The following is a 108,634-nucleotide window of genomic DNA, read 5'->3' on the forward strand; positions in this document are numbered from 1 at the left end:
GTAGGAACATTTACCGGTACGGCTCTACTGCACATGCGTCGAATGTCACGAAAAAAAGTTCTTACAGGGCAGCTGAGGCCCCACTGATTTAAGCTTGGTCAAAAGGCTGAGCAACTCCAGGAAGCCCATGATGTCTTGGAACTATGGGTGGCATGCATTATTTTGGCAGCTGCTCTTTTTTCTTCTTATGGGTTTTGACCTGCTGCTTTGAATTTGAAAAAATATGGGTGCTAGGTGATATGCATGTTAGCAAACAGGGAGTGTTTTTATAAGCAAAATGTTAGCTTCCTAGGACGTAGGAGCCCTCAGCTCAAAAACCCAGTACAGAGACTGGAAATTCTATCTTGTCAGCAGCTAGATGTTGTATAGCCAGTAAATGGAAAGGGACATCCTCACCAACAGAATAAGAATTATTGAACCGGATCCGCTATATAAGACGGATGGACTTTTTTTTTTAGATTAATAGGAAAGGGACTGAAAAGCAAATATAAGAAATAAACAAAATAAGAACTATAATATTTAAACCTTATAGTCAATCTGTTTTTGTTAAATGTTGTGTAGGATGAAAAGACAAAGAAAAGGCTACAATAGAAAAATATATTTAATAAAGAATAAAGGCTAATTGAAAGTTGGTTATAACAGATTCATCTATAACATACTGATAGTTAATATAAAGGTGAGCCTAACAAAAGCTTAGTTGGTAGCCGGCTGCCTCTTATAATGGCAATATGCCATGTAATATGAGCACAAGGTAAAAGTTGCAAAAGTTGGAAATGATTTTCTGAGATTACATAGTAAGATTTAAAGGAACAATTTAGTGTAAAAATAAATATTGGGTAAATAGAGAGCTAAAAATGTCATCTATAAAGGCTTGAGAGACTGGGGGCAGATTTATTAAGGTTTCGGTGTAAATTCGAATTTGAATTTTCAGTTGGATTTTTGGTCAAAACTCACAAATTCAAGTTGGGTAATAATCCAAACTCAAATTCAAGATTTATCATACCTTGACCCCGGGTACAACTTAAATTCGACTATTTGTCACCTAAAACCTCCTGAGTCAACTATATTAGAAAGATTTTTTATTTTGCACAACCTATCTATTTATCCAGTTTTATTATTATACTGAACAATTCCATTAAGATTGCAGTTACGGTGAACGTTGTATTTAAATGGTAAAGCCCCAGTGAAGCAATAAAAGAATAGCCCATTATCTACAGGTATCTAGTACTTGTGGCATGCTGATACCTAATGCAATGTTGCACAATAACAACTTTCACAATAATATAGTACACATCATGGTATGCCCTGTCCATTCTATATGTTGGTTGATTAGGTTAGTTTGTCATTTTCTAGCCATCATGTATTGAATAGTTGATAGCCTTTGTTTTTAAGAGTGCAGAACATTCCAGCCTCTTGAGAGTGATAAAGGCATTTTATTATCTCATCCATTCTATATAAATCTATCCAAAGAGTTATGTAAGCTGCCAAGTGTGGATTCTGCTGACCAGAGTCCATGCTGTATGGAGTCAAACACACTTATAAATCTGTTGCGTAAAAGCTATTTCGCCCATCAATTAATTCTTGAAGGTTCTATAGAAATATATTTCTTCTTTCTAAGTGTTCTTTCTAAGGACAAAATATGCCATTAACTTCCTTGTGGAGCAAGTGAAACAATGCTGAGGGCATGTATACGAGATGGTTCAAGAGTTAAAAGCATATTTCTAGTTAATTCATAATCACAGAAGCTGAATAAACACAATTGCAATATGAGCTTTTTGTTAAATAAAGGTGATGTTTTAACATATATTACTGTTTCATCCCATCACCAACTCCCCTTATGTGCTGTATGCCTAAAAACTACAGATGCACTTGCTTGTATTACTTGAGCTGGGGGTTATTGCATCTTCAATAACATTGACAAACAGCTTTTATTATTATTATTAACATGTATTTATATAGCGCCAACATATTGCGTAGCACTGTAAAGTAACTGTGATTATACAACTACATCACATGAATTACATACATAGAATATATGGAGTAACAAACATCACAATCAATACAAGTACAAAGAGGTGAGGAAGGCCCTATGCACAGGCATACAGTCTAAAGGGAAGGGAGTAATACACAAGGTGTGGGAGTGGGCAAGATCGAAGTAAGTGGGTGAGAAATGTGGTGTTGCGTTTGGTAGTTAAGCAGAGTGAGGGTAGGCTTCTCGAAAGAAGTGCGTTTTCAGAGATTTTTTGAAAGCAGAAAGGTTGGGAGAAAGTTGGACAGATCGTGGGAGAGCGTTCCAGAGGAGGGGTGCAGCCCTTCCAAAGTCTTGAATGCGAGCATGTGAGGAGGTAATGAGAGAAGAGTTGAGTAGCAGGTCAGTAGAGGAGCGTAGTAAGCGAGTGGGTGAGTATATAGAGATGAGTTCAGAGATGTAGGGTGGAGCAGAGTTGTGAAGTGCTTTGAAAGTCAGTGTCATTAATTTGAATTTGATTCTGAAAGGTAACGGAAGCCAGTGCAGGGATTGACAGAATGGCGAGGCAGAGGATGAGCGGTTGCTGAGGTGTATGAGCCTCGCAGCAGTGTTCATTATGGACTGGAGAGGTGACAGTCTCTGGAGGGGGAGGCCAATTAAAAGAGAGTTACAGTAGTCTAGACGCGATATGATGAGAGAGTGAATAAGAATTTTGGCAGCGTCTTGGGTGATAAATGATCGTATTTTGGATATGTTCCTTAGGTGGAAGTGACATGATTTAATAAGTGACTGGATATGAGGAGTGAATGACAGGGCAGAATCTAGGATAACCCCAAGGCACCGGGCCTGGGGAGAGGGGGTGATAGTGGAATTGTTAACTATGATGGATACTTCGGGGATGCTACTGGTGTTTCTTGGAGGAAAGAGAACCATTTCAACTTTGAAATCTATTCAGTATTCGCAATTAATTTCTGAATGTAATAACTAGGATGAACAAACATCTTAAGCCACTCAAAAAACTTTTTTTTTCTGATCAAAGCATCTGATTTGCTATCCAGGATGCCCTAGGTCATTATTGATTTACCTGATGTCATTTCCGTTTTCTTTATTTTGAATGTTTTGAACAGCAATTTGGAAAAACTATAAACCTTGTACAGGGGCCCTGCTGTAATTTAGATCACCGTACCATAAGTCTACTAAAAACATTTGAACATTAAAAGACCCCAAACATGCCACCAACAAATTACAGTGAAAAGTGAAACTTCAGTTTTACATACCCTGATTTTAAGTTATACCTCATTTTACATTTTCTGGGATTTTACACCAATTTTTTCTATTCCTTGAAAAATGTAAAATGTGAGTTCTACTGTATTGTATTTAAGAGTTTCCTGATAGCAGACGTATAATGAACACAGCATTTAACAGAGCACCATTTCAGGCCGCCATCTGCAGTAACTTTTCAAGTTTATATGATGCTGTTAATCAATGGTCTTCAAGACATCTCAAGACATCACAACTGCAATTTAACCTATGGGTCAGAACCTAAACAGGGTCCCTATGCTGTTTTGTAATAGCTTTATGAGCTCCTTTACTAACGTCCAAAATATGTTGGTGCTTTAAGAATAATAATTATTATAATAATAAACAATAGTAATTACAATGTAGTACATCATTACAGTAATTCTAAACTATTTTGGGTGGGGACGTTGACTCCCACACTTAGGGGGTTATTTATCAAAGTCCCATTTTATCTCAACATTTTCTGCTACAAACTCCGATCAAATCCGCTTAAGTTTTTTACGCTTATTTATTATTACTTTTTCCAGAAAATTTGCTTCAGTGAAAAAAATCTGATTTTTTTTAAAAAAAATCAAACAATTTTCAGGATTTTTGCATTCAGAGTTTAGTTAATAACTCCCTAAATCTGGATCCCCTGAGTTGTCACTGTTTAAATAAAGTAGCAATTGAAAAGTTTTGATGGATCCCATAACCCATAGTGACCGATCATCAGTTCTCCTTCACTAATCTAGTGTAGACAAAGGGGGTTATTTATCAAAGGTCACATTTTTAGATTTTTTTTTGAGTAATTTGAATTGTTCTAAACCCTTTTAAATTTGATTTTATTCAAACTTTGAATGGTATGTTATTTAGGAAAAATTCGAATGTCTAAAATTTGATTGACATTTTATTCAAATCGAGTTTTCCTCCGGAAAAAAACCTTAACTTTTACAGTACATGTAAAAAAAATTTTTTACAATGGGGCATCATTTTCGAAGCAAAATTTGTCTCATCACTACTAACATCTTCAAATAGATCAAGGGACCTCTGCCATTGACTTCTAAACAAATTTGGCAGGTTTTAGGTGGAGAATAGTCAAATTAGACTAGGGTTCCAGGGTTAAGGTGTAATAAATTAAACATTCAAATTCAAATTTGAGTTGGTGGTTTTAAATTAGAATTTGTGAGTTTTGACCAAAAAAAATTCAATTCAAATTTGAATTTGCCATTCCAACTTTAGTAAATCTTCCTGAAAACGTTAAATAAAAATGTTACTGATTGGAACATTTTGTGTGTTTTTTTCTTCTGACATATTATATTATATAAACTTGCAAAATCACATTTTGTTTCAGAATATAGCTAGTTGGATGCTAATCGCTAAGAAATATGTTTGGTAGTTTTTTACTCTAACATTTTTGCTACTCTTCATAATTTTAACAATCACTTTTAACAATTTTCAACTTAGAGCTCTGTTTACAGCTGGACACATTCTATGTTAATGTTGGCTTAGGAGTTGAGGGTATTGTAAAGAAACAACCCTTATAATTTTGTGGTATGCTTTATACATTCTAGAAATATTTGGTTCTGAATAGCTATGTGTATAGACTTGTCATGCTGGTTTCCTTCAGATCTGCTGCAGTCACTCTGGATTTAGAGCAATGTCCAGTTTAAAGGCAACACAGGTGAAATACAATGAGCCAACATAGGTGCAATTATAGACGCTGTCCAGGGTGCTAAACAGCTTGTCTACTGTCATTCTCAGAAAAGACACAAATACGACCTTATAAGGAAAGTTTGTAACTTATTGTAGCTTATCTTTGGGAATGAAATGGTTAAGTGAAGTCCTCATTTCCACCCCTAAAATCCCTGCAGAATCTTAACCTTGCTTCCCTTGATTATAACTTTTGTGCCAAACCTTTGTTTTCTTTTTCTTCTCGCATTCTCTTTTTTCTGTTTTGAGTTTATCCTGCAGGATATTGCCAATGCTATGCCATATTTCATTTCACATTTATATTCTCCCCAAAGCTCCCTCTTTGGTCTAATGCCAAGAGAAAAATTACCAGTTCTGCCAAGCAACATTGTTCTCTGTGAATTTGGCTAAAGACACCTCTCCATTCTCTCTCAATTCTATGTTCTGTTTCTTGCTGTACTTTATTTTTCCCTTTAATCCTGTTAATAACCCACTAACATAACATTAGGCCATATTGATTGCCAAGCTCCACCGTGCCCTTTTGTAGGAAAAAGGTTGATTCATTTTTATGTGTTCTCTGTTTTTTTTATATTCACTCTTACCTTATCAGTCTCTGTCTCTATTACTTTAAAACCTGCTTCTTCTCTACATCCATGTATTTTTGTTATATACCTTCACTCTGCCCTGTTTCTTCATTAACAGTTTTCCTCCTTTCTTCTTCATCTATGTAATTTCTTGAACTATTTGGCCCTCCTTATTTGTTTGTATCTTTTTACAGATCTCAAAGAGACATAATGGCTTATGAAGTGGAGTCTGGGGTTTAGGATGGATTTGTTTGTCGTATTTTGCTACATTTTGGCCAATGCTTGGCCTAAGTACTAAGGGATAGTTAACATAAATATTCTGCTTGAATCAGCCAAATAATGAAACAATCCAAACATAAGAGGTTTAGAATAGCTTTGAGTAAAAAAAGGTTTCTCTGAGAGTGGGATCCTTGGCCAAGGTTAGATTCTAACATCTTACAAAAAATAAAATTTTGTACTTCCCAAATCAACAGAAAATTGAGAAATCATGGTGCTTACCTGTTTAGCCTCTTTGTATATGGAGAATAGGCTGGTTTAGCTAACCCATAAATGGACTTATGACCATGAGTTTAGGCAAAAATTACATAATTTTGCCATGTAGAAAGCCTATGTACTATAGCTTTACCCAACCATATAGAATGTCACTCCTTTTCTGTCATCTTTAATTGTATTCAATTAAACAATTCATATATCTTGCTGGCACAGAAGAAATAATAACATGCTGTAAGCAGTGTGGACTGGAGCCTCTTGCCTCCCTCCTCTGTCACTCTCCCCTCCCTACCGCCCCTACTTCCCTCCCCTTACCTTACTCTTCCCCTTCATTGCCCTCCCTCTCCTCAGGAGAGCTTTTGCGCATGCGGGGGGCGGGGATTTGTCGGATGTGGACCTCTGGAACCTCTTTTGCCATGGGAATTATGACCGTAGTTCCTCCTGTACCTTTCTGATGGTGTCCCTGAGTGCAAGCCTTTTTTTTTTATCATAGACATATACTGTATGTTGTTGCACTGATTAAAATAATTGTCAATCCATTTGTGAGAGGTGCTGTACTTGGAGTTTCTTGAAAATACCACTTCTATCAGTTATAGTTAGAAACTAAAGGCAAACGGGTTGGTGGTGGTCTATACACTATAAGTTAAATATTGTGTTCAGCTTCCATATAGTTGCTCCGAGCTTGCAACTCCACTGTGTCGGTAGACAAAAACAAAAAAATGAGTATGAAGAAATGGATGGAGAACTCCAGCAGATCACTGCAGAAACTTTTATTCCAGGTTGTAGTTAGCTAGAAACTAATCTCTACATTAGTATGCATGAAAACAACACTACAGATTGTGATATGTACACCTCATAGATATAGTCAACAGCTCTTACCAATCAATATATAATTATTATACATTTTGTCATAGAAAGTACATTCTACACCCTTAAATAAAGTCAGGAAGAAACCAAATCTGCAGTGCTTAATGCACACCTGATGTAATTCCTGAGGAATATTTAGTAACCAGACTCAATTCCCTTACCACAATTACTGGTTTTCTGTCTTATGAACACTTTGTTTTCCAGAAGATTAATCATCAAACCTTCACTAAACAGAGCCTAATTTCTAGAGCCTCTGAATTATTGTATTTTGTGTCTTGGTAAGCCTTCATCTTGTGCCTTGTGGTGTAGCATTCAGTGGCTTAGTTGTGCTGTGGCTGCAGGCTTAGAGACTAAAGGAATTTATTTGATGGGTACAAATGTAACTTTCACCCTAAATGAGTAAATCACTAGAATAAATAGAGGCTCACGCATCTGCCTCTAACAACTGTCTGTCTCTTTGGGAGGAGCCCTCCGCTACTCGGATGCCGCCAGGTTTTAAAGTGAGAGGACCAAGGGGGAAGTTCTGGGCAGGAAAAGGGAACTGTAACATATATATATGAAGGATGGGGAACAGAGAGTGTAGATGTGGAACAGGCAAGGACAGTTCTAATCAGTGCAGTATAGAATCCAGAGCGTAGTCAGTATTACCAGACCAGAGTCAATAAAACAGTATCAAGTCAGGATCTAGAAGAGTGGTCAAACAGGCAAGGGTTGTTTCAGGCAGCAATACAGCAAGGTCAAAACAGGCAAAGATCAGGAAAGCACACAAGAATCACACCTAGTAACTATGGAACATGGGCCTACATTGGGCAATGAGTCAGTGCAGAGCAGGGGGGTTTAGGGGTTTATAGGCAATCTAATGGCTTTCAAAATGTGGCCAGATTGGAAAGCAATAGAAGTGAACCAGGGCCTTAGCTGTCTACTCACATAGCACAATGGAAATGCCGACACCATACCAGGTCCCTGGTTCAACTCCAAGTTGTTACATTGAAGTGGGTTAACTCTAATGTACACCAAACCACTTTAAATGTGGTCATGAATTGCACTTTTTAACCTATTTCTAATTAGCCCTGTAGCAGGTGGAGTACATTTTGTTACTAATAGCAGACAGACATCACTAACCTGATCAATCACTGTTTTTGGCAGAAATTATAATAATTATACAAATAATTTACTAGTCGGTGTAGTAGGGTAATAGAAAACCAACAGACCCAGCAGTCATGACATACATGCTGCTGATTCTGTATAACTTAATCATTAATTGAGGCTTGCAAATAATAATAGCAGTATTCAAAATAATATTAACTTTTTCCAAATAATAGCAGCGTGGAATTCAATTAGTTCCAATCCAATCAATGTCTGGTATTTATTAAGTGGGAAAAAAAAGTAAAAAATTACCAAAATATAAGCCATTTTTTCGATTCGAGATTTTCAAAATTTTAAATTTGTAACGTTTTCAAGCATATAAACTCTAAAATTTGAGGTATTCGAGTATTTTTCACGATTGTATTCAATCAAGTTTTTTACATTTGGATTTTATCATAAATAAGCGAAAATTCAAGTTTATTAGAAGTAGAAACAAACCTCACAAATTAGATTTTTGATAAATAAGCCCATAATAAGTATTCAAATGAATAACAGGCCTTTTAGACCCTTAAGCTGTAGTACAATATATTTATCAGGCAAGAGTACATAGGGCTATGATTTTCTGGTAATTTTATTTAACAATTTGCATCAGATGTTGGTGACAGCCAAGGATTGTCGCTTCACCAACTGGCAGGATTTACCTACAGCAGCGATCTCCAACTTTTTTACCCCATGAGCCACATTCAAATATAAAGAGAGTTGAGGAGCAACACAAACATGAAAAAATCCCTATGGATGCCAAATAAGTTCTGTGACTGGATATATTTTCAAGTGCAAAAATACAAATAAACACATTACACCTTATAACACATAGTTCACATAGGACACTCCTCTTATTATTATTATATACTTATTATAATACTTATGAAGAGATGGGGACTTATCTTGGATGTACATTTAGAATTGTACTTATATATTGAGCCAGACAGAATTATAATGTCCTATCTGAACCAAAAAAGGTAATTTGAAGCACAAAAATTTAAGGAAAATCAAATTTTTATGTCAAATATCAAATAAAATATTTTGCCAAATTAAATTTTGCATGGTTCCACTTATTTAGAGACGTAATGTGCGTAGAGCAGGGTTTAACATGGGTTTGCGATCAATGCAAATTTCGCAAATCATGGTTCAGAAATATTTCTTTTTTTTTTTAAATATTCTTATATTGATACATAAAAAGGGATACCCACATACTTAACCTATTGCTAAAATGAAGGTAATCCCTTGATCTTGTATGACAACCAAGGTTATGAATTTTATAGATATTTAAACATTCCTGCACTTTACGGAAGATAGTTTGCACCAAGGTTTTCCTGCTGTCACATCCACTTTTAAATGCCAAAATATGCTCTTTGAAATAAGGAAGATTTTTTTTTACTTTTTAACCAGCAGCAAACAAAATAATCATCAAAAGGGATGCAGAAATAGCCTGCTCTGCCTCTCAAAGCTTATCAGAAATATTTAGTAAGTGTAATTGTTACCTATTCTTTAAATTATATGAATTGATAAAAATCATTTAAATCACTACTGATCTTCAGTGCTACTTAACTGGCATGTCGTTATTTAATCTGACTTGTGGAATTTTGCTTGTCTTTACCCATTTTGTCAACAGCACAGCACTAAAGCTGGCCATAGATGTTGAGATTTTTATATATTCTTTATTTTTAAGAAAGCAAAGAAATCATTGCAGAGCATATAAGTACAAGGAGATGCAATATGATAACACATGAAGAAACAATACGTACTTCAGGTTCAGCATAATCGGAAGCAAATTCCAATGAGAGCATACATCCGTTAGTACAAATAAGCATCTGTAATATGCCATCAATCAAATCAAAAGACATGATAAACAAAAAAAAAAGGAGAAAGGAAAGAATGAAAGAGAAAGAAAAGAGAAATAAAAGTCACTTGGTCACTCGCCCGTCCAACAACAAAGTTCTATCGATGTTGAGATTTTTAAAAGATCCGATCGTAATTCTGAGACCACGATTATCTAGGAACGATCGTACGAATTGTCCATCAACTAAAAAGACCAATTTGCCAGGAAAACAAAGGGGAGCTGCCTGCTTGGCCCTGCAAACATAGATAGATTGCACTGGGACCGACAAAGATTTTTTAACCTGGCCAATCAATTTCCTGACAGATGTCGGCCAAAAAATTGTAACATGTTCGATCGTTCGAATCCCGCTAACCGCACAATAATTTCAAAGGATTGGTCGGACTTCGCTATAATTAGTCGTTACTCAAGAGAAATCTTTGCGTCTATGGGGACCTTAAAGAGATACTGACACCTGAAATTAAACTTTTCTTTACATCTATTATAATATTGGCTTTGCAAGCTACTTCTAACTTTGCCATAAAGTATTTGCATGATGCTTTTACATCACCTGTCTGATCCCCCATGTTCCTGTATGAGGGGGCTGCCATATTTGTGCAGCAGAAACTGTAACTAAAGCTGGCCATAGACGCAAAAATCTGATCGTACGAATCGAGGATTCGTACGATTTTCGAACCGTGTGTGGAGAGTCCCGACATTTTTTGTCCGGCGGAGATCGGTCGTTTGGTCGATCGGACAGGTTAGAAAATTTCTGTTGGCTGCCGATAATATCTCTGCGTGTATTGCCGATCGTACGATTTTCAGTGGGAGACTGTCACTAGCTTTGGTTGGACATAGATATCGTACGATTGCTGTCAGGGGCAGAACATTGCTGATCTGTTCTTTAACTAATCTGTCTGGTAAGACTTTGATCTGAATGGTTAGTGGCGGGTCGGAAGATGGGAAAGTCCGATCGTACGATGATTCGTACGATCGGATCTTTGCATCTATGGCCAGCTTAACAGGCTGAGATGGGACAGTCAGGTTGGCAAAGTCAGAGTGTCAGAGTGTCAGAGAGTCAGGCTTAGGAACCTCAACTAACAATTATATACAAAAACAAACCTCTCATTAAAAAATGATCAACACGACCTATAGGTAACATTTAATGTACATTCATATTAATTTAATTAACCCTCGATATTCGACTGCCGAATTGAAATCCTTCGACTTCGAATATCGAAGTCGAAGGATTTAGCACAATTCGCTCGATCGAACGATCCATCCTTCGATCAGAAAAACCTTGGAAAGCCTATGAGGACCTTCCCCATAGGCTAACATTGGCCTCGGTAGGTTTTAGGTGGCGGACTAGGGGGTCGAAGAAATTTTTAAAGAGACAGTACTTTGATTATCGAATGGTCGAATATTCGAACGATTTTTAGTTCGAATCGTTCGAGTCGAAGGTCATAGTTGAAGGTCGGAGTAGCCAATTCGATGGTCGAAGTAGCCAAAACAACCATTCGAAAATCAAAATTTTTTCCCTCTATTTTCCGCTATTCCTTCACTCGAGCTTAGTGATTGGGCCCCCTAGTGACACATTAAAGATGCCCAGCTGCAAACTTTTCCTGGAAATTTTTCTCAAAAGTTGGCTCCTTTTCGCAAGATAATCCAATTTCTGTCCTGGACATCAAACAGATTTTCTTCTACTTGGTTAAAATCAGACTGGTATTTTTGTAGTACAGTTTGTTTCTTTGAAAATAACTTTCGTAATGCCCTGATTAGATTGATTAATAATAAGCCCCCTGCCACTTTTAGAGAAGCCTTTTCTCCAGCGATGGTATCGATTGCTCATTTTGAATGCACAACTGGAACATGTTACACACAGGAGGGTGGGCACAGTACTTCATAGACCTCCACTATCAAACAGATTACAACAGTTCTCAGAGTATGGGTCAAGTATTTAAATTCTTGTTCAGCTTTGACGCTGCCAACATGCAAAATACAGCATTTTTTACCATGAGGTGCGAAATGCCAATAAACAGGGAGTATGATAGCCTGCTTTACTTATTCAACATACTTGCATGTAACTCATTCCAGAAATTGGTGGGTTTGGCATTCTTACTACAAAAGTGTTTTCTTGTATAAAGTAGATCTTTCTTACCTTATGCGTTTACAGTGTATGATATAACAAAGACATTTTCTTTTAAATACCAAGGGCCCCTTTATACCCTACCGGGATAATTTATGGATGTGCCATTTAAAAGCAAAGTCTGTTTCTGATGGATTGGAATGGCCCACGGCTTACCGTTTGTGCTATTTTTGGAAACTCTTATTTGTTTAACTACTAATTCACTGGTAAATGGATTTTCCAGTGTACCTGTTAACTGGCAAGATACCAACTAGATGTTGACAAAGGCAAGTAGAAAACCCCAGTGAATGGCCTGTGTGGACCTGCTTTTATTTGAAAGTAGAAAATGGAATAGGCACACAGTTTAAGTTCTCCTTGTGCTGTTGTTTGTGATGCAATAAGAAACATGACTATTACAACTGACTGTCATCGTCCATGTTTTCAGTCCAGAAGAATTTAATAAAACAAACCTAAAAGAAACAAATATTTGAGTTGAGTAACCGAATAAATGAAGCATATATGCAGCACACAAATTGAGTCATTGTACTAGCCACAATGTTCCCATAAAAATAGCATAGTTAGTGCTCTTGAAACAGGATGGGTCATTAGCAGATATGTAAGGGAGAGCAAATAGTATGTTGCTTTGAACATTTTTAATAGGATTTTGCATTTTTGTAAAATGCATGAAAAATGGTTGCTAAATTAAAATTTTAGTTGTTTCTTGATAAATATAAGCCATATGATCAGTTAGAGACTAGAACACAGACGTTTCTTTTCATTTTAAAATGTGAAGACTAAATAGGGAATGTCATTAAAAAGCACAAGCTTGTTTAAAATGGTGTTTGCAAAAGCCATTTGGTTACAAACTTTGCGAGGAAGTCGCTGAGGTCTGTAATAAGTCAAAAAGGACGCAAAAATGATCACTTACATTTGCAATGGTCTTTGAGAAAGTTTGTTTGTGAAACATTTCTTCCAATAGTTTTTTTGGGGTAAATGAATTTTTGTTTCAAAATTGGGTGATATGAAAAGACAAGAAACTTATTAAAGCTTAATTTTTTATTAAGAAGGGGCTATAAAGTAACATAGGCAGAGTTTGTTCTAGTCCAGTAATCTATAGCAATTAGTTACCTTTCTAAGTAAAACAGTTTTTCTTAGTAAAAACTTGTTGCTATAGGGCTATCAGATGTGGCAAACTTTACCTATGTTACTACATAACCCCAATATGGAGAATTAGAGATCAAGTTTTGAGATTCTTTATGCTTTGTGGACCACACTTATAGAGGTTTCTTAGTACAGGAACTTTTTTGTAGTTATCTGGATAAAATATTGCACACATAATCTATTTCTATTCAATATGGAATTTATGGGGCATTGTATTGAGCATATTACTTAAAAAATAATAAATCTTGGAAAATATCATAAATCATATAGACACAGGAAACACCCAAGGTTACGTTTTGCCGTGTTCTGTCAGAGGTGTACTATACATTCTGTTAGTCATCTTGCTTCATATCAGTAGGATAAATTGTGATGATCTATTCTTTAGAAGTAGGGAAACATCATGAGTAGGGATGTAGCGAACGTCGGAAAAAAAGTTCGCGAACATATTCGCGAACTTGCGCAAAAATGCGAGCGGTTCGCGAACGGTTCGCGAACCCCATAGACTTCAATGGGAAGGCGAACTTTAACATCTAGAAAAGACATTTCTGGCCAGAAAAATGATTTTAAAGTTGTTTAAAGGGTGCAACGACCTGGACAGTGGCATGCCAGAGGGGGATCAAGGGCAAAAATGTATCTGAAAAATCTGCCTGTGTGTGCTTGGAAGAGATAGTGTAGGGGGAGAGCTGTTAGTGATTTCAGGGACAGATGATAGTAAGTTTGCTGGCTAGTAATCTGCTTGATACTGCTCTGTATTGGAGGGACAGAAGTCTGCAGGGATTTGAGGGACATTTTAGCTTAGGTAGCTTTGCTGGCTAGTAATCTACTGTTCTCTTTAAACAACTGCCATACGTTGACCTTGTAGGCATTGTTTGCCCAGTTTTTTTGGACGCAGCCACTGAAGCACAGTTGCCAGAAAAAATATGCCATATAAATGCTGAAAATAGTCATTTTTCGCCATACGTTGACCTTGTAGACATTGTTTGCCCAGTTTTTTTGGACGCAGCCACTGAAGCACAGTTGCCAGAAAAAATATGCCATATAAATGCTGAAAATAGTAATTTTTCGCCATACGTTGACCTTGTAGACATTGTTTGCCCAGTTTTTTTGGTTGCAGCCACTGAAGCACAGTTGCCAGAAAAAATATGCCACATAAATGCTGAAAATAGTCATTTTTTGCCATATACGTTGAGTCAACGTATGGCAAAAAATGACTATTTTCAGCATTTATATGGCATATTTTTTCTGGCCTCTGTGCTTCAGTGGCTGTGGCCAAAAAAACTGGGCAAACAATGCCTACAAGGTCAACGTCGTTGACCTTGTAGGCATTGTTTGCCCAGTTTTTTTGGCCACAGCCACTGAAGCACAGAGGCCAGAAAAAATATGCCATATAAATGCTGAAAATAGTCATTTTTTTGGTCGCAGCCACTGAAGCACAGTTGCCAGAAAAATTATGCCATATAAATGCTGAAAATATAAATTTTTTTGGTTGCAGCCACTGAAGCACAGAGGCCAGAAAAATTATGCCATATAAATGCAGAAAATATGCATTTTTTTGGTCGCAGCCACTGAAGCACAGTTGACAGAAAAATTATGCCATATAAATGCTGAAAATATAAATTTTTTTGGTTGCAGCCACTGAAGCACAGAGGCCAGAAAAATTATGCCATATAAATGCAGAAAATATGCATTTTTTTGGTCGCAGCCACTGAAGCACAGTTGCCAGAAAAATTATGCCATATAAATGCTGAAAATAGTAATTTTTTTGGTTGCAGCCACTGAAGCACAGAGGCCAGAAAAATTATGCCATATAAATGCAGAAAATATGCATTTTTTTGGTCGCAGCCACTGAAGCACAGTTGACAGAAAAATTATGCCATATAAATGCTGAAAATATAAATTTTTTTGGTTGCAGCCACTGAAGCACAGAGGCCAGAAAAATTATGTCATATAAATGCAGAAAATAGGCATTTTTTTGGTCGCAGCCACTGAAGCACAGAGGCCAGAAAAAATTAAACCAGTAGGGTTTGCACCCTAGTTTGTAACGGTGGCGGAGGGAGGAGGAGGACGCTAAAGGACAGCTGTGTGTGGAGTCATGAGGCTTGAAGAGAAGGACAGCTGCATAGAAGTCAGAACAAGTCTTCCGGCGTGCAGTAACCCTCCGAGATCCACCCCTCATTCATTTTAATAAAGGTCAGGTAATCGACACTTTTGTGACCTAGGCGAGTTCTCTTCTCAGTTACAATCCCTCCTGCTGCACTGAAGGTCCTTTCTGAGAGCACACTTGAGGCTGGGCAAGACAAGAGGTTCATGGCAAATTGTGACAGCTCTGGCCACAGATCAAGCCTGCGCACCCAGTAGTCCAGGGGTTCATCGCTCCTCAGAGTGTCGATATCTGCAGTTAATGCCAGGTAGTCCGCTACCTGCCGGTCGAGGCGTTCTTTGAGGGTGGATCCAGAAGGGTTGTGGCGCTGCCTTGGACAGAAAAACATTTGCATGTCTGACGTTACAGACTGGCCAAAGGGCTTTGTCCTTGCAGGTGTGCTCGTGGCAGGATTACTGGCACCTCTGCCCCTGGAATGTTGATGAGTTCCTGAAGTGACATCACCCTTAAAAGCATTGTACAACATGTTTTGCAGGCTGGTTTGTAAATGCCGCATCTTTTCGGACTTGTGGTATGTTGGTAACATTTCTGACACTTTATGCTTGTACCGAGGGTCTAGTAGCGTTGCGACCCAGTACAGGTCCTTCTCCTTAAGCCTCTTGATACGGGGGTCCTTCAACAGGCATGACAGCATGAAAGACCCCATTCTCACAAGGTTGGATGCAGAGCTATCCATCTCCGCTTCCTCATTATCAAGGACTGCATCATCCACGGTCCTCCTCCCCCAGCCACGTACAAGACCAGGGGTCCCCAAAAGGTCACCACTAGCCCCCTGGGAAGCCTGCTCCTGTTGGTCCTCCTCCTCCTCCTCCACAAAGCCACCTTCCTCCTCTGACTCCACTTCTGGCACCTCTCCCTGCGTTGCAGCATGTGCCTGGGTTCGTTCTGGTGATTCCGACCAGAAATCGTGCGCTTCCAGCTCCTCGTCACGCTGGTCTACAGCCTCATCTGTCACTCGTCGCACGGCACGCTCCAGGAATAAAGCGAAGGGTATTAGGTCGCTGATGGTGCCTTCGGTGCGACTGACCATATTTGTCACCTCTTCAAAAGGTCGCATGAGCCTGCAGGCATCGCGCATAAGCACCCAGTAACGGGGGAAAAAAATCCCCAGCTGTGCAGATCCAGTCCTACCACCCAGTTCAAAAAGGTACTCGTTGACGGCCCTTTGTTGTTGCAGCAGACGTTCCAACATAAGGAGCGTTGAATTCCAGCGAGTCTGGCTGTCAGAAATCAAACGCCTGACTGGCATGTTGTAGCGCTGCTGAATGTCAGCAAGGCGTGCCATGGCTGTGTAGGAACGTCTGAAATGGGCCGACACCTTTCTGGACTGGGTGAGAACGTCCTGGAATCCTGGGTACTTGGAGACAAAACGTTGGACTATTAAATTTAACACATGTGCCATGCAGGGCACATGTGTTAAATTGCCTAGTCTCAACGCTGCCAACAGATTGCTTCCATTGTCACACACCACTTTTCCGATCTGCAGTTGGTGTGGGGTCAGCCACCGATCGGCCTGTGACTGCAGAGATGACAGGAGTACAGATCCGGTATGGTTTTTGCTTTCCAGGCACGTCATCCCCAAGACAGCGTGACAACGGCGTACCTGGCACGTCGAATAGCCTAGGGGAGCTGGGGGTGCACAGGTGTGGAGGAGGAGAAGGAGGACCCAGCAGCAGAGTAAGAAGAAGAAGAAGACGAGGTAGAGAGCGATGGAGGAGTAGAGGTGGTGGCAGAACCGCGTGCAATCCGTGGCGGTGACACCAACTCCACTGTTGTTGTTGAGCTACCCATTCCCTGCTTCCCAGCCATTACCAAGTTCACCCAGTGGGCAGTGTAGGTGACATACCTGCCCTGACCATGCTTGGAGGACCATGCGTCAGTAGTCATATGGACCTTTGGCCCAACACTAAGTGACAGAGATGCGGTAACTTGGCTCTGCACATGTTGGTACAGGTGTGGTATTCCCTTTTTAGAAAAAAAATTGCGGCTGGGTACCTTCCACTGCGGTGTCCCAATTGCTACAAATTTGCGGAAGGCCTCAGAGTCCACCAGCTGGTATGGTAAAAGCTGGCGGGCTAAGAGTGCAGACAAGCCAGCTGTCAGACGCCGGGCAAGGGGGTGACAGTCAGACATTGGCTTCTTACGCTCAAACATGGCCTTCACAGAAACTTGGCTGGTGGCAGATGACTGGGAATGGGAACAGGTGGTCAAGGTGGAAGGCGGAGTGGAGGGTGGTTCAGACGGGTCAAGGAGAGCAGAGGTAGAGCAGTAAGATGCTGGACCAGAAGGAGTGTGGCTTTTAGTTTGCCTGTTGCCTTTGAGGTGTTGCTCCCAAAGTGCTTTGTGCTTGCCGCTCATGTGCCTTCGCATAGAAGTTGTACCTATGTGGCTGTTGGGCTTACCAAGGCTCAGTTTCTGACTGCACTCATTGCAAATTACAATGCTTTTGTCAGAGGCACACACATTAAAAAAATCCCACACTGCTGACTTTTTGGAAGTGTGCGATCTGGCGGTAACAGTAGAAGTTGGCGGAGTTGGCGGTATTGGCGGCAATGGCGGGTGCGTTGGCCGGCTGAACACAGGTGCCGATACATGTTGTTGCCCTACTGATCCCTGCGGGCTGTCCTCCCTGCTTCTTCTAAGTCTTATTCTCCTACTGCCTCTCTGACTCTCCGTCTCTCCATCTGAACTACCCTCCTCTTGCTCTCTTCTACTAGGCACCCACAAAACATCAATCTCCTCATCATCATTCTCCTCAGATGCATCAATTTCTTCTGACACATCACAGAAGGAAGCAGCAGCGGGGACCTCCTCCTCATCACTCATTATGTCCATCTCTATCGTGTTCTCTGCCAGAATTAAATCTGGTGTAAGGTCCTCATCTCCTTCATCTTCTTCTGGCAATAATGGTTGCGCATTACTCAGTTCAAGAAACTCATGGGAAAATAACTCCTCTGACCCCAGTGAAGAAGGGGCACCGGTGGTGGAGGAAGTGTTACGTGGGGTGGCCATAGCAGTGGAGGATGAGGAGGATGTTGTGGTAAAGTTAGAAACGGTAGAGGATGGGGTGTGCTGTGTAAGCCAGTCAACTACCTCTTCAGCATTTTGGGGAGTTCAGGGTCATTGGCTTTTTAAAACTGGGCAATTTGCTAGGGCCACAGGATTGCATAGCAGCACGGCCCCTAGCACGGCCTCTGCGTGGCGGCCTGCCTTTGCCTGGCATTATTTTTAAAAAAACAACAACAACAACAAAAACTCAGTTGGTTTTTCTGGAAACGATAATACACACAGCTAGATGGCGGGTTGAAGAAAACACTGTGCAAATAATGCCTACAAAGTCAACGTATACACTACTACAGCGGTGGATACGGATTACGTAAAATATATGAATGCTGCTTGAAAAAAAGTAACTCAAGTGGTTTTTCTAGAGACGATAATATTATCAATATTTAGACAAAATGTGAACAAGGTCACACAGCTCGATGGCGGGTTGAAGAAAACAGTGTGCAAATAATGCCTACAAGGTCAACGTATACACTACTACAGCGGTGGATACGGATTACGTAAAATATATGAATGCTGCTTGAAAAAAGTAACTCAAGTGGTTTTTCTAGAGACGATAATATTATCAATATTTAGACAAAATGTGAACAAGCTCACACAGCTCGATGGCGGGTTGAAGAAAACACTGTGCAAATAATGCCTACAAGGTCAACGTATACACTACTACAGCGGTGGATACGGATTACGTAAAATATATGAATGCTGCTTGAAAAAAAGTAACTCAAGTGGTTTTTCTAGAGACGATAATATTATCAATATTTAGACAAAATGTGAACAAGCTCACACAGCTCGATGGCGGGTTGAAGAAAACAGTGTGCAAATAATGCCTACAAGGTCAACGTATACACTACTACAGCGGTGGATACGGATTACGTAAAATATATGAATGCTGCTTGAAAAAAAGTAACTCAAGTGGTTTTTCTAGAGACGATAATATTATCAATATTTAGACAAAATGTGAACAAGCTCACACAGCTCGATGGCGGGTTGAAGAAAACACTGTGCAAATAATGCCTACAAGGTCAACGTATACACTACTACAGCGGTGGATACGGATTACGTAAAATATATGAATGCTGCTTGAAAAAAAGTAACTCAAGTGGTTTTTCTAGAGACGATAATATTATCAATATTTAGACAAAATGTGAACAAGGTCACACAGCTCGATGGCGGGTTGAAGAAAACAGTGTGCAAATAATGCCTACAAGGTCAACGTATACACTACTACAGCGGTGGATACGGATTACGTAAAATATATTATGGCTGCTTGAAAAAAGTGACTCCGGTGTTTTTTCTGGAGACGGTAATATTATGGATATTTAGACAGAATGTGAACAAGGTCACACAGCTCGATGGCGGGTTGAAGAAAACAGTGTGCAAATAATGCCTACAAGGCCAACGTATACACTACTACAGCGGTGGATACGGATTACGTAAAATATATGAATGCTGCTTGAAAAAAGTGACTCCGGTGTTTTTTCTGGAGACGGTAATATTATGGATATTTAGACAGAATGTGAACAAGGTCACACAGCTCGATGGCGGGTTGAAGAAAACAGTGTGCAAATAATGCCTACAAGGCCAACGTATACACTACTACAGCGGTGGATACGGATTACGTAAAATATATGAATGCTGCTTGAAAAAAGTGACTCCGGTGTTTTTTCTGGAGACGGTAATATTATGGATATTTAGACAGAATGTGAACAAGGTCACACAGCTCGATGGCGGGTTGAAGAAAACAGTGTGCAAATAATGCCTACAAGGCCAACGTATACACTACTACAGCGGTGGATACGGATTACGTAAAATATATGAATGCTGCTTGAAAAAAGTGACTCCGGTGTTTTTCTGGAGACGGTAATATTATGGATATTTAGACAGAATGGGAACAAGGTCACACAGCTCGATGGCGGGTTGAAGAAAACAGTGTGCAAATAATGCCTACAAGGCCAACGTATACACTACTACAGCGGTGGATACGGATTACGTAAAATATATTATGGCTGCTTGAAAAAAGTGACTCCGGTGTTTTTTCTGGAGACGGTAATATTATGGATATTTAGACAGAATGTGAACAAGGTCACACAGCTCGATGGCGGGTTGAAGAAAACAGTGTGCAAATAATGCCTACAAGGCCAACGTATACACTACTACAGCGGTGGATACGGATTACGTAAAATATATGAATGCTGCTTGAAAAAAGTGACTCCGGTGTTTTTTCTGGAGACGGTAATATTATGGATATTTAGACAGAATGGGAACAAGGTCACACAGCTCGATGGCGGGTTGAAGAAAACAGTGTGCAAATAATGCCTACAAGGCCAACGTATACACTACTACAGCGGTGGATACGGATTACGTAAAATATATTATGGCTGCTTGAAAAAAGTGACTCCGGTGTTTTTTCTGGAGACGGTAATATTATGGATATTTAGACAGAATGTGAACAAGGTCACACAGCTCGATGGCGGGTTGAAGAAAACAGTGTGCAAATAATGCCTACAAGGCCAACGTATACACTACTACAGCGGTGGATACGGATTACGTAAAATATATTATGGCTGCTTGAAAAAAGTGACTCCGGTGTTTTTTCTGGAGACGGTAATATTATGGATATTTAGACAGAATGTGAACAAGGTCACACAGCTCGATGGCGGGTTGAAGAAAACAGTGTGCAAATAATGCCTACAGGGCAAATAATGCCTAAAAGGTCAACTTATACACTACTACAGCGGTAGTAAAATAAAAAAAAGTAAAATAAAAAAAAAATGAATATTAAAAAAAAAAATTAAAGTTGGTGCTGCTGAACTACTAGGAGCAGCAGATTAGCACACCAGTCCCACTCCCCAACACTGCTAGACTAATAGCACTGGGCTCTTATAGTAGTAGTAGTAGTAGTAGTAGTAAAACAACAAAAAAATAAATAAAAGCAGTCCTTACAAGGACTACTGTTATTGCAGCAGTCAGCAGATGAGATCAGAAGCAGGACAGCTGCCCACTGCAGCTACATACAGAGCACTGCAGTAGAAGGTAGATTACTAGCCAGCAAAGCTACCTAAGCTTAAATGTCCCTCAAACCCCTGCAGACTTCTGTCCCTCCAATAACAGAGCAGTATCAAAACGATTACTAGCCAGCAAACTTTCAACTGTCCCTGAAATCACTAACAGGCAGCAGCTCTCTCCCTACACTATCTCTTCAGCACACACAGGCAGAGTGAAAAAACGCTGCAGGGCTTCGGTTTTTATAGGGAAGGGGAGTGGTCCAGGGGAGAGCTTCCTGATTGGCTGCCATGTACCTGCTGGTCTGGGGTGAGAGGGCAAAAAAAAGCGCCAACAATGGCGAACCCAAAATGGCGAACGTCGCGCGACGTTCGCGAACTTCCGGCGAGCGCGAACACCCGATGTTCGCCGGCGAACAGTTCGCGACATCTCTAATCATGAGTCATTCTACAGCAAAAATAAACCTCTGTGATTTCAAAATGTACAGATGAAGCCAATTTGGTTTTTGTGTCTGACGCAGAATAACTTAACCCAGATATCCCACTTATCCCATTTAACACAGAAAATTGCATCACAGCATCCCATCTAATTAAAGCGTTCACCCATGTGAACAATGGTACTTTGGTATGCTAATGAAAAGGTTAAATGCATTAAATGAGTTAAGATGACTTTAGATAAGTTAGACACCCTGTATATATTTTGCCTACCAGATATGATTAGGGGTTACAATCCCGAAACGCATTTGCAGCAGTTTTCCCAACAAACTATATCCAGAAGTGCCTTCTGCCTGTGGAGTTGTTGATGTACTTACAGTGGAGACACTGTTGACTGAGCACCTGGACAAAGGGAAGAGCGGTGAGCTGGAGCGGTCTTTTTTCGGTTTTTCATACCAGATATCCAGTGTCTTTCTACTGAGTTTGCAGACCCAGAGGTAACAAGGGAATTACCTAATAAACAGAATAAACTTTTTTTTGACTCTACTCATCATTTTATAACTTTTCTTCCCACACTGGGAAATCCCTTTTATAAAGATAAAAATAAGAGTGCCTTTCTTCTAATCACAAGTGTTCTCCCAGTCATGGGATTCTTAGAACCTCCATTGCAGCAGTTCCCAAACTGGGGACCATACTCCACCATAGAGAATTTATACCACAAGGAGACATGGGACGCACAAGTCCTGCTGGTATTAATTTGCCAGATAGTAAAAGCATCACAAAAGAGTGCCCTGGTGACAAAACACTTGGTAGCTTGCACTCTCCATTCAATAACAACACAGTGTGCTCTTATTGGAGAACATAATGCAGCACGCTCCTAGGAAGAGAGGAATTTACCAAGTGCTTATTAAGCAGGAAACTGGCTTATGAATCTGCAACTGAAAACTAAAAAAGCAGTTCAAAAAGCACCGCAAGTGCTTTGCAGCCAAGCCCAATTTTATTGTGCAGGCTAGTTCTTTTACAGCTTTAGAGTCTTGCAGCAGTGTACTGCCACAATTTATGTGCACTGCTGCAGAGGCATCCTGGTCGATGGGAGCCACTTTCCTCCTGATCCATTATATCTGGAGTGGGAGCAATGAAAAAGCAAAATAAAATAAACACCTTTCTATTCAGTTCAACCTTTTATGTCTATATAAAATGTGCTTAACTGTTAATTGATCCAGAAGAAGATAAAATTAACCTTCTGAAGGTTCTCTAATTTGCCTCAGATGGGGAAAAATTCCTCCCTGACTCCAAGATGGCAGTCAGAGCAGTTCTTGGATCAGCTCAATTGGTTTCAGATCAGGTGACTGACTTGGCCATTCAAGAATATTCCACTTCTTTGCTTTAATAAACTCCTGGGTTGCTTTGGCTGTATGTTTTGGGTCGTTATGAAATGCCTCCCAATCAATTTGACTGCATTTAGCTGGATTTGAGCAGACAGTGTCTCTGAACACCTCAGAATTCATTCGGCTGCTTCTGTCCTGTGTCACATCATGGATAAACACTAGTGTCCCAGTGCCACTGGCAACCATGCACGCCCAAGCCATCACACTGCCTCCGCCATGTTTTATAGAGATGTGGTATGCTTTGGATCATGAGCTGTTCCACACCTTCTCTATACTTTTTTCTTGCCATCATTCTGGTAGAGGTTGATCTTGGTTTCATCTTGGTTTTCAGTGCACCCTCTGTATTTACCTTCATGCAGTCTTCTCTTTATGGTAGACTTGGATATCGATACACCTACCTCCTGGAGAGTGTTGTTCACTTGTTTGGCTGTTGTGAAGGGGTTTCTCTTCACCATGGAAATGATTCTGCGATCATCCACCACTGTTGTCTTCCATGGACGTCCATGTCTTTTTGCGTTGCTGAGTTCACCAGTGCTTTCTTTATCAGGATGTACCAAATTGTAGATTTTGCCACTGCTAATATTGTAGCAATTTCTCGGATGGGTTTTTGCATCTTAAGGATGATTGTGTTAAAAAAAGGCTTTAGTTCCTCACGTTTTTATGCAATCTTTTTGTTCAACCCAACATGTCCTTTACCTTTTAGTGTAGACATATGTGCTTTGTACATATATGACCCTTTCTAACATGAAATTTAAAATGACATCTAGTTACCACGGGCAGAAGCACCTGTAAATTAGAATAAGGTTTTATGCTAATGCTACATTTGTATATGTATTATCTGTATTTTATCTTTCTATTTTATTTTTCCATATCCAGAATGTCAATCAAACCATTTGCTTGTTGCTATGGTCATGCCAAAAACCATATGCAAAACGGAACATTAAAGGTAAAGGAAAACAAGAATGTATTATTGTTTATTTAATGTATTATTGTGTATTGTTTACTTCATGCAAATATGAAACTTGCTAAAAGTAATTAACTGCCTCTACTTAGATGATGTATTAGTACTAACTGTCTTTTACAAACACCACCTCCAACTCAAAGCCTGCATGTAGAGACAGATTGCTGAGAGAAGGAAGGGAAGAGTAACTTGCTTATTAAATAAACGGTGCAGAATTCTTGATTGTTCTAAACTTTAAATTCAGCCTTCAAGATTGCCCCACTGTATCATTTATATAACGTAAAATTGTGAGTTGGCATCCCGTATAAGAGAGTAGATGCTATTCAGATTGCTGGGGGTATTGCTTATTTTTGGAGTGAAGTAGCAGGTATCAAATAAATGTATTGCTGTTGCTGTACTGAAGCTAGTTTATGATGATAGTAAATTATATACCGAATAAAATAATAATATAAATAATACAGAATTTGTTTTAGGGTACAGATACAGAGGTTTTGGACAGTGAAGAAGGATGTCTGGATTCTATATTAATTAAGCTCTGCTTACAATTCTTAATATTCAGTATATAGTTATAGAAAATGTATTTATTATAGCCCTTGCTATATTATCAGGTCCCTTCTCTCTATTACAGGTAATGTGTCTCTCTACCCAACTGTATCAAACACTCTGTCTCACCGCAGTCAAAAGGGTTGCAGCAATCCAGCAGCAATTTTAGATGAAAGTAATGCACCAACGAGAAAAGCTGGGTGGTTGACTCTAATCTTCACAATACAGAGAAAAATAGATGCTAAAATGCCTATTTAAAGGAATAATATTCATAAAAAAAGACATATTTTTCTCCAAATATAGTCCAACCCAGCCAATCAGCGTGCCCTCTGCAATAGAGAGATAGAAACATAGAGAATTATTTGTGTATAGTGCATAGCTATCACATCTTCCTTAATGCTACAACACATACAGTAAATGCTCAAATATTAGGGGCACATTTATCAAGGGTCAAATTTCGAGGGTAAACAAACCCTCGAATTCGACCCTCGGAGTTAAATCCTTCGACCAAACGATCAAAGTAAAAATCGTTCGATCGAACGATAAAATCTTTCGAATCGAACAATTCAAACGATTTTAAGCGATCGATCGAAGGATTTTTATTCGATCAAAATTTTTTTAGAAAAGTGCTGGGGAAAGTCCCCATAGGCTAACATTGAACCTCGGTAGTTTTAAAGTGGCGAAGTATGTAGTCAAAGTATTTTTTAAAGAGTCAGTACTTCGACTATCGAATGGTCGAATAGTTGAACGATTTTTACTTTGAATCATTTGAATCATTCGATTCGATCGAATTCGATCCATTCGATGGTCGAAGTACCCAAAAAAAAAATACTTCGAAATTCTAATTTTTTTTCATTCGAATCCTTCACTCGAGCTTAGTAAATCTGCCCCTAGTGTTATATGGTACATTTATGTCTCAGGGCAAATGTGGTTGAATGGGGGGGGGGGTGACTGGGTGAAAGCTGATCTTTCTATCTTCTCACTGTCTTAATCTCCTAGAGAGTCTATAACAATTATATTCCTGCCACTCACTAGCCTCATTCACAGGGTCCTTGCTTCCGACTTCCACACTAGTGGTTCAGGTCCCTCTAGGGCAAACTGGCTTTACTGGGCCTTGTTGTACCCGTGCTCCCTGGAAACATCCAGCTTGGTCAGCAACCAGAAGCCAAAGAGGAAGATACACCCCTTGTCTCTCACTTTACCAAAGTGTGACAGGAACGTGGTCACAGCGCCTCCTGGCCAATAGCACAACTATGCAAATTACATCTAGCTACATGTGCATCTGCCGAGCAACTAGGGAGATCAGGAAGTGTAGGGATTTAAAACCATAGGGACACATTACCCTATGGGTCCCTACATACATTTGTAGCATATACCAATACTAATACTAAAGCCACTATTAGCCACATCCTCACCTCTAATAACATTATATCCAGATCTTTCTAAGTGGCTTTGAATCCTCCTCTCTCCTATGTGTGTGCTGGTGGAAGAGCTGAGCCAGTACCCTGCAAGGGGCCCCCAGCACTTGCTGGCAGTCTTGCACTGCTCCGATCAGCACAGATAGTGCTTCAGAGAGGGAAAGAAAAAGAAATAGGGGAGGGCGCATAGGACGGAACGAGGGAGAGAAGTGGGAAAAAGACAGAAAAAAGAAAATGTAAATAAAGATAAATTCATAGAAAGGTATGTAAGTAGTAAAGAGGAGACAGGGAAAAAAGAAAAAGATAAGAAACTAGCAATGTGCAATCCAAATGTGCTTTGGGCAGGTAGATTAAAGAGAGATGGTAAAATGCATTAGATAGGTGTAAAAATGAAAAAAAGTTGTTAGGGAAAGATAGGCCAGAAAACAAAATCAAGGATATAATACATAGAGGGTGCCACATAGGGCCACAGATAGCATAGACTATCTTGAAGCATTCACCTCTTAGTGTCATATTGACTGTAATCTGATTTCATATTAATGGCACTGAAAGTGTTAAATCTGAAACCAATGCCATGTTGGAGGGCAGGTCCGGACTGAGAATTAAAATAGGCCCTGGCATTTCAGGTACACAGAGGCCCAAACAGCCCACATGGGACCTTATAGCAGCCCCTCTGGCATTTACCAGAACCCACAGATTGCCAGTCCGGGCCTGTTGGAGGGGTCCATTCCAAGGACTTGTACCAGCACAAAATTGATAAAATGTCATACATTTCAGTATGAGGCGGCGACCATTTTTCACTTGTTATAGCAGCACATGTTTTTTAGTGAGTGGATGGTGTCAGATTTTTTTTATCACTTAACAGTGACGGATGTTAAAAGTCAATTTCATAGAGCAGAAAAAGTTGCACTGGGAGGTTAAGTGGCATATATTGAACTTATCTCACATGGGAGGAATTTGGGAGCTTGTCATTGTCTACACTTTTGCAGGCAGGCCCTGGTCATCTTTGTTCTACAATACAACCCAGCATGCCTTTCAAGAGCACGGTATTGACAATCCGAATGATGTATTAGAAAGACTGTAATAAAATGGTTTTCCGGTAAGTTAAAAAATTCGATATCCTAATAAATTTGTAGTGCAATACCTCTATTAATCCTTTATTTTCCTCTGTTTTTCCAAGTGCTTCTCTGGCTTACAGTCAGCAGAATGAAGCTACTCAGCATAACATAACAAATCTGATGATAAATAAGTGATAAAGCCATTACTCTGGAGCTTCCTCAGTAGCCAGCAGTTTTATTGTACCAAGTTTTGGGACTAGCTTGCGGCCTCCATTGTAATCAACATAATTAACAGCAGTATTGATAAAGAGTCTTTTTGTTATTCACGTATGAGGCCAAATTAGACCAAAATCTGTTATTAGTTTTCTAGGCAGGGCTGCGTAGCAACGAATGGGTAGAACAGAGTGTAGATGTGAATTTACCTTGAACATTATGATAAATCATATTACTGCTGAAGCTATATGCTTATAAATAATGTCAACTTGTTGGCTTGCAATCATATGCCTAGCAGATGGTTCTATGGCGTACTTGAAACTATAAATATTTCACATAATAATAAAAGTGCTAGTTATAAGGGAAAACATAGGGACTCATAAAAAAAGAATGAAGAGAATAATTAATCCTCTGACATCAAAATATTTGTTTAACTCTCCTTATCTGTTGGGTGGACGAGTAAATGCACAAAAAGTCAAAAAGTCTAGTCTATATGTTCTGCTTGCCACCTCTGCCATTTTTAAATACCCTTATCAAATAAGCAACAACAGTTACAGACAAACTGGGTAAAGTAATGAAAGGCACACAATTTGCCCAGGTTTAATATCCCATAGCAACCAATTAAATGTCTGCTCATTGGTTGCTATAGGTGACTAGACCTTCATCAAACTTTGCACCTTTATCACATAAGAACCAAAATGTCATCAGTGATGTTCTCTTCTGACCAAAGTGCCATCACATGTGCATAGCAATTAGATTTAACTTAAAATATAAGTATATAAAAAATATAACCATAAACAATTAAATATAAATCTTAATATAAAAAAAGCATTTAGAAATATATTATATACACATATATATATATATATATATATATATATATATATATATATATATATATATATATATATATATATATATATACGTATGAGCAGAATTCTGATTATTATTGAATTATTAACATTCACTGAAATGGTCAATATGATTCTTTGCTCTGTTTGCATTTATCAATGATTTAGAGAGTTAAAATAAAACAGAGTTGAGGAGGGAAATGAAAAGGATAAAAGAGAGGTAAATAAATTACCTGTAGCAGCAATGCAAATAGACTAATACTAGCAAGTAGGAAACAGGTACAACTCTTAAAGACAGAATAAAGTAGGGATCTCTGTGGCCCTCCATCTGTTTCTGGCAAGTTCCAGCACCCCTAGCTGGCAGACCACAGGATAACTATTCCTGGGGCACAGAAAATACAGACCTTTGGAAGGAGAGTACGAGAAGAGGGGCATTGGTGGGCAGGATTATAATGTCAGATTTAAATTGCTAGATGAGGAAAACACTGAAATTGTTCTACATTGTTTTTTGTTGTTCACTTTGGGCTGCCAAAATTTGAAGTGAAGAGTGGTGAGCTAAGGAATGAAAAAGGGAGAGAGAAGGGGGTGGAGAAAAAGACAGGGGGAAAGAGAGAGCCTGAGAAGAGACTATAAACAGCCAGTGATCTGCATGTGGAGCGATACGACTTGTTATGAATGGTTTACTAGCTACAACAGAAGGAGCAGCACTGCCGGATTAAACACTGCCAGCATAGGTGATCTGAAAGCCTGCAACCCAAGGTAAGAACATGCTGCTGCTTTTATGAATGAGCTGATTTCCTCCCACATCTAGTTGCTTTACTGTCTGACTCTGTCTGTGAACTGGTGACCCTACATTCTTCCTCTCCTGTCTTCTGCTTCAGACTCACTTTCTCTTATTGCAAGCTTTTTTTTTGTTGTTTTGTTTTTTTTTGTACTACATGCTTATCTCCAAATATCTTTATTTCCCTCTTTAGTTTTCTCTTATACATTACGTTCTCTTCTTCATGTAAGAGTATTTAAAAAACAGGCATGCAGATCAGTGGTCCTAGTAGTGAGACTCTGTGTGGGTCCTCTTACACCCGGTGTAAACACTACCAGATATCAGGTAGAGAAAGGCATGAGAAATTTTGGCATGGATAAGCATAGATGACAAGGTAAGCAGGTCTCCCCATGCTGAATGGTATTAGATTTATTTATTAATTTGAATCCTTCTTACTTGGAAACTTTGTAAAAAATGGAAATGCAGCTGACAGTGCAGATAAAATGTGACTTTTTGTTGTTCATTGCTTACTCTGTGACTTGCCTTTGCAGGACAGGCAGGCGTGAAATTAGACACTAGAGATTTCAAAAGACTTTTCTTTCTATGTAAAAGGCAAGATATTAGGTACAATGTGCTTGTGCTTGTTCCTGTGAATATAAATTGGATCACCTGAATAGGGGTCTGCTCCAGAAAGGGGATTTCACAGAGAGAAGGGAGGAATTTAAATTTAAAAAAATTGCTTGGGTGGCTAAAGAGAAAGCCAAAGAGTGAATAGAATGAAAGAGAACAGAAAGAGGGGCACCAGAGGGGCCAGATGGGGAAAAGAACTGTTGTCTAGCAGTGGAGTGCGTGCAGACAATGCGCAGTGCCTCGTGGAAGGTAAGAGCTACAGGTAGGTCAGCAGACAGATGTAACGTGCATGAAACATGATGATGAAATTGATACAAACCCAACAAAATTAGATGCACTTACTGTTGAGTCATTTTTCAGATGAATAAAACTATTACGGGGGAATGTAATAAAAATCGCTAACGGAAAAACTATTCGCAATGCGAAAAGTTATGCCTTTGCGCGAACAAATTTTGCTTTGTGCGAATTTAATATAGCTTTTGCGAGCCCGGAAACTGTTTAGCGACCACTTCCGACAGTGAAAGACCGTTTGCGAATTTTATAGTTTGCGCCAATGCGCAGTCAATGTAATAAAATTCTTACTGAAAAAGTCGTTATGTTTGCTCCAAAAGATTACGACACCTTCAAGCACTTCTTATGAGTGCGCAATTAAAATTCGCAATGCGCAATTAAAATTCGCAATGCAATAACAGTTTAAGGAACAATATTACATTGCGAGATGTGGATTTTTAGTCTTATTGGTGCAAATTTTTTGCTCTTTGCGACTTTTATTACATTCCCCTGTTTGTGCTTATTCATGTGCAGCCTGTCTGCTTAGAGATCTCACAACTAATTGAGAAATGTTTTGTTTGATAACAGACGGGAAGATTTGCGTCAAGATTACAGGATATTTAAACTACAAAGACTTGGTTAACATGGCAGATAAGTAGGACAACTGGAAAGATGCTATAGAACAAGAGTGCCCATACTTTACCAATGCGAGGTCTACTTTAAGTGATGTTGTCCCATAATAATCTATATCCATAGAAGGATTGTTAGCGTTCTGTTCCATGGAAATTATTATTTAAATATTGATTTATGAGAAAATGTTTATTGCTATATTTAATAAACAACTATTTCTTATATAACCTTGATATAATAATTATCTGAATGACAAGCATGAAATAAGAGGTTGATATAGAAAAGATGTTTGTTGACAGTGTCTTGAGATTTACTGATCACCAGCTAAAGGTCTTCTGGTAGATCCCGATCTACCTTTTGGGCACCCCTGCTATAGGATATACTTCCATAGAAACAGTATATTAGATCAGAGCTTAAAGTTGGCCAGGGGAGGTGGTGGTGAAAATGAAGCTCCACTTTCAGAAGACAAACCACCTGGCTAGAGTGGAAGCTGCAGGAATTTTCTGAGTGGGGCTGACTGAAGCTAAGTGAGGGGAAACCAAAAGCTGAAAGGCAGTTGTGATGAGGAAAGGCAGAGCCATGCAAGTAAGTCATGAGTCACTCCATCTTATGGTAGTATATACTGTTATAGGATCTTTTATCTGGAAACTCATTATCCAGAAAGCTCTGAATTATGTGAAGGCCGTCTCCCATAGACTTTAATCAAATAATTACATTTTCATAAATGTAGCTCCTTTTTCTCTGTTACAATAAAAACATTACCTTGTACTTGATCCCAACTAAGATTTTATTCATCTGTATTGGAGGTTGAACAATCCTCTTGTGTATAATTAATGTTTAAATATTATTAAATATTTTTAGTTGATTTAAGATTTGGCAATCCAAATTACAGAAAGATCCCTTATGTGGAAACCCCCAGGCCCCAAGCATTCTGGATAATAGGTCCCACACCTATATATAATGTATTGTAAATGTTTGTATGTTCGTGCCATTGGAATACCTGATACAATTAGGTATAATCTACCTAAAGAAATGCTTACTACTTGAGGCAGTATCCATATCTTACTGTATATGACTAAACCTAATATTAAAAAAAAAGTTTGTTTCTTTATTATATTATATTGTTGGGTTGATATTTTGTTTATATTCATTTCACCTCAATAAAGTTTTGCTCTGTTATATGATTTAGTTGAGTGACATCAGCAAAGCATCGTGTCGGGGAGCTAGGAATTTAAACTGAGTTTCATCACAATTGCTTTATTTAATTTATCAGAGAAAGTCTTAAAATGAAATATATAAGAGGTATGCAGTACGTTTTCTGATTTATCTGTTGCTAAAAATGTTCCAGCACTGAGGCAACCCATGGAATATTTATAATATATGTATGCCTATTATCTCTCTAGGTGCCCTGGATGCATGACCAGAGCATTCCAAAATCACAGCCAGATGTGGTGAGCTGTACTGTTTGTAGGATATACAATTTTTGGGGGCCCCAATTTTTTTTAACTTGTAAGGGGGGCCCTGCCACCAATGTTTGTTTTTTTTTAAAAAAAAAAAATTTGGGGACCCAATTTTTTTTAACTTGTAAGGGGGGCCCTGGCACAAATGGTTTTTTTAAAAAAAAATTTTGGGGTCCCAATTTTTTTTAACTTGTAAGGGAGACCCTGGCACCAATGTTTTATTTATTTATTTATTTTTTTAAACTTATAAGGGGGCCCTGCCCATCAATAGCTTTTTAGAACTTGTGTGTGTGGGGGGGTTACTTTTTAGCGCTGATGTCTGTGTGGTCTTTGGGCGGGATGGAGTGGGGCTTGGGTGGAGTGTGGGCGGGGCCCAGGGGGCCCCGAAAATTTTGTTGTACAGGGCCCTGTGATTTCTAATGGCGGCCCTGCAATAGTTTATGGTACCTCTATGTTACACAGATTATTCCACACAGTGGAGTGCAATGCTCACCTAGTCACCTTGTAGAGTGCTACCCTTTCTGGAAAACCATACCAGGCTTCCTATATCTGTTATTTCTCTTTCCTATTAATAATATTGGCAACATTATTATTACTATCCGGGTTGGTAAAATATCAAGGGGAAACCCTATGTTCCTATACACCTGAATAGTGTGCCCCAAAATATTATGTATTTACACATTCAAATATATTAATTATTGAAGGTTTTGCAGAAACTGTAAATTGCCTGAAACAATGTAAATGCAAATCATTAATTCCGCTGGGTTCCAAATCTCACTGTACTTCTGGTTGACATTAGTTTTTTTCTGGTAATTTGTCCAATTTCTGAGTTTATACCAGAAACAAGTATTAAACAGTATAGACACGCCAAAATTCGGAAACTCTGCTGCATTATCACCATTAAAATGTATTCAGGATAATGTAGTCACTGATATTCTGAGACAGTTTAAACTTTCTTCTTTTCCTCTGTTTGTGTTTGTTACTAATGTTCTCTTCTCTTTTGCCTCTCTCTAAACTGAAAATTAAAAAATTGTTTGCGGGGCTCAATGATATTTGGGCACACATTTATCAATATTGGATTTCCCATTATGAAAGAGTTCAAGTTTTCCAATCTTAATTAATTGCAGTTTATCAAATGCAAGAATTGCAACAATTTAAATTAATTTAATTATTCAACCACCTGTCAAAACCTGTAAAAATTCTATGAAAATCCGAGGGGGGGGGGGTTGTTAGTGGAACCACACTGGAATGATTTAAAGTACAATTCAAGTAAAATTAAATTTTCAATTGCAAATTTATTTTTTCTTAAATGTGCTGGCAGCTGGGAAAAAAATGCTATTGCAGAAAAAAAAGCCTTGTTGCTATTTTTCTCTCAAACTCAATAACGGATAACTTGCCACCCCTATGTGAATAGAAATCAGGTACATTTAAATGGTGAAGATTTCCATTTAAGTGGAAATAACAGAAATTATATAAGTTTAATGTTAATAAAAGCCAGGGCGGCGGGGACGCCCGTCTCACCGCGCTGCTGGTCCTCTGGCGCCGGTTTCTTAGTGCGCATGCGCACGCGCACTTCCGGGTTTAAAGGCGCATGCGCGCTGACGTGGTGACGTCAGCGCGCAATGGCACCAAATTTGAAAGTATTAAAGGGGCATTTCCAATGTTTGTTATTGCCCGTGATAGAATTTGTTCCTGGTGCTGTTAGCTATTGCTATTCCGTTTGAATCTGATTCTGATTATCTGTTTTGACCCCTGCCTGCCTGTTTGACTATTCTGATCTCTGGAACCTGACCCTTGCCTGCCTTCGACAACTCTTCCTGCTAAATCCCTTGATTGACAACCCGGTTTGACCCTTGCCTGCCTGACGATTCTCGATATCTGCCTGCCTCGATCCTGCCTGTCTGACGATTCTCTTTGCCTGCTACATTTGTACTGTGACCTTCGGCCTTACTGACTTTTACAACAGTCGTGCCCCTTTGCTTGCCAGAACTCCTCGCTTTGCTCCTCTCGAAAAGTCCAGGTGGCATCTGAGTACGCTGAGGGCTCCTCCCGAAGCCAAAGGCGGTCACACTACTGGTGAAGCTGAGACCAGGGAGCTTGGCATTAGTTCTGGTTTAGGGTGCCGACCGTGACACCACTATCTCCTTGTAGGGGCCACAGCTGTCCATGCTAGTCCCTGGCTGACTTAAGCCCATTATAGCATACTAGTTAATATCAGCTTTCTCACTACCTAACGTCACTAACGCTTTCCAGGGAATAACTCAACTATCAGACAACTTGCTGCTCTCTTTCTTTCCCATGATACATCTCAATATTTCTACCTGCAACCTCTCCTTTTATCATTTCCCTTCTTCCACCCACTGGGGACTTTCCCTAGCAACAGCTACCCTCTAGCTCTTCTTGGTGGTTAACCTGAAAATACCTTTTGTACTTAAAGGGGTGGTTCACCTTCAAGTAAGTTTTTAGTATGTAAAAGAATGGCCAACTCTGAGCAACTTTTCCATTGGTTTTCATTATTTATTTTTTTATAGTTTTTCTTCTGACTCTTTCCTGCTTTCAAATGGGTGTTGCTGACCCCATCTAAAAGCAAATGCTCTGTAAGGCTACATACTTATTATTACTTCTACTTTTTATTGCTTATCTTTCTAGTAAGGTCCTCTCCTACTCATATTCCAGTCTCTTATTCAAATCAATACATGGTTGCTAGGGGAATTTGGAAATTGAAGAGCTGCTGAATACAAAGCTAAATAACACAAAAACCTTAAATAATAAAAAATGAAAACCAATAGCAAATTGTCTCAGAATATCCCTCTACATCATACTAAAATTTAACTCAAAGGTGAACAACCCTTTTAAACAACTAACAATTTTAACCCTACTACACATAGGATGCATTTTTGTTCACTCACATCTATTTATTGCATTAATATCAAGCAGATAAGCCTTTAGGACTTTAAACATTCTTTAATTTAGTCCATGTGTGGTCAGTTTAAAAGTCCCAGCATTCCTTCACCATATTAGCTGCCATGGAAGTTGAAGTTGAGCTATTTCTGACATCTTCATTTCAGACAGTCTACATGTAAAATATCAATAGATAACCTCTCAAGAGACATTGTTTGAACAATATCAAATTTATTCAGAACTACCGTAGCACTGCAAATTCATGAAGGAAGCTGAGAAAGTATTCAACAGAGTGCAATCCTAATGGTAAGGTAAATAGGTACAGTACCTAACAAGTGAATGGGATGAGAAAAGAGAGACACTTGGGCTAAAATGAAGATTCAGCACTGGCAGATTTTCCATTAAGGGGCTCAAATAATGGAATTGTCACTGCTGTAAAGCATGAAGTACTTGGTCTGGTTTAGCAGTTGGTTTTGAAATACAGAGTACTTGGAGTACAGAGAAGTGATATTTTTATATGCCAGCATTGGTGCCCTGTATGTCATTGTTTTATTTTTACCTGGAAAAAAGCCTTTACTTTCTGCAGTGTACCTGCATAAAGACAGGATTTCTTTGGACTCACTTTGAGAACTATTTCACCTTAATGCTCGAGAGTCACATGTGATGAGACAGAAGTCCCTTAGGCATACTGATTTCCCCAGCTCCATGAACCTCAAAGGGCACAGGCAACAAAACAAATCAAAATAAAGTAAATATTATATTATATTGGGAACATTATTACTTTTTGTATTGTTATTATTATGTATTATTATTTTCTTTCAAAAATATTTTTCTTTCAGAGACCTGTGCTGGTCTATTTGGAACTCCAGATCTGCAGGCCAGGTCCACAAGCTAGACCTGCCCACATTCTTACCCTCTTGGACCAGTTATTCAACATAAAAATGATAGGGTCTCTTGACCTTTCCCTGCACAGCTGTTCTGTTAATATGACAAATGCTAGAACTGAGCACTCAGGCAGGGTGCCCGCCACTCTGCCACGCATGTGCACATGCGCGAAATCGTGTGTTTTTCGCAGCACTGTGCACTATGTTTTTCAAATCTGACTCTTTTTTTTTTTAAAGAATAAGTTAGTACTTGAGAAAAAAAGATTTTTTTTAATTCTCAGCTGTTGAAAATTACTAGTGATGGGCAAAATCTGTCAAAAAAAATTCACAAAACAGGAAAAAAATAGCAAAATGTATTGAAGTCAATGGGCGTCAACATTTTTTACGCGCAACAAATTTTTACACAATTCTTTCTCACTCCAAATGCATTAAAGTCAATGGGCGTTTTTCTTGTGGCGACTTTTTTGTCCAAATACATTAAAGTCAATAGCTGTTTTTTCTTATGGCGACTTCTCTGCAACAATTTTGTCTTGGTGACTTTTTGGACATGGCAACATTTTCAGCGGCGAATTTTCACCACAGTTTCGCGAAAAAAATTGCTGATGGCAAAATGCAGAAATTAGCTGAAAATTCATGCCCTGGCGAAAAAATTCTGCCCATATTTATTTACAAATGGTTGTATTGCCCATGTTTTTTCCCTGAATGCTAAAATATTGCACTGTTGTGCCCATCTTTCATTTTCTTGTGAATTTGCATTGCGAACAAATTTTCTAAAATGGCTTGCAAATGAGATGGCTGTTTGCATGAGTGCGTCACTGTGTGAGACTGTTGTGTGCAAAAATAGCATTGATAGCAATTTGCAAAACTGTTTTGTGAATATTTTCTCAGCCAAAGTTGTGGCGTAAGTGTGTGCATAAATATTCATAATTCAGATTTTGCCATATTTAAAAAATCTATTATGGACATTCGCAGTGCAAAAAAAAAATTGCAATTCTGTTTGCACATTAAATACACCACTCTTATCTAGCTTTATAAATATGACCAAACTAATATATATTTAATCCTTATTGGAAACAAAACCAGCCTATTGGGTTTATTTAATGTTTACATGGTTTTCTAGTATACTTATGGTATGGAGACCCAAATTATGTAAAGATCCATTATCTGGAAAACCCCAAGTCCCAAACATTCTGGATAATAGGCCCTATACCTGTATTTCTCCCTTTCCCTACCATCTCTGCCCCAAGTATTATCTCCCATGCCCTGTACTCAGCATCATATATTGGCAAATGGCACAGATAAGAGAAATATCCACTTTTTACTAACCCAGTGATACAAATCCCCCTTACCACCTTATGAAAGTTTCAAAATATTTGGAACCAAATATTGAGAAAATTTTCCACCAATAATGAAACCACCAGAAGCAAAATTTCAAAACTGCATACTTTCTCTAGATCTTACTCTGGTATGGTAATGCCCTTGCTTTGCTCAGTCAGACATGCCATACTAATTATATTGCTTTTAAGGTCTATAAATAATCATCATCATCACCATTTGTCTTTCCCTGATATGCCCCACTGTCAAATAATTGGATCATAACAATGGGATAGAAGCCATCCGTAAAAGGACTGCATAAATGAGCCAATGCATTCCTCATTATGACTGGGTTTTTATAACTGGCCGATCAACATTTTGATAATTATCAGCCAGCTATATTGGTCGGACAGGTTGGAGGGCTCCATTCACAGGCATATAAACTGCTGACTCAGTCTGAACAGGCAAAATCTGCAGCTTATATCAGCCCATGTATGGCAACCTTAAGGTGTGAAAATTCTGTATTGACATTAAACTGCCTATGGATATAACTATGCTATGGCTGTATCATTTCTGGCTGAGAGGCGATAGCAGTAGACATATGGTGCAAATCCAAAATGATCATCTCTTTTTCTGTCTTATGAATTAACGCTCATTTACACCATACATCATTTGTCAACACTGAGCAAATGTGCACCTATAGCAACCAGCTAGAAGAAAGGTATAACAAAGAAATATTCCAATATGTGAGGAATCCCCAGTGAATTACATTTTTTTCCCTGAACCAGTGCTTTTGTTTGGACAAATGTATTGATTGTTTTTATTAAGTGCTGTTCTGCCATCTTTTTAGTGTTTCTCATGTTCCCCTTGCAGTCTCTAGGCTTGGACATGTGCAGTAAAGTAAGATTGGAAAAAAAAAATAATACATTTGCGGTTTGTTATTACAACCAAAGCCTTTGCACCATGAAGTGAGATAAAGGCTGAGATCAGGTCTGAACTGGGATTCAAAATAAGCCCTGGTATTAAAACAGCCTCCCACCAGTCCACATATATCTGTAGCATCTTACAGCAGCCCCTCTACATAGATTGCCAGCCCAGGGCTGATAGAAGAACCCTTATTCATTGCTTCAACCTTTCCTATTACAAAAACTGTATGATCACCCTAGTGTGCATGAGTATATTTGCCACTGAATGATGATGAGTCTATTTAGAATGCATTTGGGCAGGAACCATAGCAACTGTACTTCTGCCAATTGCTGTGGAAGAGATACTTTGCCTGCCAACAAAACGGGAAATCCTGTATCAGCTGAGAAGTCATCTCTCAAAAGGTTAGCAAATTATCACAAGACAAAAGTTCTGATGTACACTAACTTGTGTGACAGCAACATTGGCAAAAATCCTATAAGTAGTCTCATTCAACAAAAACTCATGGTGACTGAATCCTTCTATTCTGTGCAGAGCTGGAAGATGGATGAGGAAAAAGGTGACATGAAAAATATCCACACCTGTTTATGAGAAGGTAGTTTTCAGCCTATACCCACAAGGCTACACAGCATTTAATACCATCGTATTAAAGCAATTATTTTTTTATATACTGGTTAAGGTGGTCAAGCTGGTTAGGGTGGTCCAGCTGTGCTTTATGAGGCAAGAGACTTACATTCCCTAATACCAGAGCCAGCTTAGATCCTTGTAGCACAACTGATATGTTCTGCAGGCCAAGGTTGTACAACTATTGTCAATGCCTACCAAGGGAACCTGTGTGTGATCTGTTAATGGATTTGTTTCTTGTGTAGGGCTCCCAGCCATTGGGAGCTTTATCAGCAGCTGGAAAACCACACGTAAGACATTAATTGCTTGTATTAAAAAGCCTGTGTGGTGCTTGGAGTTTGAGTTGAGCAACATCTGGCAGATGATTGATCTGAAATCTCTTTTCACCATGACACAGCTTCATTTTAGTCCCATTTACTCCAATGTTTCTCGGTTTTCCTGACTACTATATTTTCTTTTTTATATTCTTTTGCAGATATTTGGAATATTTCAAGTACATTTCTTCCAACCTATGAACAATTGAAGCTGAAAGAATGGTCCAGCCTATAATACACCTTGTGCACTAAACAGGAAAGGAAAAAGCACACAAAATGGGGAATTAGGATTAATTCACTTCAGCCTAACAACCAACAAGCAGAAAATCCTGCTCATCATTTAATCAATTAATTGACTCAATTTCAGACCAAATAGGCCAACTGCTCTGGTCTGGGATTAAATCCACTTCTAGCTTGCGCTGTTCCAATAATCATCATACCTTTGCACCCAAACTTTATTTTATAACCTGCTTCAAACTAACATTTAAGAGTTGATTCATCACAACACCCTAGCCATCTACTGCTTCATTTATTTGCTTAATTTTTTCTGCTGTTTTTCAGTAGCACTAGTTTGGTGTTTTGCATCTGATCGGTCTTTTATTAGCTCTTATTCTTACATGGCAGTTACCATTTACAGCTATTAGCTTGCCATAGTTTTTCACTCAAAGCCATCTACTGTATATTCCTTGTTATACTGTCTCTGTCTCCCAGAGGGCTTGTCGTGTCCTATATATTTTAGTTTTCATGCAACTCTCTTGTTACTTCTTTAATAAATTTACATAAAACACTAGCCTTTGCGGACTATTACAAAACTATATTCAGAGAGAAAGCTTATGCAGAAATATTTCAATGGAAGAAGTATGGGAGTTGAAAACGTGTTAAGAATATGTTACACATGTGTTAGTTTAAATTTTGGCTGAGAACGCATGCTTGGAATCCATTGGGAGTTGTAACATCACACGCACAACTGCTAAGAATCTTTATCCTAAAGCTCCTGCAATACGCGGGGAAAACTGGCAGCGCTAATAATTCCCACCTTAGAGAAATGTGCAAATACTAAAGGTTTTTGAAAGTGATCATGTAAATAAAACATGGTGTTTTAGAAAGCAAAGTTTGCATTTGAGAGGGAGGCCAAAATGTAATTCCAATAGAATATGAAAAGAAAAACTTGACATCAATAATATATTTTTGTACGAAAATTAATAAAACAGAGTTGAATGAATGGAGAGAAAATTGTTTAAGAAATTAAAATGTTCTTGCTTTGCCAACAAATCTCTAGAAGCTTCATATCAATCCAACATTGTCTGAGATATCTGCCTGCTAATTAGAAGAGAAATCAGAGCAAGGAAATCCACAATGAAGCTCCTTCGGTTTTGTGTTTGGACTTTTTGTCTATTGTCCTGTTGGGCTAGACCTCACAGGGATGACCCTATCTATCGCCATAAACAGCAGTTGCGGTTAAGGGCAGAACATTTGCATCAGCTATCTCTTAAAGAACCCTGCAGGTTGGGTAGAAATACAAGGCCCCCATATGATCCTCAGTATAGGCATTTTAAAGCGTATCCTGCTAAGCAGCATCATTACAAACCGGAAAAGGAAGAATTAGGATGCCACCAACATGGATCAAACAAATATCATTTAGAAAATGGACAAATAAAAAATGAAAACGTTTCAGAAAACACAAGTTCATCACAGAAAATAATGCAAGATTGCAGACTCAGCAACCAGATAGTTTTAAATGGAAAGGTGTCTGAAATGAGCAATAAAAGTTACTCCCAGAGACAAAAATATGAGAGGACTACAAGTCAAACTGCTCAAACAACAGCAAAGAAAAGATATCCACGCCATGCAGGAATAAATGTGTCTCAAGGGATCAAGTCTGATGACTCCATGCCTATAGACCTGCCTCAAGAACAGTCCATTCATGGCTCCATGTATTTTCCTGGTGTCCACAGCCAGCTTGTATTACGTCCAGATGTAGAGCTACAAATACCTCGTGAAAAATTCACAGTAGAGCTGTGGGTGATGCCTGAAGGAGGGCAAAATGACCCAGCAGTTATTGCAAGTAAGAGCCAAAATTATCTATGTTGTGTGTTCTTTTCTGTTTATTGGCACAGTTGACATCCATCTGGTACTCATAAATTGATTTAACTTAGCATTGTCTTCCAACCTTCTATTTGCATCAGCAAGAAAAGAAAAATGCTATGGCAAAGAAAAGTATGACCATGGTAAAGGTATGGGACCTGTTATCCAGAAAGCTTAGGACCTGGGATATTCTGGATAATGGATCTTTCTGTAATTTGGATCTTCATACCTCAAGTCTACTAGAAAATCATGTAAACATTAAATAAACCCAATAGCCTGGTTTTGCTGCCAATAAAGATTAATTATGTCTTAGTTTGAATCAAGTACAGGGTACTGTTTTATTATTACAGAGAAAAAGGTAATAATTTTTGAAAATTTGGATTATTTTATTATAATGGAGACTTCTGTAATTCAGATCATTCTGGGCAACGGGTTTCCGGATAACAGATGCCATACCTGTACTTAGATCCTTATTTTAGTGCACAATTTGGCATAGGAACAGGTGCGTTTCTTAAATGTATCAGACTTTTTGTTTTTTTCTGCAAAACATGCTAGCTTTGATGGATGAGCCAATTCATTTGGAACATTCACTTCACCTTCCACTTTCATTACAGTGGAAAAAATTGCCACTAATATTTATTAATTAGACCTGTGAATGAAGTCCTCCTTGTATCTTAGAATAGGAGGAGGTTGTGCCATTAAAGGGCAGTATACCCTCTTGTCCACATATAATCCCCCTGCATAATGAACAAAGGGGAAAGGGAGTGTATGGCACATTGAAAAGCTAATAACAAAGACCAAACATGAAGAAATGTCCCTTTTCCCTGTTTAGGTCAAGAAATAACAAAAACATAGAAATGTTGATTAAATGATTAATTTTCAACATAAACCCTGTTTATTAAACGAATGGTGCACAAGGGGTGTATACTGCCCATTTAACTACATATAATCAGATATAAGCAAGCAGGCTCAAGTTATCCCAGTGAAAAAGCCAATACCAATTTGCTTTTATCTGTCTACTATTGGCAAAATACATTGTATCAATTTACTAATTGTTTTGGCTCATGCCTGATTGTATAAGAAGTATTACTTAACTGAAACTATGAATAAACCTTTCTATAAATGTTTGAAAAATGTTAGCAAGATGCAGATAAAAGTATTTTCTATTCATTTGTTACTCATTACTGAGTAGAAGTGAATGTGTGCAATACTAGTGATGGGCGAATATATTCGCCATGCGCCAATTCACGGCCAATTTGCGCGATTCGCCACCAGCAAATAAATTCACGAAATGGCCACGAAAATTTGCTGCTGAAAATTAAAAAAAGCGGACGCCGGCGTCAAAAACAAGACGCAAATTCGCCCATCACTACGCAATACACTAGAATTTATTTTAGGTCATTTATAAAAAAAAGTGGGAATAAAGTCACTCTAGTCAATCTGTGCCTGGGGGATACAATGTGTATGTATGAGACTGCGTTGTAAAACCCATAACTCATCACTGTCCAACCAGAGACCCCACAATGAGTTCATTTATGAAAAAAAGTGCAGTTTATATTGCTAGTCGCGTTGCCTCAATGATATAAAAACAAGGAAAATCATTTCTACTTGATATTCTCTAAAACATATAGAAGTATGGGCTCCGTTATCCGGAAACCCGTTAACCAGAAAGTTCCAAATTACAGAAAGTTACTCTCCTATTTCTTTATTATAATAAATTGATCCAAATTTTTTTAAATGATTTCCTTTTTCTCTGTAGTAATAAAACAGTACCTTGTACTTGATCCAAACTAAGATATAATTAACACGAATTGGAGGAAAAAACATGCTATTGGGTTTATTTAATGTTTACATGATTTTCTAGAAGATCCAAATTACAGAAAGGTCCATTATCTGGAAAACCTCAGGTCCCGAGCATTCTGGATAACAGGTCCCATACCTGTACTTAAAACACAATTTAAGATGTTATACTTTGCTTTTTTGTTTTATGAACATTCATTAATACTGGCAAGTCTGTGGAAGGTTGCTGAAATATTTTTATGAAGACATATGGTAATTATTGCATTTATGCATTACATTTTAATTAATGTCGACTATTGCATTTTAATTAAACCATTTAACTCTAAATTACATCTTCTACCGAAAGCAACTTTGACTTCCGCCTGATGATGAAAAGATTACTTAATATGCTTTTTTAGCCCGATAGTGAACTGAGAAGTGAAATCGCTCCTATTTTAATTATTATAGTTATTAAGGTAAAGCCAACATATTCTCCAGAGCTTTACTTAGTAGTAGAAACAAAGGGCAGATACAGTAGGAGGAAGAGGCGCTTGCCCAATGAAATGATGAAAAGCAAAACTGGTATGGGAAGGTATATATAAAGGGAGATTACAATGGAAGTATAAATTATCCAGTTGTAATTGTAGGTTATCCTAGTAAATAATATTGTAAAAGATACCAATAAAATGACTTTAAGTACTGAGGAAGTCTATGCCCGTAAAAGGATTGCATAATACAGGTTTTGGAACTCTGACTTATAGTCTCATATGTTTAAAAGGGCTGCATTATTTCTTATAGTACATATTTCACCAGTTATTACCAATGACATTGCTAAATAAGTTTTCAATGGCTTTTGTGTATTAAAAACAAAAACACCTTGGTTAGTTGGAATGAGCATATCATTAAAACTGCTGTGTTCCCACCATTTTCTAGCATGTCAAGTATGACTGCATGAGGTCTTTGTGTAAAACTAAAAACTGGGAAAATAGACTGTGCAAAATAAAAAAAAATTCCAATATAGTTAGTTAGCCAAAAATGTAATCTATGAAGACTGCCGTGAGCGGATGTCTAACATTACAGAACAGATTCCTTTTAAGGGATTCTGTCATAATTTTTATAGTGTAGTTTTTATTTCTAAATTTCACTGTTTACAGTGCAAATAATTCACTCTACCATGTAAAATGTCATTCCTAACACAAGCGTATTTTTTTAGTAGTAATATTGGTCTGTAGGCAGCCAACTCATGTCATTTAGTTTGGTCATGTGCTTTCAGAAAGAGCTGTACTATGGAGCTGCTTTCTGACAGGCTATTGTTTCTCCTACTCTATGTAACTGAATGTGTCGCAGTGGGACATGGATTTTTACTTTTGAAAAATCTGGGAACTGGTATCTTGTTACCTTCCTGTTTTTCTGTTGATGGGCTGCTGGGGGTGATATCACTCCAACTTGGACTGCAGTAGTCAAGAGTGACTGAAGTTTATCAGAGCACAAGTCACATGACTGGGGGCACCTGGGAAACTGACAATATGTCTAGCCCCATGTCAGATTTTCAATGAAATATAAAAAGTTTGCTCTTTTGAAAAATAGATTGCTGGAGCAGCACTATTAACTCATGTGTTTTGAAAAAAAAAAAACATTTTCCATGACAGTATGCCTCTAAGTAGACTATTTGGGGCAGAACTTCTGAAACTACAACAGTTTAGATGTACAGTGTGGTCATAGCAGGATACCCGGGAGTTCTTGATGATCCCCATGTTGTTAGCCTTATGACTTAAAGGAGAACTAAAGTCAAGTTCTGAATTACAGAAAACCTGTATCCCGTAGACTCCTCCTTTAAAGAACTAAAGCTTAACTAAAGAAACAGGGCAGAAATGTTGTACATTAATTAGAGTGAAGGAATAGAAAAAAAAATACTTCGAATTTCGAATGGTCGAATATGGCTACTTCGACCATCAAATTGGGGTCGAAGAATTTTTTAAAGAGACAGTACTTCGACTATCGAATGGTCGAATAGTCGAACGATTTTTAGTTCGAATCGTTCGATTCAAAGTCGTAGTAGTAGTCGAAGGTCGAAGTTGCTAGTATTTTTTTTCTATTCCTTCACTCGAACTAAGTAAATGGGCCCCTTAATGTCACAATATAAGGCTGAGGCTGATTAGTAAATAATTATTGGTACATATCAGCTCAGAAACCAGCACGATTAGCATCAGAAATTAATAATCAGCCCTGTAGCATTAGCCTAATTTTCTGCTTCATGATTTGCGATGACACCCTAAGCATAGCCTTAACAACAGCTCAGAGCCCATTTATAAAATCAAAGATGGGAAACTCCTGTGACAACTTTGATGGCCTGAATTATTACTGCTATAGAGACGCTGAACCTTTAGGTTTGTAAATTAATAATGTAAAATATGGCATTTCCAGCCATATTTATATTTAGGGTTTAGTTCTCCTTAAAACAACTGAAAAGTCCACCATTACTGTGTGTGATTGAAGAGGCATTGTTAGTGGAAAGTTGGAAATGGAAAGGCTGTGCAATGCATTTGGCTTATTATGGACAGAAAAAGATGTGGATTCAATTATCCAAGTATCCATTGCTAAGAAAGTAGGTTGTTTTGTGAGGAAGCCTGTGTTCTAATGCTGTAATGTTATACTATTATGACAATAAATTAGGGTAAGAAGGTCATGAAGTAATGGGAACAGTGAGGGTGAGCTGGATGTGTACCCCTACCAAAACAAACCATGGACATGCTGAACGAGATACTAGTTGACTCTTTTAAGAAAAAAGTGATGAGCGAAATTGTGAGGACTGATGTGAATTTCTGAACACAATGGAATGTTACTCGTTTTTCTTTTCTTCCCTTGCAAAATGTGCTGTCATGAGTCCTTGGCTCATTCATATACAAACTATTATTGATCCTTCAGTACAGGCAGTGCAGCTGAATAGCGGCTTCCCATAGGTGTGTAATTTCCAATAGGGCAGTAGAGAGGAGCTTGTGTATCCCAGTTATCTAAAGACCCCAAGTTAAATAGTAGTACAAATTTGAGATCCTTTATGTGGAAACCCATTATCCAAAAAAAGCTCTGAATGACAGGAAGGTCATCTCATTTAGAGACTATATAAGCATATAATCCTATTTTTTAAAAAAACAAATTGTTAGTTTTCTCTGAAATATCAAAAGAGAACCTTATACTTGATGGTAACTAAGCTGCATGAATCCAAATTGTTGGCAAAACAATCCTATAGGGTTTATTTAATATTTCGTTTTTTTTTTGTTGACTTAATATATGGAGATCCAAATTATAAAAAGATTCCTTGTCCCCATGTACCAGATAAATGATTCTGTAATTGTTATAAGATTAATGGGATAATAATAGGCTTGAGTGAAAGGGTGAATTGAATATAATGGTTTACTGGTGGACTGGTGTTTGTTGGGTGTGTTGTCTTGTTTTTTTGTTTCATTATGAGGCCTATTTACTAACTTTCTATTTTTTTCACAAATCATTTTTTCTCTAAAAATTTGTGGTTTTTAAATATTTTCTCTAAAGCTCAAAAAATGTGAAATATATTTAGTGCAAAAACCATAAAAAACTCTAATTCAAAACAAGTAAAAGCAGTTTACTTCCTATAAAAGTCAATGGGAACTGCGCAGATCCAATTGGAACTTTTTCAGCCATTCGGATTTTTAGAGGTTTTTGGATTTTTTTTTGCTAATAATTGTCCAAGGGATCTTTGTTTTTAGAGGGTTTAAAGGCTTTCATATATTTTAGCTAATTTTTTCCCATTTGTACATTTTATATTTGGATCTTTTAATAACCTTCATGGTATTTGTGGTTTTAAAGAAAATGAGTTTTATCATGGTTTTAAAAAGCTCTAATAGTACTTACATTTTACCTTTATTAAATGGGCCTCCCCATGTTAGTAGAAGGGCTCAGATTTTACATTTTTGTATCTAAAATTTGATTTATTCATTCCCCAAGTAAGTCAATATAGAAGAAAATGACTTTTTAAGTTGAAAATAAAAAACAGTAAAGGGGAACTATCATGAAAATTATGTCACGTCTGGTATCCCAGAGCCAGGGCCTTAGCTGTTTGCTCACATAGAGCAGAGGTATTACAGACAGCACAGGAACACCAGGTCCCTGGTTCAACTCCAGTCAGGATATCACAAATTAAAATTTAATATAAGTTTTATCACACTGGAATAAGATACTTTTTAAATACATTCAATTAAAAATTCTGTACCGTTTTTGAAATAATTATAGTAAAAGAATTATAGTAAAAACAAAATCTAACAAAATAACTGACTTTTGCACAAATTCTTCATGTAGAGAGACAGGATGTCTGGTGATTTTACTAGAGTGAGCTCTAATACATCTTCTAAGAAAGGAAGCCCCCTATAAGACATATTGGATCTGTCAATGTCAACTGTCAATGACTTTCTGACACCCAAATCCTGCAAGAATACAGAATGAAGAAAAACAGATGCTGAGAGAGAAATGGTGAAGATAAATGGGATTATTTCAGAAACAGAATTTTTAATTGAATGTATTTAGAAAGTTTTCAATGTGATGAATCTTATATTAAATTTTCATTTTCGCGATAGTTCCCCTTTAAGAAAGAAATGTCTGTTGGGCTATCTCCCTCACACCTTCTGGAATTACTGTACTGTTCATCTTGTGCTGTCACAATGATCCAAGAAATTACCAGCTGCCAGCAATTTGAATGAATTGAAAAAATTGAATTTTCTTCCTTTATTGTGTTCTTTTTTCTTCAAAGACAAAACCTCCTCCAAAACATCACTCCTGTCTTTTTAATGCTCCCTTTATTTTGTATTTTGTGTGTTCTGCCTACCCGTGTCCCAGCTTCAGTTCAGTTTCCTGAACATCTGCCTTGGCATAGTAAGTAAGTGTATATATATATATATATATATATATATATATATATATATATATATATATATATATATATATATATATATATATATATATATATATTCCAAAGGGACACAGCTCTTGCAGTAACTTTTGAGGTGCAAAATACCATGAGTCATACCGTATATACTCGAGTATAAGCCGACCCGAGTATAAGCCGAGGTACCTAATTTTACCTACGAAAACTGGGAAAACTTATTGACTCTAGTATAAGCCTAGACACAACTACAGCCCTGTCTCCCAGCAGCGCACATTCTTCCAAAGCGACCCCCCCAACCGGACTTCTTTGCAAAGTTGATGGTGACAGAGAATTGCCAAACGGATTACTGTGTGCATTGTCCCACTGTCCCACTACCATGTGCAGAGGGTGCTGTTTGATATTGCCATCACTGTTAATCTTTCGTATAACCAACAGAGGGCGCTGTGTGATATTGCAGTAACTGTTATTCTTTCATATAACCAACAGAGGGCGCTGTGTGATATTGCAGTCACTGTTAATCTTTCATATAACCAACAGAGGGCACTGTGTGATATTGCAGTCACTGTTATTCTTTCATATAACCAACAGATGTCGCACTGTTATTCTTTCATACAACCAACAGATGGCGCTGTGTGATATTGCAGTCACTGTTAATCTTTCATATAACCAACAGAGGGCGCACTGTTATTCTTTCATACAACCAACAGATGGCGCTGTGTGATATTGCAGTCACTGTTATTCTTTCATATAACCAACAGATGGCGCTGTGTGATATTGCAGTCACTGTTATTCTTTCATATAACCAACAGAGGGCACTGTGTGATATTGCAGTCACTGTTATTCTTTAATATAACCAACAGAGGGTGCACTGTTATTCTTTCATACAACCAACAGATGGCGCTGTGTGATATTGCAGTCACTGTTAATCTTTCATATAACCAACAGAGGGCGCACTGTTATTCTTTCATACAACCAACAGATGGTGCTGTGTGATATTGCAGTCACTGTTATTCTTTCATATAACAAACAGAGGGTGCACTGTTATTCTTTCATATAACCAACAGAGGGCATTGTGGGATATTGCACTCTCTCCCCAAGTGTACTGTTGGTATAGGAATGATTAAAAGTGACTGCAATCACCACTGACCTGAGTGTAAGCCGAGGTAGACTTTTTCAGCACATTTTGGATGCTGAAAAACTCGGCTTGTACTCGGGTATATACGGTAAATAATATTATATAAAGAATGAACAATCACAGGTGTTCTATCATTAGTACTGGACAAGCCTTGCAGCCAATTGCTAAACATTTTTTGGTGACCAGACATTCACTGCAGCAATTTCGCCACATGATCATTGATCACGTCCCCCCTCCTAGGAGGGGTGGCAATAGGGACTTAGCTCTTTTGAAATTGGAGTCTTCTTTGATACACAGACTGGAAAGGGGATTGCCTGTATTCTATTACGTTTTTGACAAGGAGTCTGGTGATCTGCCAGGGTTCACGTTTAATCAAATTTTTGCTCCACATGTTTGTGGTGCACATGCTGCACTTTTGGGATTATGCCCGCCCCCCATAAATAGACTACATCATTTTTTTTTTCAACTTTTTCAGTATTGTTATGCCAATGGTTCTGAAAGGTATAGTTCAACCAATCCCCTTTTGTATTGTGTTTGTTACTTCATTCCCTGATATGTGTTTCTTGCACTGTCCTTAGCTATATGTGATAAGGGGCCTCTAATCTCAGAGTTCTGTCACTTTTATTCGGGTGGTGCAGTCCACTCTGGGCATTTTTGATAGTTTAGCACTTTTGAAACAGCGCTCAGTTTGGGTTTTGGATAAGACCCTTCTGCCTTATCTTGTTTATTCATTTTTTCAATTTTTGGACCCAGTGTCTGGGCAACAATCCTCAACCTGCTATGCAATATCTAGTTAATCCTAATTGCCTCACTTGGATCTTTGGTTATCCCCAAGGAACTGCATTAACTACTTTGTTTCTTTGTGTTATGCGATGAATACTCCAACAACAGCATCTTGATTTTAATGATTTTCCATAACTTGCTGCATCTACAGTTATCACTTGCTTTCACTTTGAAAAAGGAGAAAAACCGGCTCTAATCTTCTCAGGACAATTATAGACACATACATTAAAGCTATATTGATTTTAGATTACTTATAAATTTCACGGGTTAGGTCCCTTGTAGGTGAAAATAGTATATTATTAAATGAATCGCTTGGCAATTCTTACCAAGCAGAAAGGTTTGACCTGGGTGTCCAGACCCCAGGCCCTTCACTTAAATTAGTCAATGAACGGAAAACAGCCGAAGGGCTTTGACTCACCGAATTAGCCGAATGGTCCGGGTGCCGTGCCCCGAACCCGTAGCTTAGGCAAATTCTAAAAATGTAACTTTATTCCATGTAGTTAAAAAGTAAGCGTCCTAACGCGTTTCGTATCAACAGATACGTAATCATAGGCACATGTGCCTATGATTACGTATCTGTTGATACGAAACGCGTTAGGATGCTTACTTTTTAACTACATGGAATAAAGTTACATTTTTATCCTCATGGCTATGGTCGCAGGAGTGCGTGCTGCTTTATTGTGAAGACTTGCTTTCACTTTGTTTACTTTTACTATCTTTGGTTAGGCTGGTTTTCTTTGTTTTTTTTTCCTCCCAATTTGGGTTTCTATGGTAATTAATTGGATTCCTGTTTTTGGTGCCATGTTTTGCACGGGGGGAGTGTTCTTAAGGGTTTTCACTGCTTACACTCTTGTTAGTTTTTCCCTAAGGAAGATCACTATGATCAAACATTGGAATTTCTTTTGTTTTTCTAACAAAAATCACTTACTCTAACTGAGCCTGTCGAGTGCGGTATTTTTTTTCTCTCTCTCTCTCTCTCTCTCTCTCTCTCTCTCTCTCTCTCTCTCTCTCTCTCTCTCTCTCTCTCTATATATATATATATATATACTCCAAAGGGACACAGCTCTTGCAGTAACTTTTGAGGTGCAAAATACTATGAGTCATAAATAATAATAGAAGAGCAGCTGTTAAAACTTACTCAATATAGAAAAGCATTGCATAGGAAAGTTCTAAACTTTAATCTTTTGAAGGCATTAAGAACAATGCAGAAGTGAATGTGAAATACATGAAACAATCATCAGGTCACAATCAGCATAAATGTAGTCAGTAGTCTGAATAAAGTGCTACCGTTGCAATAACCTTAAGTAATCTGTAGAGGTCAGTGTATTACCATCAAGAAAATATGTATTTATCTGTAGAGTACACATATGTAACCTTTTACTCACACTGCACATCATAATGAAAGTGTTATACTTGCCTTGATACCGTTGCATAGGAGGGCACATTGACAGGAGAGAAGGACATGGAAGAGGCTATTTGTTAGAAGGAAGAATATAAGAGCCTCAGAGTGAAAAATCTATAGATGCTATATGGATAATAAACATCGGTGAGAAATATAAAATAAAATCCCTTACTGACACAGCCCTTCTCCTCATTTATCTTGCACATAAAGTGAAAACACAATTCTTTCTCTGTATCTTTCTCTTTATTTAATTAGAAAAAGTCATCTTTCAGATAACGGATTTTTCTGTAATTTGGCTCTTCATCCCTTAAAGTGAAACTGACACAGAAATTTATTTTCAAAATATGAATCTACATAAAAAATTACCTATAGGTCATGTTGATCATTTTTCACTAATAGTTCTGCTTTTGTAAGTAATTGTTACTTGAATTTCCTAAACCTGACTGTTTTGCCAACCTGACTGTCCCTTCTTAACCTGCCAGTTAGAGTTTCTAATGCTAACGGACTCCTGCAGCACAAATATGGCAGCCCCCTCATAGAGGAACAGGGTAGTCAGAAAGGTAATATAAAAGGAAAATACTTTTATGGCAAAATTATAAATGGCATTCAAAGACAATGTTATGATAGATAATAAAAAATGTTAAATAGGCTGATTTTGCTTCCAATAAGGATTAATTATATCTTAGATTGGATAAGGTACAAGATAATGTTTTATTATTACAGAAAAATTTTTTTTTAAAATTTAAGGTTATTTGGATAAAAATGAGTCTATGGGTGATGGCCTTTCTGTAATTAGGAGCATTCTGTATAATGGGTTTCCAGATAAAGGATCCCATACCTGTACAGTATGGTCAATATTCAATTTAAATGTCCCGAACACATTAGGGAGGTCTGAGTGATGAAGTCAATACAGATATTGCAATTTATCTGCCTTCAAAATAAACATATCTGTTTTCAAATGATAATTATAAGCTGTAAGGTTTTTGCAAGATTGGAAACATAAGCCATTATAGGTACCAATATATATATCCATTTGCCATACTCCAGCTTGCTCCAGCATGCCTGGATTGCAAATAGGAAGTGTGATGGAAATTAAAGAAGGTGTTCATTTGTGCCCCAACAGATTTAGCAATATAACAGCTTATATAAACCAATAAAGAGAAATGTGCTACAGAACATTAATAGACACATTCAGGGACAGTAAAACCGATTGTGCAAAAGAGTTTGTTTTCCCTTTAATGCTCAATTCAAAGAGAATGCAGGAAACATATGAAAGTTATAATCTGTTCTCATGAAGACATCTCATGAAATATACATTTTTACCATGCTGTTGAGGGTCTGAATGTACCAGCATTTGTAGAAAATCTTTCCAGTTCTGTTATCAGTGGTACAGGGTGTTCTGAATACTGCAGAGTCTGCTGTAATGTATTTCTAGCAGCAACTGCTAAATAAGGTAAAAACAGAACTGGGAACATTTATCACATTATTACAGTTTGTAACCAATGATAATGTGGACCCTGTAAAGATTGTTTCTATATAGATAAGTTTAAAAAGAAGGCATTTACATGCATTCTGGTGAATGGAAGCTGTTGTTAACCAGGTACTGGGAATAGGTGTCAGCAATGCCACTGTGATTTAGCTAGAAAGTTACAAAATCACATCAGTAGTAGTAGTTTGACTGCTTTTAGATTATTTACTGCTTGTCATCTAAAGGGGTTGTTCACCTTTAAATTAATGTTTAGTACGATGTAGAGAGTTATATTCTGAGACAATTTCCAATTGGTTTATATTTTTTATTATTTGTAGTTATTTAGCTTTTTATTCAGCAGTAGTGATGAGTGGCATTTGTCGCATCGTTTCGCCCGAAAATGACTCCCAAAAACTCCAAAAATTATATATGAAAAAAATGTCATGCAACAAAAAAAATTTGTCCCACAAAACGGGTCAGATTCGCCCATCACTATTCACCAGCTCTAATTAATTAGCTCTTAATTAAAGCAATCTGGTTTTAAGGGTTTAGTTTACCCTATCAAACATGCATTGATTTAAATAATCTTGAATATGAATAGGAGAGGCCTGAATAGAAAGATGAGTAGTAAAAAGTAGCAATAACAATACATTCGTAGCCTTACACAGCATTTGCTTTTTAGAAGGGGTGAGTTACCCCCATTTGAAAGCTGGTAAAAGAAGAAGAATGCAAATATTTGAAAAACAATAAAAAAGACATGATGGCATGATGCTTAGAATTAGCCATTCTAAAACATACTAAAAGTCAACTTAAACATGAACCACCCCTTTAATCGTAGAGATCTAACAACTTTTGCCTTATTCCTATATTCAGCCTGCAGTCTCACGGCTGGGGAACACTAGAGCAATAGAAGCAGATCCTTCTTGGTTCAAGCTCTTCATAGAACTTCATGGATTGTGTTTATATTTCCTTTTGGCGGGTTATGAATGCTCTTTCCTTAGCCAATAAATGTGTCCAATCATTACCCCATAGTCCATGAAAGACTGTGACAGGTCCATGAGTAATGTTAACAGGAGATGATGCACCACTAAAAAAACCCACCCAAAGAGGTAAAGTTGTGAAGTTGTCTTGCATGATACATAAGCATGTCAGATTGGCGCTGGAGGGAGCTCTGAATTCTCTCTAATTCACACACAGAAATTTTGCAGTGGGGAGTTGGGAATATTTCTGGTCTCCAGCACTGGAAATGTGTAAGTATGGCAGACAGATCATTTCCAGTTAGAGGCAAATAATATGGTGTGTTCATATTCATTAAAACAATTCAGAAGCCCTGTAACACTGGAGCTATTATGAATCAAAGGTGAAAAAACTGCAACCAGTCTAGTAACCCATAGCAACTAGTCTGCATTTACCGGTCACCTAAGGCCAAGTCCCACTTGAATGAGCACCACATTCCATTTCACTGCCTTCTGCTCTCCCCGCTCATTCTGCATGCACTCTTTACTGGCAACATAGCGTTCAGGAGATTTAAGCAGTGAAATCTCCTGTGTGTCACATTATAAAAGCTTCAGAAAAAATATACATGCAGCTGGAGGACATGCCGCCCCTTTATTTGTGCTTCCCTAGACCTGGGCCTTTTGTGGCATTCCCAAAAATCCGGTCACCACCAGCATTCAACTTAACAGCATTATTTATTGGTTCCTGTAGGAATAGACAACTTTAAAAGCACTACAAACTGGTAATGCATCTATACTGGAAATTTGTTTAATAAGGCAACCTTTTATCTTTTTTCATTCCGTTAAAAAAAATTACTTAAAAACAATGCATTCATTTTAATATATAAGATATTTATACTCCTTTAAACACAGTTGCCGTTTAAGCGTTTATGCTTTTGCTGTGTAAATGATCTATTTCTCACTCCATTATTCTAATTTGTGAAAATCATCACTTGCCCCTATGAGAAGTTAAATAATCCTGTAACCATTCAGCATCTGGAAATATATGTCTGAAATCATCAATCAAAGCACTACAATATGCATTTAATAGCAATAGACTGAGCAAGGGCCCCAGACCTCAGTATGGCTATGTTATCTACCTTCTAAATGCTAGCCTTGAACCGTGATATCTGTTTTATGCTCTTTTTTCGAAATGTCTCCTCAGTTAAGATGGCTGAAAGGAATGATAAATGGATCGCTGCTTCATTTACGTTGCATTTCCGAAGTACCTGCATTCATATGTCATTCCACTGACCTACATAGCAAATGGCTCTATTTTATAGTTATTATGAGAAAAATATTATGTTTTGCACCTTTAAACTTTTTACATCATGAAACCTTAGTATTTGTATCACAATAATCCTTGAATTGAAGCCTCATTGTTTTAATGGGTTGTGTTTCAGTTCCCCTTCTCTAGAGATCCATGAAACAACCTATGCCCTATAAATATGGTGTAGACTGACCCATAAATATAATGTTTTTAGGGTATTTTACTGCTGCAAGCGATTTTGTGTTTCCCTACTTTTCTCCATGTTAAACCCTATGACCTGGGCAGCGTCAAGGCTGCCAGCTTTCCCCCTTCTACCTAACCCCCAATATACCAGCTGCAATGCTACAATAAAGACACTTGAAGCCCAGGATGGAGTAAAAAGGCCATAGCTTTATTAATAATTTCAATATAAATAACATGTAACTGTAGTACAACATTATACCATTAATGTTATACAATTAAGAATGCTTGTCTAACCTGTTACTCCACCGAGTGAAAGGGCCATGCCGGCCATCCAAATGTGCTGCACCTGGATGGGCAAGTAGGGGCGAATGGCCTCACTCAAGCCTACCTCCAGGGACCCTTACCTGAAGATGCACCACCACACTCCACAGATAGGGGAATAGTACCCCATTACCCCACTTTGGCAAGCATTCCCCTGCCAACCTGGCTGCCATACCAGTACACTTACCAACTTACCAAAGCCATCATGATTCCAATACCAAGGGCGGGCAGGATGCTGCTCCCACCGATGCTTCAGTTAGACTGCTGCCTACTCTACCTCAGTGCATGGTAAGCCCTACCCTTTGCTCTCCTCACAAAACCTTAACCCCTTATGTTTCCTATGGCTTGCCTAACCAGGTCCCTCCCTCCACCGCACTTGTCCGGGAAGCCCTATTCATGATACTTTTGCCAAAATGCACTCTTTGCACTTCTGTATAGTTGCACTCAGCGCCACTCAATCCATCCTGCCTTCCATAACAAATCAAGCATTGATTGGCAAAGTACTCATTTACTGGGCCCTGCTTGAAACTCTGATCTACACTGCCCCAGCTATTCCAAATCAAATATCCATAGACTAACAGCTAGAGAACAGCATACATGTACTTGCTCTTCTTACTTATTGGTCTTTCGCTTACTCTGATTTCATACTAGATTTGACTAATGAACATTCCTGTCTCATATTTTCTCCAGTTCCCAAAGCCTAGAAAATAAACAAAGAAAGGGCAAGAACAGGTTTACATTTGTGCAAAAAAAAATGTATTGTGCAAGTGCCCTCATTTTATGGAGGTTTTCTACAAAAAAAAAAAACATTTATTAAACCCATGAGCACAAAATGCTTAGGGCATCCTTAGCAACCAGTTAGTACACAGAGTATGTGGATAATCAGCACTAAAAAGCAAAAGATGTAAGATGCAATAGGCAATGTGTATTACAGCTCAGTATGACTATACACAGCTCAGTCTCCTGCCTTGAGTCATTCCAGGCCTCTGTAACATTTTTTTCACAGAGATTCCACTGTACAGTAATGCTTAATGGACTGAAATCACTCATCGCCGTGTCTGGTGAAACTGTAATGATGGTTTCCATCAAATTAACCCTTGTTTTCTAGCAGTATTTATCTGTAGCCACCGGGGGGAGATGTGGTTTCAAAAAATCAAAGCTGGGCTGCATTTTGCAGTCCTAATATTTATATAATTCAACAAAACCTGAATTAATAATGCGGTAAAGGTTCCTTTTTCTTTGTAATAATAAAACAGTACCTTGTACTTGATCCAAAAGAAGATATAATTAATCCTTATTGGAAGCAAAACCAGCCTATTGGGTTTATTTAACGTTTAAATGCTTTTTTATATAGAGATCCAAATTAAGGAAAGATCTCTTATTTGGAAAACCCCAGGCCCTGAGGATTCTGAATCCCATACCTGTATTTCTAGTGTGTTGTGTAATACAGAGTGAAAAGCTACAGTATGTAACACTCCCCAATCCTGTGTAATCAATGGGAAATGAAACATGGAATGTAATGATACAAACCCCTGCAGATTTTCTGTCTGTTAGGTATGTGTAACCCTGACTGATAGTTCCCAGAGCTCATAACTCCCCTTTCGCCTCTTTTGTTTCCCTATCAGAGCTCCTCACACTCTCCAATGCAGATAATGAAGCTGGAATGTGAAGAATAGATAGATATACTGTACATGGTAAATGTAAATGCAAATCCTTTCAGAATGCAGTCAATACTGAGTCCTTGAAATAGTATATATGGACCTAGGTTTTATTTCCCATTAAGGAAATCCTCTGCAACCTGATTCTAATTCACCAACAACAAAGCTGAACAATTACCTGGACATTTTCTAAGGTGCTCACTGGCTACAGTGTAGATCAAAACGTTGAATTAGGTCTAAACACATGAGCAAGCAACAGGTCAAGAAATGAATAGACTATCAGATGCCAAAAACACAAGCAGAATATGACTTTTGGTGTTTCTTAAACCAAGCCCTATGGCCTGCACCTCACTTACTGAGCTTATAAAGTAATGATGGAGTATAAAGTTGCTTTGAAAGTGAAATCAATTCATTTTGATGCATTATGCAGAGGATAAAGAACATGGAAATTGTTTCATATGTCTTCATCTGTCATAAGTTATCTCTAGCTTTTGCTGAAGGGAAAACATCAATTTAAAAAGGAAAAAAAACCAGCAGTAATAGGCATTATATCATAGTAATGTACAAGAAGATTGTATAAAATGTATTGACGAAGGAAACAAGACAAAATATCTGACCTAGTGCTTTGGAAAAATAGATTTTCTGGCGTAGCAATGAAATGAACGGTTATTTAGATAATTCAGTGGTACAGAGATCTGTTATCTAAGACGTTAGGGAAATCAAATGTATTGGGAAATGAACTGTATTGGGTTTGTTTATGGTTAAGGCTTTCGTAGCATTTTGACTGATATGGGTCTCTCTGGGAGAGTCATGAAGGTTAAAATGCCCTTCTTTGCATGCAGCTGTTTCCTATTCAACTGAAATGGAAATACACAAAGGGGGTTATTTATTAAAGTCTGTTTTTTCCCAATTTTACTTTTAAAGGGGAAAAACAATTTTTTAGTGAGAAAAAAACCTAGCATTTTTTGTGATTTATTAAACCCGATGGTGTTAAAAGTCAGAATAAAAAAGTACTCCAACTCAGACCTGCCGAGTTCATATAGAAGTCAATAGCAGATGTCCTGAAGATATCCTGATTTGCGCTGGGTTTCTGAAAAAGTTCCGGTATTCGAGCATCAAATTTAAAAAATTCTCAGTATTCGGGTGTCAAATCCAAAAAGGAGCGGTATTCTGATTTTTTTCACAAGTTTTTCCCACACAAGAAATTTTTGGGAAAATGTATTGATAAATAGGGAGAAAAAATTAGAGCGTCTTTGGCTGGAGTAGTTTTTAGAAAATTGTGAGAACTTTTCGGATTTTGATAAATAACCCCCAAAATGGTAGGATATTGCTGATGTAAAGAATAAAAATCAGCTTCGACGTTGCACTGACTTACCTCTTCAGTCAACGGGTATATAGATTTGAAAGTAGAAAATCAGTGAATTAAGAAAGGGTAATAACTATTTTGTTATGGTAACAATGTTGAAGATACAATAGAAAACTGCTTAAAACTGTAACTCTATAGAAAACCTAAAAACATAAGGAGGATACAGGAGGCCTATAAAATGCTAATGTATTGCTGCATCTGATAGGTGGAGAGCTATGCTAGTGCATTGGGAGATTTCACGCTATAGTGCTGGAACAGTTGACTATATAGGGATTTTGAAGACTAAACAAAATGACAATGAATGAATGGTTAAAAGTTTATAAAAAATCAATTACAAAGTAGAATGTGGAAGGGGAGCATGTAAGACATGTGGTGCAATTATATTCCATAGAGTTTACGTTCTGTTCTGTCTCATCTTCTATTTCCTCACTCTCAATCTTTCCACCTTCTCTTCAACCCCGGGTACTTGCACTATTCTTTTCCTGACCAAAAACATTACCTCACAACCGTATTTTTAGTATTTGTGATTTATTTTATTATTGCTTTAATATTTGCTTAGTAATGAAAAGTCATTATCTTTTGTCTTTCCTGTACCAGGCATGTTTGATAATTGTTCCCATGTGGTCAGTGACCGTGGCTGGTCTCTTGGAATACGTCCTGTCATGTCTGGTGCAAAAAGAGATGCCCATTTTTACTTTACAATGCGTACTGATCGCTCTCAAAACATCACAACCCTGCAGTCTTCATTTCGGTACAAGCCGAGCACCTGGACTCACCTGGCTGTTACTTATGATGGACATCTGGTCTCTCTTTATGTAGATGGAATTCTTATTTCCCATTCTTATGGTCAGGCTGGTCCTCTGCACAGTACTTATCTATCATTATGTAGAAGCCTCATGCTTGGAGGAGACAACTCACAAAGTGGTAGCTGTTTCCGTGGTCATATTTTTTCTCTTCGTCTATGGTCAGAGCCCAGGACTCAGAAGCAGTTAAGGGATGCTGCCCAAGGAGAATCAGAAATTTTTCCAAATAACCACTTTCTTAATTTCCCACCAGAAAATACATGGGCACCCTATAAAGAAGGGATATTTCCAGAAATGATAATGGATCTCACACCAGAAATAGACATGATCTCACCGCCTTTGCTTACTCCATGTGGGAGGACCCTTTGTGATTTGCCTGATGTGATTGCTGGATACAGCCGACCAGGGGTAAACTTGGAAAAAGAGGTGCGTTACCGTGTGGTTAATTTATGTGATGATGATGGCTCCAGACCACAGGTCAGCGCTGAACAGATCTGTAGGCAACATCAGGCATTGTCTGATGCATATAGCCCTCTGGGTATCAAATGGCAACTTAATGTACAGGAGATCCATAACTCTAGTTTGCGGAATCGAGCAGTGCTGCCAGGGTGTGAGCCTGGGAGGGTGGGTAATGAACACTGTGACCCTGAATGTAGACATCCACTTACTGGATTTGATGGGGGCGACTGTGGCCTTTACAGGCCCTGTAACCCTAGAAAGAGGGGTGATGGGGTATGCCATCCTGAGTGCAATACAGCAAGGGATGATTACGATGATGGGGATTGTTGCCCAACTCAAGAATCTGGGAGGAGTTCAAAGAACTGCTTTGATCCTGATGCACAAGGAAGGTAAGAACTCAAATTCAGCATATCCTATTCTTAGAAATGGTAGGAGTAGAATCTGACCCTTTTGTTAAGTACAAAGCAGCTGTTTCTTTTGAAAAGTTTTGATTTGTTGAAGTCTGTATGTACTGGTTATAGGTGTATTCATATCACTTCCAGTTGCTTCTACCTAACATAAAAAACATTTAGCCTTCACCTCGACAACTTTGCACCACAAGTAACAGAAAAAATTTGCAAAATGATGAAAAATTTGCGAAGCGCATTGAAGCATTTGACACGAGCGGCAATTTTTATACTTGACTCTTTTGTCCAAATGCATTAAAGTCAGTGGCCGTCTGAATAATTTTGATGCGCAATAATTTTGACGAGCGACAATTTTTTTTGTCGCAGAGAGTTCCGAATTCCGTGAACCTAATGGTGAATGTTGCCATGGGAAAATTTGCTGCAACAAAAAAAAATGTTGTTGCTTGTCAAAATTGTCCCACGTCAAAATTATTCGCTAAACCATGCCTGGCGAATAAATTCCCCCTTCACTAACATCAATGTAAATATACAATGTTATGGTTATGCTCTACATTTTTGCATGATATTATAGTCTAATCTAGCTGCTTCCCTGGTTAAATAATGGGCCCTTTTTTTACTTTAGAAATATTTCTCAAATTGAAATAGGTTGCTCTCATACCTAACTCTCATACGCCTTTCTAAAGTTTTTTACAACTAGCATCAAGTTAGCAATTTGCCATTGATGTAATTATAAGTTTTTATTAATGAAAACCCAATCACATTTTGTTACATTCAAGCCTTATTGCGCATCAGTATAAAAAGCTACTTCCCTAGCAATCAACCTAAAATTCACTTTATTCCCATACATACATTTTTGGTTGCTTTGTTCTTTCAAATACAAGGAGAAATAACCGTTTTCTTTACAATCACTTTAAGAATGACTGTAAGTACAAAAGTATAAATAAATATAAATACTATTTTATCCCCCCCAGGCAGTAACTTAGGTAGTCACTTCTGAGGACATCTAAGAAACCCTTGCTACAGTATGTCAATAAACTGTCACTGATATAGCCCTTAACCCAATACATTTTTAAAAATTCAAAAATAAAAAAATAACCTTACTTTTTGACATGTACAGTATTTATCATCTGCTGCTCTCTATTGCCTACATATGCTAGTATACAATATTTGGTCCTCAATTATTTTGTTGCTTGGAGACCCACCATAAAGAAATTATGTTTGATTGTAACTGCTAGATGCTACAGGGACAGTAATGCCAGTAACAATCTATTACACATCAGAAAAATACATTACAGAAATGAAATCATATTCTGTCCCTCTTTTTATGAATCACAATTTACAGCACCCTACATACGCAGTGTTTAAGTGATGATTATAGGGTTTATTCTTCAGCGGACTTTATATTTGATATCCCCAATCCGTGTAAACCCCATTAAAACAGAATAGAATAATATCATGTGAAATCAGTAGCACTTGGTTATACTTGTATATGAAAAAATCACATCACGCAGTTTTTTTCAAGTACACCTTAGATAACACAGCATCATGAGGATAGTCCTTTGTTATTGTATCTAGTTTTATAAGAAAATCAGCACATTACTTTAAATGTATATCCAAATTGATCTAATTTTATGTACATGTAATGATGCCCAGCAGTGTAAGGTACAATGATAAAAGAAGATGTGCTTAAGAAAATGTACTGTAGAAGTGCTACCAGTTAATATTTGTGTCTGCAATATTTAGGGCTCTTTCAAGGTGCCCATCATAATGCCCCTGCAGAAAGTGCTAATTCACGAACAAGTAATTTGCAATAGTTGCAATAGTGATGTTGGCACATACTTTATAGCAGGTGGTATAATGAAGAGAAATTTTCATGCAGGTGCTTCTGTGTAGGCGGAGATGTCAATATAAATATATAGGAGCTAAACATGTTCCTTGTATGGTAAATTGGCCTTACTATTCTTTCCTTACTGCCTGATTCAATTCAATGAGAAAGTGGTTTATCATGTAAAAAATCATGGACAAGATTCAATCTGAGATGCAGAGAAACATATCTCACAGTTTGCCATATGAAAACTCTATTGAAGTCTATGGGAAAAAAAACTGGACCTGAATTAGGAAAAAACGTTTTTTACTCCTCAAATTGAATCTTGTCCATGAGTTTTCACTTGATAAATCTTAAAATCTTAAAACACCCTTTTCTCTCTGGATTGAATCTGGCTCAATATTGGCTGAAATATATAGTAACGACCTCAGCCAATGATCATTGAGAGCTACAGTAGCTAAAAAAACTGATTTTGGTACAACTTTTATACAGTCTTTTATTACATCTTACTGGTTACCTCTGACTAATTTCATCCAAGTCCCCAGTAGATTGCAGCAATTCAGCAGTTAGTGCAGCACAAAGATCCAATGTTTCACATTACAGATGTTGATAATAGAATATGGATGCACAAACTCTATCTCCCCTGGGGAAAAATGTTTTGGTAGTAATTGCTGTGCTGCAATATTCTTCATAGATGTACTCTATCTGAATGTATACTGGGAGTATTTTTGTTTTTTCTGCTATTTATTTCCCCTTGACAGAGCATACATGAGTATGAAAGAGCTAAAAGACATGCTTCAGCTGAACAGCACCTTGTTCCTGAATGTCTACTTTGCTAGCTCCGGAGGAGAGGAGTTGGCAGGATCCGCCATCTGGCCCTGGGACAAGGAAGCCCTTGGCCCTCAGGGTAAGCAGCCATATCTGTTTAGTGACACACAGCCAGGTATAAGCATTAAATATAAAGTACTAACTATGCCTGTAATTTCCAATAAGACCTTAACATAGTCATGGCACTTGGGCGAATTTATCATTTGCACGTCTATAAAAATGTAACCAAAAAATAGCATGAACACAAGCACTTCCAGACTTTTGAGGTTCAAGACTCTTTTCCATTAAGATTTTTTCAGCTTCTGTCATAAGCATACACAGGATTAAACATTGCAAAAAATGTGCTGTCATACGAAGAATATCTAAGATATAAGAATTTGAGTAGTCTTTGTGATGGGTCTTCCAAGGGTTTTTTTTTTTTCACTGTGTATTGCTTTATGTTTAGTCTATAAGTACAGCCACTCCCTTATTGATATCAGCTAATGCCCTTCTGGTCAATGAACAACATCTTTTGGTGCCTTATTTCAAATGGGATTATAACTACAACAGGGTTATTGGTGGAATGCATATAGTGTGCTTCTAAAGCTATACATCACTACAATTTTATGCAAGACTGAATCAGCAAGCTGAACCATGAAGACCTCCAGAGAGTCTAGGTTTATAAATACCAAAGGAAATTGTTATACATAAAAAATTGGCAATGGCCATAAATGGGATGACTTTAATGAAAGCTATAGAAGGCTGTGATCAGACCCCTGGAGATTAATGGAGTCTTGTGCTTGGGAGAAACTACAACCTTCAGTTTGTACATTGTTTTATGTGAAGTCAGTGGAATTATCTTTATAGGGTAATAGTTACTATTTATATTGGTAAGAACATAAGAAATTTATGTAGATATTTAAAGAAGTTTTCATATAGCTGTTCAAGTGAAAGCACTTGTATCAAATCCATTCTTTAAAAATGTATTTGGAGTGTGGCTTTGTATCGTAGGTTGCAAATTATACAAATAAAAGCAGGTGGTTCTGCTTACATTTTGGAGCAGTTTTTCAAAGTCTAAAACATTCCAGCTTCAGCCTTATGACCCTAATCTTTTTCTCCTAGGTGGATTAGTATTAAACCCATCTTATTATGGTATGTCTGGCCATGTCAACACCATGATTCATGAGGTGGGCCATGCCTTAGGACTCTACCATGTCTTCAAAGGTGTAAGTGAAAGGGAGTCGTGCGATGACCCATGCAGTGAGACAGAGCCTTCAATGGAGACAGGGGATCTATGTGCAGACACTGCTCCAACTCCAAAAAACACATTTTGTAGAGATCCAGATCCACAAAATGACACATGTGGTCCAAAGTTCTACTTTGGAACACCATTCAACAACTACATGAGCTACACAGGTATGGCTTAAACTGAAACTATAATACATGGTGTAATGCCCCTTGATTATAAATGGATTTCATGTAATTTAATTAGCTTAACAACTACTTAGTGCTATTAAGCACTGCCTGTGTGATCAGTAAGAGTTGTGTTTCAGAAACATCTGTTTCAGAAACATCTACCTTACTACAGGGTTTAGAATCAATTTGTGGCTATATATATATATATATATATATATATATATATATATATATATATATATATATATATATATATATATATATATATATATATATATATATATATATATTAGATAAAGAACGGAGGCACCTGATTACAGTTCCTATGCTGCATTAAGTTTGCTTTTTGGATCTCTGCCACATGTGATCTTCAGGTAGCAAAGACTGTAGGCCACGGCAAAGAGTAAGCACAGAGATGGAGACTGACAACAACGTTCATGGTTTAAATATAGCTTAGGAACATTAGGAACAAAATCCATTTACTAGCATACTAACTTCACACAGGATTAACAGTCCCAGTTCAACACCCACATTAGTGTACGCATTAACACAACTTTCCAGCACTTACAGCTTTCACCGTACACAAGTCTCTGGGAGGGGTTTCTCTCTTCCTCTCTCCAGTCCTTTGGATCACTCTCCTTCCCAGGTACACACACAATCACACTTCCTTTCTGCACTTGGAGGTGTCCATGGCCCCTCACCCTCCTCCAGCTCCAGGAGGTATTCAGGGGAAGCAGCCCTAAGGGGAGTCCCACACCTCCTTTTAACTGCAGCTCACATGCAGCCTAGTTTCCTAGCTACCACTAGCTTGGCAACTGAAAACACTTAAAGGAAAACTATAACCCCGAACAATGCAGGTCTATATAAAATTATATTGCATAAAACAGCTCATATGTAAAACCCTGCTTCAGGTAAATAAAACATTTTCATAATAATATACTTTTTAGTAGTAGTATGTGCCATTGGTGAATCCTAATTAGAAAATTGCCATTTTAAAAAATAAGGGCCACCCTCTGGGATTCTAGGTTTCACAGTGCACACAAACAAACCAAACAAACCTTACATGTTAGGTCACATGAGCCAATTAACAAACAGAGTTCTGTCTTTTGTTTTACCACTTCTTCCTTTTACAGTTTGAGTTGTAGTATTTCTGGTCAGGTGATCTCTGAGACAGCACAGAGACCATCACAAAATAATGGTTCAAGGCAAGAGATTTAAAAGGGCAATATTTACTCCAACTTGCAGTACAGCAGTAAAGAGTGATTGAAGTTTATCAGAGCACCAGTCACATGATTGGGGCAGCTGGGAAATTGACAATATGTCTAGCCCCATGTCAGATTTCAAAATTGAATGTAACAAAATCTGTTTGCTCTTTTGAAAAATAGATTTCAGTGCAGAATTCTGCTGGAGCAGCAATATTAACTGATACATTGCATTTCACTAGAAATAGAAATATCAGCTATCCAGTAGAAGATTTAAAACAGTAATGTGTTGATTATGTTGCAAATCTGACCCCTTTTTGTAATAGCTATGTAGGTTGGCTTTGCTCTTAATGAAAAGTTTTTTTGACAACTAAAAGGTTATAATGTTGTTTAGCTTTTTCGGTTAAACAAGTTCTTTGTGTTTTTGTCATTGAATGACATATTATTGTTTAGTTTGCATTATTTTTTATTTCTCTATCCTTTATTTCTGTGTTTAGAATGCCAAATGTAGAAACAAGAAATCTAGCAGCAGGGAGGAAATCATTACAATTCCTTATCCACTTATAAAGCTAGAAAATTCATGTATAACAAGAGTTCTTGATTTTCATTTCTTATTAACCTCTGCCATCTGCTGGGAGACTGCTTCATGCATTCCCTGACCTTTCTGTAAAATAATAGCTCCTGTTATTACCATCATTCATTCTGTAATCATTTTTAACTTCAGATGATGACTGTGCCAACAGCTTTACACCAAATCAAGAAGCAAGGATGCACTGTTATCTTGACCTGAAATATCAAGGATGGACTAAGAGTCAGAAGCCATCACCTGTTCCATTGCCTCCTGTTGTGATGAAACAGAGTGCAGATTCCCTCACTATTCACTGGCTACCACCCCTTAATGGGGAACTCTATGAGAGGCAAGTCATTCAAATGTTGTATTTGAGAACATCACTTATAAATGCTGCATCAAGTGACTTTACCTTTATAATGCTATACATTTAAGTTGCTGGCATTGCTTGAATAATACTATAACCTTTTATTAAAATATCTAAAACCTTGCCTGTTGGCTTAGTTTCTGCAAATATATTTACATTCCAGTTGAGGGAAAAAAAATATCATTGCAAATGCTTTGGCATTCCTTGCAGTCTTTATAAAAGTATTTTTAGTTGTTTTAGATATAGCATCAGTTTTTGGATTTAATTTTAGGGATTCTGCATTATCTTGTGAGTCTTGTTCTTCTGATGGGTCATTTTATCAGTATGCACACCATGCATCCTCTCCTCGAATCTGTGATTCATCTGGATACTGGACCCCAGAAGAAGCTGTTGGTAAGTTTTTGCATTATTTCTTAAAAGTAATTTCTGCCTACATCTTCTGTGTTTAGAATGAATTGCTTAACATCTACTCCATGCATGCTTCAAGAATTCAAACACATATGGGAAAGATACAAAATGCTTAAAAGCTTAATACAAGAATGGTAATAAACATTAAGCACACAGAATAGTTGGACTGGACCAACTGATTCTTTTTTGACATCAGATTCTGTTGTATCTTTATTTTTCTCTTTTAGAAAAATTAAAATGGTGAAGGAATCTGTAGGTTGTCTAGGTTGTCAAAACATGTACAATTTTGTAATTATATTACATGTTCAAAATAGATTTTGCTTAAATATAATAAATATAGCTACCAGCAAAATTCTTTTAAAAATATTTTCATCAGAAATGAACACACAGATGCCTGTATTACCTAATTGTATCGGTTATGCGAAAAAAAGAAAATATTAACAATAATGGCAGTAAAAGACCTATTTGCCTATTTGCTTTTTCCGAATATCTAGCAAAAGGCTTCTAATTGCTCAGCTTCGTTCAAGTAAATTATCACAATGGTCTTAAGAATTGGTAAAATATTGAACATAAGCATTTGTGATAGCTGAATATTGATAGGTACTACAGATGTAATTGAACTTATGGACTGATATTCAGTGGGGCATGACTTCCCTGGAATCCAGCCTGCACAACTTTCTGGAACTATATTAATAAATGATGATGATGGCGATGAACCTCCAAGTAGTCTCGCTGCTGGCAGTATTTACTTCTGCAGAAATATTACAAATTATGTCTCTGACATTTAATGGCGCTGAGAAAATAATGGAATGGACAAGTGTGGGAGTCTCTTTTTGTTTAGAATAAACATTAGCCATCTAGCCTGGAGATACAGCAGAACAGTGAAAGAAGAAGCTAGACCCTGCATGGATTTATATTTCCAAGCTGTACTTTAAGTCTGGTGAGAACCATGAAAGCATGTTTTTCCTTTGTCTGAAAGAACGGCCCAGTTGATCTTCTTTAAAATCAGGGCTTTATCTTACATCAAATATATATTGAATACAGGGGCAGTGCTCAGATAAGGGAGAATCCATGCACAAGGATAGTAATTTGATGCATGCCTCAATGAAATTTTTTTACAAGGATAACAGGGGATGGGTAAAGAGGAAAAGAGTTCCAGCGTGAAAAAGATGTGGACAATAAGGTAAACTCACCAATAGTATCAGGGGGTCCAGGTGCTCAAGCCCCAAACCTTCAGCTCGGGGAGGCAATGCTAGACATGTAGATTTTAGTGGTAGACTGGACTTCACTCCTTAAAAAAGTTTTATTTATACAAAAATGAACTTCTCAGAGGGAGGCCTTACACGTTTTATGCCTTCTGGGCACTTAGTCAAAGGCTTATAGCGTTTTGTGCCTTCTGGGCATAAGCTTATAGCCTATGACTAAGTGCCCAGAAGGCACGAAACGCCTAAGGCTTCCCTCTGAGATGTTCCTTTTTGTATAAATAAAACTTTTTTAATTTGCATCTATTTTTGTAGTGAAGTCTAGTCTGTGCCAGTCTACCACTGAAATCTACATGACTCAATGAAACTATTCTAAAAATCAAATATACCCCATTTTGTAAAGAATGAGGAATTCCATGACCTGCATCTGACATTTATATGGTCGTGGAATGCTTTGTTGACTTATAATATCCATAGATTTTACAATTGGGGGAATTTTATTCCTTATTAGGGGGGTACATTATTCCCTATATAATATATGCACCCATTCATTGCAAATTTATACAGTATCTTTTCCAGGAGAAAAATATATTTTTCAAAGTGATATAAAAAAAAGTCAGAGTAGGACCAGTGCTCCCCATAAATGTAGTATATTACTTTTTATTTAACACATTGTATAAAAATTGTCTGACATTTCTGTCTTTAATATTAATCCTTAATAAAGGTGCTTGTCCTACTATGCTGGTTCTACTATCCTACTTTTTTGATGTATGCTGCTTTTGACTTTGCACTTCATTTTTGTTTTTGAGTATTTGAGTGCAAGCACTTAATCAACTGAATAAACTTGTGTATTATCATAAATAATGCACCACCTTTAGTAACATATGAGGATATTAGAAGTAACTTCAAAGTTTTATGACCTGTATAATAACAGGAAGTGCTTTATTAATGATGACATACCCTTATATTTTACAATAGGGACTACATTATTCACTATACAGATATGTACAGTATTCAGGTGGAGTCTCAGTTTTCTTTAAGTCTCAGTATATGGTACAGTGGCATGCCCTCACAATTTTAGCCTGTTCCTTACTTGTAAATTTGTATGTATGAACTTATCCACTTTTCTTAATGATCTTTTTCTTTCCCTTGATAAGGCCCTCCAGATGTAGATCAGCCCTGTGAGCCAAGCCTCCAAGCTTGGAGCCCTGAACTCCACCTACACCATACCAATATGACTGTTCCATGCCCTCAGCCCAATGGGTGCATGCTGGAACTTCACTTCCGGCAGCCTGTTTTGCCACAGTCTATCACAATATGGATAACATATTTATCGCCCAATGTGGAGCGATCTGTGTCAGACCTTGAAGTGTTGCTTGAACATGGAGAGACAATTCACCTTGGAATGATGGAGGCTTTCTGTGATATGCCATTAACTGTTAGGTTGACACCAGATCAAAAAGTTACTGGAGTTCGTATTTACACCTTTGATGAGCATATGGAAATAGATGCCGCTCTCCTTATATCTACCCCTCATAATCCTTTGTGCTCAGCCTGCACACCTATAAGGTACAAGGTGCTCCGACACCCACCTTTTCAGAGAGACCAGCATGGAGTATGGATTCAGAACCAAAACTCATTCACTGACATGTAAGTGTAAAGTAAAGAAGTAAAATGGCCTTGTAGTTGTAAGGATTGCTGAATCCTGATATAAAGTTAAATGTTTTTATGGACAATTTATTAAAATGTTGGACGTTGACAGACAAGACCATAAGATTACTTTTTGAATGATGTGTATAGGCAACGTAGAAAGATGTGACAAATGGACAAATGGCTAAGGACATTATGGGTGGGAATCTGTCATGAAGACAAATCATTGTTATCCATTAAATTAATTTAATAGACAAAAAAAGTAGGTGGCGTGCATTTAGTACTTAGTTGCCATTAATTTTACATAATTAAATCAGAGCACTTCATCTAGATGATGAAGTTTAAAAAAAAGACCATGTCTTGGAACCTTTAAATGAGGAAACCTGTATGAATATAGGCCAAACCACTTGTTTCTGCAGTGTCTCTGAGTATGTTTTCATTCAGCACACTGTGTAGATTACCCTCTTGCCTCAGAGGCAAAATGATATGTCACACACATTTATACAAATATATATATATATATATATATATATATATATATATATATATATATATATATATATATATATATATATATATATATATATATATATATTAACAATGTTTTTCTTTTCATTTTCTCCAATTCTTGTCATCTTAGGGAAGTTACCTCTGGTCAGCAATACCGGTATCAGGTGCACGTGGCTGCAGGAACCTTGGTTGGGGAACCATCACCTCCTCTAATTCACGTACATGGTGCTCCCTTTTGTGGTGATGGAATAATTAATGTGTAGGTTTTCTCATTTGAACCAATGATGGTGTAAAATGAGTAAAGTGCTTTTTGTGCTGAAATGTGAAAGAACGTTAAAGGGGACCCGTCACCCCAAAAAAAAACATTCCAAATCCTATTTTATCACATTAGTCAAGCAAAATGAACTTTAATTACATTATATAAATTATTTGAATCTTGTTTCCTTCAGTCTGGGAATTCATAATTATAGCAAGCAGGCAGGAGCCATTTTGTGGACACTGTTATTAAGGCAAGCCTTGTATCATCTCAAAATATTGTTTGTGCACCAGAATGGGGGGCCTGATGTCCATCCCCATGCCGTGGCTACACAATTAAACGGTAAAGAGAACGGGGGAATGTGTGGAGAGCAGTGACATCTAGGAAGTGCTGAATGGAAAGTGAAAGTAATTGTCTGGCCCGCCTCTATGCCACTGGCATAGAGGAGGGGCAGACAATATTTGATTGACAGCTGAGATTTTTAAATGAGCTTACAGCAGCTATGAATGCTTTAATAAAAAATAGAAATTGGATTTCATATTTAATTTGAAAAGGACTTTTATTATACAGATTTTTGTGTCTGGATGACAGGTCCACTTTAAGGGTTATATCAAATAGAAAAAACTCTTCCTTAGAGATAAAGGAAGCTGGATAAATTGCTATCTATTCCCCGTCTATAAGACTAGGCACAGTAAGTGCCACCCAGGGAACTAACTCATGGAGTAGGCTGAAGAATGACAAATCTTTCCTGCTAAAATGTTTCTTATACGTTCCTGCCATTTCTAACTGGCTAGTGTGCCCTGGGAATAACATCAAGATAAGTCATACAGGATCATTAGCTGCTAGTTATCTAAACCTATGCGAAGGTTGCCTTAAAGTATGTCACCAGTGAGACATAAGTTACTTTCACATGACCCTTATTATTAATACTGTATATTCTATTGTCTGCTGCATTGGAGCTGAGTGGGTTGAATTTCAAGGCTCAGTGTGCATAGAAAATAGCTTATAAACAATTTAGAATGCTGGCGAGGCTTGCAAATATATATAGATACAGTAGTTTTGAAGTGCCATTCACTGCTGTCTAAGCACTAATAGCATGTATTTGGCAGAATAATAGTCTTATTTTGTTTTGGTAACAGACACCTCTTGGAATGAGATCATAAATTGGCAGGAGGTTTAGCCAAGTAGGAATGTTGTATGTGCTCAGCAATAACAAAAAATCCTAATGGGACCTCTTGTATATTTACTTGCCTTTTACTCTGTGCAGTCTACATTCTGAAAGAAACTATGTGCCACCTGCCATTGAATACAGTGTCAACCTGTTTGTCATGCCAATTTCACTGCCTCCAATTTGCTGATCTCAGAATCGTATTGCCTAGTCTCTGTCTGAAGCACCTAACATGATCTATTGTTCCAGGCATTATTAAAGTTCAGTCTTACACACTCTCAGAAATATGCATGGAAACCTTCCAATATATTTCTAGTGGGAAAAAAAACAATGTTGGCTGTCAGCTCTGATAAAAGAGGTGCAACTGGAATAAAAAGAAAATGAACAGATGCAAGTATAGGTGTTCTTGACAAATAGTTCCCTGTAAGGGTTGTAATCTACCAGTTGATGAGTTAACAGATGACCAGTGATGTTGAGAATTTGTCAGTAATTAAAAAGACGGTCTATATCTGGACAAGGCCTACACCTCTAGCTGGAACTTGTAAATAATTGATAAATGACATTTTTCTAGCAAATATGTTTTATAATGTATTAATATTATTGTAAAATTCCACCTGTAGCTCATTTATACTGAGCAGGGGCAGAATTTCTGGAGCAGTAAATGATTAGAAAGTTATTGGTGCTACATATAAACCCCACAAAGGCACGCAGCAGAGACCAAAATACTTGATGTCCCTTTTTTACTCATAGTATCTTGTAAAGAGAAAAACTAGTTTGCTCTTTATACAGCTATATCTCTGAAATTCATGTTTTTCTTGTCTATACTACATAATTTGTCAGATTATTCATTAACTATTAATCCTATCTTGCAGGGAACAAGGGGAGGAGTGTGATGACAGAGGGCTGAATGATGGAGATGGCTGCTCCCACAGGTGCCAGCTGGAACCTAACTATTCCTGCATGGGTCAGTCATGCAATATATTTATATATCTTAAAGGGGTTATTTGTTGACATGAAATAGAATGAAATAGAGTCTCTTTCTTTTGGTAGGAGAGCCAAGCTTTTGCTATATACTGTTTGAAGACAATGCAAATGTCATTTATGATAAGCTTCCCTTATCACCTAGCGATGGGTGGCCAGATGTTCAAGAATATGTGGATCAGTGGGCTTCCCAGGCAACCACTTCTCACCAAGATCCTAACAAGTGTCCAGTTGCTGCACTGACTCAAAAGCCTGTTGTCAAGGTCTGTATTTTTCCCACCATCCTTTTCTAAAAGTGATATTTAGGGATGGATATTTGTCTTTTCTTACAGGAGAAGTCAAATTCTTTGTCTCCAGCTATTGCTAGTTTACTACAATAACTAGTAAAGTATGGTAAGAGGTAATATGGTAGGTCACACTAAAATGACAGATGCGAATACCTTTCAGCAACATTTGTTACTGCATAGTTATTTCTTGAATACACCGTGGCAATGTGAAGTATATCCAATGAATTAAATGCATGAGTTCCCCTCTTCCATTTTTGTCACTATGTTTTATGCTGCAATCATGTCCACTGATGGATGCTTGTGGGTGTTTCTGCAGAGAGGCAAGGAAAGAACCTTGATTCAGGCAGCAATTTTACCACCCTAGGTAATTTTAAGGTCTAAAGCCCTAGGCCCTAAGAGACCCTTCCATTTTGGATTAGAAAAGATGCAATACAGGACATGTAGCCCTTTCCCAACAATTGGTTCCTCTCATCTGTAGCAGTCAGTATCACATTAAAGGGATACTGTTATGGGAAAACCTGTTTTTTTCAAAACACATCAGTTAAAAGTGCTGTTCTGCACTGAAATCCAATTCTCAAAAAAGCAAACAGATTTTTTTATATTCTATTTTTAAATCTGACATGGGGCTAGACAAATTTTCAGTTTCCCAGCTGCCCCAGTCATGTGACTTGTGCCTGCACTTTAGGATGGAACTACTTTCTGGCAGGCTGTTACTTCTCCTACTTAATGTAACTGAATCAGTCTCAGTGGGACTGGACTTTTACTATTGCTATCTGGTTACCTTCCCATATTCTTTTGTTTGGCTGCTGGGGGGGAAAGAGAGGGGGTGATATCACTCCAACTTGCAGTACAGCAGTATAGAGTGACTAAGAGCACAAGTCACATGACTGGGGGCAGCTGGGAAACTGACAATATGTCTAACCCCATGTCAGATTTCAAAATTGAGTATAAAAAAATCTGTTTGCTCTTTTGAAAAATGGATTTCTGTGCAGAATTCTGCTGGAGCAGCACTGTAAACTGTGTTTTGAAATAAACATGTTTTCCCATGTTTTCCCATGACAGTATCCCTTTAAGTAGTGTGAGAGTTGAAAAAAGGATGGACTGAATAACAACCTATTAGTTAATGTTGAACACTTATTGAAAAGAGGCTGGATATTTTAAAAAGTTATGACGACCTCACACTAAGCCATAACTACAGGAACAAAAACATAACCTTGACATTAAAATTAGAAAAGTTCCCCATGGAAAATTTTCAAATAATTCCGTAAACAAGAGGAAACAGATTCTTAGTTGGCAAAAAGAAACATTTGGAAGCTGTTAATTCTGCCAAGTGAATTGTTACAAATACTAACTGACAGGGTGTCCATACTTCTATACAAACCATTTTGAATGCTTCTTCTCTGTGATCTCTTAAAATCAGAAAATACATATTCATGTTGTCTTCAAATAGGCAGAAGGATGTTTTTTTGCTTTCAGGACCATGCTAAGGAAAGGAATTTAGGCTTGGGTGAAGCTACGTAAACTAAAATGGGCTTGGTAAAACTAAACTTCAAAAAAATGTCATGCAACGTATTCCTCTAGATGGGCCCATTATTTGTCATACCACATATTTGAGACTGGATTAAATCAATTGATGATATTAAAAATAAGTTTATGAAGCCCTTGAGTATAGTATGCATCAAATAATAATCCATTGGAGGGTCACATTCTGCCTATAGGACATTATTTTGGCATACATTTACATACCAGATCCTCAAACTTACGTGGGTAGAATGCTGATTTTTTGCAGATTCAAATGTAAGCATAAAATTGCTTAATCTTTGAGCAAAAATCTGTCATTTCACCTTATCCAAATCTTTAAAAAAGTAAAAAGTATTTCACAAAATCTTGAATTTAATATATTCCTATGATTCCTTTAATTAGACTGTCAGTCATACCTTACTGTTTTCAGGTTTAGTACTTAGGATTTTATTAACAGCGTTTGTTTGTTACATACAGAATTATTATGGTACTGTATATATACAGTATACAGTGGGGTTTTGCAACAGTCAGATATAGGAAAATGCAATAACTTTAATACATAATACATTTAATTGAATCACACTCCACACACTCCCCCCACTAAATGCATTGGTCTCACACTAATGATACTTTTGATTTGACTCGTGACTTGAGTTTCTTCCCATATGGAAATGTCAAAATACTTTACACAGTGCTGAATAGAAGTACAATCTCTTGGCTTTTTCAATCTCATCATGTTGATTGGTCATGCAGTAAATAAAATGGGTAATTATAATGTCTATTATGTTTGCACCTAGACCTGCCACCCTCTGCCTTGGACTCACTCACCATGGTTCCCATGTACTGCAGCAAACAATATGTCACGAGAACAACATGTTTGGTTAAAGGTAACAGAGCAGCTGTGTAAACTATATGCAATGCTTATTAAGAATGTTTCCGTTTAGTCACTATATTGTAGTATATGTTTTCAAGTATAATGTACTGTTTAAGTATATATATATATATATATATATATATATATATATATATATATGCTTAAATGCTAATCCTGCTTTTATATACATGCAGTGTCGGACTGGCCCACAGGGATACCAGGAAAACTCCCGGTGGGCCCAGGTGTCAGTGGGCCCTCCTGCTTCAAAACATTTGGCATATTTCATGGCCATCACCTATTTCTATGAGACCATAGAGACTAAATAGATTGAATAATAGATTATACTATGTAAAGAAAAGAGACTAGTAGAATGGAGGTTGCGTGAGGAGAAGAATTATAATAGTAGAGAGTGGGCCCCTGATCTAAGGTCGTTTGGTGGGCCCCTGGTCTAAGATTTTTTGGGTGGGCCCCTGGTGTCCCAGTCCGATACTGTATACATGACATAATTGACCTCTGGCTTTACTCAAGTATGAAATCATAAATGCTTGATGAAAACTGGATGGAAATTACTATGTATGAATGAAACCCCAACGCTAGGGATAATGGAGGTGTTTTGCCCAGTATAATTTTATGGCAATTTATTTGTGAATAGGCCATAAAACAGGCAGTCTGTTTCAATAGACTGACTGCCATGCCACAAGAATACAGACCATATTATCCACCCCTTGTCTTCTATATTAACCAAGGGGTGGGAGCCTTACCCAGCACCCCCTGTCTATTTTTAGGATCTGTCCAGGTTCAGGTTTGGAAGAAATTGGCAACATGGGGGCATTTATTTTTCTGTAAAGAACTGTTGGAGGCACAGTGGAAAGAACTACCTACAATGTACCGCGTATGCTATTGTAGAGCTAAAAATGCCTTAAAGGGCATCTGTTGGGCAAAAATAGTATCCCCAACCAAAGGTCAGAGCACATGCACAACTGTGCTTTAACATCACAAGCGTGTGCATAATGATTAAGTAGCGGCATTCGCTCATTATGCACATGTGTATGCCCCAACATGGCCACTCGTACCTGGGCTCGCTCCTGGTGCGAATTGCCTAGGACTGGCGGGGGGAATTTTTAAACAATAACTACTGTTACCCTCAACTGGAGTGGGCATAATATTTTTGCCCAGCAGGTGCTATTTAAAAGCAATTTAATTTCGTCTTTCGATTTACTCCAATGGATTTCATCAAAATTGGTTTTGTGAAATTTTTGGCAAACCAAAACCCTACAAGTTTCCTCATCTTTACCCAAGTAACCAGTACTGCATGGCAAAATTAAAAACCTCTAAAACCACTAAAATAAGACTGTTGATAAATAGGCCTCCACGTGAGTTCGCTAAAATGATCTAAGCTTTCTCCTTGTGTCCCAGGTGAGCTTTTATAATCCAAGACTTGCACATTCATTTCATGTATACCTGGCTGCTGATGGCTCCCTTCCAGAGGGAACTCAAAAGTCCACAGTAAAAGCTCATCTTACTGATATAATGGGACAGAACCACTCACTTGGTAAGTGAACTATACTCATATTGCAAGCATTCTACATCAAAAATCAAAATAGTAGAAGTATGAATCTAGTACAGGTACAAATGAAGGCTATGTGTGTAATTTGAAGGGAGTGGCCTGGTAGTTTATATTTACAAATAAAGCACTGCAGGTTTGGACATGCCGGCTCTACCAGTATTCCCTGCTAATGGATATGGAAAATCAGCTGTACCAAGAGATACCCAGTTCATTAAATGAAGCCATCTGTTGAAGCTATTTTGGGTTACTCATTGTCACATTGGTATGGAAAGTGTGTGTATTGATGCATTACAGTGTTTTTATGCCTTGTATATCCGTGGGTGGGTGATTTTATTGTTAGATGTATTATTATGTGATCATTCTGAAAATGCTTCATTAAGCCCCCCCCACACACATTTTAAGCCAATATTTCTAAGTTTAATAACAAACCAAGTTGTTGTGAAGAATCAGTAATGGTTGCTTAACATGTAGCCCTCCTCCTGCTCTCCTCATACACGTTTATTACTATGAATGTATGTATACTGTAGGTGGTGCAATATGAAAACTCCAGATTTTTAATAGAATGGGCACCAACGCAAGGCAAACGTGACTCACAGAAAGTCAGTGATCAGCATATGGTCTCTAAATCTGCCAGTAGTTTCAACAATGTTATTTTAATTGCATTCTGTTCATCCACCATTTATGGAAAGGTTTTATTTCCATATCAAAGTGACATATTTTGTTTTCCTTTCATAATACAAATTGCTCATATAAATGAGTCAAGCCATGCTACCTACATATTATGTTAATATACAGTGTCTCATATTATTACTGGATGCCAGAGACAATTTTATTTAGAATCTTTTTCAAGTTCTACACGAATAAACAATGAATTGATTTTTAGCATATACTGTATAATTTATAAACAGAATGAACATTAAAACTGGCATTATCCAGATTCTGCATTTTTCAGGCTGTTTGGTGGTTGCCTGTTGGTCGCATAAGCCCCTAAGTTTTCATACGCACCCGGGACTGAAATAAAAAGGGCACCATGGTTTACAGAGTAAGATTTGTTCTTTGTCTGTAATGAATGAACTTTTTGTCAGTCCCCTTTCAAAACACTTGCAGATTGTTGCCTGTAGCTCTTTGGGCGATCAAAAACTCCAAGGCACATTATTAACAAAGCCAAACAAATACAGACAATTGCCCTGTGTGCCATTACCTTAACATTTTGTGTTGTCTCCTGCTTAGCTCAGGATTCTATTGTCTCTAAACATTCAAAGATATGATCTGCAGCCAGCTGCAGTGGCCACCTTTAATTGGTTCCCAATTATTTTGGACTTCAGATAGATCCCAGTGGGCTTTCCTGTATTCAGCTAACAGCTGATGTCATGCTTTTCACTAGAGCTGAGTTATCTGCTAGCATTTTCATATATATATATATATATATATATATATATATATATATATATATATATATATATATATATATATATATATATATATCCTGGAAAACATTGTGGCTAAATGACCATAGTAAGGCAGAGTAACACCAACAAATGTTTTTCTGATGCTCAAAGACGCTGTTTGGAGGCATCCATAACATGTCTTGTATAGCCCTTATTAAATAACTGGGGCACTATAAATATATTTTACAATGAACTAAAATCATTATAAAATACTTAAGCAGAATAATATCTGTAGCTATCACAAATCAGTGACTGAGCCCAGTAACAGTATACAGGTGGAGCCTTTTTTATTAAAAAACATTTAGAAATTGTGACATTTTATTACATACACTATGCATGTTCACAAAATACATTTGTTTGCAAACTTTGTGAGGCGTTTCTGAGATATTAGTATTATGTTGTATGCAAAAAGCAACATCTTTTGGGTTTTCCTTTGTAACTCCCCACATCTGTTATTATGGGTTATACAATTCCAGAACATCAGCTGCATTTATTCCCTTGCAACTCCCTGCACCTGATCATATATCAATATGCAGGAAAACAAACCTACAGCTGCTGTTCTGGAATGTCATAACAGTAAATACTAATATATACTCTTTGTATAACTTTTATAATGTAATAAAGGCAGAGAGTTGCATAGTGTATAACAATATATATTGGACTATAGATTATGTCCAGTTGGGCAGGTACATTTGTGAATAATGCTTATTTGCTGTGGAACACAGGAGCATACTGTTGTACTTAAAATAAAATATTACTATTACATTTTTTGCAGTTTGTATTAAACTTTATGTTGAGCATTTAAGGTATATTATTATAAGTGAATGATTGATCAGCAGCATAAAGCAGTTATGTGCAGGCTGGAAACACACAGGACAGAGGGTGGGAGGGGAGAGGGTTGGCTGCTACAGCTGCAATTATCAGCCTGTCAGTCAGTGCTGTGACCACTTCCTGTGGGAGATTGAAGAGACACCACTACTCCTCATTTCAGCCTAGCTTCTGACCTGTAAACATATCTCTGCAGCTCTGATATAATGACATTTTTTCTTTCTGCATCATTACATGTTTTGAGGAAGGATGAGTAATATATCTGAATATGAAGGTTATATGAAATGTCTCCTTTAATGGGCTTATTTATCAAGAATTTGTGAGGTTTTAGATTTTTTTCTACTTTGAATAAACTCACAATTTAAACAACACAAATGTCTGTGTATTTATTACAAAATCCAAATATAAAAACCTCAATTGAATACAATTGTTAAAAAAAATGTAATTTGTGAGTTTACAAGCTCAAAAATTTCCAATGAAGAAAATAGCTTGGATTGTGTCTGTAACGTAAGGTATCCCAAAACCCAGAACAAACTCCAAGTCCCAGTCATGACTCACGCTTCAGCCTCAGACGAGGTATTCTCACCTTGTCTAGGACAACTCCCATTGCCTTCAACCATTGCCTTCAACTCGCAAGCTTTTAGATGCCCAAGTTTTACATTCAAGTTTTTTGTGCTAAATAAATACCAGACGGTCGCGTTTTTGAAGCTATAATTAGAATTTGTGAGTTTTTGTGCATAAAAATTTTAATTGTGGCAAAAAACTTAAATGCGAACGTTGATAGATCACTCCCTAAAGTAAATCCTTGGTAGAGAAGGACCTAGGAGTACTTGTAGAGAAAAGATTTGCACTAGCAAACTCTCTTTTATTAAATTAACAATACAAATTAAATAAATTATAAAAATCAAAGTCACATTAGTCTGTTTTTCTTAGTATTTGCTTAAACATGGCTTTCTGTCAGGCACATATTAGAATCATCTATTTCACTACATGGTTTCACAATGGCTGGTTGACCTGTTTGTAAGGAACCTATGTGCTGTGTAATCGCCCGCAGACATACTGAGACTTGACATGAACTACCTGTTTAACAAGAAATGTAATAATGAATAACATAACCATGCAGACCTCAGCAGAAAATGTAAAGCAGGCAGAAAACAAATGCAAGTTTAGGTCAAGGCAGGCAGCAAGTAAACAGAGTGTGTGAAACAGGCACAAGGTCTGGGCAGGGAGCAGACAAGTAGACAGGTCTAGAGTCAGAAACCAGTTAGTTAAAACCAGAGGAAACAAGGGCACGGCAGGAACCAACTTAGAGGACAGGGACCTGGATAGTTTGGTCTCAGGAGACCTCTCCAGCACAGGTTTTTAGAGGAGCTGTGCTTAAATAGCCCTTAGATGGCAGCTGGATCATAGTTGGTTACCAGGGAAGGAACACGACAGGGGAAAAAGTCATTTATATTATCTGCCAGGCCCAAATCAACCCTAAGGAAAATCACTTCTTATTACCTATAATTAGAATTTCCTTGCTTAAGACATGGTGCCTACAAACTTTGATTGATAAATGCATTCTACATCACTTTGATTGTTGAATGCCAATACAAATAGGCTACCCTATGCTAAAAGAATGCAAGCAGGTCCTTAGCAATGTTTGATTTTGCCCTTACTCAATAATAACTAGTAGTAGAGAAATTGTAATAGAGAAATTCTTCTATCACCAGGATTCAACGCTGTGAACTACATGCGGGTAACTAATTGAATGCCCTCTGTAACCTTCTTTCATGTCTTACCCTGTCTATTGTCAATATGATCTACTGTCTGGCTGCAACTGTATATGTCTCAAGAAAACCACACACAATTTAAGAAGTGTAACGTAAGATCTGTCATTTGCTATTAAAAGTGAAAAATTAAAACTAATTAAACAACTGCAGAAGCTGAGAAAATGTTTCGGTAATACAGAGAAGATGTCAGCTTGGTAGAAAGGTCAGTTTTCAAATTAAGATGCTTGAAAAGTTTTACCTAAATACTCTTTCGCATAAGGACAGAAAATTACCCTCTTGTGAAAGATTATTATAATACCAAATGGAATATTCAGTATATGCCTTAGACATTTCTCATTTTTATTTCCTTTCCTTCCATAAAAAATGCCAAAGAAAAAGTAGATGTTAAATAAAGCAGATGCACAAACGAGTGTCAATTGTTGAAAGCCAGTAAAAGCTTTCAGTACTGGTTCTCCATGGGAAATTCAATATATGACAAATGGGCCCTGTGGAATAATTTGACATAGTTTGATTGGTTTTCACTTATTCAAAATATCTTCCTCACATTGTGCAATTTTATAGTCAATCTCTAATTGCTTCTGTTCTTTCCCAGGAACCTATGAGCTTTCTTGTGAGACAAACCCTCTAATTTTGAGTGGACCAAATGGCCCCAACAGCCCACTATACAGTGCTGTATCACTTACACTGAACTTTTCCTCACCATTGACTGGAATATATGGTGTGATGATGAGATCACCAGCTGACCTTCATCATCCAGAGATGTGGATGGACCAAGCACAGGATGGAGAGGGCAGCAGGTACTGAAGTAATATTACAATAAAACTCACACTTACTCAGGAAGTCCAGTCAGGATGGCTTCATAGAGAAAACTGGTAAAACAGATATTCTAATAAAACATATTCTAATAAAACAACTAGGTCTAACATGTGAGTTATCTCAAGAGAATAGAGTATCCAGCTAATGTGATCCTTTGCAGCTTAAAACGGAATAACCTACTACTAAGTGGTTACATTTCATATATTTATTTTATTGTTTTAAACAAATGTGGCACTAGTTTGGTGTTTTAAATCACTTCCACAGCTCCTGTACACCTTTAAGTATTGCACATGGCTCAACACACTGCTCCTTAGAAGTAGATGAGCAACCCCACTGCTCAGTAACATGCCATGAGGGACATGTAGTCCAGGCTGTTAGCAGAAGGGGTTACAGCATCATGCAGGTAAGTGCTAGGATTTATAATGAAACTTATAAAACAAGCACATTTTGTAACTCCTAACATCCTCTACCTTCTGCGGATTACTTACTTTTGTGCAAATTATCGAGTTATATTCCTTTTTAATCAGGCTATAAAGTGTTGCTGCATTGCACAAGTCTAAAATGTTAGTTTTGCTATTGTATATGATGTCAAAAGTGCTAAATGCCTTGATAAGTTCTACAGCACTCTCTCTAGTAGAATTAGATTGAGATTATTATGAGCTAAGCAATAGGCCAGCATTTATTGTTCTTTCTACAGCCTCCACCACTCCACAGACAGGGCTTGTTCTCTGGGTTTTTCAGTTAAGATTGGCCAGCTATTATCAGATTCGACATGGCTAAAACGTTGGCTATGGCCACATTTGGGCCATGTAAATGTTCAGGCTGAAGTTAAAAATTAAATCTTTTTTTTTTTTTTACCAGGTAGCTGTGTTAGGCTGCTTCGCTGGACACTGGAATATGTCAGTAACGTGCATACCCCAAGACTGTGGCCCACCTGCCTCTTCGCTTGTGTTTAATGCCACCTTCTCTTGTCCAGAGGGAACAACACTTGGAAAACACTGCTTCTTCCATTGCTTCCCCCCTGCAAAATTTCAAGGTGAAATAATTATGGTCTCTGTATTTAGGAACGTCTCAGAAGATTAAATAGATTGAAAGTATGTGGATGAGAGAGTTCTATGTTAAACTATCTAAAGTGATGCCTGGGAGTCTGTTTCATGGAGCATGGTTGTTCTACAGATTAAGCTAAATTAAACATGAAAGATATTTTTCATTATTATACGTTATATACATTATCAAGAAACTATCCAAACTAAGTTACATGTGTTCCAAACTAAGTTACATCTATGTTATAGAAAGAACCCCAGGTTCCAAGCATTCAGGTTCACAGGTCCTATGACATGTATAGAATACAGTATAGTAATTGAAAATACATATAACCTTTTATGTTAAATATATTTATAACCCTGTTATACTGTGTCTGAGTGCAATGTTTACCTAGGTGAGCCAGAAATTTGATATGTGCAATCGTGTTGCCATCCACACAAGATTTGTGGGTTGTGGGTGGGTTAGGGTCAAACTCTTCCTTACACCATCACCCCATGCAACTTTAGTATGCCCGTTTCCATCTACGGGAGTCTCTATTTAAGGGGTAAATTTATCAAAGCGTGAAGTTCTGCCACTAGAGTGAAATTCCACCGCTCTCAATTCATTTCTATGGGATTTTGAATTTATTTATCAATGGGTGAAAGTGAAAGTTCACCCTTTGATAAATACACCTATAAAAATCCCATAGATATGAATGGAGAGTGGCGGAATTTCACTCTAGTGGCGGAACTTCACTATTAACTTCACTCTTTGATAAATATACCCCTATAAGTGCGTGACACCCTGCCCATTTTATTTCATCAGATATGGTCCTGGCAGGTCTATAAACAGAGGTGGGTTTCTGGGTCAGGAAAGGGCAGGTCAACTTTTTGATGACCCACACACATCACTAGTAGAAACCACTTAACAGATAAGCCAAAACATACAGTAGATCAGAGTAGCAAAGGTGCTTTTGTCCAGCAGTATCCCCTAACCCAACATGTTTAGTATGCAGCAGCACCCAAAACATGTTGAATTGATTCTTCTTGACAAATGCAGCTTTTCTACTCTTATCTGTAGTGCTGGTTTTCTAAGCAGTGGCATATTCAGTCCAGCAAATCTGTTAGTAGTTGGGATTATGAAAAGTCCATAGAGTAGAAAATAACAATTTTAAAGCATCTATTGCAGTGGTTGAAAAGATGCCTTTAGCTATTAAATTCATTGGGCATTTGTTATGAAACTGTCAATACTGATGGCTTTAACTGACCAATCAAAGTACTTTGCAATTTCTTTCTTTTGTAATATACTTTGCAACATAACAAGCAGGCTCAGTAGACACTGTTGGGACACTGATTGTGGGGTTGTGACTGATGTGAAATGTCATTATCTGTTATGTGCAAAGCAGATCACATTCCTGCAGACTTTCTGATTGTAGACCCAGGAACTTCCAGCTAATAGTTTTGCTTTATCCTGTAGGCATGAGCCACTGGGTGACCTGCGTGTGGGATGGACTCTGGTCTCTCCCTGATGGTTACTGCAAGCTTGAATGTGAAGCCCCAGAAGTTATTCCCCATGCCAGATTGCTCACTTCACGTTGCCTTCATGGGAGCCATGATGTGGGATCTGTGTGTCGATACAGGTGTAAACCAGGCTATTACGTTGCAGAACACACTGAGCGCAGAACCAAAAGGTTATTAACTTTTGGCAAGTTTATCACAACTGATCTTTTGTTTATTAGTTAATAAATGAGTTAATAACACTAACCCAGGGGTGCAAAATGTTTTCATAATTTATGAGAAAAAAATACAGTGGGATTGGTACAAAGTACAGTACAGTTAATTTTGAATATTTTGGGGCATCACAATTGTTATTATCAACATCATCTTAGCCTTATACACCTCAGATTCAATTATGGGTAAGATTCAAATCAGTGAGAAAAAGGTTTGACACATGAAAATCCATGGACGTGATTCAATTTGAGATGCACTTTAACTGAGAAAAACTTATCTCAGGAAAAAACTGGGACCGAATTAGGAGAATTTCTTTTTCCTTGAATTGAATTTTGTCTATGAGTTTTCCCATGATAAACCGTGAGATAACCTTTTCTCACTGAATCGAAACTGGCCCTGTATTTGTTCACTATTCTGTATAGAACAATATGGGCTTCCTGTGATTTTACTATTTCTGGCAACATAAAAGCTTGCTCAGTTCTGTTCATAGTTCATAGTTATGCCTTATGACTCTGATAGTATTATGGAATCTTAAATTAGCACCAGCAAGTAGAATTATCTCTGGTTAAAATGCAATAAAGCTGTAAAATTGTTAAAAAAAAACCACATACAGATAAATGTTGAAGCTCAGTTGAAATGAATATAAAAGTATAGATCTACATTTTGAAAATGAAGTTTTCATGATCATCTGCTGTGCATGGAATTTTTGCCTTGCAGGAAATTCCTGAAAATACATTGTCTGCAGACTGGACTGTGGGCTGTGGGCCTGTGCATTCCTGTCATGTGTGACCCTTTGCCACCTATTCTCCAAGGGCTGTACAACTGTTCAAAAGGACTGGAAGTGGACAGCAAATGTACTTTGTACTGTGGATCTTACACGGTATGGTGCCTGCTTAAAGCTATTGCTTAATATAGATGATGAAAATCATAACGCTATTCAGAATTGCAATAATCCCATAGTCATCGCTGCGTGCTTTGTTTAAACTTTCCTTCTGAACTTCACAGAGCCAAATAAATATGCAAAATATGCTCTTCCCTTTCATTTTTCACTATGCACAAAGTTTTTGTTCTTTCTGATTTGAAAAGGAGATAACTTTAATTATAACTATATCCCTTATAGTCATTGTACGGAACAATTTAAATATAGCACATTGAAACCTGTCGAGGTGTTATTCCTGTGCTTCTGGTAAATGGATAATTTTTGATCGTATGCCGTTATAGTCACATTTAATTTTAACAGTGAAACATAATTAACACCTAATTAAGTTGATTATCTGTGACAGTGATTAGAGTGCTGGAATAAATTAGTTTTTCGCACCTTATGTAGAAGTGCTTAGTTCACAATGTGCTGATTAAGATTTTTAATTGAACTTTGTACCCCCTGCTTGTTTCGAAATTCTTAGTTCTTTATAAGGAAACGATCACCTCGGAATTTTATGGTTTGAATCCCATTTCGGTTTTAGCACATGGTAAAATAGGATGTTTTATTATTCTATAGTTTATTGATTCCTGTCCGAGTGTTTTGAGGATAGTCATCAATAGTCTCTTGTTTACCTGGCAGCCTGATTTGCCAGACCCACAGGACCCATGGCATTGAATATGTAATGATACAGATCTCACAGAAGCTCCCCTTGCTGGATTCTACATTTACCTGGTGACAAATTGATGTTGGTTCTAATTTAGCAAAGAAAAATACAATATGTACAAAATTCACCCGGTCTCCCCACTGCTTGGAAAATTGCTGTTAGAACTAAAATCTATTCTTCAAATCAAAGAATTGTAAAAATGATATATAATTTTTCAGCGGGCATGGATTGACAGTGGAAGGCAAAGGTTTTTTGTGAAATGATAGTAAGATTTCACAAACAAATTACAAAAATTCAGCCCATTGACTCCACTGTAATTTGGATGGAAAAATCTGCTGCAGAAAACTCTATTGACTCCACTGTATTTTGCAGAACAAAGTCGCTGTAAAAAAATGTCAGTTGACCAATGCATTTTGTCATTTTCAATTTTTTCTGCAAATCTGACAAATTGTTCAGGACTGATTTGCTCATTAATTTATGTTGCAAATAAAAAATATAAAATCTACATTTTTAAATGATATTTTCATTTTAATGGGCTGTTTTTTCGGATTAAACTGAAAAGCAACATTGTCCTATTAAAATCCACTCTAAACTTAACCTACTTTCTGGTTTTACTACTTGCCTGGCTATTCGAAAGTTTCAACTCTTTAGGGTTGGCTTCTATGGCCTACTGCATGCTGAATTTTTCCTAGGAAGTGCTTTCAGCACCCCAATATTTATCAACCTGCAAAAAACAGTGGTACAAAAAACAGTGGCATAATACCCCTGCCTGCCACTGCTCCTGGTGGCATTAAATTAAGATTTCCACATTTCCACGTCAAAATGTTTGACTGGAGGACAGAAAGGATTTGACTGTAGCTGTTTTCTGCAGGATGGAGGCGGCTATAGGCATATAGCATGATTGCTCTTAAAGTTTCATAGTTTTTGTGCAAAAATTGTGCTAAATGATGCACCAAGTTATGTGGAAAAAACCAAGTTTATGTGGAGGTTTACGCCAAGACGCTTCACCAATATATGACGAGGTTAATGGTACATAGCATTTTTTATTTTGCTGCATTAATTATGTGATGTATTTAATGCAAACTATCACATGGCACTAGCACCTATATTTAATAAAAAGCAATAAGACTGCTCAGGTGCAGTAACCCATAACAACCAAGATATTTGCTTTTAAACAGTTTTGCTTTTAAATAAGTAAAAGCTACCTTCTGATTGGTTGCTATGGGTAACAATACCTGGGCAAGCTTAAAGGTACAGTAAGGACTAGTAAAATATGTGATTGCTTAGATGCACTAACCCATAGCAACCAAGATACTTGCTTTTAAACAGGAAAATACTACTGTATGCTTAGAAACTATGAGCACTAGTTAATGCTACTGCATTTAAAACATAGCCACAAAAAATGGATGTAGTTCTTGTTTGTATTGGTGCAATTTATTGAAGATACTTGTGCCTTTATGTTCGTCAATTGTGCCTGCCAAGTTAGTCTCAATGAATCGTGAACAAGTGCGTCTATTGACACCACCTGAAAGTGTCAGTAATTCACGGGTTCCAACTGCAGATGCAGCAGACTCATCTAAAGAGTCATACACCCATACTGTATAATTTTGAGGCAGTGCCAGAGATGTAACGCAAGCCAATTTATGAAACGTTTCTACACTATTTCATCCTCAAAATGCACACAAAAATGCACTCCACTTATTACACTGCAATTGTGGGAAAAACCACTGGAATCTTTTTAAAAACCATGGCAAATTATGTCTGAAATTGCCCTACACTTGCATTAGTTAATGAACCTTCTAGTGTCTTGTATTACATAACCTCAGTCCAGTCTATTCATTACTATAGAATGGAAATAAAACTGGACACAGAAATAGGGTCACAACATTCCTAGAAAAATCATATTCACTAACAAATAATATCCTTCACCTCCTCTCTCGCTTTTTTGCAATGAAAACATCCAAAAGACACTGGTTATGATGGCTAGCACTGAGTGTCCTTATCTATTAGACTTTATATAATATATTAGTAGTGATGGGCGAATAAATTCGCCTGGCACGAATTTGTGGCGAATATCCGCGTTTTGCCGCCAGCGAATAAATTTGCGAATTTCACACGAAAATTCGCCAGTGAAAATCTACCGGTGAAAATTTGCTGGCGGCAATTTCCGATTTTCACTATTTTTTCATGATAATGTTCGAATTTCACAATTTTTGATTTCAACTTCTTGATTTCAAATTTTTTCCGCAAATTTTTTGAATTTAGCTAATTTTGCGGGAAATTCACGAATTTTCGGTGCATCGAAACGGGAGAAATTCGCCCATGACTATATGTTAGCTATAAAGTTCAATAGTACAATCAGTATGAAATGCAACAGCATCTTTGCAGTAAAAGACTTCAGTCTCAGGAGCATTTAGGGTAAACTTTTTCTAAGTAACAGGCTTCATGGTTTTCCTCTAAATTCTTCTATGTTCAGTGATTTGTATCTGTCAGCTGTCCAGATGTCAAATTTGATGGTGTTATTTTTTTTTGACAAGGACTACTTATAACGGCGGTGGTAGGTGTTCCGAAAGATGCAATTTTAATACTACATTTTCAGCACGGATGTGTTGATAGTGTTGGGCATATCTTCACTGATAGATTATTTAGTACTATTTTTATCATCCTGTCATCTAAGGAGGACTGTGAGTTATGTGAAATGATATTGGTGTCTATGGAACCTTAATCTTCCTGTGATATAAATGAATTTTACTGACAACATGTCAGCACTCCATTTTACCCTTTTAAACATTTAAAATTCACTGGGCTTTAAAAAAAGAAATGATAAACAATAAACATTTTTAGACGTGTGCTGATAAAAAAAATTTTTTTCTCCAGTTCCCAAATTCTCCAGTTTGTTACAAAAATATCAAACGAATTACTGTTGGGCTCATATGCTACAACTGATGCAAAAGTGAGTCTATTTAAGTAACCCATAGCAACCAGTCAGCTAGTAACTTTGATCTTTTAAGTTCAAGTTAAATTAAGGAAAACTAATGGTTTCCAAGGGTTACCACACCTTTATTAGTATATGATCCCCATGGAGAGCTTGGTTAAATTCTTCTGTTCATGGTGGCATCGTCCAAAGGGCAGCCTTATATATGAGGTCTCTTTACATATAGTTAGCAGAATATATCTTAATGAGAGAGAGCAAAAATTGCATTATAGATTATTATTTAATCTAGAACACACAATGGAGCATGGTTTATACGACTTTAACATTTTACTTTTGCTTTGATTGTAATATATCTAACTTTTCTCAGCAAATCCTGCATGGAGCCATGAAGCAGGATTTTCCTCTAGTTCCATATAAATATCTGATACCACTTATATCTATGTGTCTCCATAGAAATAAATAATATGCCACTTTTGACCCTTACTTTGTGCTTGTCTACATAAACCCTATAGTGTTTAAACTATGACTGTATCTACCAATGCTCTCAATGTGTCACACAGTCTTGACGACTTTTTTGTCTCAGCAAAATGCATTAAACTCAATGGGCTCTTTTTCTTATGGCGACTTTTTTTGTCTCAGCGACAGTTATCTCTTGAAGATTTTTTTTTCGCTGCAAATTTTTTCACAGTTCCATGAAAAAAATTTGCAGATGCCGAAATAATGCATAATTACGTCGCGAATCCATGTCTGGCGAAACAATTTGCTCAACACTAGGTATAATACTTTATACTTACCCTTCCCATTTAAAGACCTACATATATAAACGTAATAAAGATTCTTTGAAGGAATATACCAATAAAAAACAGATTGCAAATTAACTTAAAAATGTAAAACTTGTACAAAATATATACTGTAAATATCACCACATGTTAGCAGTTAAGAAGATTATATTTAGACCTAAAAAAGTTGAACTTGGACTTGTGTCTTTTTTCAACTGAACTTACTATGTTACTATGTATACCAACTACAAATGAATGGGGGAGTACATAAATATTCTTAACCATCATGCAAGGAAGGATTCTTAAAGGAGAAGGAAGGCTATGGAGGGATTTTATTGCCAATAGATGAGCTGCTATATTTATTGTGTAGACTGGTTTACCATACCTGAGTATAAAGCTCTAGAAGCTCTCTGTTTGTTTAGGAAAGAAAGCAGCTGCCATATTATCTTGGTGTGACATCACTTCCTGCCTGAGTCTCTCCCTGCTCACTTATAGCTCTGGGCTCAGATTACAGCAGAGAAGGGAGGGAAGAGGCGCAAACTGAGCATGCTCATGCCCGGGGCAAGGAGGTTTAAGCTGGAAACAGGAAGTCTGATACAGAAGCCCATGTGTACACAATAGAAGGAAAGAAATGCTGTGTTTCTTTTGACAGGGGACTCTGAGCAGCACTACTTTGAGGTTTTACTCAGGGTCGAACTGGGCGGCCTGGGACCCACTGGGGCTGCTGTCCAGGACCCCCCGCTGTCCCCTGGCCCCCACTGCTGCGGTACCACGCAGCCGGCCACATGCTCGCCGCCCCCCACCTGCCAAGCGACGAGCGAGTGTGCTCGTTTGCAGCCAGCAGATGCGGCAGGAGGTAGCCTGCAAATTGAGAATCCGGGGGCCCACCGGATTTTTTCCCGGTGTTCTGCCGGCCCAGTCTGACCCTGTTTACTGGTATATTTAGGTGGACCTTTCTGGTAAGGCTTTAACTCTAAAATGTCCAGTTTAACACTGAACCCTGCTGAAGCTAAGGGATTCATTGTACCATGTTATAGACTATTTTCTTTTGCATGATTATTTAATTAAGTAAGAAGAACTTTGTTCTATAATTGTAACGTAAAGGGAATTAGTAATATTACTGTGAACGTCCTGAACGTGAACTGAGGCTTGTTAATTATCAACCAATTTGTAATTATCTCTTATATGCTCCATAAAACAGGTTTTTAGATCTCTTTTGGTATGTCTTATTTATTTAACTCATGGGCATCCAAATTCCTGGAAGCACTGCGCTAAATTAGATTTACAGTTATAGTCTAACATATTCCAAATTTTCTATAATGTATAGATTATAATCTATAGGTGCTTGCCATGTTTTTATTTTATATTTTAGAAAAGGAGTTTCTTCTTTGTCATTTGAGATGTCCTTGAACAGATTTTTTTCCTTTGTTTCATTTTGATCTTTTATAAGGAATATTCTTGTTCCCTGTGTTGTACATTGTTTTACTGTATATAGCAATATAGAATTAAGATAACTTTTTATGCTAGGTGTCTACAGTCTGCAGTAAAGATGGGACCTGGACAGTGAAACTAAGCTTATGTGATGACCTACAAGGAACATGTATTCCACCTCCAGAAATAAACCACATTAAATACACCTGCGATTATGGACATAGTATTGGTGAGTAATATTGTGGAGTGAAGCAATTAAAAATAAAACACCAAAGGAGGAATGTAAAAAAGTTGCAAAAAGAAAAACAGTTTGCACAAATAAGAAATAAAAAAAAATATGTCATTTCGCAATGTAATAATCTTCCTTAAACTGAATTGCGAATTTTAATTGTGTATTGCGAATTTTAATCGCGCACTTTTAAGTGCTTGAAGGTGTCGTAATCTATTGGAGCAAACTTAACTTTTTCATTAAGAAGTTTTATTACATTCACTGTGCACTGGAGCAAACTATAAAATTCACAAACCTTCTTCCACTGTCAGAAGGAAAATTTGTTCACTTAAAGGCATAACTTTTCGCTTTGCGGATATTTTGCTGTTACCGACTTTTATTACATTCCCCCATTAATCCTATAACAGTTTCAAGAATGATCGGTGCCACAAACATGGTTTAGAGGATTCTACATATACTGTAAAATTAAACTCTTCTGCATAATGCAATATCTATGTATAATACATGACATTAATGTATGATTTGGTCTTTCTTTAGGGTCTATCTGCACAGCTTCATGTATTTACCCCCTTAGCGATGCAGTGGTTTTGCCAGAGAATATTACTGCAGATACTATAGAACACTGGATGATTCCAGCCAAAGTGCAGGTACAGTGAGCATCACTAGCAACAAGCATTATTATTATGAATAGCATGTATATATTAAGTGCATATTTTCTTATAATACACAAAAGCCATGAATATCCTGTAAATTATATCCTTATAAACGGTGAGTTCTGATGTCATCAGTTATAAACGGTGAGTTCTGATGTAATTTCTGTCACATGACTCATTGAAACTTGTGTATTATAATAAATAAAGTACCCCCAGTTGTAAAATTTAAGGATATTAGAAGTTACCTCGGAGTTCCATGACCTGTATAAAAACACTCGGCCTTCAGCCTCGTGTTTTTATATGGTCATGAAACTCCTCGGTGTAATGCCCGAAGGCGCAGTTGAAGTAAGGACCAAAGAGAAGGCAACAATCCAAGTTCGCGGTACAGAAAAGGGTTTATCAAAGAATGGTCGTAAAACAGGCAGAATGGTCAAGACAGGCAGTACAGATTCAAAGTCGATAACAGGCAAGGTTCAAACACGGATAAGCAAAACAGAATATATCGCACCCAGGAACTATATGAAATAGACCTATAATTGGGCAAGGTCAGGATGGAAATGAGGGTCTTTATAGTCCAGTCTATTGGCGCCAAAATTGACGCGCTGGCGTCAGACGCAGACGCCAGCGTCCCCACGCTGACGCCTTGACGCCGGCGCCCGATTCTGACGCCGGCGTCCGTTCCGTCGCCGGCGACCAATCACAGGGCAAGAAGGAGATGATGCAGGATGATTGCGACCACCCGGAGCCATGTGCAGGGAAGAGGAATCGCCATTTTGGACGCCATCTTGGAGCAGGTCAGTAGACTCCATTACAGTACCCCCTTCCTTAGGGGGGGCCTCAGGACCACCGGGACCAGGACGGGAAGGAAACTGCCTATGAAACCTGCGAACAAGGATGGGGGCATGGACATCCGACTTTTTCACCCAAGAGCATTCCTCGGGACCGAAACCCTTCCATTCGACAAGGTACTGGAGAGCGCCCCTGGAAAAACGAGAGTCCAGAATCCTGCTGACTTCAAATTCTAAATGGTCATCGATAACAACAGGAGCTGTGGAAGAAGAAGAGGGGGAAGACACTGCAGGTTTAAGGAGAGACACATGAAAGGCATTAGGGATCCGCATCTCGGGAGGAAGAAGAAGACGAACTGCCACAGGGTTGATGACCTCGATGATGGGAAAGGGACCGATGAATTTGGGGCCAAGCTTAGGAGTGGGAATCTTGAGGCGAATATTCCGTGTAGACAACCAGACCTTGTCACCAGGAGCATAGGGTGGGGCGGCAATTCTCTTCCTGTCGGCAAACTTCTTTTGAGAGGATGAACTCTTTTCCAGATTAGCAGTGGTGGCCTGCCAGATGGCCAGCATATGAGCGGCTTGATCATTAGCAGCAGGAACATTTGTGAGTAAGAGATCCTGAGGGAATGCCAATGGGTTCCGGCCATACACACAGAAGAAAGGAGATTTCTGGGAAGAAGAATGTAAAGAATTGTTATGGGCAAACTCCGCCCAGGGAAGAAGGTCCGACCAGTCGTCTTGACACAAAGACACATGGCAACGAAGAAATTGCTCCAAGGCCTGGTTAACACGTTCAGCGGCACCATTGGACTGGGGATGATAAGAAGAAGAAAATTGAAGAGAGATATTTAAAGCATTACACAGTGACCTCCAAAATTTAGACACAAATTGGGGACCACGGTCGGACACAATTTCTGCTGGGAAGCCATGGAGGCGAAAAATATGTTTAATAAACAGTTCTGAAAGTTCAGGAGCAGAAGGCAGTTTGCGGAGAGGAGTGAAATGAGCCATCTTACTGAATCTGTCGATAACAACCCAAATGACAGTGTGGCCGGAGGAAATGGGCAAATCGACAATAAAGTCCATGGCGAGGTGAGTCCAGGGTCGAGATGGGATGGGCAGTGGAAGAAGAAAACCCTTGGGAGGAGAATGTCCGGATTTGGATACAGCACACGTGGAACATGAGGAGACAAAATCTTTAACGTCCTTTCTTAAGGTTGGCCACCATACTAGACGAGATAAGAGCTCGGTCGTCTTCTGAATTCCAGGATGTCCGGCCTGTTTGGAACTATGAGACTGAGACAAAATAGCAAGACGAAATTCTGGAGGGACAAAAGCAACACCAAGAGGAGTTTCCGCAGGAGCAGAATCTTGAGCGGACAACAATTGGGAGGCACAGGAAGGGAACAAGGCAGCAATAATCTTGATGGAGGGTACCACAGGTTCAGGTTCCTCGGACACAGAATCTTCGGGAATAAAGCTTCTGGATAAGGCATCGGCCTTCCTGTTTCTGGAGCCAGGACGAAAGGTAATGACAAAATTAAAACGGGAAAAGAAAAGTGCCCACCTGGCTTGCCGGGGATTCAGGCGTTTGAGGGTTTGGATGAACTCAAGATTCTTATGGTCGGTAAAAATCGTCACAGGAACCGAAGAACCCTCCAGTAAGTGTCTCCATTCCTCCAAGGCTAATTTGATGGCAAGTAGTTCACGATTCCCCACATCATAGTTCTGTTCTGGGGCAGAAAATTTTTTAGAAAAGAACGCACAAGGATGGAGTTTACCGTCAGAAATGGATCTCTGTGATAAAACTGCTCCAGCTCCGACATCAGAGGCGTCGACTTCCATGAAGAAGGGATGTAGAGGTTCTGGGTGCCGAAGAATTGGAGCGGAAGAAAAGGCCTCTTTGAGGGATTTGAAGGATTCCAGGGCTTGAGAAGACCAGTGTTGAGGTTTGCCCCCCTTACGAATCAGGGCCAGAATTGGAGAAAGTCTGGAAGAAAAATTTTTTATAAACTGTCTGTAATAATTGGCAAAGCCGACAAACCTCTGAATGGCTTTGACACTAGTAGGAAGAGGCCAGTCCAGGATTGCAGACACCTTGGCAGGATCCATCTTGAAACCTAGAGGAGAAATGATATAGCCAAGGAAAGGAATAGACGAGACTTCAAAAGTGCATTTCTCCAATTTAGCAAAGAGATTGTTCTTCCTTAGTCTGGAGAGGACTTCACGTACTTGGGCACGATGTTCCAGAAGATCTTTAGAAAAAACAAGAATGTCATCCAGATAAACGACCACACATAGACCCAATAAATCTCGAAAAATATCATTAACAAACTCCTGGAAGACCGCAGGAGCATTACAGAGACCAAAGGGCATGACCAAATACTCATAATGTCCATCACGGGTATTAAAGGCGGTCTTCCACTCGTCCCCTTCACGGATCCGGATAAGATTGTATGCCCCCCGAAGATCCAGCTTTGTAAAGATATTGGCACCCCTAAGTTGATCAAACAGTTCAGAAATAAGAGGAAGAGGGTACCTGTTTTTAACTGTGATCTTGTTGAGTCCTCTGTAGTCGATGCAGGGCCGCAAACTACCATCCTTTTTCTCAACAAAGAAGAAACCTGCACCGGCAGGGGAGGTGGAAGGACGGATGAATCCTCTCTGAAGATTCTCCTGGATGTATAACTTCATAGCAGAAGTTTCCGAAGGAGAGAGTGGGTAGGTGCGGCCCCTGGGGGGCATAGAGCCGGATAGAAGTTCCACTGGGCAATCGTAAGGCCGATGGGGAGGAAGAATCTCAGCAGAAGACTTGTTAAACACATCGGCAAATGCTTGGTATACAGAGGGAAGAGAAGAATTAGAGGACACAGAGGAAATTTTGACAACCGGAACAGTGGGTAGGCAGTTCTGTAAACAAAAAGGACTCCATCTGGAAACTTGCAATGTGGACCAGTCAATGACTGGATTATGTGCACATAACCATGGCAGTCCCAGGACAACCGGAGTGGAAGGGCAATCAATGAGGAGGAAGGATAATCTCTCCAAATGCAAGGTGCCCACCTTAAAAGAAAGTTCCTGAGTAGAATGCGAGACGAAGGCAGACGACAGCGGACGATCATCAATCGCCAGGACACGAAGAGGAACTGCCAAGGGTTGGAGAGGGATGGAATGACGTCTTGCAAAGGATCGATCCATGAAGTTTCCTGCAGCACCGGAATCTAGAAAGGCTTGTGAGGAAAACTTTAAAGAGCCAAACTGGATCTGCACCGGAAGAAGGAAACGTAGAGTAGAAGAATGGGGAGAATGACAAATCCCACCCAGGTAAGTCTCCCCGAGCTTACCTAGGCTTTGGCGTTTCCCGGCTTCACTGGACACTCCTGGGCAAAGTGGGCTTTACCCCCACAGTAAAGGCACAGGCCGGCAGCCCTTCTCCGGAGTTTCTCCTGTTCGGACAGGCGGGCCCGCCCAATCTGCATGGGTTCTTCAGCCGGCAAGGAGGAAGAAGCAGAATCCATAGGAGCAGGAGGAAGCTCTGGGGGAACAGGATTGAAAAGCAGGGGTCTCTGGAAGCGGGGGGCCAAAGAAGGTTGGAACCGGGGGTACCTCTTTGTACGCTCTCGGTCGAGTTCAAGCTGGAACTCCCTCTGCCGGGTATCCACCTTCACCGCCAAGGCCACCAGATCCTCCCACCGAGAAGGAATTTCCCGGGAAACGAGGTCATTCTTAATGCGTATAGCCAAGCCGTTGTAAAAGGCCGCGTGGTAACCATCGTTATTCCAGGAGGTCTCTGCCACCAGGGTACGAAATTCAATGGCATACTCGGGAACTGAGCGAGTGCCTTGTTGAAGCTGGAACAGTCGAGCCGAGGCTGCAGTAGTACGACCAGGAGCGTCAAACACCGTCCGGAGTTCTTGGAGAAAGGCCCCGGCGTTGTCGATCAGCGGGTCTCTCTTCTCCCAAAGGGGAGACGCCCATTCCAGAGCCTTCCCCTGCAGACGGGAGATGACAAAACCAACCTTGGCTTGCTCGGAGACGAACTGGCCTGGCTGCAGAGTGAATTGAATTTCACATTGGTTAATAAAACCACGACAAGCTTTTGGGTCTCCGCTGAAAAGAGGTGGAGCGGGAACACGAGGTTCAGACACCTGGAGAGGAGCAGGAATGGCAGGAACAGGCACAGCCGCAGGAGCCGCTGGAGACATGGCAGTCAATTTCTCCAGGATAACATCAATTGCCTGGCCAATTTGAGACTGCTGGGCTTCATAGGATTTCATGCGAGAAGCCAATCCCCGAATGGCCCCTCCGACATCGAGGGGTACTTGGGCCTCCTCCGAGGGGTCCATGGCCCAATTATACTGTAATGCCCGAAGGCGCAGTTGAAGTAAGGACCAAAGAGAAGGCAACAATCCAAGTTCGCGGTACAGAAAAGGGTTTATCAAAGAATGGTCGTAAAACAGGCAGAATGGTCAAGACAGGCAGTACAGATTCAAAGTCGATAACAGGCAAGGTTCAAACACGGATAAGCAAAACAGAATATATCGCACCCAGGAACTATATGAAATAGACCTATAATTGGGCAAGGTCAGGATGGAAATGAGGGTCTTTATAGTCCAGTCTATTGGCGCCAAAATTGACGCGCTGGCGTCAGACGCAGACGCCAGCGTCCCCACGCTGACGCCTTGACGCCGGCGCCCGATTCTGACGCCGGCGTCCGTTCCGTCGCCGGCGACCAATCACAGGGCAAGAAGGAGATGATGCAGGATGATTGCGACCACCCGGAGCCATGTGCAGGGAAGAGGAATCGCCATTTTGGACGCCATCTTGGAGCAGGTCAGTAGACTCCATTACACTCGGTGACTTATAATATCCTTATATTTTACAAGAGGGGGTACTTTATTCACTATATTAATATGTATGTGTCTACCGATGTTTCTTCAACCTATTTTGTAGTAGCTATAAGTCATAATAAGGACAGGGAAATTGTCTCAAAGATGTTGTCTTTTCATATTACAGGGTATCATGTGCACAAGTATCTTAAAGTGGCACCCAGAACCCTTTGCTCTTCACTGCATTCCTTCCTGTGAGGTAAGAACACTATAACATTAAAATGTTCTTATTTTAAAACAAGTTTGGTACATGTAAGACTATGGCCATTTTCATTGAATGGCTGAGCCTAAGCATATGCTATAATAGCATACTGATGTATGAAATCATTCCCCAGTTTAAAAAATGTCAGGTCCAGATGGGACCATTAAGTTAATAATAGTAAAATCAGACAATATATAACTCATGGAACAGACCCACATACTTATTTCTCATAAGAGTGTCCTCAAACTATACTCCTCCCTCTTTGCCCTAAGCCCTTTAGGTCCACAACTGTTGTGGCATCTTTTAGAAACCCATTAATTATTTTTAATAAAATATTTTTTGTTAAGGAAGGGAAAGTTCACGGGTATCCTGTTGTATTACACATAGTAACAAATTATTTTAGACTTTAGCCTCACTTAAAAAACAAATAAAGCTCCAGCACAATATTTACTCACAGAAATTGTTTAATTTGTTTTTATAATATAGTATTAGGTTTTGGATGTCCTTTAAAGATTTCATATAATATAACTTTGTGTTTAATGTTAACATATAACTTTGTATAATATAGTATATAATAATATAACTTGTATCTTACTTCAATATTACATTCTATTTTATTTTCTGTGTGTGTGTATATGTATATATATATATATATATATATATATATATATATATATATATACACACAGTAGGAATGTAGTGTAATGTAGTAGTAATTATATATATATATATATATATATATATATATATATATATATATATATATATATAATTTTTTTTTTTTTTTTTTTTTTAACACCCCTACTCCCCTATGTCCATTGTTAGGAAATGAGGGCAAGTACATAATTTAATATGATTATTAATCAGCCCTGAGGAATGTGTTATTTATGGGTATTTTGTTCTAAAGTAATGAGATGGCAGAGAGGACACTAATAAATATTAAATACTGGCTACTTAAGTATAGCCCTATTATTGATTTCAGGAACCTACAACTCCCTGAAGCAGTAAAGCTCTTGTAATTCTCAGAAACTGTACACGTAGAGGAACCCCTTTATATTAAATATGGTAAATGAAAAAACGTCATTGTAAAATGTGTTTAATGGTATTAATGGAATGTGCCGTCATTATTTCTATTCCACTCACTATTCGTGAGATCAACCACTGGGCTCTAAACCACTATGTTTGCTTGGTGCAAAGTATGGTTTCTCAGCCTCCTAACCTTATCTATCATTGTTACAACACCTCAGATTCATAATATTGTCCCAGCTGTTATTCTTTTATTCTTTAATCCAAGGGTCCCCATGCCACAAATTGGACTTGGTCAGTGTCTATACCTAACAGGCAGGGTTTATAATGCTAGCTAGCCACATGGTGATATACTGTATATAGACAGAGCAAACCGTCAATTGGAAGACACTTCCATGAGAATGGATGACTTAATGGTTATCTTCAGCAAGTACAATGGAATGCAGGGTCAAGAAATGCATTCTTAGGTCAAATAAGGCTCATTTTTATTATTGTATTATCAAAATACCATAAATTTCATGTAAATACCTGCAGCATTTAATATCCTTCTAGTTGTGTCTGTGAAGTTACCCACTTACTCAGATTGTAAGCTCTTAATCTTTAATGTAACTGTAATTTGTATTTTTTATTATTATAATGACCCCCTGTTCTATTCATTTATAGTTTTGCTGAACAGTGTTGCATACATAAGTAGAGCTATAGAAATAAAAATATTCATATATACATCCAAATTGTAAAATTACATTTCACTGTTAAAACACACACAAGGGAATAGAGCAATCGACTTTTCATAAATATGTCCCTATGAGTATTTTATAAAGTACGCAATCAAGGCAAAGTGAATTTAAGATGAATATCTGTCCCTTTTGTTTAAGTAGCTAGCTAGAGTAGATATGGGCCTTCATTCAAATAGCAGACACTGCAGCATTCTTCTCATTTGCCAATGCTGTTTATCAGATCTATCCACCTACACGTCTCCAGAATATATCTGTTAGACAATGCAGTAAGCATTTCATCTCAGCAATTTTCAGTAAGGGGAAGAAAAAAAAGGTATCGTTCACTATCCCCTTTGTGTCAAAGCTTTAAAGGTTGCAGACTATGTATTGATTTCCTTGGTGTATTGAGGAGAATGACTGTGTTCCTATGCAGCCTTTTCTAGCAGATGGCTGGTGTGACACCATTAATAACCGTGCATATTGTCAGTATGATGGAGGAGATTGCTGCGCCTCTACTCTGTCCTCTCACAAGGTAAGCGAAAACAAGGTAATGTGGGGTTATAAACGAACACACTCTTTCTTTATCTAATATTCATTTATATATCTATCTTTACAGCATATATTTAAAGCTATATAGAGTGCTCTGCAAAAGGGCTTCAGACTCTTGAATAATTCTCTTGGTTTAATGATTAACAAGATCTGCACTTAAATATGGTTCTCTATGATAAGATAAGATAAGATTTTCTTTTTCTTTTGTATTTCATTGCACTGACATGGAAACAAAAATAGGGTAATGTGATGTGGTGGTAACTCTGCAACACATAAATAACCAGTAAAGGAAATGCCAGTACAAATGGAGTAGACATAAGGTATGGGCAGTACTGGCACATATGTACAGTTGGCTAAATTATTAAATCAGAAAAGAAAGGTGCCACAGTTAACCAATGTAGAGAACTCACCAAGTAGAATCAGGGGTCCAGGTGCACCAGCCCCAGACCTCAGCTCAGAGAGCAGCAAACTGTTATTCATGTAGACAGAAAAGGGCCAAACATCAATACACAGGTCCACAGATATAGATGTAAAAGCAATATTTACTGAAAAAAAATAAAATACAGACATCTCCATTGGCCCTACGCGTTTCGTGCCCAGTAGGCACTTAATCACTTAACCAAAGAGTTGGTTTAGGATCTGCATACTTTTGCAATGTATTGTATATAACTGAATATAAGCAAATCCCACTAATTTAATAGCACACACTGCTTTAGAGGACAAAATCACTCCCTTTGAATATACTGCTTTAGTTCGATTTTTCCTTGAACCTTGGTGCAGTGCCACACTACCATTTTATATACCTTTCCATGGTATTCCTAGCTCAGTAAAATAAAATACAAGCACATTAATCTAATGTCCAGGAACAACTCTAAGTCTGCTGACAGGCACCTCAGAAAAAGGAAAGTAAGATAGTTGCATGGTGCTGCACTATAATTCTACCCCCAGGCCTGTGTATTTTTTTCATAAAGGGCACAAAACAGGCACACGTGCAATGTTATTTTTCCCAAGGCACCCTTGTTCTCCTTTGCTCTCCATACTGTATGAAAGCACTGTGTGCAAAGTGCTATGTCTGAATGTGAATGCCATGCAGTTGGCATGTGAGTGACACCTGAAAGCTGCTTACTTGCTCCAAATTTGCAAGGAACTCTTTTAGCGTCCATAAATACAAAGCCAATTTATTACTCCTACATTAAGGGCTAATATCTTCTTCCAAAGCAGCTCCTCGGTTACCTCTGTCCTTTGCACAGCTTTGTCTCAGGAGTGACATCCAGCTTGGACAAAAACTGATATAAACAATGGCCCAGTCAAACTTACCATAAAGTGCTACCAGAGCCAGAACACCACCATTTGCCCCATATACAGTTCATTTTCTTCTGTATGCAAATAGTACTGAAGGAATCCACCTTATCTTATCAATTTTCAGCTTGCTGACGGACAGAACAAGGGAGCATGTGAGCAGCAAAACAAGTTTTGCTTAAAGTCACTATTTTGCTGCTCATTCACTCCCATTGTAACACAACAGAAGCCCTGAATATTTGTTATTATTTTCAATGTAGTGTGTTAGATGTTTGTTTAACTTGCTATTTACATGCTAGCATATTCATTACCTTCCGAAGCTGAACGTTTGGCACCATTAAATACAAATGCCCTTTGCACTCCAATGAGAATAGTTTGCACTCCAATGAGCATAAATTACAAATTTTACAAGAAACTGGAGGCGCTCAGTAGCTAAAATAAGTGGGCTGATTAAAAACCATGCAATTAGCAGCAAACTGGTAGGGTTCATTAGATGCAATCAAATCAGGGTGATTTCAACTAATCTGAGGGCTATCAACAAACCAAAAAAAAACTGAGGGAGTCGAGATCTGAAAGCAAATTAATACCTGATCGGCCTAGTAATTTCTGCCCAACTGAAATAAGTAAGACATGGTTCTTTAACTCAATTCTAAAATATACATCTCTAAGAAGTCACTCTAAGAAGCTTTCCAACATACATTGCATTTTTATTGGTTTTAGTTATTTGTAAATTTAATGGCTTTCCCCTGTAATACACACTCTGAAAGTAAAAAAAAAAAGTGTTCTTATCTGTGGATCTTATCTGGCTGTGGCATGCTTCTGCTGAATTTGCTTTTAGGCTTATATTTTCTAGAAATTAAACATTTCCACTTGTGAAGAATATATATTATTAAAATAATTATCAGGGTTGGTTAAGATTTTGCTGGTGCTAACATTCATCTTGCTGAGAGCACTAATTAATCTGCGTAGTACAGTACCTCTGCAACCTAATAAAATGGCAACATAGTATTGCGGTTATACCTTTTGGCTAATTGAGTAAATAAATCTTGCAGTTCAGAAAACCGATGTACTTTATAAAGACATTTCTTGTAAGGCCTAAAGAATGGACTACAGTGTACCGAATCCAGTCTGTTTCATTAATTAGTCATTAAAGGAGAAATAAATCCCCCTTAAGAGAAAGCCCCCATCTGCTACAATCCATTGCTGCCTGTCCTGACCTGCTTGCCTGCTTCTAGACTATGATTTTGGACTGTGATTTGTTCTCACAGTTTTGACCTTGGCCTGATCCTTGACTACGTTCTGCTTGATCCCCGTTCATCTTTTTTACACTCTGGTTCCCTTGTCTGCCCAGAACCTGAGACGTAGTTCTCTGAATTTAAGACCTGGTTTCATCCGAGTAGCAGAGCGCTCAAAGTAAAAGGCGGCTGTTATAGGCTAAAGTGTGAGCCATAACCGGAACCTTGGCTCCTGTTCTGGGAGACAATTGGCCCCCCTCCCTGCATAGTCTATTACCTGAATAAAGTGTAGCTGAATACGTAGTTGGCACTAATACCAGACTGGCTCCAACTGCACATGCACCTAAAGTTCATCGTCTGCATTCCCTTTGCAAAGAAATATTTTTTTTATCAGGAAAAGTAAAAGGAAAAGTAACATCAAAAAATGAAAGTGTTTTTAAATAATGTAGCATTGCCCTGCACTGGTACAGCTGGTGTGCTTGCTTCAGACAGACTACTATAGTTTATATAAACAAGCTGCTGGGTAGCTACAGGGGCAGCCATTCAAACACAAGACAAATAGTAGATAACAAATAAGCTATGCAGAATCACATTATATACTACAAGGCTTATCTGTTATCAGCTGTGTATCCTGTGCCTTTTCTCCTTTTTTCAGCTTTGAATTAGTGAGGGGCGAATGTTTCTGGCAGGCGCGAATTTGCGCAAATAAATTTGAGAATTTGCAGCGAAAATTCGCAGACGTCCAAAAAATTTTGGCGCCGCTTCCGACGCATTTCGCAAATTTTGTGCCAGTTTCACGAATTTTGGGGGTAATTCGCGAAATTCATGGCGAAGCGAAACGGGACAAATTCGCCCATCACTACTTTGAATAGCTTTCCCCATGGCTACCTAGCAGCTTGTTTATATATACTATAGTAGAGTTGCTGAAGCAAACATAGTTGCATAGTTACATAGTTAAATTGGGTTGAAAAAAGACAAAGTCCATCAAGTTCAACCCCTCCAAATGAAAATCCAGCATCCATGCACACACCCCTCCCCTCTCAAATCAGTTTTACCAGTGCAGGCCAACAGTGCATTATATTTTAATTAATTTAATACACTTTCAGTTGTTGGTGTTACTGTTCCTTTAAGAAGATAACAGCACATGTCCATATAGTGTATAATTAGCATATATGTTGTTTGTACCCATAACCTTGCATTTATCATCAGGTAATACCTTTTGCGGCTGATTGTGAAGAGGACGAATGCACTTGCCGTGACCCTGATGCAGAGGAGAACAGAATTCACCGCCCAGAGGTGCACTGACACCTTATTGCAGTGGCATAAAGTAGCCCACTTAAAGCTGCTACAGGGGACAGCGCCCTAGGCAATAATTGATAACCTCGTGAGTGCCTCCTGGAGTGGGGTGCACCATCTTCATATGGATGACCCTGAAGAAAAAACTGTGACACCAAAGATACAGATTTCACGCAACTTGTGCGCGCCTTTTGGAAAACATATCTATAAAATGAATTGTTACGTGCTACTGACATTTATTGTATAACAGACCAAAAGAAGGAGATTCCAAAGCCTTTTATGGTTTTACCTTGTGTAAGGCTCCATATATATATATATATAATCTAAAGTTGAAGAAGAGGCCAATCATATTTTAATGTATATCACTGTGTCCTGTCACCTGCATGAAAACCGTCTGTCGTGAGTATATTCGATTTCTGTTGGATTAGCACATTTATTTAACCCTTTAGTGTGAGGCATTTCTAAGAGTATAATATAATTACCGAATAGAAGGGAGTGACTGTTTTTTTTTTTTATTGTCTCACAGAATAAATATGAATCTGGTGGGTTTTGTGTATGTGTCCTTTTTATTAAAATATTTTTGTGCTGTTTGCTTTCTTGTGAACTATTGGATATGCCAATTTTTCTAATACGTATATATATATATATATATCAGCAAATCAGCGCATGCACAAAATCTCAGCACAGGCCCCAGGTGCAGGATATACCGTATTCTTCAATACACAATTGTTTCAAGGATCTTCACTCAGGATTTCATAAAATGTCACAAACTCTACTACAGCATTATACACAACATAACTTTCAGAATCTGACCAAATGATATTTCAAGGCTGCAAATACGCAGCCCTTCCAGTGCGTCCAATCTCCTCTTGATCATTCAATCCAGACACCGTAGTATTTGCGGTAACTTCATGGGGTGGCAAAAATACTTCTCCACTGCACTTAAGAAAATCAAACATTTGAACTTTAATCACACACCTATAGTAAACATCAGTGCCATTACTTTCCCCATTTATCATACTCAGTTACTGTATATCAGATATGAAACAGTGTATTGCATAGCAACTCCACCATTCCTTGCAGCTCTTGCATTTGAAATCTCCACTCTACATTTTCCTTATAACGCGTATATATCTTTATGTAGGAGACTGCAGCATTTTAATTATTCAGTGATTAATGACAGATAATCTTTCATCCTGAGTATACTACCCGCTGATATTACTATTGGCCATTTGCAAAACATTAATTGTTAAAGGGAAACATAAAAATGCTGGAAGAAAAAAAGGGAGTCATGGAAAGCATTATGGAAAACCACACTTGTATATATGGTTTAAATGCAAATAGTGCTTTGGTACAGACAAATCCCCTGAGCCTGATTTCATTGCAGTTGTAAATATCATACTGAAGGTCATCTGAGAATCCATCAAAGTGTTATCCTTTGTATTAGCAATGAGTTCCCTCGGAGGAAATTGACAAGTCCTGAACATACAATCTATCACTCTACTCCTATTGTACCCCCTTGTTGTTCACTTTATAACTAGTTCCTATGTTTGTTCCCCCCCTTTTTTTTGATCACTGATAACTGAAACATTCTCAGGTAGTGTAAGGAATAATAATAATAATTGTGAACCTCTGGAGAAAAACCTGTTGAATAGCAGTAGCATATTCAGTAGCATATTCTAGGTTTGTTTGATTTTGATATAAAGTATTTGTAAGCAGTCACAGAAATCATGTAGGTATCCAAAGTGGTCAAAGTTTTTCATAGAGTACCATGTACAAATTGGCCAGGAAGAACACTACTGAGGAAGCCATCACAGTACTAGATACCAACTGTATAAATAGTGACAAATTCAACAGGAGGAGTATCCTTTAGGAATGGCTGACAATTTGTAAAAATGAATCTACATGTTGAGCAAGTGGCTGCTAATGAGCTCCAATGGCCAAAATGATAGGACACCCTGAAGGCTGGATGATAAATATGTGTATTTGTAAGAATGTATAAATATTCAGGCACTTGGGACAATCAATTTCAAATAAGCAGTTACCGACCAATTAATTCAAGCCTCCTCTAGGTCTAGTTCTATCATCTCATCAAATTATCATTCATATATTCAAATGGCAATGGCCAATTCCTGACACATAAATATTCTAGTGCTTGTAAATTTTTATTATAAGGGAGTATATCTATGGCCAAAGGTATGTGTTAAATTTTTAAAGGTATTCTCTAACATGATTCAACAGAAAAGCTTCATCCATAATAAGGGCATGCAACTCAAATTAAATTGGTTCCTTTGGTGAATATTGGACTTCCGCCTTTCTCCACCCAACTGTAAATAAATTGCCTCTCATAAACAATATTATTTGTAGTCTTTCCCTCCAGAACTATCCACTGTGGTTTAAGCATTGTGGCTTGGCATAGTGAAGTCAACACTTTTGCACTGGAGAGCCCAGCTTAAGCACATACTAGACATACGGTATAAAATGTTTACTGGCATCAATGATGTGTTTTTTCGTAGGTCTTCTTACTTGTATTTCTGCTGTTCTTGATTATGCCCTTTGCATTGACTTTGTGTGCCTTGCTGTGGGCTATGTTTGTACTTATCTTGTTACCCTGCCTATTACCTGTACCTTCCTTGGTTTTCTTGTACCAATAACTTGCCTACTTTCAACCCTACCTTAATTCTTTGTTTTGCTGCAATAAATGCCTGATGACAAACAGGAAAACATTTATCATAATGATAAAATAAAGTTTTATGAAATGAGTGTAGATCCTTGAAATGATTGTGTATTGTGCACAAATTATAGAAATTATTACTGCAGTAAAAGTGAGTGGATAAGCTGGGCAAGTCCTTGCGAACATAAAGAATATTTTTAATTGTGTGCTACTAGAGCAGCACACAAAGGAAGCAGCATATTTGAAAGATGTGGGCATACCCCTTGCAAAAGGTGTTCTAGTGACAGGCATTAAGGGGCCTATTTATTAAACCTCAAATTTTTGTGGTCAAGTTTTTAAAGGGGGAAAAAACAATTTTTTTGAGCTTTATTCTGCTCTGAAATACTCCAGCTAAAACTTGTCAAAATCATGTAAAAGTAAATGGCAGATGGTCCCTTTAACAATTGGAACATGTTTTTTACCTTCAGAATTCTTGATAGATTCAGGCTGTCTGTTTTTTTGTTCGATAATCTGATAAATTCTGGTTTTTAGGGTGACAAATTGATAAATTGAGTTTTCAGAGCAACAATTTGAAAAAGTTGCGCAATTCAAATTTACTCTCAATTTTGCAGTGCCGACTCTAGAAGAAGGTACTTTAGAAGAAGGACTCAGGTTTGGTCAAAAACTTCACGTTTTAGTAAATAACCCCCTAAGTGCAGGGCTCCATTGCACCAGTTGGAAATGCCCTTTGTGTCTCAACTCTACACATGCCTGTGACATCATCCAGCCCAGTTACAGGCTGGAGAACGATCCGATTGGCTGGGCACCCCAGTGCATCCTGGGGAGAGAGGGTGTGCCTGACTTTGGAGCCAAATGCAAGGGGTTTCTCAGAGAGCTGAACAGAGCCAGCACAAGTAGCTGTAAGACTGTCAAGTACAGAGAAGCTGTTAAATCTGTGGAGGTACAGATTGAGCCCAGCCTGTTCCCTGACAAGCTGCTAGAGACTAAGAAGGAGAAAGGTGCCACTGGTGAGATTGATTCCCTGCAGAGCTGCCTATAATCTCCAATGTGATTACCTCTGAGAGCACCCCGGTGAGTGAGCCACCCAAGGGAGGATACTGGTACGGATACAAGCTTGGAGCCCCAAAGTGAAGATTAGCCTGGTGTAGTTACCTGCCACGTGGAAGCTGCTTCTAACTTCCAAAGGAGAGGTACTTTTGGGAAATGGTAGTGCTACCTGGGGAATAAGAGCTCTGGGAAAGGGACATTTCATTTGAACTATGTGGTTATTAACCCCTTCCGGAGAATTGGGACTTTGGGATATTTAACAAGGACTGTGTTGAAGCAACATAGTGAGTTAGGTAGTGTCCCCAGTGTAGGAGTGCATGGTGTATTAGTTTACTACAGTTTATATAAAGTTTATATTTGTTCATTTGCAAACTGTGTGTTTTATTATTCCTAGTGGAATCCCCATGAGGTGTGTTCCTCAGTGTTCCCTAGGTGGAGGCACTGCACTGTAATTCCCAGCTCCCGGTACTTTTCATATGCAAAAGGGACTCGGGCCCCTGGATTGCCAAGGGTAAGTTGCTATTTAAAGAGACAGTAACCAAATTAGGGTTATATATATAATGTATTTTAGAACTTCTAGTGAAGGGTAACAGACCCTTTAACTTCTCTCTTTACACATTCCTGATGGGAGTTGCCATATGATGGAGAAATGACTGGCATGCTAGTGTAACTTAAAGCAGGTATTCTCCTGTGTTTTATTCACAGCAGAGTTATCACATGTCATTTGCAAACAAACTAATTAAAATGTATTTATTTGAAAGCAGGGCAGACTGACACAATGGCGTCTGAATATCGGAAACCTGCTCTTTCAATCCAGCAAATGTAACTATTTTATTCAAAGTGCCTTTGTATGTAAAACACAATATCAAAGAAAAGTTCCTGGACCTGGTGCATGGCCAAAAGTGTATAATCTGACCAGTTTAGATGTGAGGTCTGGGTGTACAAGCTCCAGACTTACAGCTCAAGTTTTAGGTATTTAACCATAGAAGAAACAGCAGGCTCTCACAGATCCCATGGACAGGCAAATAAAAGAACTTCAGACTTTATTTTATTTTTATTTAAGAGTGAACAAACACACAGCCTTATGCATTTTGTGCACTCAGGCACT

The 108,634-nt window shown here is 38.2% G+C and overlaps 1 protein-coding gene across 1 annotated transcript; it reads left to right on the forward strand.

Annotated features, from left to right (window-relative positions):
• Positions 1-28,647: 28,647 nt before the first annotated feature.
• On the forward strand, positions 28,648-104,348 carry pappa2.S (pappalysin 2 S homeolog). The gene is made up of 23 exons (XM_041561498.1): positions 28,648-28,976; positions 39,090-40,993; positions 58,886-59,939; positions 62,544-62,689; positions 63,712-64,005; positions 65,932-66,124; positions 66,414-66,535; positions 68,910-69,402; positions 70,043-70,171; positions 72,209-72,300; positions 72,387-72,580; positions 74,923-75,012; positions 76,416-76,551; positions 81,210-81,414; positions 81,698-81,836; positions 82,295-82,469; positions 83,933-84,146; positions 84,904-85,066; positions 91,014-91,146; positions 91,684-91,793; positions 97,610-97,681; positions 99,860-99,958; positions 103,719-104,348. Exons 2-23 carry the CDS (start codon positions 40,285-40,287, stop codon positions 103,812-103,814), a joined length of 5,058 nt encoding a protein of 1,685 aa, XP_041417432.1. The 5' UTR covers positions 28,648-28,976; positions 39,090-40,284; the 3' UTR covers positions 103,815-104,348.
• Positions 104,349-108,634: the final 4,286 nt, after the last annotated feature.

This window comes from Xenopus laevis, chromosome 4S (genome assembly GCF_017654675.1).
Source record: "Xenopus laevis strain J_2021 chromosome 4S, Xenopus_laevis_v10.1, whole genome shotgun sequence".
NCBI classification, from domain to species: Eukaryota; Metazoa; Chordata; class Amphibia; order Anura; family Pipidae; genus Xenopus; species Xenopus laevis.

Coding starts and splice junctions, on each gene's coding strand:
- pappa2.S (XM_041561498.1), top strand. CDS start 40,285: ATGAAGCTCCTTCGGTTTTGTGTTTGGACTTTTTGTCTATTGTCCTGT. Junction 40,994..58,885: donor TGACCCAGCAGTTATTGCAA/GTAAGAGCCAAA, acceptor TTCCTGTACCAG/GCATGTTTGATAATTGTTCC. Junction 85,067..91,013: donor TGTACTGTGGATCTTACACG/GTATGGTGCCTG, acceptor TTTTTATGCTAG/GTGTCTACAGTCTGCAGTAA.